Here is a 141,497-nt window from a genome sequence, read left to right as displayed (position 1 = left end):
GCTGGGCTGACATTCTACCAACATGTCTGTGCCTTCCTCTGTCCAAAACTTACCAACAAAACTCCTGTGTCTGGGGTTCCAGCCTAACTTGGGTTTCACTTTCCTACTTGTGTCTGTCTAACCACATTTTCTTCATGCAGGAACTGGAATGGACTTATCCAGAAAGAAAGCAGATCACATAAAACAAGCTGCTAACTCTTTCTCACATGTGCAAATCTGATGCAGATTCCCAGAAGCTGCTGTGACTGTAGGAACAGAGTTCTCTTAGGAACCCAGCTGAGTGTTGCAGGGCTCTTTAAGTATCTGCAATTTCAAGGCAGATAAATGTTATGTAAACTCAAATGTTGCAACTTTATTGTTGTATATCATTTCATGCCAAGTTGCTCTTTAGTAGAAAGCAAACAGCCAAACAGCACTGAATTTATTTAAAAAAACCATAAAGTTTATAGTCCTGCTTGGCCTAAAGTTTGTTTATAAACACAGGAGCAGAATGGTCTTACAATGGGAATGACAGAAAAAAAAACCATCTTCAAGCCATGAGCCAACAGTGTGATCTCAGCAAGTGAGGCAGAGTGGATACTGACTTTGAGCTACAGTAGAGCCCTGGCCTGCTTGGTGTGAGGACGAGATGATGATCTAGGTAAAACTGTTTGAGAAGAAAGGTGGTGCAGGCCCAGAGCAGGACACCAGAGAGGCAGAGGACCTCAGTTCTTGGAGATGGTTGATGCTCAACATGCATCCTTTGACACCTTGGCAGTTTTGATGATGAAATGTCCTGCAAGGAAGTCCTTGACAAGGTATTGGAGGCACCACGGATGTCTGACACTTAACCACCTCAAAAGCACCTGCCCTTCTTTTTTAAATGCCTTTAAAAGCCTCATCATAATCTGCTTTGGCTCTGTGCTCTCTCTCCTCAAATTACTGGAGCATTTGGGGGATTCATTCACATCCAGACTCTGGGACTTTATTCTGGTAGATAATTCCCCACGAATACAGACCTTCAAGTAAGAGGCAGGATCCAGCCATATAATTCACATCACAAGAGCAAACTCTACATATTTTAGAAGATTATCAGTCAACTACAGTTCTTTCCACTGTAGAAACAGTTACTCAGTTAAGATAAACAAAGAAATTCCCATGCACTGAAAAGGAAAACCTATTAACTGATTAAACATGTGAATCAGTTGATAAACTGGTTATCAAAGTTCTGAAAACATTTTTAACAATGACCCTTCCTGCCATTTTTAACAATGACCCATAAAAGCTAGAATAATTCAGCACATTACAGGAAACCAGCTGGACAGAAAACAGAACATATTTCTGATCTAAGAAGCTGCAGCTATGCCATATGAGCTGACAAATTTAGACACTAATTATCAGTAAAGTAGTCATAAACATTTAAAATACCAATTAAAAGCTTTGGACACAATTTTTCAAAGAATTCTAACTCTTTTCAGCACACATTAAAAATTGCCAGTCATTGCATCTGATGTTTACTTTGAATTCAATCTTTGTTTCAGGCTTTTCAAATAACTATAAAAATATTTATTAAAAAAAAAATCAACATACTCCCTAATTTTCAGGACAAGTTGAAGAGTGGAAGCAGGGTAAGGAGACAAATACCTGTGTGTTTTTCTTACAAGTGATTATGCAAAGTCCATCTCAGAAAAGGCTCCACCTCAATAATATTTGCAGGTATGCAAAAGCAGAATGTGTCATAGACTGATAACTGGATTCCACTTCATGAATAATCTGATTTCACTCCTTAGTACAGCTCAAAAAAAGGTAGATTGAAAGTACCCTTAGATCCAGGTCTTGTGATAGATGGATGTTCCTCTTAGACAACTCCAGATCCTTAAAAGACCTCAGACAAAATTTATGGTCAAGAGAAAATGTCAGTGCTGGAAAACCAACAACATTACAGCTGCTCAGGAGCAAAGCATGGACAGAACTCGTTGTATTTAAAGAAAATACCAGGCATGAGCTTCAGGTGGAGATTTACATTTTCCTCATATTCAGAGAAGTATTCAGATCTGAGGCACTTTTCAGACCATTTTATACAAATTCTTGACACTATTCCCCTTCCTCATATCCCTTACATTAGACATGTAAAACATCTGCTAACCAAAATATATTCAAATCCTGAACCCTACTTCTGCATGGCTTCATGGCAAGTCAGTTGTCTGTAGCTCTCTTTTACATTTAATTATCAAAAAAGACAGTTTAGCTAAAAAAGCAGTAATGCAAGTCAGAGAAATCCCAGAATGCAAGCTTTTCCCACCAGGGTCTTGTACACTGTTCTAATAGTTAGCCAAGATTTTGACATAAAACTTTTCCATCAACTAAGGACTTTTTAAAGAAATCATAGAGAAAGGTTCAAGCTTTCTACCAATGACTGCAGAGCACTGGAAGTTAAAATGGTCAGCATTTAAACATTTGGCTTTACAATGATCTTAAACCAATCCAGTCTTTGTAAAAAAAAACCCCTCAGCCTTCCCATAAGCTGAAATAATAAGGCTTATTTCACTTACAGCCAGAGTTGAAAGCTGGTATTCTATTTTTGTTCCAGAAACACAACATTTAAAAGTAATCAAACAAGGCATTTGTTAAGAGGAGGATAAATAAAAAGCAAATGACCAGAGGTTTTTAATTCTGAAAAGTCTGCTACCATTTCTGGGAACATCAGAGCTCAAAAGCATGGTTTGCTCATGGTATAGACAGACAGGATTTATTTGGCTGCAACCCTGATCTCTGTAAGTCCTGATGCCTGTGCTTTTGGAAGCGAAAGAAAACAAAAAGTTTGGAGAGTTATTTTTAAAAGATTTCATGTATTCCAAGGCTATGATGGGTCTGAAATGTAACTGAGACCCATACAGACCCTGACTATGCAAGGAGCAGTCAGCACCTCCCTGTAAAGAGCTCTTCAGTTCACCAAAACTAAAAAGAGATGAGTACACAAAGGATTTGATAATACTGTAACTGGCAAAAGATGTAGAAGCTGCCTAGTTCATATACTTAAGGTCACGTTGCACTTTTTTGGTCCACAGAAACAAAAGCACTAGGAGAACAGTATGTTCTCCCCACCTTCTTCCTCCCACTGCCCCCCTCCCCACAGCACGAAGCTCCCACTGGGAGCCATTGGATTTCAGAGGGTTTTAACCATGTGTGAACAAAAATTCAGAAAAAGTTCCTATATAATTCCTGCCTCAAACAGTTCCTCTGCCTATGAGCTGGACTCCATATGGACTTTGTGGAAAACAGAAATGCATTTTTCCCCATTGGCATTACAATAATCCAAAATGTTCCTTGAAACCAGATTAAGCATAAAAATTCAGTCAGTTTTGCAACATTTCATTTCTCCTGCTTATCCTTATGCCTTGGAGCAACCACTCTGAGATCAGTGCAAGCATTTTGTGAAACCATACCACTGAATGTCAAATGTTTCAGTTCCCAGGTGCTCAGCTTGGATGCCTTGAAGGATTTTAAAACTTTTTTGGATGCTGAGACAGACAGCCCAAACCCAAGTTGTCCACGAAGCCCCACTGGGACCTGCTGAGCAGCAGTAGTAGGACCCTGCATGGGGCTGCAGATCTGTGTGTATGAGACCAAAGGGTAAAACTGAAGAGGACAAAAAGAGGGGTGGGAAAACCAATTTCCACTTCAAACTTTTAAAGAAAAAATTAAAAAGGGCGGGAGCTTCCCAAAATAATTCTGAGATCATAAATCCCCTTTGCAGCACATGGTGACAGCATCACTTTCAAAACCATGTTTCAAGCTTTGCAGATGAAGGCAAAAGGACCTGAAAAGTAACACACAGGTTTAGTCCCTGCCATAGTCCAGGGCATATCAAAGGTCTGGTGTGCCAGACTTTCCTGCAGCTCCTCTCTGCCCCTGGGAATCCTTGACAACTCCTGTGAACCACAGAAGGGTGTTTTACTGCTCAACATGGAAACTGAAACATGGATTCTTGTGGAGCTCCTGTGGTGCATGGTCACCTTACCATGTCCTAAACAAGTCAGCTGAGCAGATGCTTAAGTTGGGGGCTCTTCAGAGGACAGAGTAAAATGTGGGCATCTCCTGGAGTCCCATTGGGTTCAGTCCATTTTGTACCTTTCCTCAGTGGGTGGTTTAAGGGAAGAGAAGACCTCTGGCCAGAAATGGTTCCTTTGCCAGCAGACAGACAGCAGAGTCCCATCCCTGACATGGGTTCTTCCTCCCTGGCACAAGTGTGTCCCATTTATTTCCTGATCTAGAGGGGAGCATGATGGAAGCAGGCTGGACAGACTGCAAGAGGATGAGGAATTAAAATGAAGTATTTCATGCTGCAAACTGTTACTGCAAATCCTCAGAACTAGCAAATCACAAAAGTAACAACAATAAAAGGTGGCAAAGCAATCTTCACATTCATGCAGAACTGCAGAGCTGGGAACTGCACTTAGTAAAACTTCTTCAGTTCTCCCTCAGCCCTCCCAAAAGCAGCACTGACCTCCCAGAGATGTCTTTAGCTTTACCTAGCCAATAGTTAATGTAGTTTTAGTTCAAGTCTTGAAGCATCTCAGTTTGGTTTTGAAATTAGAAAAAATATCAAAACAAAGTGCAGTGTCATCTTAGAAACTTCACAGTGAAATATTTCAACTCTTCATGCTCTTGAGGCAATTTTTCAAATTGCATAATTCAGTGCAATTGCCCCAGACTGACAAAACAAAGCACCTGTGTCAAATCCAGTTTCCCTAAAAGAGCTTCGGAGAGGAAAAAAAGAGTTAACAATGACCCCCTTCTGTCTCAGAATGCCTTTATTTAAAAATAAACCATGTGTTAAAAAAAAGAAAGAAAGCAAGGGGAAAAAAAACCCAAACCACTGTCTGTAACATTATAGTTTTCAAAGACTGTGCAGCCAGGAATTACAGATAAGCCCTCTTAAGACCATAAAGAAAACTCTTTTGATAGCGTGCAGCATATTGAACTGGCTTCTCCAAGCACTTGCAGTAATAAAGCTGTCAAGCAACCCAGAAAAGGAGAGCTAAGCATTTCAAGACTCAGACACATGAACTCCTATTAACCTACATTAAGATGTAATTGTGGCTGTGAGCATTCTGTTCTCAGTGTCAAGTGCTTGTAAAGGACACAGGAAAAACCTTTCCATGTGAGACGGACAGGGAAACTGCTCTGCTGTCCTAGGACTTGCTGCAGCAGTCTGCCTGGCAAGCACTAACTTGATATGTGTGACTTATTCCTGGAAACTTCCCATATGGTTAGTAAATTTCAGAATGGAAAGATATGTTATTTCACTTTAATAACTTCCATGTTTTACATCACACCAAGCAGTTGCTGAAGCTGAAGAGCTGAATGCACAATGTCAACATGATCATGTGTGACTGCTGCAAGGAGCTGGAACAGCCTGCAGGCTCAGAACCAGGGGCTTGGGATCATTTGCTTCAGAGCTTTGAGACACCCTGGCCAAACCAAGGAGGGAAGATGGCAGGAGGAGATTCAGGATCCAACTTCAACAGTTTCATCTCCCGTTCACTCAAGCTGGCTGTGGCTGAGATGGGTGGGAACACATCTGTAATCCTTCTGGACACCAACACAAGCAATGATGGACAGCTTTGTGGACAAAGGCCACACAAAGCCCCTTCCATGTCACCTGGAATCAGGAGTGAAGAGGCCACAGCACTGCCCCCTGGAGCACTGCAAAATTCACCTTTCCAGAGGCAATAAAAGTGAAGTGAAGAGGAGGTACACGGGGCTGCCTGTGAATAAATCAGAAGGGCAAACAGCAGGAAGAAGAGCCATCCAATCTGAAGGAAAACATCTGCACAACAAGCAGTGGATCTGAGCCAACCATTAATGAATTTCTGCTAGAAAGTAGAAAAAGGTGCAGAAAGATTCTGGCGTAGCTTTTCAACAGGATGGGAGAAACACAAACCACACAAAAATGTTACTGTCTTTTAAAATGCTTGTTTATAAATTCACAGAGAAGATGAGAGGACAAAGTGACCTGTGACTGTAGGGACTGGACATTCTCAGTTCTTACCCTGGACTTGTGCTTTGTATTGCCCTGAATACTCTTCCTTTCCAGCCAGGGCAATGTTCTAGCATCTGTTTAATGCTCATGAACTACAAGAGTGTTACTAAAAAGATGATATAGGAATATTCTCAGAGAGCAAGATATGATGGCATAGAGTTGGGTATGTTTACATGGAGCTGGGTGTTTGTTCTGCTGTGGATGTTGAAGAGGTTCCTGTGTCTATCAGGCTGTTTATCAAGTCCCCTGCCCATCTTATAGACCTCACCAGACATTTAGAAGCAAAGCTGTGCATGTTATGGTATCTTAATTGCAAGTCCCAGTGTAGGAGAGGTTAACAAGTGCTCCAGGCTTAAAAGTTTCCCCTCAGCTGAGCTGGGATGAGAATGTGGATGCCCAGATAGCAGTGGATCAAAGAGATGGTTCTATTCCACAAAGCATGGTAGCTGGGAGTAGGGAGATGTGCAGTGCAGTGCAGCAGCTCCCAGAGTAGGGGCTGTTTACAGGGATAACAGCCTAGTACTGCCCTAAAAATATTGGCTGTATTTTCTGGGATTTCTCCTCTGCATCCTGCTTCTTTGAAGAGGTTGCTCCTGGACAGGCAGCTCTGGTTAAATTTCCACTGGCTGGAAGTAAAGGCCAACCTACCAACATTTACTGCTGAGCAGGTAATTCTGAAGTCAACTCTCTTAAGTTTTGTAAAAGCACAGCAAAAGTTTAAGGTGCATTTATACCTTTGGGTTTCATTCCATGCATTGCAATCTGCCTCCTTCACCTTTCACCATCTTGCTTTAACAAATAGAGCCTGGGGGTAATTTCAGAGCCTGGGTCCTCATCACAGGTAAAGTGGTTGCTGATGACAGACAGCTGAGCACACACATTCAGAACCTGGGCTCTCAGGCAAGAAGCATGGAGCTAAACTTTGCCAAATTACTTTCAGAAAAGCCCTGATTGAAAAGGAGCTTCATTGTAAAATGCTGAGAGACACACACATGGAAACCCCCGAAACCACTGAACTGCACAGGCAAAAAGCAGGAAACAGCCTGGGGGTTTTTGACTCTCAGGGAACTGCTCATTTTCAGCTGATGACCACATCAGCTTAATGTGTTCCAGAGCAAATGCCCTCCACACAGGATTCACACACAATCCAGCCCAAAGGCAGCCTCACTTCCACTGGAGAGAGGCTGAAGAGTCCTTCAGAGCTGGAGGAATCTTGGGTCTGCTGAAATTTATGCAAGCAGTGAAAATGTCTTTCCAGGGAACTGTATCAAATCACTTTTGCTCTGTTGGTTTTCCTCCTGCTTAAACACAACTGCTGCTCAAAGATTCAGTCATCAGACTCATGCCTGTGCCTGTGTAATGATCCTCCACATCCTGCACTGCTGCAGTGCCATCCTCAGCATGGGAGACTTCAGCTGGAGATGCTCTGGGGATGAGACTAATGAAAAAAAGAAATAGAACTCATCCATATTCCCAATTCAGCTATTTCTGTGGCATATCCAACAGTGGAGATGCCTTGAGGCTGTATTAGAACGGGTTGTGCACAACCTACTTCACTCCATCTGATGAAAGTTCATCAGAAGATGATATTTAAAGCTCCAGGTTTGGTACAGAGGAGCTTTCTAGATCAGCACAAGCTTCCACTTCTCAGCATACAAGAAGAGAAAAAGGGGAGGATTAAACACTGTTAAGACATGCCATTTCCTTCACTCTCCTGGCACTGGTGTCCTTTCATGTGGCAGTTTGTTTTCCTGTAACACGATTTCCCAAATACATCTCTCCAAACATCTGGAAAACATCCACCACTTGCTCTGCCCACCAGAGCAGGAACCAGAGAAAATCAGATTGGCTGTGTGCTCCACCAGGGCCACATTTGTGGATTACCTCTGCCCTGCTCTACAGGCTGGCTGCAGAGCTCATTTTGCCATTGCCTCCAGAGGTTTTTCACAGCACAACCCCTGAAGGCTTTGGTGCCTCCTTTTAACTCTCCACAGTTGCCATAGATCATCCTGGGATGAAAGAACTCATGGTGTACAGTACCATATGTTTAAAGCTGGAAGCAAAGAACAAGCAGCAGCTCACCTCTGAAGACTGAACAGTAATTCTCATGCAGAACAAGCTCTTTTCTTAGTCCTGGGGCAAAGTCCATTTGTATACTGGGCAGAAAGAGGAGCAGGGGCCAGCAAGAGGCTGTAGCATCTTTCATTCTCCAACTCTTTTTTCATCCAAGAGCTCTGACAACTGACAGTAACCAAGATTAAGGGTATGATGGTATTCAGTAACCATTTCATTGAATTGAATGTATATGATCAGCAAAAGGAAACATCAACAACTTCCAGATGCAGTGTAATTATGCTTGGATGGCAAAATGTTTCATATTGTTTTCTATAGGAAAAAAAAAAAAAAAAAGTCATCATTAAAGCAGTGGAATTTCAGTAAACTATGTTTTGGGTTCCAGCCCAGAATAGTTACACTTGGCAGTTCAGAGGCAGGGGTAAAATATTCCAAGGTTCATAAATCCTTGACTTTAATTTGTAGATATAGGTTACAGCTTTAGTATCACTGCAAGGGGGTAAATCATGCTCCCACCTAACCAGTTGCCAAAAGGCCCTGTACCAAGCTTTTCAGCTCTATTGGGCAGCTTTTAGGAAAAGTATACATCAATATCTTTCAGGTTCCTGTGCCACTTGGATACTATACACTCAGAGCAGAAGGCTTCCTTGGCTGGAACAGGCTCTGCAGCACCTATTTCAAACTTATAGACTTCAAGGGTGATGAACCAGAAAGAAGAAGATAGCAGGAGGTGGACTGGATACCAGCAAGGGGACTCTCCTCTCACATTAGGTTACACCAACTATCTCAATGCTGCAGGCTCACTATGAGAAGGCAGTTTGGAACTGTTAGGAATTAATTTCTAAACCAAAAAATTCCAGCAGCATTCAGTGGCCTATAAAGAATTGAATTTAATTTGCATTCTCTGGAAAAAGCTGGAGGGTTCCAGCAGCACATGCCTATGAAAAAACAGGCAGTAATGTCTGGGAAGAGTTACTTGCCTAGACCCCATTAGATATTAGATCAGCTGCATGCTTCTTTCAGAGCTTGGGTTCTCTGCTGTGTTAAATTAAGGATTGAAGAAACTGGTACACAGGACTTCTTGGCAAGATGCTGGTTTGTACAACAAAGACCTGACAACTAGGATCTGTCACATGGGCAATGTATCACAGGGTAATTAAGTTGTAGGATGAAGCACAAGCCTGTCTCTCAAAAGACTGTACTCTACAGAAAGCACCCAATTTGTCCCATTCTGTTAAAATCCTTTGCTACAATAAAGCCTTGACATAGCCAAAAGAGAATTAATGTAGAGGTTGTAACTTAAACCACTGAACAAGTACAGGCTGAGTAGCATGGGCTACAACCTGAAAATTTCAGCTTATGCATCCTAAGCACCTGAAGAAATCCAGGGAAGTCAATGGGACTTTGGAAGTGTTCAAAAGCAGATCCTTGATCTAACAGATTACAGTTTTGGTAGAGCCAGCCTGTGACCATGTGAAGTGTGAGGTAAGGAAAAAAATCATTCTTTCTACCAGGTCTCAGCCACTGCTTGGTTGGTTCTAGTTCACTTCTGTACGAGCTGCATAATTACATCATTCATATTCCCTCTCAGAAGTCTTTCCTGGAATCTTTTCTTTGGAAATGATGTGATTTTCCTAGCATCAAGCTGTATTCTGGAGTCCTGTGCTCTGTACACAAACCCTGGTCCCCCAAAGGTACACCAGAACTTGGTACCTACAGTTCTTCCCATTTTCACACAGTGACAAGAAGAGCAAATCCTTCATTCTAAGAGATTCTAAGCCTTTGCTTTTCAATCAGTTATAACCAGGTTATGAGAAGGGTTTTCTTCAAAAAGCAAAGAAACCCAATAAACTTAACAACTGTCTACTTCACTTATGTGTCCTATCACACCTTTATCAGTGCTTTGGTTTCTCCAAAACATTCAAACTGACCCAGCTCTCTCAAACAGTTCCAGATTTCTGGAGAAAGGGAGTCCCTTATAATCTAGCCAGACTTCCTTTGTTCTTTGAATTCCTGCTCACCCAAAATGCAGTCTGAGGTCGAGCCAGACTCCTCCAAGCCACTGATCCTACAATTGTCCCATAAAAGCACCAGGCATCTGGGTGGTTCACCCTGAAACATTGTTTCCTTGCTGCTTCCTTTTTACTGACAGCCTCCTATTAAACTAAAGCAACATGTCCACACAGTAAACATCCACTCCCCAGCTCACCATCTAACATTCAGAAATTAGAGAGCAGCTCCACTTCCACTGCTGAGCCAAACCCCAGACTGAAGTGCTGGCCCAGATTAAAAATCCTCCCAGAGAGGGAGAAAATTGTGGCCTTGTGCATTATGAGCTTGCAGTGTCTCTGTCTCAGAGGGTTTGCAGGCTTGTACTGAGCTGTGCCAAACAGACAGTAAATCTTTACTGGAGAAAACTGTGCTTCTCTAGAGAAATCTACTCTCCTGAAAATAGGGCTGCACTAAACACAGTTGTCCTGCACCACAGCCTATCATGCCAAATGTATCTTCTCCAATAAACAGTTCCAAAGGAAGTTGAAAAATAAGCTAAGACATTTCCAATAAATCCAGATTTATATATAATATATATTAGACTGCAGCTGTCAGAGGAATGTAAAGTGCTTTTCTAATGGAAAAAATCAAGGAAAAAGCCAGAGCTTTAACACATAAAGAATGCAAATAACCTGCAAAGTCTGCAGAGGCACGGCCTGTGAGTAAGTCTACAAACCAAATGATTGGGTGTGCAGAAGGCTGTGTAGAAACCCAAGTGCCATTTGTACTTTCATGTTACAAACTGGAAACCCTCCATGACTCTAATGTCTCCCTGTTTAGGTTCTCATGGGCCCAGATCCTCAAACACATTCAAATCTGTGAGGCTTGGAACTCATGATGATACATAGTACCTCTGGTCACAAACCAGGCATTGAAAATGCACTTGACAAAATGACAGCTCTGGCTACAAAGCCTGGATTTGGAACAGGAACAGAGATGGATATAAACAGGCAGGAGAACTCAAGGAAAAACTTCCACCCCAGGAGGACAAGCAATACTGGCAACCCAACTTTATTAACCCAAGCCAACCAAATCCACAGCTCAGGCACCTCAAAGCCACTGGGTCTAATGTTACCCTCCAGCAAGCACTGGTTGGGTATCTGGCTCACCTTCAGACACTGGGAACGTGTTCACCCTCTGTGAAGAGCAAAGCATCAGGTGTAAGCAACAAGAAGAGAGTTTTTAGTCAGGGTGGCAGCAAAGCTGCAAAAGCAAAGGTCAAAACCAGGACAGCAACCCACTGGAAAAGCTCTGTGCATCTGGGTTCACATCCTCCCTCAAACAATTTCTTGTTTGTATCTTATTTACATCTTTTATTTGAATAGAAACGCAGCAAATGAGGTGAAGTTAAAATGGTAAACACGAATTTCAGCTTTAAGCTTTGATTTAGGTGATCTGCTTTCTGATAGGGCTTATGTGAATTGTGCTGTTCAGCTATTTCTGGAATAGCAGCAGGCAGAGTTTGTAAACAGGTAACCTACAACAATGTTTCTCATTCCCCCCACCCGCTTAATAAAGTGAAGGATCACCTACATTTAAAACAATACATTTAAAACAATGTATTTAAAACTTGGAGAATAATTGCCTGGAGTGTTGCCTAGTTTGTTTTAAACTTTTTTTTTTTTTTTTTTTTTTTTTTTTTTTTTTTTTTTTTTTTTATAGCAACAAAAAAATAGAAGCCCAAACTGTGAATGTTTGTTTATTGCTTTTCTGTTCCAATTGTACTTATTTCTGTACAGCTGGAAGCACAGAACTTTTCTTTATTTTTACAGGACCTTTCAAACAAGGAAGTCACTTGTACTCCTAATTGTGGGTGGTTTTCAACTAAGGACCACAAGATATGAGAAAGTGGAGCCCAGAATCATAACAAAGACTAATTTTAAAGATTTTTTAATGTACATTAATGCAACCATGGTCAGATATGCCTACTTATGAGAAGTATCTGATGCCCATTACAATTATTATTTTTTTTAATTGCAGACTCCCTAAATTCTTAAAATCCCCAATCTAAAGGTCTGATGACTGAAGTCTCCCTCTTCTGCTTCCCCAGGGATATTTCCTAATGCACTGAGAACTCAAAGATAAGCACTCCTTGATGGTGTTGACACTGTTTGCTGCATCGTTTTGCTTCCCCCCAATTTTCAAAGAAACATATAAGATGAGGAAAATGCCACCCTCCCAGTGAAAACACTTGTTCCCATCATCACTGATGGCAAAACAAGCAAGAAAAAAACAACCTAGTGGCAATGCTCTTAATGTTGTCCACATTGCAGTCCTAAGCATTGTGATTTTCAAAGCATTTACAATTTACAACCTAAAATGGAACCCCCCCAAATTAAAGTGAGTTTCTGCCATACCTTCACCTACTAATGAAATAATTTTTACAGGTTTCTCTTTAGGATGCAAAGGCCTAAAGGCTGCAAAGCTCCAACTATGGACTAATGACAAAGTTACATCTTTCAGTGGCAACGAGAGGAAAGCAACAGGGATCACCTCTCCCCCATGATTCCTTCAACATATGTTTCTGCCCTGGCATGAAAGACTTTGTGCTAAGCCCCATGAAGATGCTCCCTCCTTTTAAAAGTGTCTTCAACATGCAGCTGTGGCTGGGCCACCTCTCCCATGAGCCTGACCCCTGGCCCTGCACTGCCTGCCATCCCACAGACCACTTTTCTCCAGGGACAGGCAGGGGAGGGTAGGATTTCGTGGCTGCCATTCCAAAGCAAAAGGTAGAAATTCAAGAGACTTCACTTAATAACTAAAATTCCATCACTATTCACAGCAGTGATGTCTCAGTTTACACAGAGAGTTGACAAGAGTTTTCTTCTAGCTAAGGGGCTCGAGCGAGTTACGGCGATGAAGGAAGACCCAAGAATGTTGATTAATAGATATAGTAATCTACAAAAAAAGGAGAAGCAAACTTCACATCCATTCCAGCCATCAGGAAAAGCAAGACAGCAGTGCCAAAGCAGCAGGCAGAGCTGGAGCAGTGTGGGGTATCAGTGACACTCTGCCCCGATCAAATAACACTTGGTTCTTTGCAGATCCAGGAACAACTCACGTTAGAAAAAGTCTAAATATCAGAACTGGAAGGAGACAAAGCTGTGAGGACACTGCACCCACTGCAGGGCATGGGGTGAGGCTGAGGAACTGACCAGAAGCAGAGACAGAAATACCTCACTACTCCATAATTTTTTCTCTTGAATTTGCACAAGCACTACTTTGGTTTCTCTTTCTTTTGGTTCTACATTTTCAGGGGCAAACTATGCAAAGAATAATAATAATAATAATAATAATAATAATAATAATAATAATAATAATAATAAATGATATGGCACACTGAGAGTCTGTACAGCACATTTTACTTCCAAACCTGCATATCTCAGTTCCTGCAGAAAAAGGGAACCTTTTCCAGCTCTGCTGGCTGCCAAGGAGCTGCCGGAGCCCTTCAGCCCCTCAGTAACAGCTCTGAGTGGCTCAGTGGGGGAGGTCATGAGCTGTGAGCAGGGAAGGGTTGAGAATGGTTTGGATGAACAACTGCCAGGAGGGCCATGGGTGTAGGTGATGAAGGGAAAGGACTGGATGATGATCTGAGAAGCCTCCCAACCCTCTCTCCCAGTTCAGTGAGCATTTTCACATCAACAGCTGTAGTAGTTCAACTCTTGCTCCCGACCCAACTGATTTCCCAACAACAAATGCACGTCCAACATCCTCATCCTCACTGGTTACTGACAACATCCATAAACCAGACACCTTTCTGTTCACAGTCCCAGTCAAGGAAGGAAGCTGACACACTTCTAACCCTAACAGAAATTACCTGTCAGCCTCAGACATCCCAGCAGAGCATCCAGCTCCTGGTTATTACAGATCCCTCTCCTAAAACTCAGAGGACTCTGAGAAGTTTTCACCAGTTTCACCTGAGCAGCTGGTTCTGCCATGGCAGCAATGCAATAAACACACATTTCAAAGCCACTTTCCTCAGGTTCCTCTCCTGTTCTTTGGACAGTTGCCAAAGAGAATAAAAAACATTGCCCAGGGGGGAGCTCTCTGAAGGAATTAGGTGCTGGAGCCGAACCTCTGCTGATGGATCTCCCAGAACCTCAGCCATGGGGATGCCCAGAGTTCTGAATTTGATGTGAGATTCATGGAAAACAAGATGATTGTTTGAAAACTTTTTAAAAATTATTCTATCAGACAAAGCAAACCCAAGTAGTGTTCAGTGATTGGAGATTTCTCCAAAGGAGAAAACAAAAACAAACCCCAAACCCCACCCTTATGGGCAAGCTAGAAACCATCAGTCATCTGCTAAATGAAACCTCTACTTCCTTTCAGATTAGCTGCTGTCTAGTGGTACATAATTAATATTGATTTGAAAGGCAGTCTGCCCAAGGGATCCAGAACAAGTGATTGTAGTACATGCTGACAAATGAAATACCATGGAGTCCAGTTTAGAGCATGACTTGCCTGAATATCTATCAGGAGGAAAGGTTTTTACCCCCTTTAGCCCAAAAGGCTAAATTCAAACATGACCAGATTTCAAATACTGGAGAAAGGCAATGATATTTGAGGAAACTGGAAAGTACTCTTTGACTGCTTTCAAATACTTTAATCAGTTTTCCATGTCAAGCCCAGACTGTGTGTCTCAGGGAAGGAATTCCTCAGTGAAAGTCAGTGGACTGAAGGATGGCATTAAACCCTGCATTCCTCTGTGGGCTTTGGGTGCATGTTCTGTTAGCCAGAGACCTCCCAGAGCAATCAGGGGAAGGAAGGCTGGAACCTAAGATTTTAGCAATCTGAATTTCATTTCTTGCCCTGCCACAGGCTTTTGTAACACCCAGAGCAAGCCCCCAGCTTTTTGTGGGTGACCTTCCTAGCTGTGAAATGAGGGTAACAGCATTCTGTGTCACAGAGACACAGAAATAATAACAATTGAAGAGCTTAGGAAAATTAGGCTTCTAATGGAAGAGTTATTGGTCAGTGGCTTAGAAGACCCTAACCCTCTGCAGGCAGAGCTGTTGGACACACTTGCTTCCAGAAATTCAGGGGAGGGACCAAACTTCAAAATACTGAGTGTTTTTAACAAGCATTTTGTTGCATAAATACAAAGAATAATTTCCTTGGAGAGAAAAGCAAACACCCCACCCCCCCAGGATTATAATTTCTCCCTGTCAAGCCCCCTCCCTGACATATCAACTCAGCATTTGGCTCATCAAAGGGAGCAAAGACTGGAGGGAGAAAGGAGGGAGCTCCTCTTGCTGCCTTCTGTCCCTCCTTCCCTTGCCCAACTGGAGGGTTGAGGGAAAGGTTAAGAGAACATCTTAAAGTGATAATTAAAAGAATAAAGCAAAATAATTGTTTGCACAAGCAAACAAGCTGCTGTGTGAGAGACCTATTTACACCTTGCACTGGGATTTCTTTCATCTCTCTAATGACAGAATGCAAGCAGCATTATCAGAGCTGTGCAGACTCCTTACCCTTGCAGCTTTGGCACCCTTGAATATCAACACCTGAAATGCAATTTCTCTGAGGATGCAAGAGAGATGAGTAAGCAGGCAGTAACATTACATAACTTAGCAGAAGCTGTGCTCATGACCAGGACAGGAGCTGGAAAGACTTCCCATAAAACATCCCATTTCCCTCTATACAATCCTATCTCAGGAAACAAACAAAACAAAACAAAACAAAATCTATTAATTCTAGGTTCTAAGACTAAAGAAGGAAATGACAAACTATATTAAGAAAAAGAGGGTGGCACTTTATAAAATAAAAAACCAAGATGAGTCCACTTACTAGAAGCAGATTCATGTGTCCCCTTTGGTGCAGAAGGAAAACTGAAACAATTCTAGAACTACTTCATTTTTTTTCAGCTTACTTTCAAAACAGGAATATTGAATTCCAGTTTTGTCTGCTTAAAAAAATTCAGGATTAATCCCAGAAATTACTAATGTATTTCAATTAGATTATTTAATCTCCTTAAATTGTTTGTTTTCAAGTCCAAAACAGTTTAGAGCTTGCTATGTAAATACAGGGCTTCTGTGCATCTTGCTAAATTCAATGGAACACAAAGTCTGAGGCATCATTAAAAATAACACATTGTTTGCATTTTTCATAAAGACATCAAGAGGATTTCATCTCTCTGCAACACGATCTCCCCAAGGGGATTATGGATGAGCAAAAACAGAACAAGTGGAAGTCAAATAATTATTATTTTTTTTTAAATGCCAAGAAGCCAGTGGGTTAAGCTCTCAATTTATCTTTGTTTCTCCAAAGATAGAAGACTTTTTCAGAGACATTAAGAGAGAGACCACACCTGCGTTTCTTTAGCTGTGGCCTGCTGAAAATATTTGTCAGGCATTGTGTCAGAATCCAGAGCACATTCTTTCACTTTATGATTAACCTTTAAAGAGATTATGTTGGGAAAATGCTCAAAGTGACATTCATACTAAATTAACTGTGTTCATACTGGAAAGGGTCAGCCCTGAAGGTAGCAGTGGTTTTCAAACAAAGCCTAAGTCAGCCCCGGAGTAGGTGTTGGTAGGAAACAGAATAGGCAACCAAATGCTGCAAACAAACCAGGAATGTTTTGATATTTAACAGTAGTAAATTCAATACTCCATAGAAGAAGAAAAAAAAATATACAGATGAAAGAAACTGAGCTTTCTTTAATAAGAGCTGGTTGTAAAGATGAGTAAATCATCTTAAATTAAGTAAAGCTTGACCAGAACCTGGAGTTGCGTTTACACAGATCCCTTCTTCCCCTCATCCCACAAACACCCCAAACATCTATAAAAAGTTCTGCCACCTCTGCTGGGTTTGGCATGGCTCCAAAGTGTTCCTCCTGACAGGGTTTGCTCCCTGGATCCATGTCAGCTGGTGCAGCTCCAGCCTTGTTTCATTCAGAGTTTATCTGAGAGACTAAAGCAAAAGTCAGAGGCTGCCTGGGTCTGGGCACCCGGCCAAATATCTGAAGACAAAGAACTTTGTCCAGCACAATCCTAATAAGTGATTACACCCTCCCTTTACAAAACATTAATTCACTTGACTTGGGGCATAGGATTCCTTTTTCCAGTATACAATAGATGTTTAAAGAAAAAAACCCTATTCATTTGCAAAGCAACTGCAACCAGACCTGATCAAACCTCTTTTCCCACTGTTACCTTGAAGAGACTCCCTGGTCCCACACCAGAGGGATTTGTACCCTAAACCAAGGGGCAGGAAAGATACAAAAGTAAATGCATGTTTTGAAAGAAATGTTTCAGTAGCACAACACCAGAGATCTGCTGCATTCCCTGGCCTCTTACAGTGGCAAGAGGAAGAATGATCCCACAACACCCAGTTTCTCAGATTCTTCTGTTTAAGCACCACTTGTGTGCTGCTGTCCTGTCCCAGGGCTCTGACTCAGACTTTTGCCCGATCCACATGGGGTTTTTTTTATCTTAAATCCTTGTTGCAAAAGAATTAAGACTGCTACCAGAATGGCCAAGTCTTCTTCTCCTCTCCTCTGGAGGGGAGGATGACAAAGCTGCCGGGTGACAGTGCTGTACACCAGCAGCCATTTGGAGTGTAAAAACCTCAACAGCCCCTGGGAGAATATTTTATGTTCTTGAGCACCATCTGCTGGTCCCGTGGCCACTGACACCCGCAGGGCCACCTCCACCTGCACTCCAGGGCCCAGAGCATGAGGCTCCTGCTTCATGGAGCAGGACAAAGGCAACTTCCCCCCCACAACTGCTGCTCTGCTTCTTACAGAGCTCTCAGCAGCTATCAGGGAGCGTTTTATGAAAGGGAGCAGGAATGTGATGAAGCCAGCCCTCTCCTCGGGGATAGCATCTGTAATAAAGTAACCCTTGGTCTATCTGGAAGAGCATTTTAAATTCAGATTAGAGATGTGCAACCTCCCAGTCATCCCCCCTAGCATCCCTCTGCCCCTCTCCCCTTTGCTCCCAGGATTTCCCAGAGCACTGAGAGAAGCTGCCTGGGATGCTCCACTCCAGGAGCTGCTCTTTCCTACCTTGCCAGATGAGCAGGAGGCAGAACACCCCTGTGCCTCAACCACTTCACCTTTCCCAACCAGCCCAAGCATGGCCCTGAAGTTGGCAGGAGGGTTTGCAAAGCCTCATTCCCTCCTCCCAGCCCTGCAGCAGCCTGGGGCTTGTGCTGACACCTGCCCCCAGCCCAATAACACCAGTGCCTCTAACACTGCACACTTTTCCATCTGCCATCACAACCTCTTTCTTTTCTTCTTCTCAGCCTCCTCCACACACCCAGGCAAAAGGAGGGAGAGAAAGAAGGAGTTAACCCTTTGTTCATCTCTGGCCAGACAGTGCTTTTCTCCCTGTTCCAGGCTCTGAGGCTGGAGGGGAATTACCCCAATCATAGTTTTAATAAGCTGCTGGGCAGTTCCCTGTGCTCACAGTTATCCCAGCAGTCTTGTGGCACTTGATATTTTCTTCAGTTTCATGAGGACCTCAGCATTTAAAAGAAAAATCAGCTTCATAAAGTTACAAAGAAAAGCTTAAAAGCAAGGCTAGGATGCAAGACTTCAATGCCAAAAATTACAACTTGAAAACCCAGGATTATTTTGCCTTTTTAGTTTTTGTTATCACTCAAAAACCCTCCCAGTGTCAGACTTGGTTCTTCAGAGCTGGTGTTGCTGATAACTGTGCTTCTGCACTGCTCAGCACCAGGCCAGATCCAGCTTCCAGGGACAGGGAGTCTCTTCAAGGTAACAGTGGGAAAAGATGTTTGATCAGGTCTGGTTGCAGTTGCTTTGCAAATGAATAGGGTTCTTTTCTTTTCTTTAAACATCCACTGTATACTGGAAAAAGGAATCCTATGCCCCAAGTAAAGTGAATTAATGTTTTGTAAAGGGAAGGTGTAATCACTTATCAGGATTGTGCTGGACAATGATAAAGTTTACTAGAATAACTTTTAAATACTATTTTGAAACAAGTTTTTTTCTGAAGACCATGGGTATTTCTTCTGTGACCCAGAATGATTCCCTGTCTTAAGATAAAAGACCCATGATCACAAAATAACATTTGGTGGACTTGATGATCCCAAGGGTCTTTTCCAGCAGGAAAGATTCTATGATGCTCTCTATGACCAGTTGGCATACAGAAGGTTTTACATTCCTGAAATAAAGGCAGTGTTCATTTTTAAAGGTGAACCCCTAGAGCAGGGATTTTATTGAACTCTCCAGTTCCTGCAGAGTCCCCATTCCTCTTCATGTGCTTCTGTTTTCTGTACAAGAGTTTGCTTCTGCCCTTGGAATGCAGCAACCTGGCAGCTCCTGTTAATGCATTCATCAGGAGCCTGTAAACTCCAGATGGGAGCTCAGGATTAATCCCTGGGTGTAGTTCCTCAGGTATCTCATCTTCACAAACATCTGGGATTTCTGCAGTCCCACAGAGCAGACCTTCCCTGCCACCAAAAGATACAATGCAGCTTTCTCAGGTAAAAGAAAAATAGCAGGCACTAGGGCTGGCTCAGTCTCACCCATGGGTTTTGGGGAGTTATGGGGTTTTCTTAATTAGAAAGATTTTGTATCAAGTAAATATTTTGAGCTTTCAGATGTTCTTTCTTTCTTGAGTGACTTCTTAATACACCGACTTTCTGTGGTTGTTTCTGACAACATCAAGGATTTCTGCTTTTTCTTTCTTTAATAAATTCCAAAAATCCTTGAAAAACACAAAGACAAAGGCATGACTCACATTCAGAACTTCCTGTTGATTTTTTTTTTTTAATGACCAGGATGTCATTGGACAGCTTGTCCTAAAATAGCCTGATTACAATAATTTTTAAAAGACCAGGGACATAGAAAGTTTAAAGCAGCAATTCTGTTTTATGAGCCCCTTTGGCCAGCAGGGCTGTGGGTGGAAGCCCCAGGGCAATCACTGGGACTTTCACAGGTACAAGATTCTCAGAGTTGGGCTTTAAAGAGCCTGTTCTCACTGAAGTCTGACAAAGCTGTTCGTGGGAACCAAAAATCAGTAGAAACACAAAGCCAAAGCCATCCTCAAAATCAGAAATGCACTCCCAGCTTTGTCCTGCTGTGGGATTGGGAGGTGCCCCAGCATCCTCACAGGTGATTGGAGATTGATTGGAACACAAAGGGCTGATAACTTCTCTTCTCCTGGAACTGGGGATGGTGAAAACTGACCAGTCCTGAGCACATCCCCTTTTGCCAGGTCAGAGATAGACTCAGAGATGCAGCTCTGCACCTAGTGGCACCTCCCAGTCACTTCTACTACTAGAATTAATTTTCTCTTCTGGGCTGCCAGTGGCAGAGAGGATGAATGGGAACAAAGCACACCAACAAAATATTAAAGAGAAAGGAAGTGGTTTGGGCTGGCACTTGGAAGTCTCCCAAGAGCATATGCCTGACAAGAGCCCTCAAGAGATAGGAAGTCAAGGCAATTATGTTCCTTGCAGGCACATTAACTGAAGAAGTGAATTTGCAGTTTTTCTCAAGCTGAAAATCTCAATCCACAGCACTTTTCTCTTTGAGAAACATTCTATTTTTTTCATTAGACATGGGGGATTTCTGATGACCAGAAAGACTGAATATGAATACCATAAACTTCATAAATCCACTTTGATAATTTTGATGATCTGCTGTTAGCTGTTCCATCAGCATTATGCAATGCAAAGGGTGAGAGGCCATGTTAAATTCCATCAAACATTTAGAATCCTGTTGATGAGGGGTGATGGGGAGAGAAGGAGGGAAAGAATCAGCCTTAGGGAAGTACTGGGGAAAATAATACAAATGAAATTCAGTTTTGGTCAGGGTTAGCAGGTGGGCAATGTTTTCAGGTGCTTTTCAGATACACAGGAGTATCTTGCAGCTGCAGAAGAAAGCATAGGTACAAACTTACAGATCCAGTCTGAACTGCTGTTGAACCCAGAACACAAATCCCAGAACCAGCTGAGGACAGGACTGGATGGTGGTTTAAAGGCAGCACCAGAGTCTCACTTTGCAGTGCTATTGATCTGAAAGCAACAACAAACCAGAGCTGGAGGTGGTAAAGCTGTGACTTGGGAGCACAGTCTGTATGGCTCATTTGCCAAAAAAAGATCTTTAAAGGTCTCACAGCTGAGAAGCAGCCAGGCAAGAGAATCTTACTGTTCAAAAATGCAGTATACAAGGAATCAAAATTTGCTGTGTAGTTACATATGGCACTACAGCTGCAAAGATTTGACATTTTCAAATGTTTGAGTATTATAGAAATCCTGACTCCTACAGACTCCCTGTAAATGTTTTGAACACATTTTATAGGAGAAGCAGAGGCAGAGAAGTAGCTTGCTCCAAAGCCAGACAGTCAGTAGCAGTTTTAAAGAGATCCAGAGCTAAAAAATCTTGCAGAAGACCAAGAATGCTCATTCCACAGCACATGCAGATTTACTTCAACAGCATTCACTGTGTTTTTTGACCTGGGTCAGCAGGTTTCCATCCCAATAATTGTTCTGATCAACAGAGAGAAGCAGAAGTCTCAAACATTTTTGCATCTCTGCTGATAACTTTTACCACCTAATATACCTTTCACAAAATGTTCATGGTTTTAAAACCTCAGCTTGTGGAATCAAACCTCCACTTTTTTTCTTATTGTTTGAGGATTATTTTTTTTTAAATCAAAATTTTATCACATTTTATATCTAGTTGTGGAAACAAGGTTGGAGGCAGCATCACCATCACCTTTATACAAGCTATAATAAAACAAATAAAAGAGAAACTTTCAGTTATTTTTAAATATTCCTATTTCTGTGTACATCTCATTATAGTAATGAAATGTTTTGTTGTTAACACATCAGGGACTACGTGGAGGATTGATAATGAAACATCCAAAGTGAAGAGTCCTTGCAGGAAACAGGATCATCTTTATGCAGTTTAGTTGCTCAATCAAGAACTGCACGTATCAAATGGTGAGAGAAATAGGAAACAAAAAGTTTAATGACATCTAACAGGCTCTCATCTGTTCCCAGGAAATGATTCCTACACAGCATGCATGAGTGAACCAAGAAGAATGAAATTCTGTTAAAAAATAGTCTATAAAGAGGAGAAAAAGTCAGTAAATTCCTATCTGCAGGCTCTGGTCAGGAGTTCCTGGCTCCCATTCCCCAGCTCTGTCTTCTAAACCATGTTGGTTTCTGCCACACAGACTCCAGATGGCAAAGGCTCAGCTCTGGGTCTCCTGGTGACAGAAATGCAGGCAGGGCTGCAAACATTCTGGTTTGGGCTTCTGGCATCTCTAGTGTCCAGCTCTCTCTTCCATGTCCTTATCCACACACCCCCATTAATAACTGTGGACTGTTACCTTCAGGGAACAGCCAAAAAGCTCCAAAGTGGTGACCTACTATTACTGCAACCATTTCATCTTGAAGTTTTAACAAACTCTCTCCTCCCTTTCACTTTCCTCAGGCACTCTGAGCACAGCTGCCCAAACCCAGGCTTGGTGTTAAGAACTTCCACTCTCCTGAGCTGCCACTGGATGTAAAGGAGTGCTCAGTTTGGTCTGCAGTGTTGTGGATGTTTCTAAAGGACACAGGAACTGATACAACACATCTGCTCCCACTGCTTCTCCAACACTATTTCTTTCATCTGTTTGAGTTTCAGCTTCTCTGAGAGGAAGTAATTGGCTGTTAATTATGGGGGCTGAGAACTGGTCACATCACAGAACTGTGTTTGCAAGCATGATTCATGACAGCATCCTTTCTCAGCAGCTGTCAGCAGTAAAGGCTCAGCACTTACAAGAAACTATTATAATATTATACCAGCAAAGGATGAAGATAAATGCTGCACACAGCTGAGAAAGCAGCAAACAAAATATTTTTTTAAAACCTTTTTTTGATAGAGAATCAACTTGAAACATGCTGTTTCTCAGGAGAGATAAACAACAATCCTGCCAGCATGGCTTCCCAGACCATGAAACTGAAATCCAAACTCTTCAGATGTCCTCCCCAGAGCTGGATGAAAAATGAAAGACCTTTTCTCATTTATAGCTGGAAATTTTAAACTTGTTCTTAATACTCCCCAGACTGTCTCTGTTCCCGTGTCTTTCTTGTCTTATGCTTAAATTGTTTGCTCCTTGGGGAAGACATTTTGATTTCTTATCTTCATATAGGCCCTAGGAGATCTGGCCAAAATCCAGCACTACAGCATTTCAAACCAGGAAACCAATCAACCTGGATCAGATCAGAAACCCGTATGGAACAGCATCCTGTCTCCAGTGACTCCCAGTAGCAAATGCCTTGGGGGAGAAAATGCAAACATCAGAGCATGTGTGGACTCAGCTTCTTCCTGACTGCATTTGCCCTGCTTCCTGCAGCCAGCAGCTCAGTAAGAACCAGAGAAGAAGGATCAGCAATTGATATGATGGCACAGGGGCATGACAGAGATCTAAATGCCTTCCAGTGCCTCAGTCCCTGATCTTCTGCCACTGTCCTGGCTGCTGCTTCCAGAGGGAGCCTTGGCAAGCAAGGGAGGGTTTGTCCTGTAAGGTGCTAACTCCTCAGTGCAGGTGTCAGCACCCGAGGTAGCTTGAGCTCTGCTGCCAGGCACAGGCAGAGGGAGGTGCTGGGTTGTACCCATCCCATTTTACAACCTTGCAAACTGAAATCAGGGGCAGTTCATGTTAAAATTATAAGGAGCTGGCTCTGCTCATTGGGACAGAAGTTTGTGTCTCCATCAGCCATCCCTGCTAACTCTGCCCAGATGCATCAGATAAACACTTTTATTACTCTAAACAAAGTCCATTCTTGGAAAAATATTCTCCCAGGAAACCAAGCACCAGTGCAGTGGTCATCAGAAGAGAGGGCTGCATGCAAACAGTTTGTCCCAACCTCTGTTCTAGATCAGGTTCCCATGGCATGAATCCAAGCTCTAGACAGCTCTTTTCTGCTCAGTGCCCACCACTAAATCTCTTACTTATTGCCAGAGTGACCACCACAAAGAAGATGGTATAATGGAAAGTACCTCTGCCCCAGCCTAGCCACCAGTGAGTGCTAAAAAACATCTTGACCCAAAGACAAAAGGCACAGAAGAACCCAGACTTCTAGGAGATAGGAAAATACATTTCCATGGGTCTCAAACTTTTTGGTGTGGTTTTACATACGCAGTTCCCTTCAGGATAATTGCTGCTGGGGAAAAGTCTGGTTTGCAGTAGGCAGGAAAAATGAAAGCATTCAAAGCAGCTTCATGTTGTTTGTGGGCTAAACCAAAATACCAGGACTTGTATGTAAAACCCAAATGAGAAGAAAGGAAAAAACAATGTTATAAAAATCCCAGCAATGGAGCTTAATAAGAGCTGATCAGTAACAACATCTCTAACACACCCTCTCAAAATGGGGCCTGAGCCTTTTTTTCCATTGACTTCTTAAGACTTTGGGGGAAAAAAATATTACTTTGACAAGACTAGGGAAACTTTCAATTTGGGACTGCTTATTGCAGGAAAATGGGATTATGCTGATTATTAAAAATTATGCTGCAATGCCCTAAATAGCCTGATTTCCACACCATGAATAGCAAGACAGCTCCTTGTTTGCATGCAGACTGGCTCTCCTTGGTATTAGGGACAAAATACTACAGTTTTATTGATGGGAAAGTGACTACCAGAGAGAAAAAGTCCTTTGCCCAAGAACCAGAAAGTCAGTCTCTCTCTCTCCAGGTACAGTTCAGTGCCTCAACCCCAAGACTATTCTTTCACTCACAGCCACCTAGCAAAGTCCATTCCCTGCTGACTCCACCAAAAAAGTCCCTCTGCACTTTGAACACCTGAACTGAAGCTTTACCAGAGTCCTGGGTGTACTGGTTGAATGATGAAGAGTTACCAACATAACCATCACTGCAGTCCTGGACCAGCACAGCTCACAAATCTTAACACTGTAGTCCTTCACTGGCACTAAATTGCCACTTTTCAGTGGTCACTGCTATTTTTCTCAATAAGACTGATAATTTTGTAAGGTCATAGAGGAGCAGACCTATGCTGTCACCATACCATGTAGTAGATGTATGGACAAGGCATATGAACATGGTCAGGTCTGTAGTTTACCTTCTGTCTCTTTCATTCCTCAGTGAGCATGAGCTAGAAAAAAATTGGAGGTCCAGTGCTGCCAGCCTCAGAGAATCATGGCTTATGATCTAACTGCATCTGACTAAGCTGAATTGCATGGTGACCAGTTCCTGATTCATAAGTTGTTGTGCAACTTTTCAGGTCAAATGATTATCATATCCAAACTGAGAGTCATGGCCTTCTATCTGGCCAAGGCAGCACAGACACAGAGAGTGAAGGAAAAGCCACCCCATGCCTCCACACCTGGTCAACACTTTCCAACGTTTTGCCAAAGAAAACCAGTAGATATGTCCTGAATCTGGAAGCCTGGGGTGCACCAGCCTCTGTTTCTGTGAAGCTTGCATAGAATACACACAGTTCTGATGACAGGTGTGACCTATTAGATTGAGAATTTAGCCTGTAATAAATGTGCCACAGACCTTACTGCAGTATGGTCTTTCTCTTTGGAATGGTTGGTTGGCTTTTGCCTCCTCCAGGCAGCAGAATTATGGTTTAAAGCCCAAATGTTGGGTGTATTAACTCTCCCCTGCTTAAGGGGATTCCAGAAGGGTTCACTCAGTGCCTGGGCACCCAATCTCCATTTTTAACAAACTTCTTGGGCAATGAGTAGTCATGCTACAGATCTAGCTAAAAACCCAAACACCTCAGCTGGATAATCTTTAACCAATTCATCACAGAGAAAATCTTTTGCAGAACTCAGAGGAAATGTGGACAGTTCCCTTCTGCATAGATTTATTGGAAAGGTTTTAATAAACACAGATGTTGGGAAGGGGTGGCTACTGTGTAATCATGTGTAGAAAAAGCCAAAGGACAAAACAGCCCTTACTGAAGCCCTGCATACCATGCAATATCCCAACACAAGAGGGGATGAAACATGGTTGATGTTACAAACAGACAAATCCTAAGAATACAGATGCAAAGATTTTTTTAAATGTTGTTTCTCCTCCCACCCTTCCTTTGTAAACTAAAGAGAAGCCCTCAAGAGCCTTGCTCTGAGCAGCACACAGGACAGCTCAAGAGTTGGAGACCTACATGGCATTCAAGTCAGTTTTGCAGAGAATTATCTCCAGTTTTAAACAATGACATTTAGGGATGAGAAGACTCTCACTATTCCTGATATTGTGGTTTTACACTTAATGCAAAGAGTGCACACACATTTTAATGTCAACAGGGACATAGAAGCTTAGATGAAGAGCTTTTACTAGATGTAAGTCCCTGTTCTGTTTTGGTTTTTAGAGGTATAATAAAATATTTTTAAATCTCCATTAATATATTTCTGAGGCATGTGGACCTATTACTGGCCTGTGCACTTCCCAGTACCAACACTGTGATGTTGCTGTGACCAGAAATAATCCTAGATTAGCACAAATGTGTTCACTTTTTCCAAAGGAAAAAAAAAAAAAAGAAAGAAACTGGACACTGGAGGAAATAAAATGTCCCCATTCCTGGCTTTTAACAGTTTTCAGTATAAAAATATGAATTTCAATTTTTTCTGAGCTGACTATATAATATGCTGGCAGAATATGAGGAGTGTTTTTTACTGAATTTCACCCTCCCTCTTTCTTCCCCCTCCCTTCATTTGGGACTTTCATTCACTAATCACAACAAAATAATCCCCAAGGAGAAAAAAGGTTTTTTGCAAGTCCAATCTCCTTGTTATGCCAATGAACTTTGCTGGAGAATTCAAAACTCAGGCAACTTCAGAATGTATTTGTAATACTCAACAAAATAATAAATTCAGCACATGACACAGGAAATAATAATCAGATGATCTCAGCCCCAGAAATATTTCACTGCTGTGGAAATGCCAGGTTGGAGAGTTCATGTGGAAAAGGAAAAGCCTTGTAACTTCTCCAAACATCAGTCATCACTTCCAGATACCTCTAAATACAGCCATTCATTTCACACTGCAGGATATTGTATTGAAAAGCAAGGCAGGGCCAGCACAGCACCTTCTACCACTAAATATGCACTGCACAAACCTTAGCTAAGTGTGTTTTTCCTATTTGGAATAGGGCTCTTTCATTTCCAAAGAAGAGGTTCATGCTTCTCCCAGAGCAAAATCTAGCCACATGCAAAAAAAAAAAAAATAATAAATAAAAGAGTTTGAAAAGGCAAAGCCAGAGGTATTCCAGGATAGCTGCACGTCAAATATAGAATGACTCATCTACCTCTTTCAATGAAAATGTTCATCCTAGATAGATCAAAGGCACTAAGTACACCAAGCCCTTTTTGCTAAACCTGGCAAGAAAGTAAAAAGGTTTTCAATCAGCAGTCACTTAGTGGGAGGTCTGTGAACAAATGAAAGCCATAAGATGCTGGCATTTGAAAGAGATCATCCCCTACAATGCACAATGGGGACAATGTGTATAATCTACACATAGTTTGCAAGGAATAGAAAGTCTGGATGAATGTTTTTGTGCTGCCATGCCAGATGCCATATGGATCTGATAGCAGTAGTTCTGCCTTATTTTTGGTATAGACTTTCAAAGATCTTCCCTCCTGCCTATCATTCTGCTTCCACTGACAGAGCTTTGAAGCTGGACAAATGCAGCCCCTCATCTCGCTGTATATTTAATTTCGAGCCTCACACAGTCTCTGCGTGGATCCCCACCAGCCTGCAATCAGTTTCAATGTGTCTTGCAGTAAATGAGTCTCTGCAAACTGTTGTGTTCTTGTTAGACTGTATTTTCCTGCTTGGGCTCTTCCACACCACCAACCCCCACCCCCTCCTCAAAGGTCGGGCTGGGGAGGAAATGAAACAAGAAACCACTAAACACAAGAAAGTAAAATGTCACAGTCAAATTTCAAATCCCCCTGACCTGCTGCAGTGACTGCTCACAGGATAAGAGCACAAAGCTGAAGATGATCTTACTATGAGGAAGGGCTGGGGGAGCTGGGGGTGTTGAGGCTGGAGAAGAGGAGGCTCAGGGGAGACCTCATCACTCTCTACAACTCCCTGAAAGGAGGTTGGAGCCAGGGGGAGGGTCGGTAAGACAAGAGGGCATGGGCTTAAGCTCTGCCAGGGGAGGTTTAGGTTGGATATTAGAAAGAAATTCTTTACAGAGAGGGTGATCAGACATTGGAATGGGCTGCCCAGGGACGGGGTGGATTCTGCATCCCTGGAGGTTTTTAAGAAGAGACTGAAGTGGCACCTAGTGCCATGGGCTGGGAACCACGGTGGTAGGAGATCAAGGGTTGGAGTTGATGATCTAAGAGGTCCTTTCCAACCCGGCTGATCCGGTGATCTTTGCAGAGGGGTGGTTGAGGATGCGGCAGCCCCGTCCCCAGCGCCGCTCCCGCGCTGCCACCCTGCGGCCGCTCCGCACTTCTGGACCTCATCAGCATCGTCTTGACTCCAGCAGGAATCGGGTTGTCATTCGTGCTGCCCGTTTTTACAGCTCAGGAAGTCAGTTCTGGGGGCTTTGTTACCTTAAAGCGACTGGCTGATGGGAGGGTCAGGTCAAGAGAACGGGCTCACAAAGCTCATCAGTCACTAATTGCAGCAGCAGGAAGGTTTTGCTGCTTGGCTGCCATCACCTCAGCTCAGGCCACCTCAACAGGGGTGCAAAGAGCTGGAGTTACCTCTGCAAAGGAGCTTCCTTCAGGAAGCAATATACAGAAGCTGGAAATACAGAGAAGCTGGAATTGTGGCTGGCACTTCAAAGCAACTGCTAAATTAATTAACCAAGGTAATAAAGCCCCTGTGAGAGCTGAACAAACTGCCCAGGTTACATGCCTGAGTGTAGATGTTGAACCCTTATAACAAGCCCTGTGTGGGCTTGGGCAGCCCCTGCTCTCTCAGGACTCATTTCCCAGCCCCAGTTCCTGCAGCAGACAGGACAGGAGCAGCCCTCCTGACATGGTTAAACAAGAGTGAGCATCTCCAGGCAGATCATTTTCCATCCCCAGAGGTTTAGCACTTCTGTGTAGTAAAGCCAACATCTTGTATTCCTTTCTCTGAATGCTTCACCTCACTGTTTGTGGGAAACGGAGAGAACAGAATCCTCTAAAGCTTCCTTAGCTCCTTCCCAGCTTGCTTTAATAGCTGTTGTTTACCACTTTCAGCAGCAGCAGGCAGCAGGCCACCAGACCTATTTACATCCTGCAGTGTGGCTAATCCATGGCCAACAAATAGCCAGAGGGACCAGTAACACAACAGCCTGAAAAACATTCCTAGTGAAGAAAGCACTGCCAGACCACAAAGCACAGCCTCCAACCCTCTCCTCACTCTGTCACCATCAACAGAAGCAACAGGGGTGAGGCAGATGTGGATGGACACCAACCTGACCAGCCTGGGGTTTTGCTCCTGCTGCCTGAGCAGCTCCTTTCCTACAGACACCCAGGCTGGCAGAGGATGCTCCAGCCCCAGCAGTGCAGCACCTGCTGGCCCTGCAGCTGAACACCAAGTTTTTAGGAGCTTTACACTTCACTGGGAGAAAAGCTGAGCTGCACATTTCTTAGGTTCAGGACTTGGTTTGTTGTTTGGTTTTTTTTTTTCTAAATTCTTGTAACCCTTTTTAAATATTAACTGTGCAGAATTAATGACTGCTACAGAAGATAAAATCCTGATGCTAACATCCTTCTTAGTCATAAAGAATTCATGCATTTTACTCTGTTTTGAAACTCATTAACCAAGCTTCTGGAAGCAATTTTTCCACAACCCTCACACTTCAGCAGTAACAAACAGTCTGAGAATTTCTCTGGGTAACAGTTGCCTGCAAAGCACTTAAAATTTATAAACTTCTCCTACAGTTTCTGACATTTATCATTGCTAAAGTAAATGGAAGCAATGGAATCGACTATGCATCAGGAGTAATATAATGCAATATTAAAGAACACCCAGCAGAGTACTTGAGAGGCTGAGGAATCTAAATCATCTGCTCAGTGCTGGGAAACATTCTAGGAAAATGTGCAGCACCATTTGTTGGTTGAGCAGAGCTGTCACTGCTCAGGGCTCTGGGAGAGCACGGGGTTCCTCAGCTGAGGGAAGTGATTTGCTGTTCCTCTGGATTAGAGGAGAAAGGAATAGTGGAAAGAATTCCTCCTGAGTGATCACAAGTGGTTTCCACGCCGCCCGCCACAGCCTGAGCTAAACAAAAACTTGCAGCAAGATGAGGAGAAGGGATCAGGAAAAGGGAGAGGCCAATTCCTGCCACTATGAGTGAGGTTTCCAGCCTGCAGCACCCCAACTCTTCTGGGGGTGTTCATCTAAACACCTTGATAGAGAAATTAGAGAGACACCAGGTATGACACTAAATAGCACTGGTGAGATCTCATCAAATCACAGAATGTCAGAATGTTGGAAGGGATCTAAAGGATCATTTGGTCCAACCCTTCTAATATTATTATCTATGCCTCTATTATTGTTTATCTATGTTTATCTATGTATATATGTTTATCTATGTTATCACCCTGCCAAGTGAAAACTTTCCAAAGTGGGGGAACCCACTACTTCCCCTGGGATAAGGTGAGAGCTGAAGGACATTCCCACCTTCATCTATCTCTTCTAGGTTTGGTTTTTTTTTCCTTATCATCCACAGGTAGTAAATGCACTGAGAAGCAAGAACTCTGAAGGCACTTTTCTGAGCCCTACAACAACCACTGTCACCTCTGCATGTCACTAGGCACCAATCCTGACTCGATTTTGGCAACTGTGTGGCTTCCATGAGTACTGCAAATCTGGACAACTCTTCCTTTGTGGCCACAGATTTTGTCTGGACAGAACTGGAAAGCTCTAGGGAGCAGCCAATGACTTCCAGATCCCCCAACAGCCTGGTTATGGCAACCACTCTGCACAAATGACCACTGACATTCCCAGCCCAGCCCTGCAGCCTGTGTGCAGATGCCTGAGGCAGATCAGTGGGATGGCTCATGCTCAGGGGATGACAGGGTAGAGACTGTGCCAATGGGGTGGATTTCCATCCAGGAAGGCCCAGACAAAAGAGAAACAAACCTAGTAAATATAGGAGTTTTGTATATAACCTTCCACCCCACTCATTCACTGCTTTTTACATAGATTCCAGGAAAATATTTAGATTTTAAAGCTGTAATTATCAGGAATAATTTTCTTTTGTCCTCCTTCTGTTTTGTGGTTTTGTTTTTTTCCTTTTCTTTCCCTCTTTTTGCTTTGTCCTTCAATCTTACTGAAGATCCACGGGATCATGATTTCCAGAGGGCTCTGTTTTCAGGTTTTTTAATAAGAAGATTCTCACTATTCCAATGACAGAATAAAATCTTGGAAGAAAGAAGGTAAAAACAATCTAATGGCTAAAAAAATATAAGACAAGCAACAGATTTTGAAAGCATACTTATCCACTTTAAGCTTATGGTCTTTAAGAAAATCTCATTACTTTGGAGAGCACTTTTGTCCTCTAAAAGCACTTGGATATGTAATGCTGCTCTTCACATCCATTTCCTTAAAATCTTTGCAGAAAACATCTGCAGCTGACACAAGGAACAAACAAGGAAGCAAGATTCCCATACAGTATGACTGCCTCGTGTTTCCCTGGTTGGATGTTTTTCTGGCATAAACATATTTATCCATAAAGCCAGGGATGCTTTATTAGTTAACCAGTAACAGGGATCCTGCAGTGCAGCCAGTAAGAGCATCAGCCCCAAGAAAACAGAGATTTGACTTGGCTGGCATTATTATTTACACACAAGGCTGCCTGGAATCTCTGCTTCTAATTATAGCTGTGCCTAGATGGAGCAGATCAAACATGAAGTTCCCAGGCAGGAGGAATGTGCCAGCAGGACATCAGTCCCTTCAGACAATATTCAGGTTGGTCTCCCACCCACCTATCCAGTCTGATGCTACAAAAGGCACCAGTAACCCCAATTCAGTCTGGCAAGAAGGAGAGACCAGAGGATCATCAGTTTCCCATTCCCTGAAAAGCAAACTGGTCATCTCCACCTCCAGAGTGAACAAAACACCAGTGCATGGCCCTCCACGAGCCAGAGGGAGGCAAAAGGACAATCCTTATGGAGTCCTTGGCCAAGAAGGACTGAAATATGGGAAAAGGCTTAAAATCTCTTGCTTTCTTCTAAAAGTCAGAGATGTGCAACCAGCTGGCATCATTGTAGGGATTGTGACAAGAATTTTTTCACAGTGCCACATCCCCTCCAGTGATGATCATGTCACATGGAACACACTTGACACATGGCATCACAGCAGAGGGCAAGGGACAATACTGGGACATCTGTTGTGGAAGGGACAATGCAACATTACAACTGCTGAGGAACACGTTTGCTGATTGGGCTTGTCTGAACACAGGGCTCGTGTCCATCAGAACTGCAGAGGGGGAGGCAGTATGGATGGTCCTGGATGCAGCAGAGGGAGAGACAGGAATTAGAATTAAATTTGGTTTCACATCTACACCTACCTGTACTTGCAGACAGCAAACCACAGCCACCCACCCCAGTCCCTACAGCAAGCCCACAAACTGGTAAAATAGACTCTGAGCTGCTCAAAGGTGTTTTGGGAAAGCATTACAAGGAGGTTGGATTCTAAAAGTGTAATGTAAAACCTGGGCTCTGTTGCTCTCATTTCCAAAATGCCAATCCCCTGCAAGGCACACACAGGGTTTAAAAAACAAAACACCATAAAAAGATCAAAAGGTCCCTCTGGGAATACGTTCTCTGCACTCTTCAAAGCCAGAAGTCCCCTCACTTGCCCCCTTGTAAACTGATTAATTTCAGTGGGAAATAAATACTCACAAAATCAGCAAATTCATGCAAGGAAAATAAGTATTTGTATATCCTAAGTCAAGGACTGCAAGTAAACCCAAGAAAACCTGTATTTTTCTCTGCTCAGTAGAAACAACAGGATTCATACTAATTCTCATTTTCAAGCTGCAATTGGTATTTCATCTGTTACCAGGCAGTTTTTTTCTGGACTCATTTTGCACAGGGATCAGATGCAACCCCCCCTTTCCCTGAATTAAAGAGTGAGTGCACCATCTGGACAGCCCCTTCTCTGCTTCAGCCCCAGTGCCTGTGGTGGTATTCCAAAATGTGAGGAATGCTCACCCAGAAGACTCAGTTCACATCCTCCCTCCTATTGACTAAAGCTGCTCTGTCCCCTCCTGGGCCACTTTATATAAGAATTTGGTGGGAAGATGAGGTCTCTGAAATCTTAACCATCTTCAAATGTGTGTGTGTGTGGTCTGAGCAGGCAGCTTATGCAATGAGGAATGGGAAGCCACTAAAATGATTCTGCCTCTAAATATTTTGACCTTTATTGACATTTATAAGTAGCAGGCAGCATAATTACCAATTAAAGGAAGTTATTAGCTACAAAAGGAGCCTGTTCTTTCCCTTTATGGGGAAGAAAGAACAGGCTCCTTTCCCAGACCAGTGCTGTTAGATGAGATTTCTGTGGTAGGACAAGGCAAAGGAGCCCAGGAGACCAAGGCTATTTTACAGCTAACCTATACAGAAACCCCTGGAGAAGTCAAAGAACTCCCATAAAGTGGATACGCCAGGGACAGCCCATTCAGAACAACAGACTCTTCATTTCTTTTGGTGTTAAATCCTTGTACTACAGCACTGCCATGTTTTCCTCCATGGAATTGCTTTGGTGGGCATTATAGCTGGCTGGTTTTCTTTCAAGCATACCCATAAACAAATTACCTATCCAAACTGCTTTTGGGTTTGTTTTTTTTTTCCACAATATGCATTTAGGGGCTGGCCTGAGCTGAGAATATACAAAACTTGACTGATAATCATGGTACATACTGCTAAACAACTGGAAGTTTTACCCCAAGGATGGCTGAATTCCTACAGCAAACAAAGCAGCTTCTTTAAAATCACCAAGTCCCCAGTTATGGCTACAGAATTCCATGGGCTCATAGCTCTACACACATTTATGGTCCCTCCAGAGCATTAGGATTGTTTGCTGGGTGATGGCACTCACACAAACATCTTATTTAGAAAATATCTATTAGAATGAGCAGTGCTCTTGCACAACTTGAGAGTATCTTAATAAAAACAAATTAAGAGAAGCAGCACACAGAAACTGCAGTGTGAGCAGAGCTCTGATACCTGAGATAGAGACAGATAATAGAGCTATGGATGATTTTTAACTGAATGCTAATAAGAATTAAAAATAGCCTCACAAAAGGACTCCCCAGCTCTGTGCATCTGTATTATTTTGGGTTCTGTAACACCTATTCATGTTGTTTTAAGTCTTTGGATATGAAGGGAGAAGAAATGTACATAAGATGTGGAAACACTAAGAAAGATACCTAAAATATTATTTCCTCACTGGGTCAATAATCCCTAGGTGTAACTTCCCTGCAGCTAGGAAGGGAGCTCTGTGATCCCAATGCAAGACACCATGGAAGCCCCAGCATTCCCCCAGACACAGGAATTTAGCTTTAACTTGTATCAAAGTCATTTTCTTCCATCAACTTCTGTTTTTCTGACAAACTTCTGGACTCTCAAGTAAGATATTTAATGCTATCGTTTTCCTTCTCAGAATTTTATCCACAGATCCACCTGGCTTTTTTTGCTCTGGGTTCTTTACACTTTCTTTACTGGGTTGATAGTTCCCCTCTCAGTTTCAGAGGAAACAAAATTTTACTTGCAACCTATTTGAACCTAGGTGTGTGATCCTGCAGCTCACTGGAGTCAAAGGCAACAAGGGTGTTCTGTTCAATGGGAATAGAAGAGACCCAGAGTTCCTGGACAGTGTGGTTTTAATCAGGGAGCCTTCACATTGAAAAGGAAATCATTTGCATCATATTTGTATTCATTGTCCACCTACACAGGATGGGAAATGTGCTGAACAAAAAGGTTAAGTGTGTTGATGCCAAGAGGGCTTGCCCATTGCAGAGCAATGAAAGCGCCTCAGCTGTACCTGTTCCAGGAAATTACATCAAAAAACCTCTGCACTCAGGGCTCTGGGGAGTCCAACCTGCTTCTGACTGTACATAAAAGGTCAGCTGAGAGGGCTGTGTGGATTATTTCATCCCAGGAATGGTCCAAGTGTACACAGAAAAAAAAAAAAAAACCATAAAAAATCAAGCTGAAGTGAAAGGAGGTAACAGAAGGGAAGCTGCTGCAGCCCATCTGACATGGTTTACTCAAATCTGTCACTTTAGATCAACAGAGCAATGTCGTCCTGCAAAGTGTTTATCAAAGGACCCTTGACTGGAAATCTGATACAAGAGTTCTTTGTGCCTGTTGCAGAAAAAGTGTATGTGGCCTTTACCATGCAAGAGAGTTCTCCCCAGCCCCTGGGTCACAGAATCAGCTGGAGTCTGGGGCTACCTGTGAAACACAACTGAGAAAAGTCTGTAGCCCTTTCCAGTGGAAAATTTTAGGCACCTGCAGTTTAAAAAAAAAAAAAAAAAAGACTGCAAGTCACCTGTTAGGTGTTTTATACAAGATTACTTTTCTTCCTACAGAGTTTTATCTGATACTAGATGTTGTCTGGTGATAAGACTCAAACCCATCATTTTCTTTCCAGGGGGATTCTGTGGAAGCCTGAGCATATTGTAGGGAAACATCTCAAACTTGATCCTTCTGATCCTTTGGTGGCTCTTCTGGCACTTTCTTTCTATTCAGCTTTTAAATGAAAATACATATATATTTTTTTTTAATTTCCAGAGGGACAGAAGAGGATCTCACACCCTGTGTGAATGTTTAGTAATCAAATGTCTGAGGAGAAATGATATTCAAAGACTTTTTTCTTCAAGATTATTAACAAGGAAAGCTTGTGCAAGTGTCAGCTCCAAAGACTTGGAAAAGCAAATCAATCCAAGCTTGCAACAGTGAACAGGTATCACAGGGACAAAATATTTGCCCTTGAACCATTCAATAAATCACCTCACTCCACGTACACAGCTTGATAGGAGTCAGGCTGCTGCACTGCCCTTGAGAACTGGGCAGTGGGTTCTGGGAGGAAGGAAATAGCTGCCACATGCAGTAAATAAAAAGAAGTTTAAAAGAAAAAAATACACACATAGTTCTGCTGCAGAATCATTCCATTCAGCCTGGCTAGAAACACAGGCAGCTACAAACCTATCATTCATCTCCAACATAAACACAGATTTGGTTAGACTAGCAGTAACATAGGTTGAGATTTTTAGTAGATGACATAAATAAATGTATTTTTATATTTCCTGACCACATTCAGCTTGAAATCAGAGTTCTAAAATGTGAGCCACACACTGTAAGACTTCTAATAGCCAATAAATTCAGGTAGTCACAGTGAAGCAATGTTTTCCTCTTAAAGGTACATTTTGCTGCAGTGTATATAAATACAAGGGGACTTGCTTTTTTATGGATTTTAAATTATATGTAGCTGAGCATGATCACTCTAAAAAGGTTCAAGTTCTCTTTGGAAGACAGCAAGATGGAAAACCACTTCAGAAAGCACAATCTCAGATTCCAAATATTATTTGTACAAGAAAAGACATTACTAAGGAGACTGGGGAAGGCAGGGGAAAATTACTTTCTCCCCCAAAAGGTACAATCCAGGAGGGGAGAGCTAAAATATCTGTATTCCTGTGCCTACCCTAACTCTGCTACACTAAGCACAAAGCAAGTTCTCATGCCCAGTGCATCCACCTCCCATTTGTACAGTAGGGATTACAGTGCTAAAAATCTTCTAGGTGGTGTTAAAGGAATGAATTAATGATCTTAGAAAATTCCCAGTAATACCCAAGAACTAGAATACTCAGATGCAAAAGGTCCTTTTTTGTCTCCAGCCCTTGCAGCACTTCAAAGTGGAGATCTGCATTCTGATCATGATATCCCACACGAGGAAACTGAATACCAGAATGAATTTTTCATAGAATAGAATAGAATAGAATAGAATAGAATGAATTTTTCAGCTTCTCTCAATGGGCCAGCAGCAACATCAGAAGTGGTTTTCAGGTGGTGGTTGGCCATACAGCACTTAAAAGCTAAGATCCATAAAGGCTGATACCCAGGAGTCAGAAAACTCAGTGATCAGAGAACCTGGAGGATGCCAAGGCTGAATTTCAGCATGGGGTTTCTTACTCAACAACCTCTGTCTGAAGGACAACAATGAATTGGGAAAGCAGCTCCTTGAATATGGACCAAAGTTCTTTCATTTTTTGGACCCACCACTTTCTACAAGTCTCTTCCAAAGAGACAAGTTCCCAGTGGGGGAGCACTGAAGGCAGTCAGTGTGTACTGGCTCTGCTGGCCATTAGTGACTGAATTGGGCTGGAATAGCCAAGATGAAAATATCTGAGAGCTGATGTCACTTCAGTACAATTGCTTTGGAGGCTTTTCAGTTTTTTCGTGGGGTGCCCATTTGTTTTAGGAGATTTGCTGATCTTTGTCTGATGGTTGGAGTTTTATGACCAGAAAGAAATGAAGATGGCAGCAAACATTTCACTTACTTCACAGTGAGTGTAATAATCCTTTGCAGGGGGAATTTTTCATTCCTACTGCAGTCTAAAAACCAGCAACTGAGATGAAGTAAAAGGAATGTACTAGCAGAATAAATTTTAAAGCACTTTCAAGTGGAATTTAGCTGCACGATGACAAACAAAAATAACAACCACCTCTCCACCCACCTATGATAAGGTTGAGAAGTCAAACATTCAGGAGTTGGAAAGATCAGAATTAAGGTTGCCTTGTGTGGTTCTAACTCACTTCTCCTGTGTGATACAATTAAAAGATATTTTTCCCCATGGCCTCACCCCATTTTGTGGGCAGCATGAACAGAGCTATTCAGTATTATTTTTTTTTACCTTTTTGAGTCAATGTGTGGCCTTGGTTTTATTTATAGCAGGCAATTTAAACTCTTCACTGAAAACAGAATTATTCATATCCTTGTGGGTTTTAATATAACACTTATCACAGAAATATTTGCTTCAAAAACATAATAAATATCTCATGACAAAACCCCTGCCAATGAGGTAGGATGGTAGCATGGTCCCTTCAACCTAAGTGCTTAATCAGAATCAGAGGTCCCACAAGACTGTTTTGATTAGTATGAGATCATCTGAATGCAATATAGTGTACAATATATTCTTGTTTTTAGCAAACCAATGGTAACAAAACCCCATTTCTCTGAGAGAGAGCTCCCAAACTTCCACTGCCACGAGTTCTGGGTTTGAGAAACCATCTGTTTCCTTTCAGGATCATCCATAGCATTTGCAAGCCTTGTTTTCTGCGGTTCAAAGCATCCCTTTCCAAGAGCACTGGGCAAACAACAACCAAGGGCTGGCTTGGAGCCAAGCAACATAGCAGAATAAGGGTAGAATGTAATTATTCCTAGGTCACCTGATTTTGGAAGATTCCCAATGAAGTTTGCAACTTAAAAGAAAAAAAACAATTACTCCCCACCCCTCTTTTCATGCCTTTATTTAGAAGTGTGCATTCAAGTGCATCCTAAAACCAAAAACGCAGTCACATCTGATTGCAAAAACCCTGAAACCACTTTGTAGCATTTCTGTTGGAACACAAGTGCTAATGTTTGTTTTCAGCAGTTCATCAACCATCAGCAAACCTTTCAATAAACTCTAATTTAGAGACTACACAACCAGTCTTCTCACAAACAAGACAACTGACATCCAAACTTTTTGATTTGGATCTCAGTTACAAATCATCTCTGCTTTTGAGACATTGCCTCTGGAAAAAAAACTTTACCTCAAATTCATCCACCAGATTGAAATCCATCTGAGAAATACAATCTTCAAGTTTATGCAAGCCTGCAGACCCACCTGCACAGTCTCTCAGATAGATCAGTTTCTGATTCCACATGTCATGCTGCTTGTTTGACATTATAGTCTTTAAAATGCTTATGTTAGAAATATTTACAAAAGAAAAAAAGACTTACTCTTCTGGAAGCCATCAGGATCTCTTTATCCTCTTCTACTCTATCCAGGTTATCTCAAACTGTTCCTCAATGATGTTCCTCTCAGAGGAGAGAATGTGATGGCTGAAAGAAAAATGCACAATGCTTACATTTAATATCCACAAGACTGGAAATTTGGCATGGATGGAGGCTTTAGCATTGTTATTATTATTACAAATATATTTTGGAATTTATATTTTTGGCATAGCTGGAAGAATCATTGTAAAGAATGCAGCTCTTCTTTTTAAAAACGTGTTAAACAAATTCAGTTTATTTCAAATTCAAGCACTTGGTATAAACACAACAGCAGAGGGGAAAAAATGATCCCTTCCTCAAAGACATGGATGCAATTATTTTGTTGTTCTGGATCAGGAGGCATTTTGCAGTTATGTCTCTCAGGAAGGAAGGCTTTTACAGACAGAAAACCCAAGGAAGAACAAGTTCAGTACAAGATACCCTGAACTCTGAGATCTTTTTGAGAGTGGACATCCTCTGAGTGCTGGATGTAAAGCTCAGCAAGTTTCCATTTTTGCAGATATTAGCACTGGAACTCAGAATCCACAGAAACTCACAAGCCTGGTGTCTAACCTGGCCTCAGTGCCTCCAGTTACCAAGGTGTTTTGTCTCTCCACTTCCTTACACACCCCTTGAACCCCAGACACAAATCTGTGTCTGCCTGCTGCATGTGGAAAGGTCTGATGTCATCATTAAAGATAAAATGTTCAAGGGGGGTGTTTGAAAACTGGGAGTTAAACTGGACAGCCAGGAGCACTGATTTTGAATGTTTCCTAAGCTGAATATCCATAGAGACACCACCAGGATGATTTTACTAATGAGCAAATTCAACTAATTCAACAATGAGCAAATTCAACCCCTTCCAAAACAACTCATGAACTCTTACTCATTATCAGCTTCTAGTGCTTGGGGACCTCCACTAATTAGCACTATTCCTACTTGTTATATGTATTTATGTTATGGGTGTTGTTTAAAAAAGGTCATGGAAAAAAAATAGCTGTGCCTCTTTGTTCATACTCACAGTGATGGGAAAACCTCCAAAAGCATTCTCAGTGTTTTGTAGTTGTCAAGACACTTCATTTTCTCATTCCCAAGCTTCAGAAGCTTCCTCTTTGTGATTGCAAACAGATGATGGCAGAGCATGCAATTAGACTAATACAAGTAAATTCCAATCAGTGGTAGCCTGCAGCAGCTTCTCAAGTGTTCACATCAAATGGGGGCCAACTCTTAGCACGAAGCTGTCAGCAGGAAAAGATAAATTAAAATAGATTTTTAGAAGCAAACTTCTGTGACCTTCTTCATTGCACACAGGAGTATCTCTAACATCTGTCATTTATTATACATCGTGGTTGGGATTTTAAACCATCCACTGAGCTTGGGCATTCAAAATCCACTATGTACCTTTGACTGTATCAAGGCAAAATCTCATGAGTTTTGACCCTCTGGGAGAACAGTTCTCCACAGAAAAGGGAAGTTTCTGCACCTCTCTACATCCATCAGCATCACTAATAATATACAATTTAGGAACTTAATTAAAAATGAGATCTTTAGGATGTGAGCATCTAGTACAAGTAGAAGAGGTTCTGCAGATTCACCTCCTCCTCAAGAAGCTTTAAAATCTTTGCAAAGCAGAGATGGCAGATTCTAAAATATGGAAGTTTTTCCAAAAAGGAACCCAGTTAGCAGAGTAGTTAGTGATAACAGCTATTCAGTGTGCTCAAGAGGCATAAAATATCCTAGCAGTAGCTTCCTCAATAGTGTAGACACTGCTGAAACCATGGTGTAAGTTTCAGATGTACCTATCTTAACCTCCCCTCAGGGATCACAGTTCAAGCACGAGATCTTCTGAACTTCTGGAGGTTTGCTTAAGATGGAGGCTGTCTTCAGAACCTGCTCACAGGTTTCCCAGGGTACAAGGGGATTGGTATCCCCCACAGTGGGAGGCCAGCAGAGGTACCTCTGTCAAACTGAGTATCAAAGAGTTGCATGGTAAAATTCTCTGGAAAGGGTTTTGAGCCTCCTGGCAGTCCAAGGGAAGGCAAACCAAGTCAGCTGACAGCATAAAGGGCTGGGGGAAAAAAAAAAAACATATAACAAGGTAAGGTCAGGTCAGCAGTTTAATGGGTAAAGAGCAGAGCTGTGCAAATATGACCACATCAGCCTGGCTAAAGGAATTTATGTAATAAATCAAAATGACCCTAAGCATGGAAATATTGGCAATCCTTATTCTGATGTTACTGGGTAGCCCTGCTGTATATATGCAAGTTTAAAAACAGGGTTTTTAGAGCAGAATGAGTCTTCAGTGTGCTCCATCTCCTTATACAGGCAATAAAAGGCATCTTCCACATTTCCTTTCTGCCTTTAGAATTCACTCAATCATGAAAAAAAAGTTCCAAACTTTTTCTCTGTTAACAACTGCATTCCCCTGGCTGTTTCAAGTCAAAGCAACATGACAGATTGTAAAGCAAGGCATCCTCTTTTCACTTACTTCCAATTTTCTATTTTTCTCTGAAAAGCAAGTCCAGGCCATTAGGACAGTGGAGCATTAGACAGAAAGTTTCCAAAACCAGCTAACATAATGCAAGGAAAGTCATTTTGTAAGACAGAAAAATACAAGCACAGTTATACAAGTGTTCTTGTTCCAAGAACAATTGTAAGTGGGTTTTGTTTTCATTTTGAAAAATCTCCAATATTTCAGGGTAGTTGCAGTAGACCACACACTGGAAAAATTACATGGTTTTCTGGTCACTGTATAAAAAGAAAGGATTTTTCTCTCTGAGGCAGAAAAGGCCTATTCAAGGTTGGAAAGGGAGTGCAGCTCTGAAGAATGAAGAATCAGGAAGCTGGGGAGATGGGTTATAATTGTATGAGAATGATTTGGTCTAGTTGTCTGAACAGCTGCCAGGGAATTAGGAAAGAGAGCTTCTACTTTTTCATCAGCCTAAGCAAAACACAAGGGCTAAAAGCAAAAAGGTAATAAATATCAGTTTTATAGTATCTGCTGTTAGGGGTGAGTCCATCTCTGCTTGTCTAGCTGGAGATAAGAGGTTTTGCAACATGAAGTGCAGCACAGATAGAAAATAAAGTCGGAGGATAAGGATCAATTCATTTAAGGGGTTTGTGCCAAACTTTTTTTGCTACGGTCACAGAGTGGTTGTGCAGCAATTCAGGACATAAATATCTGCATCAGTTATGGATGAAGATCCACTCCAAGAGAAGTAAATAGCAGATAAGCTGTAAACTGAGAGCAGTGGTGATTTTCCCCTGACTTCACAACCCACTGTGGGAAGCCAATTGCACAGCCTCCTTTCCAGGTTCTTTTACTGCAGACATTGGGCCATTTTGGATGGATTCCACTGAGTACATTTTTTTTACATTCTTTTTTTACCAATAAAACAAAATAAAAGATTTTATAGCCTTGATGTGTTTCTGGCACATTTTAAAAACTGCTGCTAATAAAACTTTTCCAAGATTAAACAAGAGGAAAAAATGACCAAGCTTAAGCAAACGTAAATATATCTTTTTTTTCTTTTTTTTTTAAAGCTGTGCTTTTTTGCAGGAAACTGGGAAACAACATCACAGAAAAAGATTGTGTTAAGAGAAGAAAACCCACGTAAGCACAGCTTGCAGAGTGGAAGGGCATTTTTTTTTCTAGAAGCCCACGTTAAATGGAGGTTTTCCTGCACACCAAGCAAGGACTTATTCCTTCTGACCACTGAAGTCAGTGACACTTCACTAAATGTCTTCAGTGATGCATGAAGCAGCAGGACTGGGTTGTGCATGCAGCACTGGGGCCAAGTTCAGATCCCATCCTAAGAAAAATTCCTTGTGTGGGTTCTGTCCCATCTCCCTCAGCTTCTCACCCCTAAAGAGGGGAGATCTCTCTTTATCTGCTCCCACTGTCAGTTCACAGAACAGTCACAGACTCTCCTGGTATGCCCAAGTCCTTGGCTTTTAGGTGCTTTTTCAGGTGTAATTCTGATTTCACAAGGAATGACTAAACCACACCCTTAACCACCACAACTCCAGCAGCACTGCAGTGGCTCTTGTACACTGCCCAACAAACCTTCTGAAGGTGACAGAGCATCCCAAATGCATGGCAAGGACTTAAAAATGTGCTTTTAGCACCAAACTCCTCTGCAGCAGGCTGGTCTGTGTATGCAATGCTGCCCTTCATCTGCATCACAAAACCACAAGATTCATCAGCTGGTTCATTTTCAAGGATCCCCCCCTCCATGCTTCAAAAAGTTCCAACCTAAAGAGTAGGAAGTCAAGTAAGGTACCAAGAGATCTGCGTGGATGAGCAAGGAGCTCCTGAAAATATTCCCTCTGTAGTTTTAAGGCACTTTTTTTTTTCTTTCTGAGATCAGAGGCTGTATATGGCTTTCAGTGCTGTTGCTTGTTTCATGCTGCCAGGCAACATTTTTAATGGTAACATTCGTTCTTCCAGAAAATGACCACGAGAGGGCACCAGTACTTCCCAAAACCAAACAAAACCAAGTCACTAAATAATCACAGTGAATTTGCTTACAGACTGTACAGCTTAAAAAAAACAGGATAGCAGTTTCCACGGTCATGAGCCACCCACCCTCCCACAGAAAGGCCAAGTCAGGCAGCTGAGTGCACCCAGCCACCCAGAGCCCCAGCCAGGTGCTTTTCCTGCTTCCCCTACAAAATTCCTTTTGCTCACAGATCCCCTTTCCTTAGGGTGGATGGGTGAAAGGTTCACACAGCTTTTTCCTCGGTGTTGTGCTGCCTCCTTCTGCAGCATCCCTGTCCTACCTCAGGCCTCCCACCCAGGAGCTTCACTGCTGCTCCTGGGAGGCTCAGCAGAGGAAAGCTTTTCATTCCTGAAAGCCAGGTGAGCAGCAATGGCTCAAACCACAAAAACCCAGCTCAAACCCAGCAAACCCTGGCAAGAGGTTGCTAATTTCACAGCCCTTTCAATACCTACTGCTTGTGAGAGGGGACTGAACTCACAGAACTAAAAGAACAAACAGCTCCAGCTGAACTGCTGACCCCCAAGACTGAGAGTGGGCTTTTTTTTTTCCACAGACATCACTATAAGAAATTCCTCTAGAAATAAAAAGACAAAGCATGTTATTTTGCAAGACTGCCTTCTGAATATCTGCTTCAAAATTACACCATGTAAAGCCCCAAACCCTTGAAAAGCCTGCAGTTATGTCTCCCTGCCAATCACCATCTAGGATACAGCCATTTGGAGCAGGAGAAAAATGTCTACAAACACCCTATTCAAGAGCAAGTGCAATTATGTATGAATGCATAGCTCACTTGCAAAGCTAATTTTGCTCACAAAAAGGAAAATACCTCATTGCTAAAAGATTCAGATGGTTAAGCTAAACCCTTTTCCTGCAGCATTGACTGTGAATACAAAAGGATTGTTCTTTTTTGTTTGGGCTGTAAGTGAACAAAATACTGTTTTCCACGAGATGTTTCTCCTGAGGTTTTGTGACAGTTGGATTAATTCAGTGCAATTATTCCATGAAAGTAAATTTATTCTGAATGCCCAGGGTAAATTTCTGGCAGTTCAGAGGAATCTCCCAGCTGGGACACATCCACTGAGAACACCAGGTAAGCCAAAAATGAGGGAAAATGAAAATAATCTAGAATCAGGGCAGAAGTAATACAGCTGCTAGAGACCAAGAGTTAAGAAGGGGTTTTATAGGACCAGCCTCACAGTCTGAACTTGATAAACCCTTTTGTACTATTCAAACTTCTGCTCTGCTTTTAAATGTATGTGTCAGGAAAACAGAGCAATGGAGAGCCCCAAAAAGCATGTATTCACTTGAAAGGAAAATAAATTCATGGACTATTCCACCATGAACTGTGCATTAGGCTGCTTTCTTCTGCACAGGGTGTTGTACAATGATTGCCTAAAAAATGTGTTTCTTGTGCTTAAGCAGTTCAAGTCCTACAATTATTTTTAAGGCAGCTATCAGGGAAAAGAGTGAAAAATATCCTGATTTGAATGCAACTGTTATTCCTAGCTTTGAGTGAGTTATTCAAACTACAAATCAGAGAGTGAGAAATGTCTAACACCATAATAAGCACCCTAAAACGTTGTGAAAGCTGGGCACTGATTTAGGAACAGAAATATCAGCTCCCTTGCTAAAACATCCACTCCTCTTCCCCCAGCTACAGAAACCAAAGCTCTACCTTGCAAAACACATTTTCCTTGCTTCTTTTCAGTCATTGCTAACAAGAGTACCAAGGGTAGCACTAAACTCAAGCTAACTTACTGACTAGGCTGAAAAGCTCAAATTGACTCTTAATGCCTAAATTAAAACCATATGGATTTGCAACCTTCTCTATTAAAAATAAAATACAGAGTATTTAGACCCTGTGATTTTTTTTTAGATGATTGTGGTCTACTCTTTTTTTTTTTTCACTGCTTGCAACTGAAATGTTAATGACAGAAATGCAGAGGTGAAGATTTTCAGAAGATAAGTGACATTATGGGAAACATGCTGGGAGCACTTCCAATAATTATAATTTTGCACTTTGTTCTCTCATTTTCATCACCCTGCTAGAAGCTTAATTACATCTTCCACTTAGCCCAAGCACAGCTTTTAGCCTTCAATACAAATCATACCCATTCAGAAGAAAAAAGCAGCTTTTCCCTTGTTGATCACCCTTAAGCCTGCTTTGCAGGGCTGCAATACTTGAAAATGCTCTTCTGTTTTCTCAGGTGGGAACTTGCAGAGAAGACTTTGCAGTGATGAACTCAAGAGCAATGAAGACTTTGAGATTTTGGTATATGCTTGGGCTGATCATGAGGCTGAACACAGCTGAGGATTTCCAATGGACAAAGAATAATCCAGGCTCTTTCTATTATGGCACTTTTCCAGATGGTACTTTTGATCATGGGGTTTATATAATGCACTTGTCTGTTTGCACAAGAAAGCTACCTAAAGGTTTTCCTTCTTCTTCCAAAGAAACAGCACTAAGAAAAATCCAGGCTCTTGCAGAATGCACACTTAATATCATCTTCTGCACCTAGCCCTGGAAATAAAAGGATTCACATAACCCTGCATGTCACATAGCCACTTAAAACAGCAAACTTGGAGTCCATGCTAATGAATTAACATTTCATATCCATTTTCTGTGACTGAATTAAGCAGGACAGTATAACTAATCACTCCTGAGAGCTCTTCTTTTTCAGAAATTACCTACATGAAGAATACCCATTGTTATGCAGCTAACTTAAGAAATGAACATGAGTGGAACTATTGTGTTGGGGCTTCAAGCTGCTTAGCATTATCTAATCCACTCCTCAATATTACTTTCTGAAACCTTGTCCCTTCTTCAGCATACATTTACCCACACTCTCAGATTGCATTCAACCAAAATCAAAACTAAAAAGATAGAGGGACTGATTTTTTTCTCATGCTCAAGTTTTTAAGGGGCTTATGAAATGGATTAATCATGTCCTTTTGTATAATGCTGAGGAAATAATCCAGAATCTTTCTCTATTTTTTCTGTAACAACAGCTAAACTTGTAATCCCTAAAAAGCCCATCTAAGCTCCCAGGCACAAATTCTGTGTGAACCTCTTTTCTTACAGTAAGACATTTCTGCCACACTATCAGTGCGCAACCCACATCGTTGTAAAACAATAGTAACAAGGTTTCACACCTGAAAGAATTAGATTCCCTTTTCAGTTCAGCAGAAAAGGACACTTTCACTCCATCCCACATTTCCAGTTCCTTTTTATGCACCAATAAAATGTCACATAGAAACCACTGGCCTCTTACTCAGTAGTCCTGACATCCACACCAAGCCACACACCTCTGAAGCTGCACCAATGACTTTCTCAGATGAACACTTAGGATAAAGACCAGTTTGGCAGGAAAACATTTAAATCATGGCTCATTTCTTTTTACCTTTAGGTTTTTTATGGGGTGTTGGAAGCTCTGCATACCAGACTGAAGGGGCCTGGGACAAGGATGGGAAAGGACCAAGTATCTGGGATGTTTTTACTCACAAGAAAGGGACAGTGTTCAGAAATGAAACAGGAGATTCAGCATGTGATGGCTACTATAAGGTTAAGGTACCACTAAAGAGAAACTCTCTCTCTAGAAACATTCTAGAACCATCAAGTTCTAATTCCATTCACTATCAAAATGTAGGATTTCTCAGAAAAAAACCCAAGTATATACAAGGAATTTATTTTTTGTGCTAACTCCAGTGTGAGACAATAAACAAAAGACTGTGTAATGCTTTTGTGCCTGAGCTGAAACGTTTGAGGCCAAGATTTCCAGGCTTCTATTATTTTTTAAAACATGCACATTACAAATTTGACACATTGTAAAATGCCTAAACTCATTTTTCTGTCTTCTATTTGATGGTGAAAACATCCTGTTTTCACAGCTGTCAACACAAAATGTTACATGACTGGAAATCCAAGAACAAAAGTGGTTAAAAAAGAAGCATGCAAGCCAAAAGAGCCACCAGCTCAAAGCAAATGAAAGAAGTAACTGATGGAATCATCTTTTGTGCAACTTTTCTATAGATTTTTTGCCTTCAGTGCTGTTTAAGACAGATGAGTAACTGAAGAGTTATTCTGCTTGGACTTGAAATGTATTAATGTATTTCCTTTCACAGAATGACATTCAGTTGCTGAAGGAGCTGAAAGTTAATCACTATTCATTCTCTATCTCGTGGCCTCGGATTATGCCCACTGGCATCAGGAGTAAGCATAACAATTTCATCATATTCTTACCACTGTTAGCAGGCACAGATTTTACTCCTGAATATCCCATAATTGTTTAACATTACTGGGAAGTAGATTTTTGTCTCTGTCTGCAGAACAGAGTTTATTCATTACAATACAGCCATCACTATAATGTAAAATTACTTCATTAAAAGTTTTAGATTTCTATCCTTATTTGAAGAAAAAAAAATCCAGGTAATTTCTTGTCTCTGTGTTTCACCAGCAGAGCAGCTGAATGAGAAGGGAATCCAGTTCTACAATGATACAATAAATAGTCTTCTGGAAAACAATATTACCCCTATTGTGAGCCTCTATCACTGGGACCTTCCACAGGTTAGCCAAGATATTGCTAATTTCTATGTCTAATATAAATGCTTCTGAGAGAAAACTATGCAGAAGTTTAAGAACATGTACTTTAGAGAAACATTTAAAAATACTTGCATGCTTTTAAGTGTACTTATAATTAATTTCTATTAATTTATGTTACATATATTGCAGTTTATGCAGACTGAAGTTTTGAAAAGTCTTCTGAGCTACTGAAATATAAATAAAGCTTTTTGCTAATAGGCAGCTGAACTTTAAATAACATTATTGATACTTGAAATTCTCATTTATGAAGGCTCTCCAAGAAAAGTATGGTGGCTGGCAGAATATAAGCATGATAAATTATTTCAATGATTATGCAAATCTGTGTTTTGAGAAGTTTGGTGATCGTGTGAAACATTGGATCACTTTCAGTAACCCTTGGGTAAGTTACCAATGTCTGACTTCCAACCACTCTCATTCCATAGTTCTGTTCCCAAAAATTAGGTGGAATTGACAGTACAGAAATGTAGGTTAAAAAGGAAAGGAAAGGACTGATGCCAATAATCTCCAAGCCCAAATTCTCAGTGGCCAGTTCCATGCACAAAGGCAGCTGAGAGATGACAATTTAGGGAAGTTTTAGACAATTTAGGGAAAAATCAGCTGGAGAGGAAAAAGGCACAGAATCAGAAAGATAAATTGCCCTTCACTGGGGAGCAGGAAGCTGGTGAGTTACCCACTGACACCAGTCACCAAGAAGCTACAGAGAGGGGGAGGAGAAGATGGGAGCTAAAGGGAGAGGAAGAAGAAAGGGAAGGAGACACACAGAGAGATGGAATGGACAGAGAAGCACAGAAGAGAAGTCCCCAGCACAGCAGTACCTTCATTAGCTCTGTTGTTCAAAGAATAACTGGCTCTGTATTTGTAGGCAGTTGCTGAAAAGGGTTATGAAACAGGAGAGCATGCACCAGGACTGAAACTCAGTGGGTGTGGAGCATACAAAGCAGCACATCACATCATCAAGGTAAAGTGAAATCTGTGCTTTAAATTATGTTCAAATTAAGAATTTTCAGCAGACTGAGTTTTAATTCTGCCCTTTAAAGAGAAATACAGTTTTGCCATGATGTAATTTCTAACTAAGATCAAAAATATCACCTGACTGTAACCCACCAGCCAGTGTCCAGGGGTAGCAGGAAATGCCCAGTTGCAACAAACTCACAGCTTTCTGGATCACTCAAGTCTCTCTCACACTATGTTTCAAATTAGCTAAGAAAATACCTGGGTTACTCTAGAAACAAGGAGTAAAATCCTGACCTGCTGAAAAGAACTAGAATTTTCCCAGTGACTTCAGTAAGGCTATTTCCATTATACATTAAAAAACCTTATATTTTCAGACAAGCCTCAGTGCAACAACTCCTCTTGCTCTTCACCACCTTTATAGACTATGTAACAGATTAAATATGCATATACCTGCTTTGTTGTGGTTTGTTTTTAACTCAGAGTCATGCAGAGGTTTGGCACTCTTACAATAACACCTGGCGAAGTGAGCAGCAAGGTAACAAGCATTGATTCTATAATCATGATCTGTTTATAGGAAGGCCTTAAAGATTATAGGTAAACTGCAGAACTGTCACTTTGTGTCTTAAGGTATGGTTGGAATTTCCCTAACCAGTGCCTGGGGTGAACCTATTGATCCTTACGACCAAACAGACAGAGAGGCTGCTGAAAGATACATCCAGTTCAACTTGGGATGGTTTGCAAACCCAATTTACAGAGGAGATTATCCAGAAGTTATGAAGAATTATGTAGGTAAGTTATGAAGAATTATATAGGTAAGTTATGAAGAATTATATAGGTAAGTTATGAAGAATGGTGTGGGTAAGCCCCAGTAACCAACTCTCACCTGAACAAATCACACATAGATTACCATGTTGTGCCCAACACCTCCCTACCTGAGGGCTCCAAACTGCAAAGGAATAAAGTCCTTCACTTTTCAGTCTGGTTTTAGTAGCTAAAAGAAGGCAAGGAGTTAAATATTTTTCACTTAAGGACAAAGAACCAGTTTTTCATCACTCTATTTGGTATTCCTACAGTGATCCACTATTTCTTTTTTTCACAAAGTGAGAAAGAAGATAAGCAATAAGCCCAGCAGCAGAGCACTTCCATGTTACTATTCCAAACATTCTGTTGACATTTATCATGCTCTTTGGAAAAAAAAACCAAACCAAACACTTTAAGTCACTGTCTTGTATTGTATCCAAACTTCCCCCTCCAAACCAAAAGGATGAAACACTGATATTAAAAAAAGAGCAATCAAACCAAACTGTGCTCAGCACTAATACTAAATTCAGGAAGTTTGTATTCCTTGTTGGTGAGGTATAGAAAAGAGATTTCTGTTCCTCAGAAGTACATTTCCTATAATTATTTTGATAGGTAGGAAGAGCACCCAGCAGGGCCTGGGGACATCAAGATTACCAACTTTCTCAGGGCAAGAGAAAACCTACATTAAAGGCACCTCAGATTTCCTGGGAATTGGTCATTTCACTGCTCGGTACGTGGTACAGAAGAGCTTCCCCCTCCTCCCAGTACCCAGTTACAAGACTGATGGTGATCTGGCTGAACTGGTGGACCCAAACTGGCCAGCTCCAGGACCTAACTGGTTATATTCTGTGCCGTGGGGATTCAGAAGATTACTCAACTTCATTAAGGTAATTACAGGGTAAATCTTTAAAAGAAAGTGAACAAAGTGTTGGGTTACAAGCAGGAGCTGCATTTATGCTGTTATAGATTTGCAGCAGTTTCATCAAGATATTTTTCTTGTTATACTGGGAAGCTTCTTTACCAAAAAAACCACCTTGATTTCAGCTCAACTATTAACTTTAAATATAAAATTTAACTTTAAAATAAAAACCATGATGAAATTCCTTGCTGCAGTTTTCTTACTGAAGAAGCAAATCTCACAAACTGCTTTTAATTCATCTAAGAATCTCACTTTCTGTCAAAATCAAATGATTTTGTTAATACAAACCAGTCTAAACCTCTCTTTGTTTGCAGACACAGTATGGGAACCCCCTCATTTATGTGACAGAGAATGGAGTTTCTGACAAGGCAGAGTGCACTCAGCTGTGTGATGAGTGGAGGATAGAGTATCTGAAAGGATATATTAATGAGATACTGAAAGGTAATGATAAAAATATCTATTTAGTGCACAAGTTTTTTGAGCATTTTCACTTCCTGATAATTTTTTACTCTTGTAATTTACATAAAGAAAAATTCACAGCCCAAACCAGACAGCAAAGTAGAATAAATTTCAACAAAAATGCTGCTAATAAACACGCCTATATAAGTAATACTGTAATATATCATAATTTTCCACTTCTAAACAGGAGAAATTGCCTAAATACCTTTTCTTACAGAGCTGTAGCCTCTCAAAGCCAAAAATATTTTCAAATAATCTAAATTACTTTATGCTCTGCCACTTTTCTGTCCTCCTTCCCACCCAATATAAAACAAAACTCCTACAGAACAAGATTTTAAGGACAACAAACATAGGCTACAAATGTAATATAATAAATTGTATTGTGTTTCCAGCTCTAAAGGATGGTGTTAATGTCAAGGGTTACACTGCCTGGTCACTGCTGGATAAATTTGAATGGGACAAAGGCTTTTCTGAGAGATTTGGATTTTATCACATTGATTTTAAAAGCAAGAACAAAACAAGATACCCAAAGGCATCTGTTGAGTATTACAAAAAGATTATCAGTGCAAATGGATTCCCAAATGCAAGAGAGGTGATGTCATTTGCTAATTTCATTCTTTTTTTTTTTTCTTCAATAATCACATTGCATTTCATGAAACTTGGCAGTTTGATTCTGTAAATTAGGGAAGTGTGAAGTACACAGGCCTCCAGAGACAGAGGGAACAGCCTCAGTTCCTGCTTCTCAAGCATTTCACAGCCTCTAATTGCATTTACTGACATGATCAAAAATTCTGAACCATGAGGTAGCAGTGCTCTGCCAGATTTCTAGGCAGAAAATTACAAATACATTCCACTTTATGGGAAAATAATATGAAATATATTATGTGCTTTAAAAAAAATAAAACAAGTAACTATTAGAAATGTATTTCAATATTAAAAAAATCATAAAGATACAAGGAAACATTCAGAAAATCATGTGTTGTAGGATAGAATAACTTCAAGTCAGTTTTACTGGAGAAATGTTAAGGCACAGAGCAGAATCTGCTGTGCACATGACAGTGTTACAGTCTCAGAGTTGATTCCTGTCAACTTTCACAGGTGGAAAACTGGCACCAGAAAGCCATGGACACTTGTGCTACCACTCACCAACTCCTTGCTACAGGTAGTAAGATGTCTTTTTGGTTTTTTAAAAGTGTATTTTGCAACTTGGAGATTTAAAATTCCTCTGTGAATACTGCTGTTAACTGGACCTAAAAGGAATTTTTCTCCCTGAAAGCACAACAGCTTTCAAATATGAAAGAAGGAAAAGAATAACATCTCTTAAGACATCTCTCTAAAGAAAAATGTCTGTCTGTCTTTACTCCAATTAAAGTCATGTTGATTAATGGATCAACTTGGGATGTTAATGGACTACTCAAGAGTTACTATTTAAATTAAGGCTAGGGATGACAATATTCTCCTTAAAATAATGTCCTAAATACTCATTTAAATATGAAATAAAGCCAGACAAATCATGACAACCTCACAGACAGAAAATCTCTAAACCATTTGATTTCTACCTACTTTGAGACTATTAAAAAAAAAAAAGGGGGCTAAGCACTAACCTAAGGTAAAACACAACCAACACATGGTAAAAAACATCAAAGCAGCCATCCTAAGTTTAAGGCACCTCAGCCTGAGCTGCTGAGTTCTAAATTTTATGTGAATTAACTGTATTTACTCAACTCTTTGGAGCTTCTCTCTGAAGTAAAATTCCACACTCTAAAACCCATTTAAGTTTTCAAAGCACTGCAAAATAATTATAAAAAGACCAGAATGCTTCCCAAGATTTTCTCTTCTGCCCTTCTCTTTGGGGTGGGGGAGAATAAAAATCACTAAACAGAGCACTGCTAATGCACTGAAGCTAATTCATAGTAAAAACAAACTATCTGCAGCCTTCTGAGCACGAACACACCTTCAAAAATCAATCCTAGAAAGAAAATAATGAGGGAAAACTGACACAGACTCCACCTTTTGCAGACTTATGAATTTTGTTTGGTTTGCTGTTTATACTATAAACCAGCATCTGATTTTTGTCTAAATAATAATGATTTCAATAAGCATTTAAATGATTATTCATGTCTAAATAACTTGAGACAAAAAGATTTCCTTAATTTGTATTAATTTTACTTAAACAACTAGTATCCTCCAGATTAAATTTCTTACATCTCATTTCTCACATTTCAGATTCCCTGGTTACTCACATGGAAATGGTGACAGAGATTGCTCTTCCTATACTATTCATGCTCTCCATACTCATCAGCATTGTCCTACTAATATTCTACCTTCAAAATCACAGTTAGATTGCATCTTGCACACATCTTCATTCTGCATAATAAGTAAAATGCAAATGCTTTATTATATTGGTCAAAGTTTACCACAGATGACTCTTTTTATGCTCATGTAAAGATAAAGAAATATTTCTTTACCTATCCACCCAAACATAACTTTTTAAAATCAAAATCCAAAGTATATTTCCTTGCTGCACCAGTTTTTACAAATTTAAAGTAGATTTTCTTTATAATTTTGGAAGCCACTATATATTTTGTTCACCAGAAAAGCAGACACTTGACTTAAATGATTTAAATCTTGCCAGTCCATATTTCAAGTGATCCAAAGCTGCTTGCAGCTTCTGATTTTAATCAGAAAACTTTCTCAGTCAACACTTTTAATTAGCATGTAACTGCTAAGTGAAGAGAGATCCAGGATTTTGAAATAGAAAAGGATTTAAACATTCCAAGAGCACAGCTTTATAATTAACTTATTATTCATAGCTCAAAGTTAGCATAATACATGCCTTAGTCCTTAAGTGTGGAGAACTATCTGAAGTGACTGATCAAAACTGGGTCAGATTTAACCCAAGAACTTTTCTCTCTAGTTTTGTTTACAGGAAACTGAGTTTACCTCATGCAACTTCATATCACACAGAGAAATGTGCATTGTTAAGTAATCCAAGCACTTCCAGAATGAAACTGTCCACCTCAAATATAATTTCTACTGCAGATAGGAACAAGTACACAGTGAGAGAAGCCTTGTTCCAGACTATGGCCATCTGGCTGTATTTGCCATTCTGCTGTGCTTGATATTATTCCTCCAAAGCAAAGCAACAAAATTTCCCTATTTAGCTTGCATTTGTTCCAAGGCTGCCTGTGTATATACTGAATGCAGAGCAGCAGGACATAAACCCAAAAGCTTTAACCATTAAAGTAAGCTAGTAAGATGGAGTGCTAAAAAAAGGAATAAGAAACAATATTTACTGAAATAAAATGAGAAATGCTATGAATTTGTAGCTTTTAAAAAGCAGGAACATTTGGATTTTCCTTATTCTTACTTATCAATAAAGTTTTTTTATGCAAAACATTTGTCTCAGAGTAGTTAACCAGAACACATTACACTATGCAGTGTAGAAGAGAAGTGAATCCAGGAATATTCCAAAATACAAATACAGGGAAAAGAAAACCAAGTGGTCAGAAGTTCCCAATGTCCTGAATGAGAAGCTTTACAAAGACACGTGGATGGTGAAATGTCACTTGACACCAGGAAAAGAAGAGAATGTTGCTTGCTTTGTTGGGTGAAGATAAACTTTGAACAGTGTCTGATTGCATTCTTAATAAATAAAAATAAAATTTAAAACCCCAAAGTGCAGAACTTTATTCAATGTAAATATACCAACAAAAAATATCTACTATATTTTCAAAATAATTATACTGTACATTCATAATTGCACATTTATAAACAGTTAGTTATGGATAAGTTATGGCTGTGCATGTCAAACTTCAGGTATACCAAAGTAAATAACTGGGTAAAATGGATTCTTCTTCAAATCCAAGAGTGCTTCTGAATCTGTTGGGACACCTTGAACACTGAACTTTCCCCTTTACTGTACCTTTCAAGTGCCTGCCTGCAGAGCAACTTGCATTTACATGAAATGCACCTGACTGCACTTAGCCATTGAAATAAAATACATTCTTTCTTCAGTGTTTCCATTAACTGTGGAATCCGAAAAGAGACCTGTGCAGAGAAAGGCAAAAGATGGGATTAGCCACTGCTCTTACTTTGTAGCAATTAAGTCACCTGACAGCTTCAAGAACTGGTTTCACAACTTTAGTGAAAGCAGCACTCAACTGCAAAACCTGAGGACAAGAAAGCTTTACCAAAGCTTTACCCTGTATCAAACCTCACCCCAAAAGGACCAATTATTTCTATACCAGTCTATATATGTTTAACTCCTCCCCATTCTTATGCTTTTTCACTTTTTCTGCTCCTCTGACCCAAGGCCAGCAGTCACTACCAGGTAAATCTCTTCAAACCCATTCTCAGATACACTGGCAAAGCTTTTAGAAATAATTTATAAGAAATAATGCAAAATTCTTTACAACTATGTCATATTTGGGACCATTTTGTCATTTAAAATCTAAAACCAGAACTCAGCATAAGTGAGAAGGCAGAGTCAGTTTCTGAAAATGTTTTCCATTCTACTAATACCATCTCACACCCTTTTATTAAGTCCAAACATTGTCTTGCTTTTGCTGAAGAGATGTCAGAAAAACTCCAGATCCACCAAACCTCCTACACAAATTTGAGATGTGTATTTTCATTATTTCATTTCACCCCAAATATTCCTTACCTGAGCTGTTTGATGTCATGTGCTCAACTGGAGGGTGTGAACTAACTTGCCATGTTGTTTTAACCTCTTTCTGTCCATGCCCACTACTTACATCCACCTTCCATACTTCTGGGTGATCACTGGTAGAATAACCAAGGAATAACCCAATTCAGTCAAGAGTTCAGTCACATCTGAGTTTTAATGCTGCAGAAATCAAAGTTGCCCTTACTTTTGGTAGAACTTCTTGACAAGTGCTGGTCTGACTGGCAGTTGAAACTCATGCTGCTCATTAAGAGGGTTTTCCTTATAATACTTCATGCAGATCCTACAACAGGAATCAACCAGTTAGTAACCTTTTTGGAGAAATGCTTGTGCAACACTGCATAAAACTTGTGCCAAACTGCACTCTCAGACTGTATTTTCCACTTTTTTTTCCAATTCTAGTCACAAAACAAAATTTATCAGGAAGATCCAACTGCTATTTCTGCAGTCTGATAATCAACATTAAGAGGAGGTGCTTTTTTCTTCACATCTGTCAAAGAGGATCTATTTATTACTATCATTTAAAGAGCAAGAAGTAAAAATCAAATCATTACTGTGTCAGAGGGAAGAGGTTCTCATGTTTAAACTGAAGTAAGACTGTACAGCTGACCATTATTTCCAGCATATGGTGAAGCTTTTGAACACGATGAACTTGTTCTTGTAGATCTACTGATGTGGAAATGAAGTAATCCTGGAACAACAAAGAGCTCCTGCTCTTAACTGGACACCCAGTTTCTACAGACAAACAATGCACCCTCAGTTTACTAAAATAATTTCCCTGTTTCTTTTATGAAGCCAACATTTTAAGAAGGGCCCAACAGAGTCAGAACTTCCATGCTATTAAGTTAAGAACAAAGGTTCTCTGTCCTTCCTGACAACCCATACCAGATACCTAGGAAATAACAGATAAAAAGGAAACAACATGCTATTTCTGCAGCACACTGTTCATCCTCATCATCTACAACTCAGTTTCACAGCTTATAGGAATGATATGACTTTCATCCCACCACCAGCTAAGTGCACTCTACTTCAAACTGCTTTCAGAGTTTAAGGAAAAAAAACAAGAAGGCATCTCACCAAGTAGGTTAATGTTGCAAGTTCCTGGCCTGTAAAATGAAGAGGGAGGGAATAATTAACATTTAATGCATGGTGTCAGATTAAATATGAGCAACATTCAGGCAAGCAAATGGAATTCTACCAAAGGAAAGCACAAAGTCACTGGGACTGCAATGTTATGTATTGATATTACTCATTTAAAGCAAGAAAAACCCTGCCAAGGGGCATGGTAAAGACATTCCCTTATTTACCAAGGATTCACACTGAAAGAACCCACCATGTTCTCTGAGACAATCCCCCTCCTTGGGATATAGGGGTTTAAAATAGTCAAAATCAAACCCCAAATGAAACACAGCCTGACAAACCAAAAAAAAAAGCAATCAAGAAATGGAGAAGAGGGAAAAAGAAGTGGCTAACAGGAAAACACAACCTCCCTACCACAGATTCAGCCAAAAACTAAAGCTGTCATACTGAAAACAAAGCCCCAATGGTTTAAAAAAAAAATTAAACCTTATACAACTGAAACATAGAATTCTAATCATGTTAACAGATACCAAGCTTACCAATGAAAAAACTGACATAATCCTTCTTCATCTTATCCAAACCAATCTCCAAGAGCATTTGAATTGGAGTGATGCCACTGAGGGAAATGGCCTCTATCTTCCCATGATAAGACTGCTGAATCAATTTACTCAGCAAACTGCTACTCCCTTGATGAATCTAAAAATTAAAAGTCCTTTTAAATCTAAAAATCCTTTACATTACTCATTACTTTCTTGTGATGTAACTGTGTACAAAAAGTTGTTTAGAAGTAAAGTACCAAGGAAACACAGGAACACTGTGACACGTGAAAGCAGTTTTCAGACAACACAACAGAAATGAGCAGCTAAGAACTGCTCTCTACTTGACACAACTCAAAACTTTGATTGTGAAATACAAATACATACCCATGGCTGTATCTCACCATGTTCCAAGGATTTTAGGATCAGTGTGAAACACTCTATCAGCTCCTGATAGGAAGTGACACCTTAAGAAAGAGAGATGCAACATTTTATTTATCAATCCAGGCTTGCTCTCCAGCTGTTCAGGCAGTAATAGGCCAACACAGACTGGCAAGAACCAACCCCCTCAAAGAATGACAGCTGGCATGACAGACTGCACTGCTTTTTGTTAAGTTTCCCATATCCTGGCTTAAAAATGGGTTATTCTAAAGCAATAATGATCAAAAGAGACCACTGAGCTGTATATGACTGCTAGAGAACAACATATGGCAGCAGCAGATTGATGTACAACACTTTTTGGCTACATTTTCTCTATGTACATTGCAGCACAACATATTTCATAAATTAACTGGACAGCATTTATCTAAAATATGAATTATTAGTATGTATTTATTCAACTAACTGCTTCCTAAGCAAGACACAAGCCTGTGGAGCTGACACTGCTAGCTAGTTTCCAGTCAAACTTAACAGTGGTTGCACTAATGGGGATGAAAGGGTCATAAAAGTTACACACTGCATCCCTCCAACAGAAAGGAGTTAAAATCATCTCCAGAACAGCTTAACAGAAGTTAAATCTGAAAAAGATGGCAATAAATAACGTGAAGTACAGTGAGGGATATTACAAGTATGATAAAATTGTTTTTAATCAACTTAAAAGTTGTCCTTTCAAATCTAGAAAGAGAATTTTATAAAGGTTTCAGTTTTAGAGAGGTTGTTTAGTACCTTTTCCAATCAAATAAAATGGAATCTATCTCCTACTGGATACTGGTCAAGCTTTCTATTTTGTAAGGAATCTTAGGAAATAATCTTGCATACCTAAAATTAATTCTTTTTAAGAAAAAGCCTGTTCATAAGTTTTTTTAAGTGCTGATCAGTCCTTAAAACTCAAAGAAATTCCTATCCATTTCCCTGAGCAAGGAATGCAGTTTAATAGGTACAGATACCTGAAAGATTAAAGGAAAATGGGGCAAAAAAATACACTTACTTCTCATTTTGCACCATAACTGCTCAGCAAAATCCAGGTCTCCTCGCTCAGTGAAGATTGATTTTATTGAACTGTCCACTGCTGCTGTGTCACACTTGATTTTCTGAAAGTTTGTTTGTATTAAATAAGAAAGAATGTCCAAGATTCAAAGGCACTGTTTCCTAAGGGAAACAAGATGACAGTTTGTTGGAAACTGCTCATACCTCTGCTTCAGGGCTGTTTCCAGATATACAATATCCATCCAGCTTCTTCTTTAAATCTAGTAGAGAAGGAGAAAAACCAAATAGTTCACCTCTGTATAAAAAAAAACACCAAATATCAGCAAACCTATTGTATAAATCCCCAGGCACACCATAATTAACAAATACACTGAGAGCTAATTGACAAAATTTATTCATTTTAAAATTGGTTTTACTGAGTCAGGATATAGTCTGAAAATACAATTTTAATTTTTTTTTATTATAAGCTAAACATTTTCCCCATATTTGCCTTCACCACGTTCTTTTATCTAAATATTAACTTTTTAAGTTCCAGGGTGCAAGCATAAGGGGTAGTAGGTGGTCCCATAAGTGTCTCTGGTTTTCTTCCAGATGCTTTTCTCAGAGAAACTTCCTGCCTGTTTTTTGCCCAACTTTTAGCCACATACTAAAGAAATTCACAGCTGCATTTGAAAACCTCTTGGTGCATCCCTATGTCTGATTCCTTCTTTAGATTTTTTTCCACAATATCTAAAACTTCTGACAAGAAATAACTTCTTCACAACAATGATTCATTTGAAGATGTCATTGAAGCATTGGTTTTCCACCAGCAGGTTTAGAAATTCTTGTGTATGTCAGGTAACTTGAAAGACAAATCCAGAACTTTCCCAGTTGTTTTAAACACAACTGTGTCATTTTATACAGATATAATTATTACAAGAAAGCAGGACAAAGAAAAGTGACAGAGATGTATTGATTAACCTATTTAACTACCTTATCAGTCAGAACAAGTACTTCTAATACTTTAAAAACAGAACGTGGAATTTCCTTTTATTTCTCTGAGAAGTAACACCCCCTTCTCCCAGTAATTACCAGACAGGAATTCCTGGACCAGTTCAACAGCTGATTCAGATTCTAAGGGCTCAGGCCACTCAGTCACACCTGTCTTCAAACCTTCAGCCAAAGCCTAAATGCAGCAAGAAAATCAAAGCAGCAGAGATCAGTTCTCATTCTGCACATCACAGTTCAAAATGGACTCAACTTCTCCATCTCTCTCTGTGCAGCTAACCATGGACTTAGAAACTTCTGGGATTTCCTGACTCTGGTGTATATAAACTGTCCCATTTGTACTTAAAATTCCTAAAATTGAACTCCAAGTTTATTCTAAACTAAAAGCTTAAAGTTACCTTTGAAACAGCTGATGAAGTGTTAAATAAAGTAAATTATTAACACATAAAAGCACTACTCCATGTAAATCTGAAAATGGGATTTCCCACTTATACTTACAAGGAGGAACTGCAGTTCCCTGTAGAGCTGATACACAGGACTTCTGGGGTCCCCAGACTCCAGTGTGATATTCTGAAAGTTCCAGACATTTAAGTCAGTTTCAAACTTTCCAATCAAATATCCTAAAATTGTCATTAGTGAAATGTATATGAGCATAATTTATAATCCAGATTATGAACACACTGTGTTGTTTAAAGAATAATTAAACACAAATGCCAAGAGGCAATTTATTTTATCCTTTACTCATGATGTAAAGCATGCAAAGTGTTTGAGTTGGGTTTTCTCCTTCTTGATTTACCAGTGTAGCAGCTGAAATCAGTGGGGGTGTCTCCAGAATCTTCTCTACAGTGTTCCATGTGATATCAACATATATATTGCTTTTAGATTCTGCAATTGTGTCCTCTATTGCAGCAGCTTGAATAAGTTCATACTGAGCAAACCCTTTTGTCATCACCTTGAATGAACAGATTTAAAGAAAAGAGGCAAGGCACCAGTTACTTTACACACATGCAAAATATTTTTAAAAGCATTTGACACACACACAAATAGGTTTAATATCAGACAAATGCATTACAATCCAGGGAGTTCAAATGGTACTTCAAAAGAGATTATTATACTATAGAATAAAAATAGAATATAGAAATCCAGACCCAGAGTTTTTAAACTTAGAGGCATAAACTATAAAAACCTACAACAGATGAGTGGTGTTTCATTTTATGTGCCATTTTCAGCTCTTCCAGATTTGCAAAACAGGTTTTATCAGCTGTAGGACCTAGGAGAGGAGAAAAGCAAGAATCAAAAAAAAAAACCCCAACCATCTGACAAATCCAATTTGCACATAAAATTAAGTCTCAAATACTCCAAGTACAACTCATGCTGTCCTTTAGAAAGCAGACATTCTTTTTATTTCCCATACTGATACCTGAGCTGCTGTTAAAAGCAGTGTGAGTACCTCTACAAGCAGCTGAATAGCAGCAATTTAAATTAGCTAATTTATTGCACCTGGGTAAAAGAGGGTCTGGACAGATACTGATGCATTAGGAATACTAAAAAGTTATTGGCTCCACCTGGGCTAAAATCCTTTTGTTTTTTGCAACAAACAGTACCAGTACCACAACAAGGACAAAGATGGCATCACTACATCAATATCACCAGGTTTTTAAGCCTTCCTCAAACACCTTTATGTGCAACACTATCACCTTACCATCACATGTAACCATATGGAAATTGATTCCTGTGATTTTGTTTCCAGCTTTGAGAGGCTCAGCTCCAAGCCAACAAGTTCGTTCAGGATCAGAACCATCACACCTTATCCAAAGGGGTGGAAGCACAACCTGTTCACTCATCTTCAAGTGGGTCATGTTTGGATTTTGTGCCATTGTATACAAGGAAATCAACTGCCTACAAATGTGAACAGGCAGAAGAGATGTCAGCAAGCAGAGCTAAATCCAGCTCTTACACAAAAATTAAAGCCCATCTAGCATACTTCATTAGCAGATATCAGATAGTTTGACACAGAGAATAAAGGATTATAATCTTTTTACATGTAGAATAGTGAAGTCACAAAGGAGGATAAATAAAAAGATAGCATAAATGAGAATATATTTAATAAACTCTTTTAAAATCACAACTAAATTTTCCATTTTAAGCATGTTAAAGGGATAAGTTAGTTAAGCAAACAGTCACCATGGTTTACTACCATACCTTGGTATTTTACTGAGAGCCAAAGACCCCATTCATATATTATAGCTTTTTTTTTTTTAAACAGAAGCCTTACAAAAAAGTCTCAGTAAGCTTTCTTGCTCACCCACACCCAGCCAGTCCCATCAACTTAACAGGGCAGCTCACAGGTTTTTCTCCAGTACCTTGAATTTAGGAATACTTTTAGTCAGGGGGAGCCATTTTGCAGGATGGAAAATGGTCACAGCTCCTCACTAAGGCAATTTGGAGGGGGACTGAAAATAATACAGGTTCTGAATATTAAGAGAGACAAAAGTGGCAAAAGAAAATTATACCATACTGGGAGGCAGAACTTACTTTGCTCTTCTGACAGAAAGAGCAACTGGCCCAGAACTCTCCTTTGATAAAAGCTCAGAGGCATAAATAGCATCATCTGGTTTGGATTCATCCATTGGGTCACTTTCTTCATTGTGTCTCTTTAAGAGAAACACACAGAGAAGTAAAAAAACTGCAAGATGGGAATTCAAAAGCCTAGAATATATTTTTTTAATGAGACACTTACTGCTTTCTGCAAAATATATATCATATTGTTTCCATTCCAAAACCTTTCAATAGGACTTTTGCAACTCCCATCAATCAAACAGATCTCTACATCAGTCTGGAAAAAAAAAAAAACACAAAACCAATCAACTTTTTAATACACTACTGCTGCATTTCAGCAATTTTCATACCACGAATTGCAAAATTAACTAATTCCACAAACCATTTTCCAGCTTTATTGTAACCATTCATGAACATAAGGCTTTCTTACTTCAGGAGTACACTTACTGCATGTCATAGGTTGAATCAAATCAGCTGTGAAAATGCAGCAATTTTTAACAAACCCACAAGGCAAATTTCATCTCTAAAATGTAAGTTCTGTGAGAAACTGAGGTTTGGTTCAATGAACAGAAACCACAGACAAACTGAGATATGAGGGATCATTGTCAACTCATGACTGCAGTCATTAGGTATCTTAGAGATGGAGAATACTCATTTAAAATAACATTAAATACCAATTGATTTGCTCTCTGAATGTCTCACAAGACCTTTAAACACTGGAGACATTAAACAACTTAACCCTATTCTCAAGAACAAAGGGGTATCAATCTTAATTTAGGCTTTTCCCACATAAAAGAAGCATTGCTTGATTCTTCACATCTTCTCTGTTGGTTACATGACTACATATTGAATTAACCCCCTAATTTTATTTTCAAATTGTTATCAAACTTCCACAAAATCCCAAGATTAATACAACCAAACAGCCTCAGAGATTTTGCAGCCACTCCTATGTTCCAAAAGCCACTTAGAAGCAATCACTGTGTTCATACAGATAACCCATTCCTTATAAAACTACTCAGATATAAAATTCACCATCAGAAAGTGCAAGTTCGAAGATTACCTGCATGAAAACAGCCCGAGAGCAGCAGCCAAACCACAGATCAAGCAACCCACCTCACACAGCCTCCACCCTCACCTGTACTTGGTCCTCTTAATTATTTAACACAAGTAAATTGATAACAGGTGCAAAAAATCAGGGGGAAGGCAGGAGCCAGCAGGGAGGCGAAGGCGGGCGGCCCTCAGGGTCTCCTCCCCTCTGAGGTAGAGGCAGCTCCACAGAGGCATTCCTGAGGTAAAAGTTGCCTTTTAAGCGAGATCCCCACACTTATCTCAGCTGTAGATTAACGGCTGCATGCTTTAAATACATAGATTCAAGTATCGTGACTGCATTTGCACATATATATATATATTTTTACCTCAAAGGGATACGGATTTTCAGGGAGACTTTCCCTTCCTTCTTCATATATTCTGAAAGAAAACAAAACGTTAAGGCACGTAGGTTTATTTTCTCTGTATTCTCATCAAACAATAAGCTTCGCTGCATAAAATAAAACGACGCAAATCCATGCTCCATGCCTCACCAGCCCCCCTCGCCCCAGCAGACCCACTCACCCCAGCAGACCCTCTTGCCTCAGCAGCCCCCTCGCCTCAGCAGCCTCCCCGCCTCAGCAGCCTCCCCGCCTCAGCAGCCTCCCCGCCTCAGCAGCCTCCCCGCCTCAGCAGCCTCCCCGCCTCAGCAGCCCCTCTTGCCTAAGAAGCCCCCTCGCCTCAGAAACCCCCTCCCCTCACCAGCCTCCCCGCCTCAGAAACCCCCTCGCCTCAGCAGCCTCCCCTCGCCTCAGCAGCCCCACTCGCCTCACCAGCCCCACTCGCCTCACCAGCCTCCCCGCCTCAGAAACCCCCTCGCCTCAGCAGCCCTCCCGCCTCAGCAGCCTCCCCTCGCCTCAGCAGCCTCCCCCCCTCAGCAGCCTCCCCGCCTCAGCAGCCTCCCCGCCTCAGCAGCCCCCCCGCCTCAGCAGCCTCCCCGCCTCAGCAGCCTCCCCGCCTCAGCAGCCCCACTCGCCTCAGCAGCCCCACTCGCCTCAGCAGCCCCACTCGCCTCAGCAGCCCCCTCACCTCAGCAGCCTCCCCCCCTCAGCAGCCCCTCTCGCCTCAGCAGCCTCCCCCCCTCAGCAGCCTCCCCGCCTCAGCAGCCTCCCCTCGCCTCAGCAGCCTCCCCTCGCCTCAGCAGCCTCCCCTCGCCTCAGCAGCCTCCCCTCGCCTCAGCAGCCTCCCCTCGCCTCACCAGCCCCACTCGCCTCACCAGCCCCACTCGCCTCACCAGCCCCACTCGCCTCACCAGCCCCACTCGCCTCACCAGCCCCACTCGCCTCACCAGCCTCCCCGCCTCAGAAACCCCCTCGCCTCAGCAGCCCTCCCGCCTCAGCAGCCTCCCCTCGCCTCAGCAGCCTCCCCGCCTCAGCAGCCTCCCCGCCTCAGCAGCCTCCCCGCCTCAGCAGCCCCACTCGCCTCAGCAGCCCCACTCGCCTCAGCAGCCCCACTCGCCTCAGCAGCCCCACTCGCCTCAGCAGCCCCCCTTGCCTAAGAAGCCCCCTCACCTCAGCAGCCTCCCCCCCTCAGCAGCCTCCCCGCCTCAGCAGCCCCTCTCGCCTCAGCAGCCTCCCCCCCTCAGCAGCCTCCCCGCCTCAGCAGCCCCCCCGCCTCAGCAGCCCCCCCGCCTCAGCAGCCTCCCCGCCTCAGCAGCCCCTCTCGCCTCAGCAGCCTCCCCCCCTCAGCAGCCTCCCCGCCTCAGCAGCCTCGCCGCCTCAGCAGCCCTCCCGCCTCAGAAACCCCCTCGCCTCAGCAGCCTCCCCGCCGGAGCCGTTGCCCCCCTCAGAGCGGTCCCTGAAGGCAGGGACAGTCCCCCGACCCACCGGAGAAGGCAGCCATACAGCTCAGCTGCCGCCCGCCGCCTGCGCTCCGCGGACATCGTCGCCACAACCGAACTGCGCGCCTGTCCCGCCCCCCGGCACTACATCCGGGGCGGTGCTCCCGAAAAACAGGCAAAAAAGATAAAAATTTCTACTCTCGAATGTCATTTGTTGTAAATGTTTGATCTCGAGAAACGTTTTCCCCTTGGGGAACAAAAAAATAAGGAATAATCTTTAAAAATTTTGTAATTTCTGCGGGACTCGCTGACTCGTCACGCCGAATCCATCCGCCAGGAAAAGAGTCCCCGGGTTTAGGAGGTGACTGAGAACAACGAAGGCAGCCGAAAGGAGATGGATTGGTACCGCGAGGCACAGTGTACGCGAAGGAGCTCGCACCGATGGATGGGACCGGGACCGGTCCAGAGATAGGGTAGAAATCGGCGGAGAGGTTGCGGAAGGACATTCGTTATACTGAAGGGAGAGGGTTCAGTGCTTCCTTTTCCGGTCGGGGCTGCGGCGGGGACGGGCGGGAGCAGGAGACGCTCCCCGCCATGGTGAGGCAGGGGCCGGGGAGAGTGGAGAGAGGGGACGGGGCAGGACAGGAGGGGACGGGGCTGCCGGGACCTGGGGTAGGGAGTGGGTCGAGAGCGATAGGGACCGGATCTGGCGGGCAGAGCCGTGCTGCGGGCAGCCCAAGGGCTGGAAGCGTGAGGCAGCGGGGCGGCCGCCATCTTGGAGCCCTCAGCGCTGGGGCTGCCGCGTGGAGCCGGTGTGGGGAGATGGAGAGGGATGGCGGGGGGCCCGGGAGGGCTGCAGAGGGGATGGCGGGAGAAAGGTGGGTTTGCTGAGCTTGATATCGCCCTTTCCTTGGGCAGCGTGGGTGATGGGGCCTGTATTGCCTCCTGGCAGGGCTTTTTCATCTTCTTTAAGTGTTTCTGTCAAGCTGAATGAAGTCAGACGGAAAGGTTTTTGAGCCCACGCTGAGTGTATAAGTTTTTGTAAAACATTTTTTCTTTTTTTCTCTCTTTTTTTTTTTTTTTTTTTTTCCTTAATTAACTTGTGTTATTCCGGAATAGGCTTTAAGAGGCCTTAGTCTGAAACCAGGTTGGAAATCATCAGTTTCTGTTGCTAATAGAGTTCAGATCGTGTCTTAGGTCCTTCAGCCTTTTAAGGTTTGTTGCTTGTGCTGGGGTCTCAACACCAACTCCAGGAGTCAGTACCTTGCTAGTAACAGATGTACAAGTATATATGCATTGATATTAGCTTTTTTTTCTTATTTATATTCTTCTGAAATTAACTGAGTGGGAAAGAGAAGGAAGATGCTTTGCCTGTGCTCTTTCCATGAGCTATTACTTAGTAACAAATACAGTATCATGCTAAAAGTTTCCTTTTTAAAGGGTGCTGTTGACATCAGCACGTGGTTATTGGCGTTTTTTTTAATTTTTTGAAAGGAAAACTGATGCTGCTGGCAGTGGAATTTTTCACTTCACAGATTTTGAGCCACCAAGGCTTGTTAGAGGGTCCAGGCATTAGAAAGAAATTACTTTGGACACACAGTTTGCTTGCTTATAGTCAGTAAGAGTCTCTAGCTTGCATTGCAGGAGCTGGTTATAGCATTTTGGTTTATAAACATAATCAAAATCACAAAACTTGGGTCAACTGATCAACACAGGGAAGTTTTATATGGTGTTTTTTCAAGATTTAGATGGGGAGTAGCTTAGAAGGTGTAAGTGAAGAGCCCAGAGCTTCACTTCTAGCCACGTTTTACCCAAGTGACTTCAATCTGCTGAATTCTACACATCAGACACAAAGTTCTGAAGGGGCACTGAGCTGTGGAGAGCTCTTTAAGTGAAAATCATTCCTGTCATGATGTCATTTGCATCTTCCCAGTGCTCAGTGACGTTTCCTGCTGTCAGTCAGCCTGCGAGTTCTGAGCAGTATTTGATGGATTTAACCGGTACCAACTGACCCGATTTGAGGCTTTAAGGGGTTTCTTTGGTTTTAATTCCTTTTCCAGGCTTGTGCTCGGCCGTTGATCTCCGTCTACTCCGAGAAGGGGGAAGCATCAGGGAAAAATGTCACCCTCCCTGCTGTCTTCAAGGCTCCCATCCGCCCCGACGTCGTGAACTTCGTTCACACCAACCTGCGGAAGAACAACCGGCAGCCCTACGCTGTCAGCGAGCTGGCAGGTATGGCCAGCCCACAGGAGGGACAGGAGTGCTCCTGGGGATCAGTCTGGGACTTCAGGGAATAGCTAAGCTCAAACTGGAACCATTTTAGAGTTGACATTAAGGCCACTCAGAGGGGTTTTGTAAGGTTGAGGTGATTAAAAGTCTGATTGGGAAGTGGAATGTAGGGTTTTATTACTCTGAAGGACTGTTCTTAAAAACAAGTTATTCTTACTTCATTGTTCTGAGGGTTTTTTGAAGTCTAGAAGTAGTCTGGGGTCTTCCATGAAATGTGTATTCCTCTAAGTATTGTGGTGACTGGGTCCTTAAAGGATCTACAGGAAAAATGCAAAATGTCTGGTAGTGAGTCAGGCAGAAAGGTGGTGAACAACCAGCAGCCCTGCGCTGTCAGCGAGCTGGCAGGTATGGCCAGCCCACAGGAGGGACAGGACTGCTCCTGGGGATCAGTCTGGGACTTCAGGGAATAGCTAAGCTCAAACTGGAACCATTTTAGAGTTGACATTAAGGCCACTCAGAGGGGTTTTGTAAGGTTGAGGTGATTAAAAGTCTGATTGGGAAGTGGAATGTAGGGTTTTATTACTCTGAAGGACTGTTCTTAAAAACAAGTTATTCTTACTTCATTGTTCTGAGGGTTTTTTGAAGTCTAGAAGTAGTCTGGGGTCTTACATGAAATGTGTGTTCCTCTATTGTGGTACCTGGATCCTCAAAGATCTACAGGAAAAATGCAAAATGTCTGGTAGTGAGTCAGGCAGAAAGGTGGTGAGAAGCTGTGCTCCACTCTCCCTTCTCCATGGGGACTGTGTGGGACTTCCCTGAGACATTCACCAAGAAGAAACTTCTGTAAATGAGTTAAGAGTTTTGCAGAATTTGTTAAGAGTTGCCTCAGCATCTTGTAAGTGCAAAGAGCTGCTGCTTCCCAGGTGATTTGTGTCTGGAATGTGCATTTTCAGATTTATTTCTGAAATTGTTTTCCAGAAAAATTTTAACCCACTGGGAACAGCACTCCCACATCAGGCCTCTGAGTGGAGGGTCAGGTTTGGGAAAGTTCATTCACAGAACCAAAGGATGGTTTGGGTTGGAAGGGACCTTAAAGCCCATCCAGATCCAACCCCCTGCATGGGCAGGGACCCCTCCCACCAGCCCAGGGTGCTCCAAGCCCCATCCAACCTTCAGCACTGCCAGGGAGGGGGCAGCCACAATTTAACTGGACAACCTGTGCCACTGTCTCACCACCCTCAGATTAAAGAATTTTTCTTAATGTCTAACTTTAATCTCTCCAAGTTTTAAACCATTTCCCCTTGTCCTCTCCCTACACACCCTGTCTGGTAGGTACATTAATGTACTTGAGTCTGACCTAAGCAGATCATTAATATGGTTCAGAGTTTTGTTGTGCTGAAATGATGAGATTCCACTTCATTGGTCCGTGTTTCTGAAACACATGATAACAGTGGAAGTTCTGATTGCTGCTTCTGAATTCTGCCTGGCTTTGCCTTGATGAAAATGTCACTTTGTCCCTCTCTGAATTGCCACCTTTCTGTTCCAGGTCATCAGACCAGTGCTGAATCATGGGGCACGGGCAGAGCTGTCGCTCGTATTCCTCGAGTACGAGGTGGTGGAACTCACCGCTCTGGCCAGGGGGCCTTTGGAAATGTATCCTTTGATAGCTCCTGCTGCCAGCAAACAGAAAAAAGGTTTTAAAATCTCTCAGAAATGTGACCAGTGGATATCTTGAGTCTGGTGATGACACCAGCTTGCCATGATGTCGTAATTTGCGTCCGACTCTGCGCCCGGTGACAGTTGCCTGCTGTCGGTGTGCTGGGGCAGAGGGCTGACGAGCACTGAACACTGAGCAAGGATGACAGAGTCACCCTAAATTTTAAAAAAAGAGCTTCAAAAAGGTTGTTCTTAACTCCCCGTGCCATAGATGTGTCGTGGAGGCCGCATGTTTGCCCCAACCAAGACCTGGAGGCGCTGGCACCGCAGAGTCAACATCGCTCAGAAGCGTTACGCCATCTGCTCTGCGCTGGCGGCCTGTGCTCTCCCAGCACTGGTCATGTCTAAAGGTGGGGACTCAGTCTCTGAGTGTTTGTCTACAGCCCTACACAGAATCATTGAGTAATTTAGGCTGGAAGGGATCTGTAAAGGTCACCCAGTCCAACCCCCCTGCAGGGACACCCTCAACCAGATCAGGTTGCTCAGAGCCTACTCAAGCCTCACCTTGAATATCTCCAGGGATGAGGTCTCAACCACCTCCCTGGGCAGCCTGAGCCATTTTTCCACTATCCTTAGGGTAAAGAAGTTTTCCCTGAAATCCAGTCTAAATCCACTCCTAATATAAAACCATTCTCCTTGTCCCATCACTCCAGGCTCTTGCAAACAGTCTATCTCCAGCCTTCCTGTAGGCTGAGCAGTTACATGTCCTGAGCAGTTATTGCACTGTTACCCAGAAAGTTTTTGTGGATAACTAAATTAATTTTTAAAGGTTTTAAAAGCAGTCCCTTCTTAGGTGTCTGTTTTGGGGTATTACTGTTATGCTCAGCACAGGAAAGTCCTCACAGTTACGTGGTATTGGAAGCTCAGTTTTGCTGAGGGGCTTCTCTGTGCACTGCTGACACAAATGTTGTCCATGTAGTTTATGGAAACTGAAACTCAGTTTGGTTTCTGTTCATAAAAGCCAAAGCTTTCCTTAATATTTCTGGCTGTACAGCAGGTTCTGCCTCAGGCAGACCCTTAAGATTCCACTGATACCAAACTACCATTGTTACTACATCTGAATGTTAGGGCATTAATTTAATTCCTGCTGTTTATCATATAATCCTGAGGGATTCCTACAGGCAAGGTCGGGATAATTTGGTGTCTTGTCAAATCCTTCCTAGGCCACCGCATTGAGGAGATCCCAGAACTTCCTCTGGTTGTTGAGGACAAAGTTGAGAGCTATAAGAAAACCAAGGAAGCTGTTCTCCTTCTGAAGAAGTTGAAAGCTTGGAATGACATCAAAAAGGTGAGTTTCTGAAGGTGTGTTCTTAGGAGGTGATTCATCTCTCTCCTTTTACAGTAGGAAATCCAAGTAGTTCTGGTTTTAGTTGATGCTGCTGGAAGTCCCATGGTAACAAAACTACATAAAACTATAAAAATAGATTAAAACCAAACTAATTTTTTGCTGTGCTGCTTTACTCTGTATTCAGTTGTTTCCAGTTTGGTGTCATGTAACATTTTTTTTTGACACTTAAGAATGATGAACTTCTCACTGGTCCGTGTTTCAGACAAGCAGTGGTGATTGTGAAGTTCTGACAAAAGCAGGTTTATTTTTTGATGTCTATCTGGTGGGATTGGGGCTGTTTTGCACGCTGACAAGTTCCCTGTTGGATAGGTTTATGCCTCCCAACGTATGAGGGCCGGGAAGGGTAAAATGAGGAACCGCCGCCGCATCCAGCGCAGGGGACCCTGCATCATCTACAACGAGGACAATGGCATCATCAGAGCTTTCCGGAACATCCCAGGTAACTGCAGCTTGGGGACACACTGCCTGGTTTTTTTGGGAAACGGCCTGGAATGATGAGATTCCACTTCATTGGTCCGTGTTTCTGAAACACATGATTTTGTGGAAGTTCTGACTTGCTGAAGTAGCTCATGGGTTCGTTCTTAACGATCTGTTTTGGTGATGTTGAGGATGCTTGTAACAGATTTCCTGGTAAACCCTAAACTGCACTTGGAGCAGTTAAAAACAAGGCTGCCAGGTTTCTTGGTGGGAAAGGCTGATGGTTCCTAAAAATTCACCAAAATTCACCATCCCAACCCCACATCTCTTTGTGTTTTGTCGTCTGTTCAGCGCATCATCTTGCATCCCTTGATTTCGGTCACAAATTAAAGTGCTGGGTTTGGCTTTCTTTTTCCACAGGGATTACTCTTCTGGATGTTAACAAGCTGAACCTGTTGAGACTGGCTCCTGGTGGCCACGTTGGGAGGTTCTGCATTTGGACAGAGAGCGCCTTCCGCAAGCTGGACGACCTCTACGGCACCTGGCGCAAACCCGCCACGCTCAAGAGCGACTACAAGTAAGCACAGCCAGAACCAGAGGCAACAGGCTGGGGAGAACGACCCATTGGGCTCACAGGTTCTGGTGTTGGGAGGTAGACAAACCATCCTAGAACTTGTAAATACCTCTTTGAATGGAATCAGCTGTGGTTTCCTCATCCAACTGACACCACAAACGTTGGTTTCACAGCTTGCCCATGCACAAGATGACCAACACGGACATTGGAAGGATCATGAGAAGCCAGGAAATCCAGAAGGCTCTGCGTGCTCCAAAGTAAGGGGTTTTCTTTACAGAAGTCTGTTCAGTCATTATCAAGTGTGCGAGGCTTTGTGGTGAGATAAAAAACTGATTTGGGATGGGATTCTTTCTGGGTATCAATACGAGGAGTTGGCACCTCCCCAAAGGTCAAGAGCACAAATTCTGATGGTGGAATGAGGTGGTCAAACGTGTCTGTGCTTTTCAGGAAGAAGATTCGCCGTAGAGTCCTGAAGAAGAACCCTCTGAAGAACCTGAGGATCATGATCAAGTTGAACCCCTACGCCAAAACAATGCGGCGCAACACCATCCTACGCCACGCCCAAAACGTGAGCCAGCGCGGGAGCCGGCGACGGCTGAGGTGGGGTTCAGTGCTTCAGGCTGCATCCATGATGGGTGATCATGTTTCTGTTTGTCTTTTTTAGCACAAGATCAAGGAAGAGAAGAGAGCCAAGGCCAAGGCCAGGCTGGCGGCCAAGGTCCCGGCTGCACCCAAGGCCGCACCCAAGGCCACACCCAAGGCTGAGACCGCAGCCAAGACCCCCGGCAAGACCCCTGCCAAGACCCCCACCAAGACCCCCGGCAAGGCGCCCGCCAAGGCCAAGGCTGAAGCGTAAACCCCGCGCAGGACTTCATCTCCCAGTGAGCTGTGCTGTGGGTTTACAACCAATAAATGGTGTTGGAACAGAGCCCCCTCTGCACCTCCCCTTTTCTTGTGAGAGTTCCACGAGCGCGTTTGACAAAAAACAACTCCGGAGAAGTGTCGCTGGGTGGGTGGGGCTGAACGGGCTTTAAGATCCCTTCCCACTTAAATCATTCTGTGATGGAGGAAGAGAGAAAATCGGGGCCGGGGTGGGGGTGAGCTCGGGCGCTGCCTTTGCAGCCGCGTTTCCCTTTCTCTATGACGTCACGCGGGGCTATGACGACAAACGGCCACGCGGGGGCGGCTCTTGCCCGGATCCCTGCAAATGGCGGCGGCGTGGTGACGTCACGCGGCGGGACTCTCACGGCGGCGGCTCCCCCCAGCCGGCAGGGGGCGCTGTAGCGGCGGGCTTCCGCGTGCGCGAGGCGTGCGGGGGTGCGCGCGGAGGATGCTGAGCCGGCTGCAGGAGCTGCGGAAGGAGGAGGAGACGCTGCTGAGGGTGCGGGCGGCGCTGAGCGAGCAGCTCACCCGCCTCAAGGTCAGACACCCGCACCGCCCCGCAGAGACACCCCGCAACGGGAGGAGAGGGGCTGAGGGAGGAGCTCCCCGGGAGAGGCCGCTGCCGGCCCGGGCCCTGCGCGCTCTGCGGGCGGGAGCGGCTCTGAGGGAGGGCAGGGCGGGAGCGCGGCTGTGGGCAGCGGCAGGGCCGGGCCTGCTGCTTTTTTGGTTCTTTTGTGTGTGTTTTAGTACATGTAGTGCTCTGGAGTTACCTGGGTGCGGTTCTGAGGGGGCTGGGTGTTTCCGGTGGCCTCCCTGACTTTAATTCCTGCACTGCAGACGTTCCACAAAACAAAGGGAGGGCGTTTCTGTAAGGCTGTGGGGATAACATGGCTGTAACGTGGGAGAGGGAGCTTTGAGTTGGATCTGAGGAGGAAATTCTGTGGGGTGAGGGTGCTGAGCCCCAGGGTGCCCCCAGAAGCTGTGGCTGCCCCATCCCTGGCAGTGTCCAAGGTTGGATGGGGCTTGGAGCACCCTGGGGGGCTGGAGGGGTCCCTGAGCATGGCAGGGGGGGTGGGGGGGATTTAAGCTCCCTCCTTGTCATCCCCCTGGAGCAGGTGAGGGAGGTGACCCCAAGAGGGGCTCTGGGTGGATGGATGGATGCTCCATCCCTTGATGGGATGTGGGGGGATGGCTTGGAACTGGAAAAGAGGAGCTGGGAGGGAGAAATTCAGTGCTGAGCCCCAGGGTGCCCCCAGAAGTTGTGGCTGCCCCATCCCTGGCAGTGTCCAAGGTTGGATGGGGCTTGGAGCACCCTGGAGGGGTGGGAGGGGTCCCTGAGCATGGCAGGGGGGACACTGGGCGGGATTTAAGGTCCCTCCCAACCCAAACCAGTCTGGGGTGCTGTGATTCTAAACACAACCCTTCATTCTTGTCCCTGTACCAGGGGTGACAGGAGTCATCAGTGTCCTGGTGAGCACTGAAGCTTAAAAATAGTGGAACGGGTGTTAAAAGCTTTGCTGTTCGTGCTGTTTCAAAAGCATTTCACATCTGTGTGACAGAGCCCACTCAATAATTACTGTAAATTCCTGTTCCCTCGTTTGCAGGTGGAAGAGCTGGCACTACAGTCTATGATCAGGTCCAGGGAGGAGAATGTGACAGTCTCTTCATCAGCTATGGCAGAGGAGACAAACAAAGTAAGGGGTGTCCTTGCCTGGTGACAAGAGAGGGGCTGGCTGTCCCCTGGCTGTGTGTGTGTGTGTGTGTGTGTGTGTGAGTGATTGTAGGTGTTTCCCTGGGTGTTTTTCACCTGGAGTTGTTAATATGACCTTGCTTACCTTCTTTATGCTGCTTATTACATGCAAGGCCCAGCTGTAGAATCCACCCAGGTCATTGCTGCTTTGTATTTCAAGGGTTTTTTGCCTTTTCCCATCTCTGAAAGCAGTCTGTGGTTTCCAGGGGGGTTGGGAATACCTGGGTTATCCTGGCACAGCTTCATTTCCCCATTTATTAAGCAGTTTGTGTCTGATACTCTTGAAGTGCCCCCTGCAGGTTTAGCTGACTGGAGGGATGGAGGTTTGGGTATCTTCTGAACTTTTTACTAAATATCTGGTCAGCCTGAAGGAGCTGAAACTGTTCTGTGGAGAAGAAGTGCCTGTCACTGATGTCTCAGCAGCTCCTAGTGCTGAGAGTCCTAAGAGACACTGTTGTGCACTTCTGTGCACAACTGCTTGTGCAGTTTTAGTGGTGATCTGAGAAGTGTTCAGTGTCACTGCTGGTCTTGATAATGAGCAAGTGAAACTCTTATTGTGACAGACTCTGGGGCAGATGGACAACGAGGCTGCTATCAATCAAACTGAATTACACCTAAGTCTGCAAGATCACCAAGAGGAGGAGGAGGAAGAGGAGGAGGAATCAGATTCTTGAGAGAAAGAGAAAAAAAAAAAGGTTTGGAATACAGACTCAGGAATTTCTTCTTCATTCCTATAAGATTAACCAACTGGATTTCATTTTGTCCTGTAGCTGGATCTGAACTCTCTAATATGCAAGACTGTTGGAGTGCAGGGAAGTTACACTTGAGCACAGGAATGTCACAATTGGCACACTTTGACTCAGATGCTGAAGGAATGAAATCTGCTGCAGAAATAGGTAGCAAATTCCACATGTCAAACCTCACGTAGCTCACTACAAGTTCCTCTGTGGATGGGAAAAGTCCTTACTCAAGTCAGACCAATTTCCCATGTACACTAAAGAGCAATAATTTGCCTGTTCTTATTTCCTGTTCTTATGTCCTGATGCTGAAAAATAAAACCAGGTCCTGGAAGCTGGGTGCTGAACCAATGATCAGAGTATCACCTCCCCTGCTTAAACTGGAAACGTGGAGATCTGGAGTGAGAAAAGATGTGTCCAGGGTGGCCTCCAGGCTGTGTTCCCAGTCACATGGAAAGCTGGGCTTGTTCCCTGGGACTGGGATGGAGGGAGAAGCAGGAACTGTGCCCAGTGCTGAGCACAGAAATGAGGTGGCCTCTCTCTACCTGCTGGTGCTCTTCTTAGGTACTCTCAGTCTGACTGGAACAGGGAGGAGTTTTTCTATCTCCCACTCTTTTCCAGTAGCAGCCCATTTGCCTTTTATCGATCCACAAATTTTGGCAAGAAAGGGTCCCTGTTACTTTGTAACAACAAACCACTATTTTTCAGTTAGTGCTACTTTATTCTTTCCCTCTCAGTAACTTCACAACTTCAGCCCACCTTCTCCTTTCAAGTGATCTGCAGGGAGGAGTTTAAGAGCTCAGTTATAAAAAGGAAAGTGATGCCAAGCCCCCTCCACAATTTGTTTTACAGTAGGGAGGGCAACAAGGGAGTGCTGCACCTCTCCAAAGACATCTCTTCTTTCTCTTCATGGCCTGCAGACACTCTGTGGTGCAGCTGCTGAGTTTATCAACTCTTGAAGGCTTGTTTTGAAGTGCAGAAACCCAAACTCTTGTCAAGATGATTTAAAACAATAAAAATAATATTCTAACTCAGCCACTTGGTCAGCTGTCTTACTAGGAAAATTGTTATATCCAGGCCTGGTCATCCACTCACAGGAGTATCTAAAGGTGCTGTTGCTGTCTCTGGCAGCATGCAGGAAAAAATGTAATAGGCTTTGGAAGTTTGCTTTTAAGAGGGGGAAAGGAACTTGGAAAAATGTTCTGGGTGTGTTCAGAACACTGAATTCAAGCTGCTGTGAGTTCCTGCCACTGTTCAAGGAGAGATTATTTGGCTCTTACTTAGCTTGTAGTGATAGAAACTGAATGCTGGAATGCAAATGTAGCTTCACCCCGTGCTGAAGAGCAGTTTGCTTTGAGAACTCTGGATGTCTTAATGAAAAAACTTTGTAACACCAGCCCCAAAGATTCAGCAAAGCTTTCCTAAGACTCAGGAGTTACTGAACACAAAGTCTGAGCAGAACATGTTCCATCTCAGTGTCAAATGTGTGTGTCAGAGCTGGATGGGAGGTGCTCAGCACTGCAGGGCTGCACTGGGCTCCTGCTCTGCCCTGCAGCAGGACTGCTTGGTGCCTTTGCATTCTGGAGTAGCAGCTTGGGGCTCATCTCCACAGTCATTTAAATGGTTTTAAAAAATGATTGCTTGTCCCCAGCATGTTTTGGAGTGCTTTTTTGTGGATCTACTTTGTATCCTTTTCTTCTTGCTACCTTTTGTGACCCACTCCCTTGCTTGTTGTTGGATTTAACCAGATGAGTTCTGGTGCATGTTGCAATAAAGTACTTTTCCTGCTGTGCTGCTATGTGTAACTGCTTGCACTGGTCAAAGCATTGTTCTCTGTGGAGCAAACCACTAAAATTGGATTCAAATCTCTAAAAACTTAAGCCATAGTGCACAGTTCTTGTAACACAGATTAAAAAATATTGCTGTAGTGTTTCACATATAAAGGTGAGGACAGAATTTAAATTAAACTCTACCCAGCCTTGTCTCTACAGTCACACTGAAGTGAGGACAAGGTGAAAGGAGCCTTGGCCCTGTCAGTAAGTCACTTCCTCCTGCTGGTGGGTTCAGGGCTGTTCTCTCCCTCTCTCTGATACTTGACACTGTCAGCCAAGTGGAAGTTCATGCCTGGAATGATTTGGATTCCTTGTGGGAAGGAACTTCAGCCATTTCCAAATCAGAAACATCCTTCAACAGCTAAACACTGCAGTGCTGTTGAGAGCAAGACACTGAGCTAAGAAGCAGCTGTAGCCCTCTCCCTGTTGTCAGTGATGCAGCAAGCTCCAGCACAAGCTAAACCTGAGGAAATGGTGTAGCACAATCAACTCTTGGCTCAGGACAGGTGCAGGCAGGTTTGCCCTCTGTGGGGTGACAACATTCCTGTGTTCTGAGCCACCACGCTGGTTCACCCTCACAGAACACACCTCTCCCAGGGGGTCACAGACAAAACCTCTGGATCCAGGCTCCCCTCAGCCACTCCAGACACCCTCTCACCAGGGTGAGAGGTGCAATGGCCACTGACTCCACCCAGCCCCATTTCACACCTTGTCATTTTACACCAGCCAACCTGTTCCTCTTGGTACTAAGAATGTGGTGTGGTTGTGGAAAAATCTACAGAAAGGGGTGTAACACAGTGACTTAGGATTAAGGCTTTAAGTTTTTGAGTTTTAAAAGAAGCTTCAAGTAGTTACTTGATCATATATTTATTAAGAGAATCCATTGCTAAACATCTGAGAGAATAAAACAATAGAGGATCTTCATACACTTTAGACACTAAACACAGCTGTTCATGAATTTTTAGGTTAAAAGAAAGCAAAACTGCCTGGATCTTTTGTCTTGATTCTGGAGGTGACTTCCAAGAACTGACTTTTAAAAATCAATTTAGAAAGACAGACATCACTAAATCCAAGTATGATATGTTTTAAAAATAAATATAGAAATATGAACAAGTCTACAATTAGAATATTGCCCTGTACATTCCAGGAAACACAGAGGTCTTGCCTTCTTCACCTAGAAAGAGATCTCTGAAACAACAGCAACACTGGAACCATTAGGCCTGAACTTTCAGGTACAGTTTTGGCAGCAGCAAAAGCATGCTCAACAGGTAACAGTTTTGGAGCATCCCTAATCCTTTTTGCAGGGGAGATTAGGTAAGCATGATTGAAGTACCAACAATTTACAAAGAACCTTGTTAAAGTTCAAACAAGCTGGTGGGGAGGGGTAAGTACCCTCCCAGTGCTATTTTCATTTAAGAAAGAATATCCATAATCACTTAAAATCAGCAAGCACTGTAACTTAAACATCTGAATGGTTTGGTCAGTAAACGAATGTGATCCAATACAATACCAAGTAGTTTATGACAAAATTTAAAACCATTTGGCACATGCTATAAAGACATTCTTCCTTTTAGGTGAAACACATGTTTGAACAGGTACAAGCTGAGGAAAGAGGACCAAAATAGCATTGTTGTTAACAGCTGTACAGTACAGGATTTGCTCTTCCATATTCAGACTCCAGCAGCATGTGTGGGTGTACTGGGTTGGTTAAGGCCTATGGTTGAACAAAGCCACCCTGCAAAATCCACCTCCTCAGCTTCAGATCTCTTAATGAAAGCATGAATCTGAGCAGAGGAGAACAACATTATTATTATTCAGACACTCCAGCTGCTAAATAATCATCCTGAATGACATCCATTACAATAAACCCAGGTTACTTGCAGTATTCCAGCTACTTATAAAACCTGGCAAGCCACAGGCAGTGACCAGGAGAGCTTTCCTGCAGGATTACTGAAATAACCAGCATATGAAATGTGCAGACTGCACAATATTCCAGAGGAATGCTGCCCACACAGTGCCTCTTGCAGAATACTTGCACCACAGTATGTGATAAGGATGTGACTCAGCTAGTTGAGATAATACTCTGGAAAAGCTCTGCCTGTGCACAGAAAGTTGCACCCTGGTCGTACAACACAACTCCATCTTCTGCAGTAGAATTTAAGGCCATGAAAACGTGATCCACTGAAAGTGATAAGGGCATTTCATGCAGAACAAATGCAAGTTTGGGTCTGGTAGTTCCACATATTGATGGAATGTGGAATGAAAAAGGCAAATCTTGAGTTTCACAACAAACACAAGAAAATTTTTAAATTAATCCATAAGGTCTGTGGAATTATGTTCTTTTGTCCTCCTAGAAGTAATAATCTATATAGTTTATTGTTGGCTAAAAACCCAATAATGAAATTCTTTTGCTAATTACTTTTACAATATTAGATGATTTACTCATTGTAATTATCAAACTACACCACCAGCTTTGGTCTCCCTGACAACCCCTGCCCTAGGAGTCTGTCAAACCTGACAGCCCTTGATCTCTGGGTCAGAAAGCAGCAACACCACCACCCCAAACCCTTGGAGCTGCTTGGATCAGAGGCCACAAACTCCAACTCTGGGCTCTGATCCTGGTCTCAGGATCTCAGCTAAGGAATCCAACCTGCAGGGAAGGATGCTCTTAGTTTAGTTAAGAACTTGCACTTACCATCAGCTGCTTCAAGTCGGCTCTCTCAGCAGGATTTTTAATTAAACTAGGAAAACAAAAAGTGTTACACAAGTTACACACCATTACCTTTTAAAATAAAGATTACATTGTGCTGGTGTGCTGCAGAATGCTGTGAGGGTTACCCTTATAAATAAGGAGCCTTCTTTTGAAGTGTTCTGAATGAACAGAGCTGGGAAGTGTTGTCATGTCTTCAGTGCTGAGAAAGAATTAAGTATTTTCTGCACATGGAAGCACAGATCTTAGAGAGAGGAACATCTCTCAGCTTTAGGGGTCTGTTTGGATGCATGTGCTGTCAACCTGGTGCCTGCAAAATGAGCTTCAGGCACATGAACAGTCAGACAAAGAGGATTATGCTAACTGAAAATACTTTGCAGTTGCCACAGCCTACAAGCAGGGACCCTGATTGCCTGGCAGGACTGATCCCAAAAGATCCCAAACTTGGCCACAGTGAAAATACTCACCATTTGTTAACAAAATCTTGAAATTCAGAACCAAAAACACCATTGGGCAGTTTGGGAGGTGGCTAAATAAAAAAATAAAATAAAATAAAATAATCAGCAGTCATTCAGTAGATCTATGATGATGCAACAGCCTACCCAGAGAGCTTTTACTTTTTTTTTTTTACTATAGACACACCTGAATGGGGTTAACACAGCCTTCAGCTGTTATTACAGAAGGCTCCAAGCAGCTGGCAGTAATGAGCACTGTGTTATTCTCCTCACTACTCATCTCCAGTTTGCAGAAGACAAGATGCCCTGCACATCATTAGCTTCACAATACTTTTGATCTAAATATTCTGTCCCAGGGAATGAGTTTGCTCTAAATTCGAGCAGGATTCTGACAAAGGAAGAAGTGGCACTGTATAAACCTGCCTGTTATTCTTTCTCTGTGATGTTTGCTATCAGATCAAAGTTTTCATTCTTACACCATGGGTCCTGCAAGCTCTGACACTGGAGTTACTTGGATGTACACACAGCTGAGATGTGGTTTGCATTCAGCTGCTCCCTGGTGTGTGGAATTTGTGGGATGTTCCAGCTCAGGTGGCAGAACATCATCTTGCCAAATTCTGTCCTTATTAACTAGCCTTAGAGCTTAGCTATTTGAAAGCTACAGGATTATAAATTAGGTTGTTCACAGGATTAAAGCAAATTAAATAATAAAACTCCAAAGCAAAACATTTTTGTATATGCTTGATTGTACTGTTTGGTACTAACTGTCCTAACAGGTTGCATGATGCAGGCTGGAAAAAGCAGAAACTACTTAAATGATGGAGAGAAATAAACTAATATTTTCCTGGGAGAAATTGAAAAGCAAGCCACCACCCACAACAAGGATGTGTCTCATACTGCAGTGATTAAAGATCAGAAGTCCTGGCTACCAGGAACTCCACACCCCCCCCCCCAAATTCTGGAATTCTTTAAAAATCTGTAATTTCACAGGAGCAAATAGCTAATTACCTCATTGACAATATAATCAAGAAGTTCAAAGATTGCCATTGGGGGTCTGCTGTCTGGTCCATAGGCTAAGGAGAAATTGTAGAAATAGAGAAAGTGTTACTCTTCTTCCATGGTAGGGGGGTTCTGAGCAGCTCAATCATACTCCCTCTGTTCTTACACATCATCCAGTAGATTTACAGGGAAAAAAAAGAAAGGTGGAATAGCAGCAAGGTAGTACTTCCATGCAAGGAGATGTTTTCAGGTCTGATCCACAGCATTAACTTCCCTGGGAATCATCCTCCTGGACTAACCTGTGTTGCATCTGTGAGAGGTGAAGCACAGCACCAGACTGACATCTTAACAGTGCTTGGGAACAGCTTCAGTTAGTACCAAAAGGACCTCTGGTCCTTGATTCTCAGACACCTCCCCATGGTGAGGCTGAGCCAGGTGCCCAGCACAATCCTGATTTTTCTCAAGTTTAAAGCCACACTATGCAGGAAGAGCTTGAAGCTGCCAGAGAGAGGGATCAGAACAGAACATCACTGATGGTTTTAACTTACAGGTCACTGGTCGACCAGGTGTTCTTTGCCTGGGTGAGGTCTCTGTGACTGGAGAATCTCCCTCCACGGGGCAGCCAAACATTAACTCAAGTTCCTTGGAGTCAGGAGGAGGAATGGGGTACCTGCCTATGGCCATTTCTACCAGTGAGAGCCCCATGCTCCAGATATCTGATTGCACTGAGTAATGAGTCCCCTGCAGTCTTTCCGGCTACACACAAAAGAAAAAAAGCAAAAGGAAAGAGAGACAATCTAGTAAGAAAGAAATAAAATGAAGGATAAAATGAAGGATGAGACTTCAGCTTACTAGTAAAGGTCCCAGTGAGTGATATATTGATCTTTGCCTTTCAATATCTCATCTGGAGTTCCAGAAGTTGCACAAACATTACAAACCAGCACCCAAAATAAATGCAGATTTTTTTTTTAAATGATGCTATTATGTTGCAAGTTAATTTATTTTTATCTCTGAAGGTTGCAACTATTAATGATGATGGGGTAATTAAAGAGCAAGAAGACAAAGTAATATGGGCCACTGAAGAGTCATCTGGTTTCTCTGAGAAGCTGCTGTTGGGTTTCTGCTTTGGGAAGGAGAGGGAAGGTAATTATGGATTCTATATGGGTAGAACAGTATATCACCTTATGGTTTGTGGTACCATCCTGGTAGCTCCCTATAGCAGAACTGTGTTTATGCCAGGACTTGTATACATGTGTACACTACAGTTTTAGATCCATATTCAAGGATCTTCTAAAACTGTTGAGCTCTATAATCAATTTGAATTATAATTAAATGTCACATACGTATTGAATGAGAATATATCATGACATGAGAATATAACCACAGACACAGGTACAATGATAGAGAAGCACATACAAGAGAAGACACAGACACTTGTTCTGCCAGCTGAACCACCTGCATGTTAGGGGCTGAGAATCTAAAATGCAACAGGCTTCAATTTTTCTCAGAAAAAAACCCAAAACAATTTGGAAAGGGACAAGCAGACAAATACTGGATAGATTATACACACAAGTATTGCAAAAATTTATGCAGGTAACAAACAGACTCAACTAAAAATATATTTCACTTTGCTTTACTGTACTCTTTTAAAAACCAAGCTCATATTTTACCAAATTGGTGCAGATTCTTGCCTGACTATATGCATATTTTGGAAAAAATATTTATGTAATTTGAAATTCATTTTCATAGAATGGAAGAATGCAGTGTTACTGTCAAGTCTTTTTCCTCTGCCATAATGGGTGAGAGTTTTGTTCCATTTACTGAGATTATAACTGAGCTGCCTCCAGTGCCCCATCTCATCTTGTTCCAAAGCCAACAAGCTACACAACTGCTGAACAGTGGATGAAGGTGCCCAAAAGAAAAGAGAAGCCAAAAATGTCCACAAAATGTCAGTGTAAAGGAAGTGAGTGGATGAGAAGAAGCAGGAAATGCAAACACTACTAATATAGATAAATTACTGAAATCTAGAAAATATGTTCCAGTTCAACACTGCTGATTCCACACACCTCCATATGGTAGAACAGGCTGTTGTTTGGCATGTAACAATTCTATAGCTGAAAAAGTATGCAGGGGGAGATCCTGCAAGTAAAGGTACTTCAGAGCTATCAAAAAGAATAAATAAAATTACCATCATAGCTGTGTGTCTGTGACATCTGATGACAGAGAGCAAAGCTAAATCTGTCTCTAAAAACAATAAATTGAGGAAAACCAAAGGCAGACACCACTTTGCTCTCATTTTTTCTACTAGAAAAAGAGAAAGCCAATCATATGTCAAGGACCCTGAATAAATGGAGCTGTGACATTTTTTGCTAATCAACAGTCCCTCGATGTACACAGCAACATAATGGAAATGTAATCCAGTTTTATTCCAAGTATCAATATTAGGTGACCAAAAGGAGAATACTGTCTTTGCTGATGACAGGCAGGTCCCATGCTGAGGAGCTTTTTTATGCTTTTATTATGCTTTTTTTTCCTTTAAATTGAAGCTCCCCCCCAGTTTCAATCCTACAGCAGAATCTCTGAAAACTCTTCAAGAGGTTGTATGCTGAATAAGTCATGCAGAAGAATAGGAAACCTGTTATTTCCATTAAGTGACTTTCACATAATGCAGACTTCCCCTGAAGAGCAAGTTTCAAGGTGGATTCCTGTGTATTCCTTACACAGAAGGATAAAGAACACCCTGTAAATAGTCCCAGATTAGCTCCTGTGGCCTTGTCCACACCAGACACTCCCAGCTTTCCTCTGGTGCAGCTGTGCTGGGCTCTCAGGAGCAGTCACAACAGGATCCCCAAAGGCAGCAGCTTGCCTACAGAAGTGGCCACAGCAAAATGCTCAAGTGGAAAGAGAACCATGCTTAGTAAGGAAAAAGAACTATAACTACTGGGCTTGTTTTTGGAAACACAGAGATAGAAAACCCAAATGCATTAACTGACTGGATTCTGCAACACAGTTCCAATCACATCTCTAGTGTAGTGTTATAAAATACCCCAAGTTGCTTGGCTTTCCTTGCAACCCTTCTCTCCCCACACACCCAAACTGATATGACACTGGAATATTCCTGGAATGCAGGAAGCACTGAACTACCAACAGCAGCAGCAATGGCAGCAGTTGGTTCCTTGATTGGAATTATCATAACTACCATAATGCACAATTAACTCAAAGCTATAAAATCTGTACTTACAGACATGTAGGAGCGTGTGCCAACAAAGGAGTTTGCCATAGAATCTATCAGTTGTCCACTGACACCAAAATCACAAAGCTTGATTTCACCTCTAGAGTTTACCAAAATGTTAGATGGTTTAACATCTGGAAAAAAATGAATGGATGATTTATATTTATAGTAGATAAAATGGGAAAGTTGACAATGAAAGTAACATGAAAAGGGAGAATTACCATGTGTCTTCCTTTGTTTCCCTTCTATGACAAAAAGTTATCCCTCCTCTGGGAATACTCAGATTTGGTTCCCTACCCCCATATCACAAGCTCCCTATTGAAATGCAGATAAAGAAACTTTTTTCCAAGTGCAAAAAGGCTGTTAATTTTTTATTTCCCCCTGTTTCTTGGTTTTCAAATATTAAGTCTGGGCATCCTCCTTGGAATGTCTAACACTTGAAATAAACTTGGAAGTGTTATGTCAGCATGATTTCTCTCCAAGGATGTTCTTTTGCCTAAAATAACAAATAAAGAGGCCCTATTATTCTACAAAAGTCTGCTTGGTAACCTAGGTAACCTGGGGCAGCCACATCATCACCCCCAACTTCATATGTACTTAAACAATTAGAGTGTATTCTTGCTGTTCTGGGTTTTGTTTGGGGTTTGTTGGGTTTTCCTTTTTCATTTGGTTTGTTTGCTTGTTTTGGTTTTGTGTTTTAGTTTTCTAGGAGGTGTGTGTGTCTTGGTTTCCTTTTTTTTTTTTTAGTTTATTTTTAAAAGATCTGAAAATAATTATCACTGAAATCCTGCATGTAAAATACTTTGAGATTTCATACCTGTGACAGAACCCCATTTTGAATTCATCATTTTTTTCTAAATGGAAATTTAATAAGGGTCACTAGTAGCTAGGCAACTAATAACAGCTATTTGTGAATGCAAAGGTACAGAGAACAATTGTTTAGTCTTTCTTTCATGGCTGTAAGGAGTTCTTTTAATATATCTTTCTACTTAGCTTGTCATTACCAATGTATTATCTAGATAAGTAATCAGCAGCTCACATTTGCAAAGTAATGCTACAGAAAAAGGGAACTCTAAATTGGTTTTGGAGAAAGAGATCAGCTCAACCTACCAGAATTTCACTTCAGACTCTGCTGTTCAAAAGAGCAGATGCAGAAGTCTATAATCTATAGCTTATTTTCATTTGCTTTTCAAGTTTAAAGAAATATATTCCAGGTAGCTTTCATTTCAGAGACTGAGGAACTGACCCGAGTTTGTGCTGTCAATTGGAAAGATGATACTAACGTGGTTCCTCATCACTGGAGAAGGATCTCCATGGAGCAGGTCATGCCTCACTGAAGATCCACAGAGATAGGAAAGGAAGACAAAACTACATTTTGCCTGGTTCTCTCCTCAAACCCTTTTTGAAGAATACAAAGCCTGAATAAAAACATCTAAATTTGGAAGTTTTGGCTTTGTCTTCTGGTTCCTGACATCACATTCCTAGGTAACTGAAACTGTCCCAGCACACTGGACCAGTGTTTTGTGATGCTTTGTGTATACACAAGTTCCTCCAGGCTGAGTGACATGACAGCTTGTCTGTTTTGCTTGCAGTGATCATCAGCCTGTAGGGAATTCACACACTGCTCCCTGCTCTGAACCCAGAGAAGTCAAACCTGTCTACATCTTCCTCTGAGCACAAAGAAGAAAATTCCATTGGTTTCTCCTTATGGAGAGGGAAGAAGAGGTGCTGGTACATTTAAATTCTTTTATGTGTACTATTTTCAATTCCCCATTCCCAGGAAAGTAACCAGCTTATAAAGATTGCTCTCATCAATTATCTTCCTCCTGTTAGAGCAGCTGAGATACTCACAAACTTGTGGAGTTGCTTACCAGGCAGGAAACACAGTTAACTCAGAGAAAGCTTTGGTAAAGAGGAAGTTTAGAGGCCTTCTGGCCAGACAGCTGAACTTTCTCCAAGTTTTACCTCTTTTCTGCTAGTTTTGATTCCTTGTAGAAAGATGACCACACATGTACTTCACAATTAAAATGAAGAATACAGCTTTGGAACTTGACCTATCAAAGTAAAATTCCAGCAGGAAAAAAAGCCAAAAAGCAAAAACCCAGTGGATGTTTGTGCAATGAAACAGATTCCCAGCTACACAGGAATCTACACCTGAAATAAAGGGCAAGGTGGGAAAAAAACAATGTTTGCAAAATACACTGCAGAGCCTGAACAAATTATAAATATGGCCTCTTGATTATCTGTGTGCTGCTTATCTAGGCACAGCTACAAGCTCAAGTCGAAACAAGGACATCAATCTTTGCTTATCTCTACAATTCATTAATATTTCATGCTCTTAATTAAATGGTAAAAAATAACATTAGCATTCCACTGTCAGTGAACCAAACTGCAGTCTCTTCATAAGAATCTCCCATCCTCTAGAATCCACCTGGACTTCTGAAGACTTAACTTTTACCTGAAGGGTTTCTCTAGATGATATCCCACGCTATCTCACAAGGGCAGAGCAAGTCATGGCTCCTCACTGGAATTTTAATATGAAGCATTTTCATCTCCCATGCAAGGAGCCCAGTGTGATCAGTGAGATGTTTGGAAGGCTGTTGTCTTTCCACCCTCTAGATGTAGCACATTATGCTATTTTAACTCCAGAGGGTCTGAGCACTTAAGCAGTTTCTCTGGAAACCAGAGATTTGTATTGCCAAATCAAACAGGAATGCCAATGCATCCTCCAAAATGCATCCTGTAACTTGGAAGAAATGGACAAATCTAGAAAAGGAGACCAAATGTGCTACTTAAGTGAATGCACATTGCATCTATCACCCCAGAAGCAGAGCTGTGCAATGCCAGAGCCATGCCTTAGCCAGTCCAGAGGGATGGATATGTAAGACTGAAAGGGGAGCTCATTAATACAAAGAGTTTTCCAGGATTTACAAGGTGTCTTGTAATCTCTAAGAGGGATGCCTCCTCTCCCTGAGCCCTGCTCCCTCTCCAGGCACAAACCCATCTCATTCTCAAAGAAAGGTGGCTCTGGACATTACTGTATCACCACCAGGCAATACAGAAGTCACTGAGTAGCAAGACAGATGAGAACATGCCCACTATTGGTATCTTCCAACCAGTTTCTATTTCCCAAGGCAGGATTTAAAGAGAATACTCTGAGGAACAGAGTAGGACAGACCCTGCTGTGTGGTACCCCCTATCCTGCTGCTGGCTGCAACTGGAGATCAGAAGTCTTGCAAAATGCTTTCAGTGCAAGAGGAGACTTTGCAGAGATAATTATTCTCCAGGCTCTACTCACAACCAACTATAATTACATCCTAATTAACTTACAGGATTTTTACTCATCCAGAGAAAAAGAAAACAAAACACAGCAAAATGTCTGTGTGTCTTAATAACCTGCAGCAATATACTTCATAATTAGATACAGGACATTTCTTTCCTTGCCATTTACTGCCTTCTGGTATTAACCACAAAGGTAAACAGAACCGTAGAAGTAGCACTTTCTGTAACATTCCCTGCTACAAACATCTTTATTTAACAGGAGATACTATGAAAATATCAACCATAGTCACTCCCCTTGCCCCTTCCATTTCTGTACCTGCTTTGCATCCCACCAGCTTGTCTTTCAAATGTTTTGCAATTTTTATCATGTCTTTTCAGAGAGGACCAAAACAAAGATGAGCTAACAGTCTATAAAAAGACTATTTTCCATTCCTTCCCTCATAACCCTTCTTCCTTGTGCTGTAATGACAAGCCAATGCTTTTCCTCAGAGGTCAAAATTAGTCCAGGATGCACCAACATCCAGTCCTTTAACAGTCTCTACCCAAAGAGAATCTCTTACCTTAAGAAAAAAAAAAATTACTTTGATGAGGCTGCAGAGTCCAGGAAAAAGTCTTCTGTACCTGCTTTGTATGCATTTAGTCTACTGAAGAGTTTGTTAACACTATGAGCTGGACAAACAGGGCATTACCTGAACCTCTTAACAACTTTATTTAAACTGAATTTTCCTCCCTAGGGTTATAGAAGGTGCAACAAAAACAGTGCCATGAACACTTGGTTTATAAAATTCTGCATTTATGGCTAAGACTAGCCAAGAAACAAAACCAAACCAAGATGAATGATTTTCAAAGGAGGAATCCCATACACAGATTCCTCTCCATCAGGCTTAATTCACATATATATAAAAACCACCAAAACAAGAACAAACTAAAAAAAAAAAAAAACACAACCAAAAATACTGAGAATGGTGTGGGTTTTGCTAGGTAGGCAATACAGCTCTTTTGACACGATACAACTGTTTTAAATAAAAAGATATAAACTCCCATTTTGCTTTTTACTGTCAGATGATGATTGATAGCACCACACTTCTACTTTTCCTGGTACTCTCAGTGCCCAGGTCAGTATTAGAAACTGCTGCTGACACTGCAGTGTCACACACAAGCAATAAAACACACTAATGGGACAGCCCTCTCTCTGTCTTTACAGCCAGTACTCTTTTTTTGGACTCTTTTTTTGCTAAGTACTTGTATTTAGCAAGGATATCTGTTCATTTTTAACTCTCCCACTCCTACTACAACACAAACCCCCTTAACTAAACCAAGCCCACCAGCTGCCCACATTTTTTCCCAGGGACAGGATGAGTGAGAACAAGAAGTGCTCCTCAGATCTTGGTCACAGTGTATCAGTGCAACACCAGGTAATCACTATAGGGGCTGGAGAAAAAACACCCAGAAAAATCTCCCATTATTATAGCTGTGTCACCAAAATAATGCTGAACTACTTATACCAGAAACATGCTTTTACTAGCAGTATTAATTGCAGGTAGAGATAAAGAAAGATGCAGTCTGGAAAAGCACAGCTTTGCCAGAAATAACTTTACCTGCACTATGAGGGGTTTCCCAGCATAACTCTGTTCTTCTTTTACTACACACCTGGCTTCATTTTGGCTTTGCTAGGTAGCATCCCTTAACCCAGGGCCATATGATTCCAAGAGCTCTTAATACTTAAGAAATTCAAGAAGCCTAAGCCAGTAGAACTATAATGTAAGAAACTTTTCCCTTTTCATTACAAAAAGGTGAAGAATTTAACGTGTCAAATATCAAAGAAGGCAGTACACTTACAATGGTGTTATTGCCTTTGGAGTCATGTTAAGCATTGACATGTGTTACCTAAGAATGTTCTGACAACTCTAAAGCCTCCTGACACCATTTCAGTCTGCATATTTTTTGTCTATTACATTTTTTTCCACTTGGCAGTCCCTCCTTAATCACAGAGTACCACACAACAAGTGCCAGTGCACACTTGAGCATCAGTCAGCCTCCAGAAGAGAACTTCTCATCAGGGCAGCACCTGGTGTTCACAGAGAGTACAGAGAGCATGAAAGCTGAGCAGAAAAAACAAAAATCACCATTTGTATGTGGAATTTTACATTGCAGGGCACATTCAACCCAGTAATATTGGAAGCAATGTAAGAGAGGAAATTTTGTTGGTCCCTACACTTAAAGTGCAGCCTCTGAGGTCAATACTGCAAGGTTAAGCTGCACTTAAGCAAAACCAAAAGGGCTTTATTTTTGATTTATCAGATTTATAGATTGCAAAACTGATTGCTCAGCTGGGCAAGAACCTAAAAAAGCAGCAACCAACCAACATGGTAACAAACTACTGCTGTGGCTGAATTGAGAGCTACAAGATACAAGTCACTCCTACAGTATGCCTTGAAATAAGATGATCACTTTCCCAGAAGACTCTCTCCCTTATGCTATGAACAGAGACAAATGGCTTTGCAGCTACCAGAAATCTTTACACTTTCCCTCCAGCAACCTTTCTGCAGAACAGAGCTGTATTTGATTGTTAAAAAAAGAAAAAGCAAAAAACAAAATCAAAGCCCCACAACAAAAACACAAAAAGAGAAGTATGTAATAAACAGTCTATTGCATGTGTAAGGCACAGAGTCCCAGAAGAGAGTGCATGAAGTGGCATTGCTAATTACTCCTTTTGGTCTGGCCAGCAAATGTCAACTCAGACACATATTACTGTCTGGTGAGGACATTGTTATAATCTGAAGATTGATCTCACAAAACTCAGAGCTGTTGGCATGGTTTATACATATTTGCATGTTCACTGTGGTGACTGGTGCCATTCAAACACACATGTAACACTCCCATCACATCAGGAATAATGCAATTTATTACTTTACCTTATCAATTGTCATCTTTGTTTAATGCAACATGCAACACATGAATGGAAGAGCTGGATTTTAAAAAGGGAACATGTGAGAGCTTCTTCAGTGCACAGGCCTGTCCAAGACTGCAGCTGCTGCTTCTGTACCTGTGTTTACCTAAGAGTTTACCACATGCTTTGTGTTGGAAACATGTGCTTCTGTTCCCAGAAAATGTAGGAAAACTTATTTGGAACTGAAGGGAAACAGAGATTAAATCCCTCAGGTCCTTAAACATATCTGTATCTTGACTGCAAATGGAATAGTCTTGGGCTCAAGTTCAGCTCCCAGCTCCAGCACACACTCCCAACCAGCCAAGTCACTTTGGCAGCAAACAGTTTCAAACACAGAAATTCTGTGTGCAGATATAATGCAGGCATTTGGGGGTTAAGTACAGATTATAAACCCAGATAAACTGCAGTAAAATAAGGGAAGTTGAAGATACATGATAGCTATAGTAAGATTTGGATTAAAAGAAGTCTCCCTTACACTACCCAAGAAAACACCTCTGAACCAAAGTCGTACTGAACCATAAAGAACCCCTCAGAAAAAGCACATTTTAACTTGAATAAAAATTATATTTAAGTTGTAATGTAAAATTTTCTCACCTCTGTGCATTATTTTATGCTTTTCTCTCAGATATGTGAGTCCTTTTATTACCTGAAGACAAATAAAAGAGAAAAATCTAGTTTTTGACTCAAGATAATTAGATGCTTTGTCTGTACGAGCATTCCAATGGGATGCAACAGAACAGAAATCCCAAAATGTAATCAGTGCAAATGAATGTTTTGGTTTTATTTGAACCTCCCTGTTAGACTAGAAGAAGAGTCACCCAGCCCCTTAGTGGAAGTATTGCATAGAGAGCTTGTTGCACAATAGAAAATAAAAAGAAACATTCAAAAATTTTTAAACAAAAATGTTCATTCTGGTTTTATCCAGAAGCATCAGAAAAGCAGAAAACCAAGGCAAACAGAATAGAACATGTTACTCATTCCAATGCTCTGAGCTACCAGACAATGACATGTACAAATGCTGCTTTTTTAAAAGGTAATATTTCTCCCTCCCACATCCTTGGGTCCCAAAGAGGCAGTCTCCTGGATGTGGCATTACCACACCAAACACACCTCCAGCCTTGGAGAGCAACGAGCACACTTACCGCAATGCTAACTTTGCCCAGTATCTGCTCTGGAATTCTTCCAGCCTTTTTCAGTACTTGATCCAAGGAGCCACCATCCTAACAATAAAAGTTGGAATAGTCAAGCTTTAAGCAAATTACTCTAAAACATTTTCAAGAGCACTGTAGTCTCAAGCCTAAATTTGGTGAGGGGGAAAAGAAAAAAAAATGTCACTTTTAACGTTTGACATTGTTCTGTTGCATACCTGAAATTAATAAATCCTTCTCCAGTAGGAATTACTCAGTTTTGTGTTTATTTTAACCAATCATTTGGCCTGTAACAACCTCCACTCAAACACTTCACCGAGTGATCTCCAACCCTAGCACTTCCATGGCTTGACTCTTGGTAAGGAAGTCTCATCCACAAACAGCTGCTGATCAAGCCCTAGGAATTTCACATTTCTGTAATTTTCATTTTTCTTCTTGTCACAGCCATCCCAGGATACTTTTTCTCCCCTCCATGCTATGAAGCAGCATAGAAGACTTAATGATTCTGATTACAGGCATGAAAACTCATCACACTGGACAGAGTTGTCCTCCTGAACATAATGTGTGCTAGTGGTGCCCCAATAATCATAATTAAACCCAGATCCCTCTCCCCCTCATCCCCAAATGAGATCCTACACAGATAAAGTTGTGGATCTTCTCATTTCTGCATATTTGGGGTTCCCCTTCCAAGAATGGAGGACTGATTTGTCACAGCTCTCAAGTATAGGAAGAAATGCTTTTAAAGTTTCATTGTAACACATGTTCCTGCTACTCTTATTAGGTAAAATAAATGGAATGTATGCACATACATCCTTCAAGTCAACTACATTCCACTGTTGCTAAGAGCTTTTGAGAAACAAAACTGTACAAAAAAAGCTATTTTTAGCAACTGATTCAACAATAAGTTCGTGCATAAATCCAAGATTCTCTAGCACTGGATGAGCATTTGATACCTGCCAGTAATCAAGACAAAAATCCAACTTGAGCAAGAAATGTCCTTACTCCTTAACTTCTTTGGAAGTTTCCCTCATAGCTTATATATGTTAAGATAAAGGCAAAGTTTTATTATTTGAGGACTAAACTCTAAAACTCTTGTGAGACAAGAAGTATATACTTATTTGATCATGAATTTCTCTAGAAAAATACACCCACACGCCCCTCACTCGATTAAAAATACACCAAAAGAAAGAACCTCTAAGTCTCTTGTATAACCAGTCTGCATTTCTAGACAGCTGTCTGCTGAGGCAGAGGTATATTAACAAAGATTTCATACAGAACAAAAAAAAAAAATCACTTCACCCCCTCTTTCCCCAAGGACTAGCTCCAATCCTGGAAGAGGCTGAATTAAATCCAGTTGCTTAGCATTGGCTGTAACCTTCACTGTCTTTCAGGAGCAGACTCCAATCCTCTTGCCTGTTAAATACCTGCTGCTAAGCAAAGTTAGGCATTGACTTTACATTTCTGTACTTAAAAATATCAAACACTCAAATCTTCAAGTGTTAGGCCTTTTCCACTTCCAACTTTTTGTTCATATTCATCCTTGTGTTTTTTTCACTCACTGCTAAAAATAAGAATTTTTGACTGGCAGTAATTGAAAGAAAGATATGCACAAAAAAGAATAATGAGATTGTCATCTAATGATTTCTCTAAAAGGAGACTAAAACCTTCTTCCTAATGATACACATTAAACCAGCAGCTTAATGGCTTTATTTAAGACTACAGTTTAAATAATCTACCTTCTCCTTATTTCTTATAGATCAGCTGGTGTGTATGTAAAATTTTGTATCCAGTCTGACACAGAGCACTGAAACACCAGATTTCATAATGCCTTTGCTTCAACTGGAGAAATGTCTCCTGTCAGACACACCATTCCATGTTTAGGAATTTACAAGCCTTGGTCCTGTGAATTCTCAGTGATAAATCAATTGAAAATCTTTAGGCCTTCTATTTCTGCACGTAATTACACACCTTTGCCTCTCCTTCAGTATGTGCCAACATGTAGACTCTTTTAGCAAATGCAGATGTGCACATCTGGAACATTTAATAGTGTATTCTGAAACAATACCCAGACAGTCACTGTTAACATCTCCTGTCTTCCTATTTTTAATGATTCTTTTCAAGTTTGAGGAGCTAACATCTCTGTAACTCCCTGTAGTCATTTGTATTTTGGGGTATGCACACCTTCTATTCTGCTGGTACATGGCTAAAAACTGGATCATGATCACTTGTTCCTAGGCAACCATTGATTTCTTCTAAAAATTTCCGTGAGAGAAACCCAAAGAAGCATTAAAACAGTTGCAAGTACCTTCCAGAAAAAATAAGATTTCTCTCCAAAGAAACAGGTTTTTCAGGGAAAAACATGAAAAGGTCTTCAGATTTATTGTATTTCATATTGTGAAAAACATCCTCTGCTAAGCAAGTGAGGCAAAAAAAAATTTGACTGACCTTTAATTACAGAAAATTTACTTCTAATGTTTGGCTCCATATGGCTAGAGAAAGGCAAACAGATGTCAAGAATAATGTGTACTTTTCTATTAAAATGGAACATAGTTAAAAATATTTTTAATATTAAAAAAAGTTGCATAAGATCCTTCTGGGCTTGTTTGCTTCCCATGCACTCTCTCTCATGTTTGCATTTTCTGTACAATTTGAAAAAAGGAAGCAAAATACAGATTCATCTAATTAAGGCTGAACTAGATTCTCATCATAGCTACTGAGGACACAGCTGGAGTCTCAGAGTGTCTGCTCCATTCTGCATAAAACCAAAACTAAACCCTAATCAGGACAAATGCCTAAGTAGCAGAAATGGGTAAATATTTTTAAATGAAAGAAAAAGCATAAAGAAGCAATTGGGAGGCTACATTTGTACGGCTTAGACTTCTCCAGAAGAGCAGATACCAGAGAAGGGGATAAACCAGATCTTATTCCAGCCTCAGATTTACAGAGTAAATCCAAAATATAGTATTTGATTCTTTAACTCATGCAGCAAGGCTAACTTGGTTAACTAATTGACTCAGGTTTTGTATTAATGGTCTGTTAATAACTTCAGGCTGAGACAGAGTTATACACACTTACCATATGTTCCATGCAAATGCTGATTTCTCCATCACTGTAAAAAGCTCCATAGAAGCCCACTATGTATGGAGAGTTGCACTCATGTAGAACTTGCAGCTCACGAATGATCTGGTTTCGAATAGCTGGCTTGATCTCTAGGTGAATTAACTGTAAAATAATCCACTCTTATTATTATTTTCTTAGTGGCTAAGTGCTAAACTAGAGGTTTGCAGTACCTAGCTGGATATGGCCCTGAGCAGCCTGCTCTGATCTGGTCGCTAACTCTGCTCAAAGCAAGAGGCTGGACTACAGTGAACTCCTTGAGGCCCTTTCCAACCAGAATTACTCTATGACTTAACTGTAAATAAATCCATTTTTATTTTCTTAGTGGCAAAAATAAAACAGCACAAGAAAGCTGAAACACCAGGACCCATGTCAAAGCAAGATTTCCAGCTCTTCTTTTTCACAGAATGCTCCTGTATCAGAAACTTTTTGTTCCAGCACATTTTCTTCACTCATCTGTTTTTTATGAATAGTTCAGAAGCTGAAGCTCTTCAGTTGAAGAAAAGCCACGAACAAATGTCTAAAGGAATTGTGCCAAAGGCAGACTGACTCAGAAGCAGCTGCTGAAAAATATCAGCACAGGTGTTTGTAAGGCATTAGTGGAAGCAATGCACTGAACCTCAAATTAAAAGCTCTCCAAACAATCTAAACAATCTAAATCTAAAGGGAAAATTACATAAAATCCTTTGTCTCACTGGACTGTTTGTCTCGTACAATACAAGAAGTGTGTTCCTTTTGTGAAAGGGAAGATTCAGAAACATTATGGAAATCTAATTATAGTCAATATATGGAAGAAAAAATTGCAGTTCAAACACCTCAGTTACATCAAATATTAATAACATGGGGCAACATTTCCTGTTAAACCCACAGTAGGTAAAATAAATCAATTACATTGATTTAGTTCAAGAAAACCTCAGTGATCTGTATATTTCATAATTCTCACACTTTAAAACTGGGCATTTTTCTTTGCTTCTCTCCAGTCTGCAAATACCCTGAGCACAGCTCTTACAGTTAGTACATGCACATTTTTCTTTAGTTTTGCTGAAGATGACAATATACTTGAATAAAATACCTGAGGTCTTTCAACTTCAATTAAAAAGGTTTTATTGTATAAACAAAAGGAGTTAATTAAAATTCACTCAGCAAATTAAAATGAACTCAAATTAAACTGAGCAAATTTCAATTAACTCAGAATTAAACAAGCAATCTACTTCAGTTAAAAAATAATAAATCTCAGTTCTCTTACAAACTAGGTCACAACTGCTAATGATTGGAAAGCATAAAGCTGAGTCACTGAAAAACACTCTTGACAGAAGGACAAGTACTTGTTTGCACAGAAGCCCCCTGCACCCCACAAGGTGTGACTGTACTCCAGTGTACTCCCTCATTCCCAGTTTTTTGAGACCCCCTTTTTCTCACAGTATAATCCAGAGGCCCTTTTCTGCTCTGCAGTCTTCCACTCCTCAATTTACAGCCCAGAGCACAGGATATTTTCACTTCTCCCAAATTTATACCTTTCAGTAATTTCTTTTAGCCCTTCTACACATCACTGAGTCTCTCCTATTTTCTTTGAAATATACATGCCCAGCTAAGACTGTATTTTCAAAATGGGGAAAAAATAATGAAAAAGGAGGGGATTTAATGCCTGTCCTTTCACCACTAGGTACATGAGACACTTCTCAAACTGGGAAGTTCAGGATAAACAAGTGAAACCTTTCCCACTTTTTGAACCACATTAACTTCTCTGAAAGATGGCCTTACATAGGTTTTGTGTGTGTGTCAACACCATTTAACTTCTCCATATGAAGTCATTCAGAGACAAATATTTCAGGGACAAACTCCTTAACTAAAAAAAAAAAAAAAATTAAAAATCATCCCTGTTTTTGAGGTGCTCACCTTTCTTGCCATTATGAGCCCAGAAGGCTTGTGAGACACTTTAAAGACCACACCACCATTTCCTGCTCCCAGCTCACTGATCTTCTCAAAGTCATCATCCTTCAGTTCTCCAACTTTTTGTTTCTGGGTAAGGAAAGCTTCAAGGCGCTTCCTTTGCTGTTCATCCAACTCTAGTTCTTCCAGCTTCTTCTGAAGTGCTTCCAAATTTGTCCTGTACAGCAGAGAGAGAACAGATGATTATTGAGCTGTTTGAGCTTCCCCAGCTGTGTTGCAAGAAGAGCAATAAAGCACTGAGGTCAGAGATTAAATTTACTACATTTTTGCACCTATTTTGCACATTGTCTGTATTATTGGAAGGGATTTAAGTAAACCATACAATACTCTAGACACAATGACACACACCAACAGATGACACCTGGTTTCCTCATCTTAGAGGTTCTGTCCAAATTCATGCATGTTAAGTTTCACTACTTACAGGAGTGGCTTAATGACTCAGCAGTTATGATCAGAGATCTCATGAATCACAGCACATCACTTCACACTATTTTTAGGTTTGCTTTTTCCAAGGTTGTCTTGTAGTTTCCTACAGAGTTTGTCTAAGCATTTTATCTCTTAAATTTCACAAAACTGTGTATCATTCATTCATTCTTATTTAGATATCAGTAAAAGTCTACCAAGCACAGCCAAACAGAACTACATGAAAAACACAGCCAGTGGAAACAATATTTTTTCCCCCCCTTTTTGTTTTTTGGAAAAACAGCCCAAAGGTTTTAAGCTTACTTTTGCTTTTGTTTAAGAACACATCTGCCAGAAATCTAGGTTTAACATCATTAAGCAATACAAAATAAAAATAAAAAGCTTTAAACAGTAGTTACATGTGGGACTACAGACAGAAGTTCAGTTTCCCAGGAAGACTTCCTGGGAATTCTTCCCAGGAGGAACTTGACTTCAGATCCTAAGAAAACCTTTTTTTATTATTATAATACGACGACTTAAGAGCTCATTTAAAATTCCCCACTTCCAGCTGCAACAATAAGTTGTTGCAAGAGTAAATATTTAACAGTAAATATCTGTTTGGCTCAGCTGAATTTAATGCAGTGTTTCCAGGGAACAGTGTCACTAGGAGGAAAAACGAGGCACACAATCTGCTCTTTCAGAGCTTGAACCTCTTTCCATTAAAAAAAAATTTCATGAATAATCAGGAAAAAACTTTTCTATTCATCACTTCATAAAAGGTCCACTTTCAAGATACTCTGTACAAAGAGGTATCTGAATACCCAGAGAAGTGCAGGTCATTTGAGAAGATTCAAGGCTGATTCTCCAAAAAGCAATGACAAATAACCCCAGACTCCACAGAAGGACACAATTAGAGGATGAAACCCTCACCCCATTCACTAGAGAGCCTGTATTTCCAAGCAGGATTGGAATTATCTGTTTGACTGTATCGAAGATTTAATCAAAATAATATAAATATTCACAGCTCTTTATTTCACAACTACTTTAAGTATAAGCAATGACACACTCCTATTTCATTTATCAGTTGAAATATGAGAGACAGGATGCAATTGCTAAGTTAACTTAGGAAGTGATAATGCTTAGAAGAGCTAAAGAGAGGAAACAGAATGAGATGTTTGATGGAAAGGGGAGTTCAGCTTAGTTTGTTACTTTGACAATTTAACAGTCCAAATGTAAGATTTCCAAGCAAGACTTGTGAGCAAGTTTTGAACACTACTCACCCTGGATAAATGTGATTTGGCAATGATGCTCCAAACCAAAACTGTCTCAGGTAGTAAACTTCCCTGTACGTGTTCTACTGTAGCTACACTACTACAAGCAAGTTGTGTTAGCCTGAAAGTGAAGTATCTGCACCAGAATGAAATTATTTTTATACTATCCTAGAAGAAGAAGCTTTCTTTTTTCTGTCCTCATACCATGCTTTATATTAGTATAGCCACAGACCAAATATCCTAGAGCACACGCTGCCAGATTTCCCTGTGTAGATAACCATGGCTTATGGAACATTCAGGTTCATCTGACTTACAGTCAGAGTTTTAAAGATGAGCTATTAAGAGACATTTTGGAAATCTGATTTCTAAAATGCAGAACAGTGTGTTGAGGAAAGCTAACAAACCCCAGTCTGAAGTCAAGGTAATTGTGTCTTTCCTAAAACACAGCTGATCCAGCTCTTCTGATACTAGGATGACATGATAAAAACTGGAGCAAAGTTAAGCATTCCTTACTTTCCTACAATAAACTCTGAAACACTGAATGCCAACTATCTCTTATCACTGAAGATTGATGTTGAATTCTTTTTTTTTTTTTTTGGTTAAGGTTCTTTACTTGAAGCACTAAGTACTAATCAATTTTAAGTGTAAATAAATATATTTTTTAAGTATTTTTGTCATCAAAATTACTGGTGGTGATCTATCCTCAGTATTTCTAGGAGGCAGAACTATAGTTTCAGTTTTGAATGCAAACTACTGTAAGAGTACAGTGACCAGTAACTCTTACCTGAACCTCACCATATAAAAGCAGGACAGCAAAGTTGCCATGCAAAGTACTTTCAAAAACAGGTGGATAAGTAAACTCTTTGCATATGATTCTTTACCAATGAAATTAAACACACACCAAATCCAGAAGAGGGAAAACTTTCATCAGTTCATCCCTAGAACATCATGTAAACGTTAAGGAAACTTCAGTAGCTAGAAGTGGCAGCGTGCCAGCATGCTGATGTCTGCCTCCAGAAGGAACACCAGTAGTTACTTCATCTTATATAAAACTTTTATTCAGAGACAAAGATTCCTATTAAAATTCATCACCATTACCTGCTGCAGTCTTGGAGTTGTTTTTTCACTGTCAAAGCCCTACGTCTCTGCCAGAGTTCCATCAAAGCAGGAAAAATCAAACCACCTCAGTGCTTTGCTGTTCCAAGCACTACCCTAAAGCAACAGGTTATCATTTAATTTATTGCTATCAGTCTTAAAGCCAAGCACACAGTAAACACACTGCACTGGGGAATTAATCCAGCTTTTGTAATGTGATCATCTGAATGAAGGCACAGGGAGGTCAGCCCTGTTTTCTCTATTTGTTAGAGAAACAGGATGAGTTCACAGAGCACTATTAATAAATAGTTTTACTCAGCTAGAAGTGGATAAATATGCTGTACAGCAGATATCACTGTAGAAAGTGTAGCATCTGAATCACTGGACTTCAGATACAATTATTACAAGATCTCTCTTTTTTCCAGACTGTATGGAAGGTTAAAAAAATAAAAATACACATGGGACAAACTTTTGGGGAGTTACTTGTTTGCTTCCCCCCTCCAAGTACAGGACCAGGTGCTCTAGAGGGGGAATTATCTCTGTCCACACATGACCAAGTAGGATCCTTCCATTGAAGTCAACATTACTCCTTCCTTTTCATACTCAAGGAGTATGCTGACAGTGCAGTGTCCTCCTTCAAATCACATGGCACCTCTGAAGCCTCAGGAATTTAAAAAGAATGCAGAACTTAGAGTGCAGTTTCCTACCAAATACACACAACCACACCCTACAGAACAATGACCTGATGGTGAGGAGAAACTTCACTTCTATTGCTGTCAACTCATGTGTGCAAAATCCCCATTTTAGAAGCCAGAAGACAATTGCAATCTGGCATCCTGTGGCAGCCACATCCACCCCTTCTGCAGCCAGTCTGTAGAACACCACAGAGGTGAGAAAGGTTTTCAAAGGAGAATCATAGCATGGGATATTGAGGCCACCTCAGCTGTATGGACACTCATTTAAGACTTTCAGAACTTTCTCATCTCCTGACAATGGCCAAAGGTGGATGCTAAGAAAAAGAGAATACTGGGTGGCAACACCAGTAACAGTACTTAAGTGCACAGCAAGACCTCTAGTTACTACTGGACTAAATGTTCTCTTCTCTGCTTCCCTCTGATCTCACCAGTCACTTTTTGAGCCCATCCTTTAAGGTTTGGTGGTAGGGGGTTTTTTCAGACTAACTGTGCTTTCTAACATCAAAATCCCCATGATTTAATGTCACTGCAGACACGTGCAAACCACACAGAGGTGGGCACTGTGGGTCCATGTTTGTGAGTTAGGGGATACCGAGCAAACCTGTTTCCTATGCAGGTTGGGCAGGGAGGAGTTGTATCTAGATTTTGCAGAATGCTCTCACCCTATACACAAAGTTGGGCAGAAGAGACTCCTCAGCACATGCTTCTGAGGGGAGCCACCCAAGCACTGAAGAATGCACTCCTGGAAGAGATGTATTAACATTTCAGAGCACACTTAGTCTCTTTGAAGTAGGAAAGAAAAAAAGAAGTGCTGCCATTAGTTTGCTGATACATAATGTCATAACAAAAACAAAATAAATCCATATTCTTAACTCATACTAATACTCCAAATCCTTGAGAATTTTTTTAAAAATTCACATTAGTGCTAAGTTAATCACACACTCAGCCCTAAAGGCTATATTAAAGCTGTACTCAACCCTGAAGTCTACTTTAGAAAGGGAAAAAAAAAAAGTCTGACACAATCTTGAACAGTAATTTGTCAAATACTTGTTCAAAGTTATTACTATCAGCTTTGCAAGCAGAACAATTAGTATGAGTGAAAGCATGAAGTACATTTACTTTCAGATCTACTGTCACATGAGGATACAGGCTTGGGGGTTGTTTTCCAGAACAGTGACAGTAATGCTTTCCCCAAGCCTACACAACTGTCAATTTAGAGAAGAAAGTAGGCAGTTCACTACCTCATTTCCATGAACAACCTCAATCTGGGAGCTGAAATGAAGTATTAGGAACATGAAGGCATTCTGCAGTTTTGAAAAGACAGACTACTATTTTCCATGACTGTGCCAAACCCAGGCAGTAAGACAAATTTTTATTTAAGTTTTCCTTATACAAAGGGCAGCTCACAGAATAACAGGGAAGATAAGAGTAATTACAGTAGTCTCAGTTTACAGCACAGGTGTCTGTACAGTGCAGCCTCATAAAACCTGCAGTTAAAAAAACAACTCAAAGATCCAAACTCACTATAAAGACCAAAGAAGTCTTTGTTTTGGGAAAACACACCAATTCCTGCTTATCCTCAATTCTGGCAAAATCTTAGAGATCCCTTTAGCTCTAGGTGGTAAATTGGTAAATGAATGTTCAATATATCTGCTCATCTGCAGCATGAATTTTAACATCTGAAAATATTGTTCCACTTTCACAATGCAACAGACACAGCAGGGCATTTTTTTAGGTTTAATACTGCCAGAAAAAAAAATGCCAGTAAGAATAAGAGGCAATTTGATTAAAATAGTTTCCTTAGTAAAAGGTATGCAAAACAAAACTTCTGGAAAAGCATTGTTCTGTCCAAAAAAGTATCTGCTAGATTAATTCCATGTAAGAATTTTCATCTTTTTGAAGCTGAAAGGCACATATTTCACAGAATGTGATATGACTTCAAGTCTTTTTCCAAGTCTCCAACAAATGGAACAGTTTAACATCAAAAATTCCTATAGGGTAGGAATCTTTGCTTTAAGCTTCCTCTGTCTTCTGCATCAGCCTTACCAGTATGCCAGTAAATACTTCACTTCTTTTTTTTCTTAAATAAGCTTAAACATGCCAAATAACATGTTTGAACTGAAGAGAGTTCACCAAAGGAAGTAAAGCCACAGATGTGAGTGTGGCACAAATGGCCAGATATTAGATTCATGCCCTGGGTGCCTTTTCCTACCCGATTTTTCTGCAGCTGTTCTCAGACACCACGTGGAATTTGAGCCCTTTCTCCTGGGTGGCAGCAGGAGCTGCCAGCAATGCTCAGACACCCCTTTCACATATTTAGCTCTGTGGCTAAACAATGCAACTGGGTTGTTTGTTGGTTTGGTTTGGCTTTTTTCCTCGGTTAAAAGGCTTCCTCAGGACTTACTGTAGCATCGAACTCAAAGTTTTCCACAAATAACCTCTGCCACCCCAAGGTAAGAAATTCAAGAACTAAATGGCCCAAAGCAGAAATCCAAGCTCTTCATCTCCCTCCCATAAACATCTGTGCACCTACCACTGATTTTTCCCTAACCAGCACTACACAGAACCAAAACAAAAGAACCACAGAGCAATAGTGATGGTAACAGGATCTTCAGGACACCCTTCTGTGGTAGACACAGCCTTTGAGACACAGTAATAAAAAAGAAGACATTACAGTATCAGTTTACAAGGGTCAGAAAGAACCAGGAGTAGAATTCAGACCCGTTCTGTGCAAGGAGCACAAAATCACCAACTTCACCAGAAGCTGCAGTTAACACATCAGGGACTGGGAAAGAAGAATATTGCCAGGATGTGCAGGCTAAAACATAAAGAACCAGACCCTGTAACTGGGATTCAGACAAAGCTTTGGATGGAAGGCTTAGATCTTTGCCAGTATTTGAAATGGATGGATTGTGTAACAGAAAAATTGCCAGTATGGCTATTTAGTGGAAGATATTACTAATTTTTACTTACTATATGCATATACATTATGAACACATCTAGAATAAACATATAAAACATATATAGAAATACATGTACATATAGAAATACACACATATACACTCACTTATCTATATCCAGACAAATATTTTTCCCCCTAAAAATGCACAAAAAATTGTTTTGTTTGCTATGTTAGATCTGCTGACTCATCTTCCCACCACATTGAACAATGCTGAGTTGTAAAAAAAACCAAAAAACAAAAAAACCCACAACAAACCACAAAACACTGAAAGAAAGAAAAGTTGCCAGGAAGTTTCAACCATAAAATCTGCCCGTAAGCAGGTTTTTTTTATAGAAGATACTTGTTCATCCAAAGAATGATACACTGATGGATTATTTGTCCTAGTCCTCAGCCTGTAAATGAAAATAGCCTGCTTCCATTTTTATTTCCTCTGCATGTGTCACCCAGGCAGGGTCATCACTGTACACTTCCTCCTGCCAGATGCCTGCGAGGAGACTGAACCCAGGTGAAAGACCAGGCAGATCCTCAGCTGCCAGGAAGGAGGTGGAAGATGTGCAGAAATTCCCTCTCCTCTTGCTCAGACAAGCCCCAGGATGACAGCAGCTTCTCAACAGATGTTTGCAAAGAGATCCTGAGCAGTATTAATCTTTTGCAGTTTTTCAATTCCTGTGGGCACTCACTGGCAGGAAGCCTTGCACATTCCTTCCAAAGCATAATCAAGATTTTTGTCTAAGTAATATTGACCATAAATCAAAAATCATCTTATTGCTAATTTCTAGCAACACATTAGTTAAACCCACAGAAAAAAAACCAAACAAGATTGCCTCCTCTAAAAATATTTTTTTAAATAAATAATCCTTGGAAGAACAAACCTGCTCCCCCAAAATTCAGCACACTAGAATCTGATGTTGCCAACTAATATTGCTGCTTCAAAGAGATGTTTTTGTGTTTTGGCAGTGGAATCTGTGCACTTTATAAAGCCCAGTCAGTCCCCAGGGCAATGATGGGAGAACAAATGCAGCTGTAAAAAGGGTAACACAGGCAAGAAGCTGGGGAAAGCTCTTTCACTGGAAAATTTACAACTTAGTAATTTAAAGGAAACATCTAGATTTACTGTACATAAAAGAAAATTCCTTCCCTGATACCTTTCAGAATATTTATCCTGTACACAGTGAAATATTTAGTCAATATCCACTCAAATAGATTTATTTGTCTCATCTAAGTTCACCATAAATGTCATGGTGGTTTCTTTCTTCTTTTTTTCAAGCCCGTGCAAAAAAATCTTTGCCCAGATTCACAACAGTAGCACTGTTGTTATACCAAATAAATAACTCAGCTAAATACTGGGTTTACCTCGTGCCTTTCCATCCTTTTTTTTTTTAAATCTTAGGCTACTAGGTAACACTGGAAGGTCCCAGAGATAAGCTGATCCTCTTGAGACAGAGAGCTGAGACTATTCAATTAAAACATGTGCTACTCAGAAATTGCTTTAATTACTGAATTTCAACCTATCTCAATAGTATCTCTCAGGCTCTGAGTGCATTGTCATTTAATCCTGCAAAAACCTGGGCTCTTGCCAGAGGAGGTGGCTCTCTTTCTGCCCCTAGCCATTCATTCCTGAGTAACCAGATAATAGATCTGTTCAAAAATTAACTAAAAAATTCTGTCATTTTTTAGCCAGGTTATTTCCATGATTAAGGGAACGTGTGGCTACATCAGTGTTGCTGCAAGCACAAGAGGAGAGCCCTCCAAAACCTAATCTGGGCTTCTTTGGGCGGGTGTGAGTTCTCAGTCTGATCAGCACTCATCTATCAGTGTAAGAGCTGATACAACGTATGGAGAAGCATCGGGGAGACAGGGGCACAGCCAGGAGATGACTTCAGTAGCAGGACCTTGCACATGCTTAATTGTGAAATCACACCTTGGTAACCATCTGCAGAACTGCTGCTGCTGCTAAGAAAGTGGCTGGATCCATATTTAGAGCCTGCACTTCCCTTACCTTTCATCTGATTTGAATGCAAACCCACTTATTTTTAACCCAGTTTTTATTGAACTCTCCTAAACTGATTTACACTTTCTGAACTAAGACAACATCATACTAATGCAGGATGCATCCGTAACTGCCAGGATGCTTAATTAGAAGTACATAAGATGTGGTATTTACTGTTATCTCAGTAGTAAGCATCTTACTATTTCCTACATCAATATTGTAAACTAAAAGCTAACTTTAAGCCCATAGGTAAGAAAAAGACAGGTCTGATTGACATTTTTCTGTACTAGTTGAGTACACTTAGCTATGTAATTTTCAGTACACACATGCAGAAATTATGCAGGTTCCTACTTTCCACTATTTTAACTAATTATAACAGATCATATGTTCTATTAGCTTCTGAAGTATAACTATAATGCTGTTTCTCATACAGTGAATGATTATACACAGGCTTAGCACATTAAAGAGAATGCTACACATGAGTGTGTTTTAATCTAAATTTGGAAGATTTAGCAAATAACAGAGGGCTCAGTTTTCTTGCAATTATCTAGCAGTTATTATTGTCTGCCTAAAATGCATTCTCTAATACCACATGCATTTGTGACCTGGGTTAATCACTCAACAGTTAGGAAAAATTTGATTTTTTTCCTTTAAAGTATTTATGAGTTTGCAGTAATTCAACACACACATTCAATGCAACTGCAATCCAGACAGACCAGTCATAAAATTCCAGGACCGAATCTTCCAGCACATTACACACATGCACAAAGCTCCTCTGAAGTCAAAGGAATTCCATAGAGGGACTGTCCCTTGTCAGACTTTTCAGTTTTAAAAACAAAGAAAAAAATCCCACCAAACCAAAGGCAGAAGAGACCAGCAAGCATTAAAATTAACTCTGCAAATCTTCATTCCATTTCTTCGAAATTCATTCAAGAATATGGAGAGAAAACAATCCATGGAGGACAAATCCTTTTGGCACAAGGTCTACTTGCAACCAGGCCAATGGTTTTGCTGCACCCCTCTTATCACTCTGTTTTATAAGGCAAAGTTAAAGACCAAAAAGCTCAAAACAAAAACTAAACAAAAAATCCCACACTACAGACAATGGGAGACAATCTGCCTTCCTATTCCTACAAAGCCTGAAGTTCCCATCAGTAAATTACTGAAAAACATGAACATTAAGACACATAGCAAACAAGCAACTACTTCTTTAGCATATTGTAACACAAAACTCAAAGGAGTTTTGTATAATTTCCAAATTCTTATTTTACTATCTTTTTTAAGCATTTGTACTCAGCTTTCTTAAATGCATGACCTTAAATGCAATTTAAACAGAATAAACACCAAGAAGAAAATCTAATTAATACCATACTACAACTGGATTTTACCAGTCACCCATGTCAAAGAAATTATTCTTTGGCTTGAACACTTCCAAGGCACAGATATAATACAGTTAAGCCTTGAAAAGAAAACCCAGAACTGCTCGCCACAAGCATAAGCACCACCACAGAACCATGCCTGACAATCAGTTTTCTGACATCTGTCTTCAGAATTTCTCTCTGGCCATGTCCCTTAAAAGAAACTTAGGTACTAAGGTGGTAAAGACCTATAGACAGCATCTTCCTAAAAGCACCTCAAAAACCTAGTTCTCTACAGCATATTAAAGGAAGATGCCAATTTGATGTTCTGCTTTCTTTACATTTTTATCCAATGAAATGCAAACCACAAATGTCCTTTCATACTACCCTTAGTCCTCCTCAGCAAAAATAAAACCTCACTCTGTGCTTTCCACCTCATATTATACCTCACTATGTCACATCTGAGATTTGCTTGGCCCCATCTTCCCAGCTTAGGCTTGATTTGAGAGACATCTGTTGTTGCTAAAACACATGCACAGTTTGTATAGCTTGGAATTCTTTAAACATGAAAAAATATTTCAGTTGCAACCACCTTTTCAATGTGAATGGATATACAAGAGGGAAAAAAGTCAGTAGCACTCAAAAAAATTGCTTCTATTTTTATAAAGTCCCAGGCACTTCTAGTAGGTTCAAGTTCTAATACCAGAGACAAGGAAGCTGTTTTTACTCAGCCAAGGTAAAAAGTGAGGCTTGAAAGAAGTCTGTAGATATATCCAAAATAATTGATGTATAGGAAAAGTAATCATAAATTGACTCTTCTGTAATTAGAAGCTATGAACAGTGACAAACATTAATACAGATGCTTAATTAACTGCAGCAGTAATCTCTTACATGATAGATAAATGAAGAAAATAATTATATTGCTCATTTGATGGCTCATTGGATCGTTGTACTCTATGACAACACATCCTGCATTGACTATCTGCTTCACTTTTTCAAGTAAGCACTTTTAAAATAGGCTGTGAAAATAGCCTACATTATATGCCAAGACATTGTCTCTCATTAAACATAATTAAGGATCTCAAGGCGCAGGATTAATCTTCTTTTTTTTCTGGGCATGGGCATTTTAACTAATAAGTTTAAATGCACTTTCCTAAGTCCAGTGGAACACTTCAACATTCTTTATGCACATTAACTCACAGACAAGAGGTTTTTGTGAATAAAAAAAGCACTGATCTCTTCAATTGTAAGAATGTAACTACAGATCTCTTGCATTTTGTGGTATATTAGTAAAAAGCACTTTAAGTAACTTATTCACGCTTAGACATTTGTTCTGTATTAATAAATAAAATAAAGCATCTATTTGCACCTCATTAACTATCACTCTTAAGAAGCCAAAGTTAAAAATCAGTAAGAACATGTCCATACCATACTAATAGCACTGGCTGTTTAGTTATTCAGTCATAAGCCATTTTAAGAGTTAATGTGTCAAAGAAATTAGCAAAGAGCAAAGCTGGGGAACAATAAGCTCCACCTGTTCAATTCTGCCACATGAGAACAGTCAGGCTGCTGGTTCAATGCCAAAGATACAATGAATGAAAAGGTAACTTTCTTTTCATTCTGCAATACAAAGAGTGGAGTTATCTTGAAAGCTACTCCTGCTGCTTTGCAGAGCTTCTATTTCATGTTCTAGGAATAGTTTAGAGAAACATAGGAATTTGGTAACAAGATATTCAAAGTGAGTCAGAAGCAAAAAGTGAAGATTTTGCTCGTTTCATTTGGCTGTTAACACAGTAAACAATCCCAGCATGTTCAGTCAAAAGAAAAGTATTCCTTTTATAAATTTTCTGCCAGGTTTGTTTGTTTTTTCCCCTGTTTACTCTGCAAAAATCTTTGCACAAGCATAACTCTGCAGCTCTAGTAGTATCTGAATGAAATTAAACCTGCATCTGGCCAGTATCATCTTGCTTATCATCTGAAGCAACACAGAGCTCAAGAACAGCAGCACAGGTTCAACCCTGCCTGCACAACTGCTTCTCAGCAGGAAGTGTCAAAAACAGAAGTGAAGCTCACAGCATAGGAAAATCTTTTATTAGGTTGCCTCTACTGTTCAGCAGGGTAGCTTGGGATTTGGAAGGCCTCAGGACCACAACATCCTGTACAAATAATTAAACTAGTCACTACACATAACAACCTTACGAAAAACAAACTGCTGCCAGAGAAAAACATTGTGAGTTTTTCATTAAAGTATTCAGTATATGCACTGAAACTGCAATTACCATAATTCTATAGATTCCCTTGCCAAGGAAAAGAAAAAGAAAGGAAGAGTCATACAAGTGAGAATCAGGCCTCACATGCATACTTCTTACAGCCCTACACCTCATGCTATAGGTTCTCTTACTACAGTCAATGAGTTCCCATCACCAAATAAGGATGAAGACAAGAGAAGACAGGAATGGAAAGCAGGACATCCTGAATCACTCAGTCCCTTCTTCTTTCATTTCCTGCCTTTCCTCTTCTGCCAAGAAGTCCAAGTATCACATGCACTCATTCCTCAAAGTATTAAGCTTCAATATTTTATAACTAGCAAGACTCTAGGTGTCAATACCTGTCAGAATACATTATAGAACCTTTCACCTCTGACAGCTATAAAGTTTCAAAATTCCAGCATATGACTATTGATGGCCATTCTGTGTCTGTTTGATTTTGTGCCAACATTGCCTTTGGGCCTAAATAACTTCCTTCCTTCTGATGTCTAGGTCCTCCAAGCAATCATATTACCTCACTCTAAATCTTCATTTTACATAGCCATGTAATTCGAGCTCTTCTCATCCTCTCTTGAGAGGTTCTCTGCTCTGAAAAAGAACAGGGAAGCTTGCAAGATCATTTGCACAGTGACAGGTTTGTATATGGTGGAAGCAAAGGAGTAATTGGAGACTCACATAGCCAGAATTCCATTTCATCAGGAACAGAGCTCTAGAAAGTGTTAATGTGGCAGACCACAGATGCACGGCATACTTGAAACACTGGGCAATGTACACAGGCTGACAAACACCTCTCCTGTTGATTTCAAGCAGTAGCCAAAGAGGGAAAAAAACCCCAACCAACTCACAGGAAAAGAAAAAAAAAACAAAGCAAAATCTTGCATATGAAAAGAAAAAAAACAACCCAACAACAGTTTTCAATTTAATTCCAAAAATATTCCCCAATTCTGATGCAAGTACTTTTTGCTATTTGAAATCTTTCACAATCAGGCTTTAACATCAGCAGGATGAGAGGGTTATTTCCATGATTAATTAATTCTGGCTGTTTATAGACACCAGGGTGCTGGATTTACTTTCACTAAGCTACTTCTTTTAAAAATACCTGACAGATCTCTAAGTCTGGAAAAAGCTGGGTGTAAGGTCTTAGGCATGACAAGGAGCAAATGTCTCAAAAATACATATACCAAACAAATGGACAAATGAAATGAAAAACAAAGCAAGATAACAGGTATAAACAAGACAACACTCCCACGAGTCTCCAAAGATTTCCCACTAGTAAATGAGCATCAGACATGAAAAAAAAAAATTGACATTTCTTGAGTAAAGAAATACAGTATTTAATATATTGCATGTGTGAAAGATAAACATCACACAGTAAAATTACCAAATGATAAAGGTATGTTAGATTTATTCTATGAAACAAGATCAGTATGCAACAGGGATCCCTGAAGACTGAACCAATGTATGCACGACTACATCAAAGAAAATAAATTTTGCTCTACAAGCAAAAATAAAAATAATATTTCCTCCCTACCAATCCAGAACAAAAACTGCATAATATTGAGATCATAATGCTCAGATACAATCAGTTACTCCTGCCAAAGAATTGTTTTTAAACAGCTCATCCCTCAGTTAATCATCAAAAGAGTTTGCTAGAAATGTCACAGCAATGCTAATTTTTTTTCTTTTCTTTAATTGAGATGTTTGAATGGTTAAATGAGATCCGAGCCTGTCTGAAAATGTAGCTACACGTGCAACACTTTCAAGCTCGATACTCGTACTCATTGTTGCACAGCAATTCTGTCTCAGGCACCCCCTTGTCAGGATGGTACAAAGGAATATCAGAGTCCAGTTCACATATCCAGAAGGCTGAGCTGACCATACAGGGACAGGAATCTGTTCTGCCAAGATGCACCTTTGCTCAGTTAAGAGCTTGTCCATCACTTAACGTAAAACAAGAGGTGGACACAGACATGTTAGCCTCACAGAAAAACCTTTTATAACATTTCATTACTTGAAGGTGTTGGCACTGCACCAGCGTCACTGAAGCCACCGTGCTTACCCAGATCCATAAGCTCACAGAGGCTTCATGAGCAACACGTAACAATCCCACGCTCAGCATTTTTCTCCCCCCTCTAAGTACCCCCATGATTAGCTTAGACCCATCTTCCACACATTTATGTGGTGTAATGTTTGTATTACACACAGGAAGGCTCAGAAGCATTTTTCTCCAAGCACACTCACTGACGTACCTGGCATTACATGCTAAATCCTGGAAAACAGATTTACTGAAACTAGCGTTAGTGTGCTACAGGGAGGAAGAAAAACAGCAGCCCTTTTCCACAGATCTGGGATCTTCGATATAGTCTCTCGCACGTTTAAGGAAAAGGCTATTGCAAATGTATAGTTTGGTACTTACTACATAATCACATAATCTGGGAATTCAGTAGATACCATTAAGGGCTACGAGATGAGAGTTACACAAGTTCTGTTTTTCCCCGGCTTATTTACCTTGCAAATCTGACAGAAGTTTGCTTATTGCTGAGGAAAGAACCCACTTACTCCTTTGAGGAGACTCTTCAGCAGCTCCCCCCGAAGAGGGGGAGAACCCCCCGTCAATCAGTAACTTTGATTTTTCCAGAAACCAGGCCGTGCCGGTTAAAAGCAATCCGGCAATTCGGCTTCAGGAGAAGGCAGCCCAGCAGGGCTGGTGCCGCTTCCTCACCTCGGACCCCGCGTTCCCCGGGGGTCCGCAGCCCACCCCCCCGCTGGGGCCGGCGGGAAGGCTGCAGCAGTGCCGGCCGCGCCCCTCACCTCAGGGGACCCTCGGGGCGCGGGCAGCCCCGCCGCAGCCCTGGCCAGCCCCAGCGGCTTCACTCACTCTGCCGAGCTGGTCCCGTTGACAGCGGAGCCATCCGGAGCGGGGTTGAGCTGAATGGGTCCGGGCTTCTTCTTCGGCATTTTCGCCCCCAGACGGCGCGGAAGGTAACGGAGGGAGCAGCCCCGGCCCCACTTCGTCCAGGTTCGAGGGACTTCCTGCGGCGGAGTAAAGTTGCGGGGACCCCTCGCCGCCGCCGCCGCTGCCCCCCGTGGGCAGCCCCCTCAGCAGGCAGGTGCTTGAGGCGCCGCCAGACCCCGGCTGCACCGCCCCTCTTCTCCCACCCAGCGCCGGCCTCCCGCGGGGGAGCAGCCCCGAGACCTCTCCCGGCGGCTCCCGACGGCGAAAACTGCCCGGGCTCAAAATGTGCCCTTTTTGAGACTGCGCCTGTGCGCACCGCCCCGGTCCGCCCGCTGCGCAGGCGCGGTGGGCAAGTGCATGCGCGGTGGCGGAGCTGAAGCCGCCCTGCCCGCAGCTGCGGGGCTCGCACGTCGCGGGGCGGAGGCGGCGGAGCGGGGGAGTCGCAGCCTTCGGGGTACCGGTACCGCCGGCCCCCCCCCGGTGAATAGGGCTGATGACTTTATCTTCATGACTTTGTTATTGTTTTATTTATTTACCGGGTTGTTTGTTGGTTTTTATTTAAAATTCTCATAGCGGTTTAATTAAAAGAGCAGCTTCCACCGCGACGTCGTTTTCTCCGCAGAGAAAACGCTGTAAAACGATGTTTTAGCGGCAGTTTTGTGCATCTCGCTCCTGCGCACATCGTTAATGTTCCCTGATGTGGAAACTGCTGTGCTTATAATTAAAACGTAAGCCTCAGCTGGGGTACTGATGGCTGCTAAATTTTTCCCATAGTAAAAGGCTGAATTAAAAATGGAAACGGGGGATTACAGTTCCAAACCTGTGAATTGCAAGTAATTAAATGAGTATGAAAATGAAATGCCTGTGCTGCTGTTCCTAATGCACGGCCAGATTTGGTCACGTTAATGTGGTGAGAGGTTTATGGGTGTACATTTCTAGGAAGTTCTACTTGCATCACGATTTGGTCTTGGGGCTCTCTAGGTTTTTGTAATTATTTTACTTAATGAACCTGAAGAAACAACCAACATTTTGTTTTCCAGGAGGTCTTGATCATGTTTTGACACACAAAATCAAGAACCTATACTTCAATAGCAGCTGTTCCTCCATACCAGTTCTTCTGAGTGGGAGAGTTTAAATGTAAAAATCCTGTTATTAACTTTAGATCTAAGGAGAAGGAAATGGAGTTTTTGAGTACTACCAAAGGACCTGTTTGGATCAACAAAGCCAGTCTGGATATCACAGATCCAGTGCTTAAATCTCACATCTATAGGCTAATGATCTACAATTCAGGAGATACAGGGGTGACATGTATTTGACTTTTGTGAACAGTGGCACTCCCATCCTGCCTCTACTACAGCCATACACAAGTTTGGTAATTTGTGCTTCTTCAGAAGATTAATTTCTTGTGGTCTGAATCCAGCAGAAGTAAGATAAAAACACTTACAAGGCCTGTACCCTGACAAGTTCTCCATTAAAAAAATGGATTAAAGATTCCTTCAGCTTTCTGACACATCTGTGATATTCTCCCCAATGCTGCTTAAAGTTTTTGTACGGCAGAGTGCACTGTCAACAAATGTCACACATCTAGAAGAAAAGACTTCATAGTTACTTGTAGATTTTCTTACGTGGTAAAATAAAGTTCTCTGGCAGTTAAAAGCTTAGTACTGGGTTGAAGAGTGAAAAATCAGTTTATTTGGCAGTTCCAGCACTGACCACTATAACTGATATTTCTGTGTTTTATGTCTTTTGCCTTGGAGTAGAAAAAGATCAATGCCTAGAAATGCTTTTTTTCCTCACTAGGCAGCTGCTCCAGCCATCCCTTCAGAACTTCCCTACAAGTGTGGACAGGTTTTATACTCTAATGAGTTGATTCAGCCACAAATTAAAATAAATTGTGATTTATATAGTTAATTGAGAATTTTTAATTGTGTGTTTCTCTTTCTTTTTTGCCACAGGATTAAGATGGTATAGTAAAATGGAAATAGTAGCATTTCTAGTAACTCCTGAAGCATCAGGTCTTTTTATGATAAAAATCAGATTTTTTTCCTGAAAAAATACATTGAATTGCAGCTGAGGTTACTTTTCTCTTTATACAGCTTTGTGCAGGGAAACCCAAGGACTCCTTTATCTGAAACACTGAACTGCTTTGCAAAGAACACATGAATAGTAGGCAGATATTGAATGCACAGTTACTATAGATGCCCCATATATTTGCAGTTACACTGTGCTGTAATGGCTCATGAGTTATGCAACTGCAATTATTTTACTGCGTTGCAAAGGATGACCTCTTTTCCTCTGAAAAGATAATTGCAATGAAATTTTTATTTCCTTTTAAATATCGGAAATGAACAAAGGAGAAATTAAGTTGTGAATTTTCATTTACCATTTGAATTATTTGTCTCCTTGTAGCATTGTTTTTCTCCATCAGAAAAAAAATGATGAATAATGGAATAAAACCAAAACAAAACAGATGAATGACTGGACATATCTACTGAAAACAGAGTTTTTGCCATTCAAAGACGCTCCCTCCAGCCACTTCCAGCTATTTAGAGAGCTCCCTCCTGTGGAGCACTTCATACGTGCACTGCAAACAGGTGGAATCTCAAAACTTACTGTATTAACTCAAGTCCTTTGACCTGCAGCACGTTAATAAAGGCATTCTGAATTGACTGAATGTCGAAATAAAGTCAGGGGTGCATGGATTATACCTACACATAAATCATTACTGTGTCACTGCCTCAGACACTATGGTATCCCTGGAACCTTCGAGGGACCCAGCCCCTCTGGGCTTTGCTTAAAGTCACCTCACCTGGGGATTTTTTTTTTGGTTGATTTTTCTGATGGTTGTATCACTGATCTGTGTGGGCACACTGGATAAAAAGTTTTCATTTATTTGATTATATAGCACATTTGGAAAGTTTCAAGATTGCTGTAGGTTGTTTTGAACTTCTGTGAAACCAGTAGGTTTAACTTCAGAGTATTTGCAACTGAAAGCTAAGCACATTTTCCCAGCCAAAATAAAACATGTTTGGGGAATTTAAACACTCTTGGTGGAAGGAACTGTGTTTTGCTTTATGAGCAGGTGTTTCTGAGGCTGGATCACAGAGGAAAAGATAAAAAAAAAATATGTTAGTATCATCATTTCTATGAAAGACTTCTGACCAGGGTGATTTTCTGATTGATTCCACCATGGCTTTAAAAAACAGACCTGAAATAAGGTCCTGTAAAGAGAAATGGGTCAGAGATTTGTCTTAATTAACACTTTTATCCTTCATGGAAACCCAAATTTTAAGTACTTTCTTGCATGAAAAGGAAGAGGTGATTACTAGACATACTCATTACATCACTAAATTAGCTCTAGCACTCTTAGTGCCTAGTAGAGCAATTTAAGGAACTAATTGGTTTCATCATCACTGGAATTTAAGAAGTCCAATTCAAATTTGATTGAAATCAGCCAATGGGCTCACTAATTATTAGAAGGGGGGGTGACAAACTGCCTTTCAAACAGCTGTATTGCACATTTTGTTTTCCTCAAAAAGCAGGAAATGAACACTGTAGATCAGAAGACAATCTTAATTGTTTAGTAATATACTAAAAGCTTAGAAATTAAAGTTGAAGAGGACTGTAAAAAAGAAAATTTAGATTAGACAGAAGGGTTTAGCAGAACTAATACTCCCATAGGAGTAAACCCCTTCAATTTTATGTATTGTCTTTCTGTGTGCTACTTGTAACATGAAACGAGACTGAAATGTAAAATAAGGTACTAATTTTCTGCAGTTTTTCTAATTCAACAACACAATTCAATACAAACAGTGTTTCCATTTCACCTAAACTAGAAACCACAAGTGTTTTCTAGAATAGAGGCACGCTACTGTGTTGTTTTTTCCCCGACTTATTATTTTATCAGCATGTGGCTGGTTATTCATTTCCTGAGGAAAAATAACAATCAATGCCTGCCACCGTATGTTTTTTATTTAATTAGGAACATAGGACTGGAAAGAACTACCTAGGTCATCAAGTCCAGTCTCTAATTAAACACTCTTCAAAAATATCGATTAATCAATTGCATACATGACAAAGGTTTTATTACACTCAAACACAGACTGGAAGCAAGTTTCTGCTTTAACTTTTGTATAATGTATAATGTTTTATATACCTTTATATACCAGCACTTTTTTTTTTTTTTTTTTAAATTCCAGGGAACTTTGAAAGCTTGAACTCTCTAAGTTTGGTTGACATTAGCTAAGTACTTAAATTGCAATTATTTCATAGGCAAAACAAACAAAAAGGCAAGCATTAACTATTATGGAAAACATCTCATTGAAAAGCTTTATTGGACTACCAGTTATTATTCAGATGTTCAGGCTACATACAAACTTAATTATTTGTAAATATTTTTTCACATAAGGAATGACTATTTTCAATGCAAAGAGCTCATAATATAGACATTTGATTTTCAGTTATTTTATGACACAAATCTTTAGTTTTTGAGCTGCAAATTAATAAACTGCAGAATTTCAAACTGAGCTGCAGAAATTGATAAACACATATTAATATATCAGTTTTCATACTTTATCTGCCTCAGTCAACTGAAGAAATTGTCCGTATCTAAAGTTAAAAATGATTCACTGATAATGCATTGAAGTATTAAAGCATTAAATCCATTAAGGTAGTCTCCTTTTATGTACTCTTGACTATGAAAGATGCTGGTGCATTTGGGAATACACACTTTAAACATTAGATATTGAGATAATTTTGACTGAAGTGTAGTGTTTTTTTCTTTAAACCGGAAAATAACTATGATTTATTTCGTCATATTAGATGGAATACATTAAATTAACGAGATACACATCAAATTCAAATTTAGAGAGAGGGGCAAACCAATTAACTTAATGAATTAACATTTGACATTCACTTGTCTAATTTTGCTTAAACAGAGCCTATAATTTAAGTCAGACACACTTCTATAGACTGACCTGTAGAATGTCCAAACCGGCATTTTTCAGACACAAAAGCACAGGATACCACAGCCTGGAGTTTCTCTCCTTGTTTCTGCACCCTCAACCAAATCATGCCAAACCTCAGAGGGCTTGCTGTATTTATTACAGCCTGGACAACTGCCAACTGTTCACATTACCAGAAGGCTTTATCTGGCATCTGTGAGGAGAAAACCTCGGGATCGCTACCTGTCCTGGAAGTCCTTTCCTCAGAGGTGAGCGCGGGCTTAGCATACACTGCTTTAAATCCCATTTCTGGGGCTGAGCCATCGGAGGACCTCGCATGTTTGGGATAAAACTCTTCCCTTCAGCGCTTTCTGCCCGGTGAGGTGGCAGCAAACCAGCTCCGGGGACCTCACTTTTTGGCGCCAAAAGCGCGGGCCGGGCATGCGCTCTGTCACGTAGCCGCCTCCAGCCGCGCACCTCAGCCCGGGCTGCCTGTGATCTCGCGAGACCGCGGGTTCTCGCGATACTCGCGCTGCCCGCCCGCCTCAGTCAGTTCGGCGGGGAAGGAGGCGGAGGCGGCCGCGCTCGCTCGGGTTCCCCTCAGGAGGCGGCCCAGAGCCCTTTCCCGCCTCACTTCTCCCCATCGGTAGCTCCGGGGGTAAGAGGGGACTCCCAGGCGCTCGGCGGGTTGTAACTCTGGAGGTTTGGCCCTGGAGAGCTCTTTCCCTGCGCTCTCTGAACTCCTTCAGTCTCCGGTTCTGTCAGAGTTTAGCAGCCTGGAGCTGGGCTCCGAAGCTCAGTGTGTGCGGAGCTGCTTGGGGTGTCTTCTCCTTCCTAAAAACACCTGAGAAAAGTTTTCCCGTAAAATTGTGAACGCGGCAGTGGTGAGGCCGGGTCATCCTCAGTTCGGCTGTGCTGTCTGAAGTCTCTGGAATTATCGTTGTCTGAGGAGCCGGGAAAGGCGAATCCTCCTCTTCCAGTCTGCGTTTTTAAGTGGGTAAGCTGTAAATGAGTAATTTCCACCCAACCCCCTGTATAGCCTGTGATAAAGGAGGTTGTGAATGGAAAACAGCTGTCCTGGTAAGTGCTTTCGTTGGAAATCATTGTCTTGAGATGTGTTCCAGTGATCCATAGCTGCCACTCCCAGGAGCTTTGATGAGTTGAGAAACACTTGTTTTCTGCCTCGTGTGGGTGGGTTGTGTCACCCCCCCTATGAGGTGTCTGCTGCTTAATCTGTTATCATATATTTTTATCTGGTTGGCAGTTTTTTGCTGTAGACATAGTGTATAAGTGCTGTTTAACAGCTTTTCTTGTCGTTCTTGCAGGTGGGAAAAGGAGTGAATCTGGTGGCAATGGTAGAACCTTTAGAGAGCAAATTGTTTCATCTTCCTGATTATGAGAATATAGAAGATGAAAAGTTCCCACCTCTTCCACCTCCTGCATCTCCAGGAAGAGATGATGTTGAATGGGCTCAAGCTAATGGAGGTGAGCACTTGGGATGCCTAAAAATCCTTTTTTTGCAGTATGGACAATGAAATGCTGTGAAATCAGTAATGCTGGTGTTGTACTTCACTACTTTTGAGTTTACTGCAGAAAAATAGTTTTGTGGAGCTAAGAAAGCAGTTTGCAAATTGAAATTGTTGTTGCTTTACTGGTTCTGAGCTTGTGGGATAAAGTTTATTTTCATGTATCCCATGGAAATATTCACAGAAATGAATCTATATAACAAGCCCTTCCTACAAAATGTTGGTAAAAATAACTCAAAGGTGATCTATAGTTGTTCTTAATGTGATATACTTCAAGTGTGTTATTTTCTTTATTAGAGCCAGATGGAAACCAGCAGTCCCAAACAAAGGATCCTGCTGTAGCTCCACGGAGAGCAGTTAAAAGACCCATGCCTAAACTAGATGCACAGAGGTAATTTTTGGTTTTTTACAGAATATTTCTTTGTGATAAATTCAGTTTATGGCTGTGAGGGAATGAGATTAAAGTTACTGTGGTTCCTGCTTGGTAATAGTAAAGTTTTAGAGATGAAAGTGTCTCCTCCATGCTCTGCCCCAACCTTTTTATTCCCAGCTTACCTTTGTAATACTATTTCTTGTCTAACTTTCTGGAAGTCTCTTTGGGACTTAGTACCTGACCAATAATTTAAGAGAAATTTATACATAGGACTCTTCCCCCTGGGTCTTTGTTTTTGCTTCAAACCAGAACAGTACTGTAGATTTCTTTAAATAAAAAAAAAAAAAAACCTCAGTATTACACCTGGTTTATGTATGAGCTGATTAATCACTGTGTAAAGATAAAGGAGTTTAACATTTTTTTGCTGTTATCATTAAAATTGATGAGTGTTCTTTCAAATTGAGCTCTAGGCTATTTAGTGAGGGGTTGTTTGTGTCTGATTTTTAATTTTGTGGTTTTGTTTGCTTGCTTTTTAAATAAAAGAAAGTATGGGTTTCAAATAAATGCACCTATTTCCTATTAACAGGCTAATTTCTGAAAGAGGGCTTCCAGCCCTAAGGCACATGTTTGACAATGTAAAGTTCAAGGGTAAAGGGCATGAGGTAAGACTTTTTATTTGAAACTGTTTCCAGTTTTGTTTTCTAGGAGGTTAATCTAGGGTTGGTAGATTGCTGCCTATCTGCTTTGGAGAAAGTTGATACTAAATCCTGGTTTCTGTCAGAATTTGAATGTGTCCTGATAGGGATTTAGAGCTCTTTATTTAACAAATAAATAAAATGAATGCAGAATTAATATTTTGATCTTAAAACTATTCTTCGCTACTGCAAAACTAGAATATCATGTCTGTGGCTCTTTGTATTTTCTACAGGAGAGTTTAATACTGAAAATAAAGTAACATGTCACTTGAGCTAAGAGAAAGCAGGAATTTCCCTACAAACTGTCTCGTTTTCCTGGTTACACTTGAGCACACAAAGCACATTTTTCTTTAAATATCATCATACTATTGGTGTTTTTGCAAGAGCACATGTACACCTCAGGTTTACAGGAGACATTCATGGTGAAATTGGAAGCACAGAGAAACTAGGCAGGACTGCTCACCTGAGCACAAGTTTTTGCTAGGCAAGGTTATTAGATGTGCATTTTTCTGTGTTCAAATACAAAAAGAAATGTCAGCTATGGAATTTTTTTTCAGTCTGACTCTCAATCTGGGTTGCTTAAGGAGAACTTGTGAGCATTACACCACATGCAAATGCTCTTCCTGAGCTCAGGTCACTTGTTCTCATAGCTTGGTGGTGCAGTACAGACTGGATTGTAAGAGGAAAAGCAACCCAGGTGTTCCTATTACTTAAATTTTCATCAGACTCTCAAGATGTAGATGCTTCATGTTTTCAGAAATGCTTCTGTTGTATTTCCTTCTGCAGTTTATTGACTTAGTGAGCTTTTTACAGCTGGATATCTTGTTTCATCCTCTAGGCAGAGGACCTGAAGACACTCATCCGACATATGGAGCACTGGGCTCACAGGTTATTTCCAAAATTGCAATTTGAGGATTTTATTGACAAAGTGGAGTCTTTAGGAAACAAAAAGGAAGTTCAGGTATGTGTTGTCCCTGTCAGTTCCTTTTTGTTTAGTAGTAAATAGTGCAAGTGGTAAGTTTAGGAGAAAATTATGCCACAAAAGACAACTGTGCATAGTGCTGAGGACTATAATGTTATTTAAGTTAATTAATTTAATTAATTTATCTCTGTTAAAAAAAAAACCACCTAGTTTTTTAAATATTAAGTTTACATTTAGAGACAGCCTTTTGTTTGTTTGTTATTTAATATTTGAATGTGAAAAAGCTGGTTCAGGAAGACTGCAGCTTCATCTGGCTAGGTGATAGATGAAAGGGTAGGGAAGAAAATCCACAGCATTAAAAGTTGTGGGTCAAATACACTTGTAGTGAAAGGATTATTCTTAGAGTAATAAAGAGAAATCTGTTGTAGTATTTAAAAGATAGCAGTGTTGCATGAAAAGGTTTATTCCAGATGAAATATCAGTATTTTAATCTTTCCTTTTCAGACTTGCCTAAAGAGGATTAGGCTTGATCTTCCTATCTTACATGAAGACTTTGCAAGTAATGAAGGTATGTGCTGGATATTCAGTAGCTCAGTGTTTAAAATCAGTTTACCTCCCCTCCTGCTGATCTGAAGTTAATGATCATGACATGTTTTTCTAATGTAGAAGAAATTGTGTCCAATGCTTGGCTATTTTAAAACCACTCTTGTGATGTTTAGTTACAAAACTGAACTAGCATTTGGACTTAAGCACCACATAATGTATATAAAAAAATAAATACAAGTGCTTGTTATACTGAAAGAAACTTGAAAATGGGTATTATCAGCATTGTTAGAAATTTTCTTAAAAAAAAAAAAAAACCACAAAACTGCAGTTAAGTGAACACTCTGATTTATATTTTACTCTTAGGAGTGTGCAGTCTAAAGAGCTTGGATCTTATTGGTGCAGAAATCAAATACTCATTATCCTGTTTATGCTCCAGGCTGTTACAGAGCAGTCAGGGTGTAGTGCTCTGCAGAAGGGAAATACTCACTGATACTTGTGGGTATCTGTGTGTCAGTCCTGGTGTGTGCTGCTATTAAATATTTCTTCTGCCAATATCAAAATCCAGCCACTTCACAAGTGGGTCAGTGAGGAATCTCTTCTAATCAGATGCTTTTAGCAGACTAGAAAGAAACATTTTTTATTTTTTATAAAATGAGGGAGTAGAGTTCATCTGGCAGTTTGACAGAAACTTTATTAGCAGAAATGAAAGAACTTTATGATCATTCCTAAGGTTTTCACATTTTCACTGTGGGGTTCTCTTGAAACAATTATAACAATTATCTACCCATTGTCACTGGAACCTCAGCCTCTAGACAAGCCAGTCTAGAGTTGTGGTGAATGAGTTAACTGATGGTAAAACCTTGCCTCACTTGTGAGGACAACCTCTGGGCAGGTAGTGGCTGTCTTCAGTGTTGGCTGCATTTGCTAGAGATGGAATGGAGCCAGAAGCAGCCACAAAGAATGAAGCAAATGGTTCCTGCCGACAGGATCTGTAGAGCCATCAGATTTTCTGTGCGATGGTTCCATACATTGGTATTTAAATGCAGTCCTGATCTGTTCTTCAATGTGTTAGTGAGTGTGCTGCTACAACTGGTCTGTCTTCAGCTGAAAAACTTGGGTTGGTTTCTTACATTTTAGAAATTAAAACTGTAGCTAGAAACTTGTATTGAAAACCAGAACCTTGTTGTCAGCTAACTTCTCTGTTCACAGGCTTAAGGTGGTGCAGAGGCACAAGCATACTTGGCCTTAGGCACTCTTGAAAGAGTGCTCTGCTTCTCTGTTGGTGGGTGAAGTTTGTCTGATAGAGTTGGACTGCCTCTGTTTTGCATGTGTTGATGTTGGCAAATGAGTAAATATTCCATACTGGTGGCATGTTGAATTGCAAAACCAACTATTTCAGTGTCTGTTTGAACCTCTGTCTGATCCCTGTAACTGGTCCTGCAACTTCCCAAAGGACAGAGTCATATTAGTAGGGGTGGGAAGAAAATTATCTGGCCTTTCATGAAGGAGGGTGTGAATTCTGTGATCCTGTGAATTAAACCTTCATGCACAGCTCGTGGTGGCTAACAGTGCTTCTCTAAAGTCAGGTATTTGTTGTTGTGTCTCTGGGATCTCTCATAAGTATTTGTTATATACTTTGTATATCAGGCATGTGGATCTAGAGAGAAAATTGCCCATCAAAACTAAATTATGGAATGGCCTTCAGCTGTGAATACAACTTTAAAATATAGAAATAGTTTTAAATGTTCTCCTGACAGATACTTAGCTGTAGCTCTCTCTAGGTTCAAAGTGTTGATTTCTGTCTTTCTGTTCTCTCCCACCCCCTCGTTTTTAACCAGATGGTGGAGGGGAAAGCAAAGGACTGGATACAGGCACTGAGGATGTACATCCCAGCTCTGGAAATGCAGAACTCTGTTCTCTGCCTGGTACCACTCTGACAGAAGAGCAACAGCAGCGAATCCAGAGGAACAGGCAGCTGGCCTTGGAGCGCAGGCAAGCAAAGATGCAGTGTAGCAGCCAGGCACAACAGGATGGTAATCAGCTCTCTCACTTGTTAATGTTAAGGTCAGTAGCCTGAGGAGCTTGTACAACAGCTGCTGAGCCAGCTGAAGGAAATGGTAGCAATTGCTTCTCCTGTAAGTAGCAAAACCTGTAATCCACATTTAAACTGTGTTCCTGGAGTGAGATTTGTCCTCAGCTATGTCAGAACTACTGGCCATGGCTGCAATAGCTTCACCTGATGTCAGTCATCTCTAGTGATAAAGTCCAGTCAAACACACAGGAAGTATTTTCTCATGGTAGGAAACCTTTTGTTTTTCAACAGAGCTCTCCACTCATTACTCAGAAGAGGAGTTTTGTACACCAGCTGTTCAAGATCCCACTGACCTGACTGAAGACACTCAAGTTACTGCAACCAAGGTTGCTGTTACAGAAGCTGCAGATGGAGATACTGAAGCTCAAGAAGGGGAACATGCCAGTGAACAGCTGTAACCATTCCTGATACTTTGAATGTCTTTCTTGACTGAAAGACCCCAACATTTTAAGTGCTATCATTACACTGAAACATTGGTGGCTCTTAGTTCTTTGCCTTCAGAGGCTTCATGGAAGTCTCCACAATGACATTTGTGTCCTTGGACAGAACTCTGCTTTTGAAACCAGGATGAGAAGCTCTGTATGCAGAGTTTTGAAAACAGAAACAAAGTTCTCAGTTTGCTCAATCTTTACCTCCAGGTGTGACATTCTTTAGGAAATGTTAAAAAGGCTTTTGAAGTACTTTGAATTTTGTATACAACTGACCTCAAACTTATTTAACTGGGATATTGACAGTGAAGTTTATATTAAAGCTTTTTTCTTAATAGAGGGTATGTATGACAGAGGGTAGTGCTAGGTCTGAATGGGTGCATTGAATTTTTTTAACTTGCTTATAAAATGGAAGCTATTAAATTACAGAAGTCAAGCCTGAAATTCTTGTATGAAGTTGTTAGACTTTGGCCCTCCAAACTTACAGATCCCTTGTACTTGTCAGACATCTCTTCACAGACAAGTACAGCCTTTGGCTGATTCTTTTCCCTGTCTTGAGGCTCTAATTCATCCTATTATTAGTCTTTTTTTCCCTCTTGTACTACAGCTCTTCCCTTTGTGGAATGAGCAAGAGCCCCTCTTCTCACAAGAACAGCAAAGCCCTGAGCCTGCTCTCTCCTATAGCAGAAGGCAGACTGTTGTTCATAAGAGAAATTGAGCTAAGAGGAGATGAAATAAGTTCATGTCAGTGGCTGTTACTCCAGATGTGCAGCTGGAGAATTGCAATAAATCTGTATTCTAGGTGAGTGTGAAGGAGTTGGCTTTTAGTATCCTTGTAGCTGTGAGTTCAACACACTAAACTAAAGTGGAAGGTAACCATCAGCTGTAGAAAATACTGTAATTTATAGACAGCAGGGGAAAGTAACCTTTAAAAATGATAGTTAAAAGAACTGGTCCCACTCTTTCTGGTCTGGAACATGAGATTTATCATGTATAAAATCTTTTTAAAACTCATACATGTTCATCATGAGAAAAATAATTATTTAAAATAGACATTTAGTTTCTTGAATATTTAAATAGACTGTTTTTTAAAAATAAATCATACAAATACAATACAAATACAGCAATAGCAGAATCTCACCAAGCAGATATTGCTCAATTACAGTTCAAGTTCTAAAGTCAGCTGAAACATCCAATAGAGCCAAATCCCTGATCTCCTCCAGCAGCTGGTACAAGCTGGCTCCCTTGGTCTGGCAGTACTCCTCATAGTCCTCAATGACTTCAATTCCTGGTTTTTCTTGGGCATACTGGGCTGCTTCTGCAGACTGACTGACTTCTTTTACTAGGTCAGATTTCACCCCATGAAAACTCTTGTGGGAAGTCTCTGTGTCTGAAGTCAGGTAGGGTGCATTCCTGATGATTTCAAGCTTGATGGTGTCAGCGTGGCAGCGGGAAGTCTGTACAAGTATTCTCACCTTAAAAGCAATATACAAATTATTTTATTTCTGATGGTGCTATTTCTTTTTACCTCCCTTCAGATTAAATACTCACTGTAATATGATCAAAAAGGCTCAAAGTCACCGATTCTCCAGTGGTTGCAGTGGAAGTAATTTTGTTCTGAAAGCGATGAAGTGATCCAGGTTTCCACTCACAGCTCCCATTCCCCTGACAAGCAATGACCAATCCTTCTTTGTTTTTCATATATGCAGCACCTTTGATTCCATATCTACAAACAAGCAGATGAGCAGAGAGAAGCTGTTGTTACAATTTTTATCCTTATCAGTTCTCATACTTCTGAAACTAATGTGACTATCTAGGATTATCTGAAAGCAACATAAAAGGGCAAACACTGTAGCATGATAATCCTGCCTGAGGGACACTGAAGTGCATTACCAAAGAAACCTTTACAGCATACAACAAGAGCATGGAGACTGAGGAGTTTCAAAAGCAGTGAAGCAAAAGTTGAAGGGTCAGTGGTCCTTTATCTTGCATGTTGGGTGGAGCCTGGCATGGCCTGATAATGGCAGAAGAGCAGCTGCACAGGTTACTCCAGACAGCTCAGTGAGCAAGGTTTTGTTAAAAAAAGTTGCTTAAAGATCAGATTTTTTTTCTCTTTAACAGGAGAGTTCTTAACACCTACATTTCTTGCACCAGATGGCTACCTGGGTAGACATTATTACTACAGGAATGCACAAAGAAGCTGATAAATCCAAAATGTCAAGAGCCAGTAAGGGAGAGGAAAGGTACTTCCCCTCAGCTTGAAGAGCTGGCCAAGTCTTGCAAGAGGCACTGCCACCCAGCTCTGTGGTGACCAGTTCCTTCTTACATCATTCACTAGCCAACTTATACTGTAAGTAGAACACAGTATACTTAAAAATAAAGATTTAGAAGTTTGGAAATGAAAATGTAATGTTAGCTTTATGCTAAGAATTTCTACTTGGTCAAATGAAGGCTGAGATGAGATCCAGGCAGTGGTAAGAGCCTTACTGCCATAAACAGCATTGTGTAAACATTCCTTCCACACTTCCCTGCTGCCTACAAGGAGCAGCTGCACCAAAGGTGTTCCTAGCCTGCAAAAACCACAGTCTAGTGGGGGAAGAGAGTGCTGAGGAATGTGTGTGGATTTGGAAAATCACTTTCTATTGTTTAAAAAACAAAAAAAGGGGTGTACAGGGGTTAAGGGGAGATATTCCAGTCATTGTTCTGCCCTGGCAGCTGCTTAGACAAAATATGTCTGCCTGGTGTTCTGAAATAAATAGGTACTGCCCAGCAGTCTTGCCCTCTCCTCAGAGGAACTCCTTTGGAGGAAGAAAAGCACCACTTAAAATTCACAACAAACATCTAAGCTACAGTCATCAACACCAGGCTGTGCTATAAATACACATTTCCTTTCTCCAGGACCAGAAGTGTCCCCACAGCATCCTAGTGACACTTAGGTCTTATTTTTCTATTCTGTCCCAGCTCTAAACTCACCTGGGTACAAAAACAAGGACACCGTTTGTGCGAATCGAGTAAATGACCCCGTCTGCCACACAGCGCTCGTCTGTTTCTGGGGTTTTGTCTTTGAAGTACATGCACTGGAAGAGTTCAGTAGACTGCTTCTGAGCACGCTGGGCTGCCTGCAAGCACACCCCACAAAAAAAGAGAAGACAAAACTACCTAAATAAGTACTTCCTGGACCTTGATTTCCATAGCTTTTTTTTTTCCCCATTATTCCTTTACCCATCCTCTAGAAAAATTCTCTATAAAATTAAATCTTACACGGAGTAAAGGTGAAATATGAAGTCACTTTTACTACCACTCTGGGAAGAAAACTGGTATTTGTTAAAAAAAAAAACAACCAACCAAAGAATTATAAATAAAAAAATGAAGTGACACTATTTCACTGGACCAGCCCAAAGCCCCAGTCAGGACTGGTATCCCACTCCACTGGGCAGCATAGAGTGTCCCAAGTCACAGAATGACCATCTTACCCTGTTCCTATTATTAATGTGCTTGCACAATTCCTGAAGATCCTTGTTACTGAATATATAATCTTTAACATCTCCTTTAGTTTCCTTCAGAGTTGCTGCCATCAAGAGTCTGTGGACAACAACATCAGCGTATCTTCTGATGGGAGAAGTGAAGTGTGTGTACTTCTCTAAGGCAAGTCCTAGGAACAAAATGGAAAGCAGTGTTCAGCAATCACCTGCTTCCCCCCTACCAGTTCAAAAGAAAAGAACATCAGTAGAAAAAGATAAAAGGACAGGAGACCGTAGTGATGAAACTCTTCCTCAGGGCAAGAGCCAGTCGAGAAGTACAACGCGTTGGACATTGCGTGAGTGGCCATAGAGCGCAGGAGTTTATTCACAATTGGATCCAGAGGGTCATTTGCTCTGTCCAGAGACTCAGCCAATGCTTTGTTAGACCTGTCAAAAAAAAGAGTTAATTCTGAAGGAAATTATGCTCTGATCATTAATAGCTTCTAGTTAAAAATAGCATTAAAAAGCACATAAAAATTGATTAACAGTTACTATAATGCTTTGTGAAAATAACATTGTCACAAGCCAAGTCATTGCTTCACTTTTAATTAAAAGTGTTTCAGATAAGTAATAAAACATACCATGTGTCTATTGAGAAGCCTTTGGCACTGGCACATTCTCGAAGTTCAGTAAAAAATTCCTGCCGTGGCGGCGGGTGTTGACGCAACAAAGCTTGATGAGGAAAATTCTCTGAAATCTTTTTTGCCACCCAATGGTTGGCAAGAATCATACATTCTGCTACAGTCTCGTGCACCTCCAGTGGCTGCTTGGGAATGAGATCGTGGATATTGTTTTTATCATCCAGCTGCACTCTGACTTCTATCCCTTCTAGTTCCAGAGCCCCACGGCTGTCCCGCTTCACTCTAACGTGTCGTGCTATATCAGTGAGTTTTGATATTGCCCAGACCAGCTCAGACAACTTCTTCTGTCTAGTTCTTTCATCCAAGTTTTTCAGTTCTGGGATATCATCAACAGCACTTGTGTCTCCATCTAATAATCCCTGTGCTGCTTCATACACGAGCTTGTATGCAGAGCGAATGATGGTTCTGTTGTAGCAGACTCTCAGAATTTCATAGGACTCTTTTCCTAGTTCCCACAAGACACTCACAGCATACCTTAAAGATAAGATCACAGTTCTGTAAGTACTCCTGATTTACTTAAAACTATATTTTCAAGCATATCCAACTGTTACACATTTACAGGTTGTATTATGTTTGGGTTTTTTAATACAAACATCTTTTTCTTCATAAACCAAAGCAATCCTCAGCAATGCCACTAATTAATGCATTTGTCTTTCAGTCTTGTGTATCACAACTTAATAAATATCATCAGTATTTCAATCCACCCCTAAGATACAAGGCCACATCTATTTTAAAGCACTGCTACATTGCAATGGAAATTTTAATACATTTTTATCTTATTAGTCACCTCTATCCTCAATGAACATACCTACTTCCTGCATATATTTCATGCCAGCTGGCCAACTAACCCAGCAAATTGTAATAAATGGCATGTTTGAGGAATAGAAGAATAAGAAAAACATGACCATTCACACAGATGCAAGGCAACTTGCTAAGGGTACACGTTGGAGGATGAGACAGGCAGTGTAGAATAATTCAGGTTTTTTGTGCTTCCCTACTACTTCACTTACAAATAGTAGGAATCATTTCAGAAGGAATTAGAGGAATAATACACAAAATCTCACCTGTCAGCTCCACTAAGAAGGGAACATACATCAGCACTCAGGACAGAGGGCAGCATGTCATACCGACGATCTGCTAAGTAGTAAGTTGTTGCCCTGAGAAATAAAACACAGTGACTGTTCTTCTCACAAGGATTCACAGTGTGTGTGTACCATCCCAAGCAGTCTGTGGGATTAGTGTAACTTCAGCAAAACAAGAGGCATTGCAAGATTTTAACAGTTTATTCTTATAGAACCTACACGTGTGCAATTCCAAAGGGAAATGATTTAAATAAGAAGCCTAATTTTGCCTTCCTTGGTATCTTCAGCTGCCATTAAGGCCAGAACTAGGGCTGTACAAAATATGCTCCACTAAGAAGAGGTAATTTAACAGCTATACCAAACACCTGCTGCCTATACAGTTTCAATTTTTTTACATCTACAAAGAATACGTTCCATAAAGTGATTCAGCAGTCTAAGTTCAAAACAGCTGTAATTATTAAGATTCATTTCCCATGGAATACAAACTTCATGGAAAAAAGCAATTTTATAACAAAAGGGTGAAGCAGTAGGTTAGAAAGCACTTTATTCTCCAGCAGGCTTTTTTTATCCAAATAAAAGTAGAATGCAATTAGTTACATACTGGTTTAAAACTGTTTTCACCACATGAGAGAAGAATGTTTCCTTCCATTGTATCTCAGTGTTTCCTCAAGTTAACATCATAAACTTCAAAGCTTTGTAACTTTTCAAATTTTTCAAAAAGAATTTACCTTGCTCTGGCCTCAACATCAGTGTAGGAGTTTGCTGCTACAAAATGGGTGACATCTGCAATGTGGACACCTAACTCCAGATTCCCATTAGGCAGAGTTCTCACAGAGAGTGCATCATCCACGTCCTCACAGCCTTTTGGGTCAATGCTAAAGATCAAGTGTGTATTTCTCAAGTCCAGACGTTTTCCTTCCTCCTCTGGATTCACTTTCCAGGGATTCTTTGAAGAGCTCACAGGCATTTCACTCATCTGTACAAAAACATTATGGGTGAAGATACATTTTCATCTCTCTATTATAAAAAGAAGCAAACAAAAAAACCAAGCCAACAAATTAGATTTTCATAGCTTTTCCTTTTCTCTGCTGTTAATCCCTTTGTGTATTTTTAAATCCTAGACAACTTGCTCTTTGCATTTTCCAAGTCAATCACATTTACTTCACAGAATGTATTAAACAGAATTAAAAGGACAGAATTAAAATTATGTTTTTGTGGTGATATGACAGCTCTGGCAAACATCACCTCTGGATATTATTTGGGTTTTTTATTCTTTATCTTACAAAGACTCATAGGAACAATGAAAATACTGATCTATGAAAGCTGGTTCCCATCCTGGTTGAAGACAGAAGGATTTAAGGCAATGGTTTCAATAGGTCTGTGCCTTTATGATCAGTACTATGTATAAAAGACAGTAATATCTTAAAAGTCTACCTCAAATTAGAATTAAGAGTTTGGAATCTTATAGTAAACATTGTCTTAAAACCACTCTTGACTTTGGAGTGTCTGTAGCACACTGATACAAAATAATTCCTGAAAAATAACCTATAAAAATTCCCAGCTTTGAAAAACTAAGACATCCACCTGTAAGAAGGTCCCATTCTCTGAGAAACAAGACCTTGGAAAACAAGAGAAAAGAACATATCTAATCACAAAGACTAACCTGGATTTCTGAGAAAGGGGCCACACTGATGCTGTTCTCCACCAGAATAGCTGCAATTTCCCCTTCAAGATCTCCAATTCTTCCTAAAACTCTCACAAAGTGTCCATTTGGATATAAAGAGGTTGATTCCCAAGAATCAATACGCACAACAACTCTGTACTCCTGCAGAAGACAATTCTGTTAGAACAGCAATCTGCTCCTGACAAGCAATCAATATAAATATTCCTTCAGGGGCTATCCAGAGAGAATGGTGACTATAAAAATGTTATAGAAAGGAAAAAGAAACCCACAATGAGAAGCATCCAAATAAATACTGAGAATTAAATTTATTTCATGGTTAGGGACCCACTTGGGGGTCATTATATGGACAGTATCTATCTTAAAGTATATATAAAAAAAGCAAAGCTCAGATGTACAAAAATATTCTTACACCAGAAAAGACAAAACTGGAATTTACTTCTTGGCTGTGAAGAAGGACTTAACATTACATGGCAAAAGTGGCCAGGAATGAAGGAAACCATGTTTCTTTCTCCAGCAATGCCAGACTGATCATCACTATTCATTATTTGCTGAAAATAGCACTTCTATCAATTACACACAGTCATAGATCAAATAAAACCACATGGGCTGTTGCAATTTATACCCCTAATATCAACCTTAATTTAGCAGAAAAAAAGCAAAGCAAGTACTATATAAATGCTCAGGGTACCCAGACTGTGGCCCAAATTCAGAATTCAAATAAGGTTTATTACCTCAAGGTGATAGTTTTGACAGGAACTGAACACATTTCTTCAAGGCAGAACTTGAACTACTCTCACAGGCTTAACTTCAGAGTAATAGTTTCACCTGTCTTTTTTGCCAAGGAAAACATCCTTAGAGCATACAACACCCACCCAACTTTGTAGGAACACAGAATAGAGAAATACTTCTGACAAATTACCTGTAATGTTTCAGCTTGTTGGGTACTGATCCGGATTTTGGGAATTCTGTAGTCCCAAGGTGTAACAAGGATTTTCTGAGCATTTCTGCCTTGGGGCAGAATCTCTTCTTTAGAGGGGAAAGTGACAACATAATCCCTCCAGTTCTTTTGAATTATTCCAACAACTTTACCTTTTAAAAAATAACATTGTCAACTGTACATTAATGAGTTAGGCAGGAACATGACAGAAAATATGTGGGAGGTATAGAAGATTCATTGCTTTGTAACATGAATTCATGTGGCCACAGATTTGAACTACAATTGCTAACACCATATGGTGTGCAGACAGCAATACAAGTGTGTTATAAATTACTGATGACACAGCCAGATTTTTAATGAGCTTTTATTTATATGGAGGCTAACTCATTGTATAATTTCAATTGATATAGTACCTAAATTATTCTGAGATTCCCAGTACCACTGAAATGTGGCCAATTCTAGTAAAAAATAAAGAAAATTTTTCATAGCAAAGATCAAAATCAAACAGTCAAATCAAAATCAATTCTCTTCTTGCAGGAAGAGAATTGACCACCTAAAACTGTTTGGGAACTGTTAAGATGTAGCTGTACCTGTTGTTACCACAGTACACAGGCATGCCAGACTGTAAGGTAATTCTTCATCTAAAATATTTTTTTTTTCATTTTGAACATTATTTGTCATTGAGGAATAAAAAGGAAGCTGTTATCTTTCTGTGTAATCAACAGTGACAGTGGAGGATTTCAGTTCACACTGATAAATTGGTCTGTACTAGGATGGCAGTTTGTCTCTTGTAGAGCTGTGGATTGACAGCATGAATTTGGGTAGAAATTATTGTAAACTCAGTCTTTTAGGAAGGGAAGTAGAGTAATGCAGCTATTTCTGCAACTTAAAGAGGAAAAAAAAAGGTGGGGTTTCACATTAAAAAATAATTTAGTGGCTTCTTTATTGGGATATGCTAGAATAATTTGGGGTAATCACTTCAGATTTACTAAAGTGCAAAAAAATGTGATAGAAACTGAGGGAAGTGATGATATAATGATGGGTACAACACAGCTTGGATCAAAGAAGTGGGGTGACCCTAGCAGAACACTGTATCACACTGTCTGCTTTACCTGTGGGCATGGGGTCACCAGTGGTGTCTGCAGGTGCTTTATCATCACTCTCATTTTCACAAAGGGCACCAGTCCTTCCTTTCCACTCGTGCAAAGGTAGCAACTCAACAGCTACCACATCGCCGTGGATCGCACGGTTTCGAGCTTTGGCCCCATAAATTAGGATGTCACTTTGAAGATCTGTATTTAAAATAAATAGAAGCACAAACTGCTAAAAAACTGAAATCCCTCCACTCTTGGCAGCATTCTGCTGAAATAAGAGAAAATAACATTTGCAACAAGATTTCTTCCAAAAAGGGACTACCAGCAAGTAATTAATATTGCAAGAAACTGAAAAACTTTCCCTCATTTTGGCTTGGTTTTTGTTTTGTTTTGTTTTTTAAGTTTTTATGCAATTCTGTAAGTGAACTCTTGGATAAAAAGCAGCATAGGCTGGGATGAGTTCAGTATTCTTAGGCAGCAGCTTTAAAACCACACAACACAGTTAAATTATGGAAACCATTGCAATACTATCAGGGCATGGTCCAGACTGAAACACTTCTAAAAAAAAAAAGATGAGTATACTGAACACAGGTGTGCCTACAGAGTCTGTCACAGAAATATGTCAAAGTCCTTACAGGTGGAAGCTGGTACAACACAGCAGTACAAGGATAATGGGCTGCTCCTTCAAAATTCTTTATTACTAACTCATACCACAAGGACAATACTGTTGTTCCAATCTGAACCAAAAGGTATTTTTCCTTTTGTGACCAATGACCAGCTTCCTGATCCTGCCAACACCCATGCAGATTTTTCAGTCAAATATGTTCAAATGAGTTAACTTCACAAAAGATCCAGGGAAACTCTTCAGCAGAATATGAAAAGCACTAAGAAAGAGGCAGAAGGACATCCAGGGTACTGCTTTCTCACAAGCCCACCCTCTGGGTTCATCTTCAGCCTCCTTTCTGGCCCTTGAAGATAACCCAAGTGTTGGGAGTATCTCAGCTTTCATCTTTCATAAAAGAACAGCTACATACATATGGCTACATGCAGCAAGTGTAGTCAGTGCCAAAAAGGCACTGAATAAATCCTCTCATTGTCCTCTCACCTGTTTCTTTGCTGCCGAATCCCTGAAGCCGAACAAAAGCTTCCAGCTGTGCTCTGTGTTTATTGACATTCAGGGTACCCTGAAAGAAAACAACAAACTGATAAACAGAATGAAACAGCCACACTTCTGACTAGCCAACTTTGAAAACTTTTGGTTTCACCATTATTTTTAGAGAAATCAGTAGTTTTTAGTGATATGGAGGTTATTTTGAACGTGACTGTTCTCTCTATAGGGAGAGAATGTACAATGCACAACTTTAAGTACTCACTCAGGGAAAAGAATGCTGAGTTCCTTTAAATGCTCAGTTTAATTTTAAGATAGTAAAGGGTCTTCTATTCAAACCACAGGCAATACAAGATTACTTTTGCTGCCTGCCTTAATATAGAATCTGGAGTTATTCCTACAGGAATGAAAAACCTCAGTCTTTCTGTTCATATTCTATTCCTCACTGCTGAAATGGTCAGGAAAAGAACAATTTACCAACTCTAATTCTTTAAATTATTTTTAAAAGAAGGACTCTTGTCCACCAACAATCAGTATTAAGGCTCTGAACAGCCATAAAACTGTAAATTGATTTCAATGACTGAGATATCTCTGCAAATGAAGAAATAATGCCCCCATGCAGCATTATTTGTATTTAAGAATGGTATCCAGCTCCTTCACATCACACTTTGTTTCTCAATTTACAGGTATTTCACTTACCAGCCAGAAGACAAACCCGTAACAAACTTAAGATCCTCAATATCAAATACTTGTTTTTCCTTCTCCAACAGAAAATAAAACCTGCATCTGTTCACAAGATCAAATGGGGGAAATAATTGGAGACTTCTAATACCTCCCATCCTCTTGCTTTTTTCTCTCCTTTCCCTCTGCCCACTGTATCAGTATCTCTTTCTCTAATCAGCCTCTTTCAGGCAACTACAGGCACCAACCACAACACTGCATTGTTCTGCCTGTGCTCTCTATAAAGCAAATCACCTGAATGTATCTTCCAGATTTGATCCCAGCCTCCAGTATTTCCACAGGTAAGTGCTCAGGATATTCTTTCCCATTGTTTTCTTGGCTTTCACTCTCCCGTTCACGCCGAGCTTGAAGTATTGAGTCAAAGAGTTCATGGGCAGCCTTTAAGTCAGGCCAAAAGTTATCCAAGTAATTCTGTATGCACATAAACAAACATGATGGTATTTAGAGCTCTCTGTTCTAATAATGCAGAGACCATATGGGAAGAACATAATGGACCAGAGCTGTCTGACATGATATACTCAAGTAATACTTGCAAGTAGTAATGATGTGTCTGTTTAAACACCTAAGATTTGTTCTAGATTCAACTAAAATAATACTAAATACACCAAAGAGGAAGTGACTGTTAAGACAGCACCCTAAGCTAGAGATTAGCAAACTTTTTTTAGTATAACCCATCCAGACTACATAAATCTTGTGAAGTGCCATAGCAGAACCATCAAACTAGCAACTCACCATTATTTTTACACTTTTTATGATTTTTTTATGCTACATTTGGACTGTTTTCCATTGCCTCGTAGCAATTTAAAAAAAAGACAAAAAAACAAGCATCAAAAATTTTATACAGCTTTAAGGTCAATCTGATTGGTCCTGGTTTTATTCAACATCACTTCACAGCCAAACATAAATCTCCCACCCACACATCCCAGGGAATACAAGTGGTGTCAGAGATCAACAGCTAAATAAAGAATGAAATATCTTCTCATGTATCCCAAGTAGTGAAGGCAAAAGTAAACTGGCAGAATAACAATGGTGGATATTTATGCTACAGATACCTGAGGTAAGAAATCATTGTTCATCAATGCCAAATTTCTTAAAAACAAGGAAAACAATGAAAAGGGCTCATAAGAAAGACCTCATCGCTCTCTACAGCTCCCTGAAAGGAGGTTGGAGCCAGGTGGGGGTTGGGCTCTTTTGCCAGACGACTTTCAACAAGACAAGAGGGCAGGGTCTTAAGTTGTGCCAGGGGAGGTTTAGGTTGGATATTAGAAAGAATTTCTTTATGGAGAGGGTGATCAGACATTGGAATGGGCTGCCCAGGGAAGTAGTGGATTCTCCGTCCCTGGAGATATTTAAAAAGAGACTGGATGTGGCACTCAGTGCCATGGTCTAGCAACCGCAACGGTGGTTCAGGGGTTGGACTCGATGATCTCTGAGGTCCCTTCCAACCCAGCCAATTCTATGATTCTATGACCTCTGTCTTTAAAACAGCTGCTTTTCCTTTCAGTTCTGTTTTTTTCACTGCCACCATTTTTATTACATTCCCATGACTGACATCTTTGCTTTCTTTGACAAATGAAGCCATGAGTTAGCATCACAGTTTTCTTAAATGTAAACTCTGAAATTATTTGCACTATATATTGGGTTTTAATGTACTTGCTTCACCATTTTGATGCAGCATAAAGGAAACCATTTTCTATTTTTCTGGCATGTTACCTTAAAGGAAATCACAAATACTCCTTCTGTTTCATTTCCGTACTGCCTGATGGCATCTTCATCTTCTGTAACCATAACAACTGGCATCTGACCCAGGCAGTGATTATAATACCAAACTGCTGCATTGTAAATACTCCTAAAAAAGCAAAGTTTGAAGTAAGATTTCTGCCATATCTCATTTGCTACGTGCAGGATATTTGCAGGCTTTGTATAAATGGTTTGGTTTAACACACATACTTTTGAGATATATGCACCAAGCTGCATGAACCTTCTGTCTGTGAACATTTCTATGAGCTGCAACATAACATATTGTTCCTCTCAGTGAAAATTTGTAAAAGAGCAATTTGGAACTTCCAGGACTCCAGTGCTGGGGAGTTTGCAAGCTATCAAACGTGACATGTGAAAGGCCAATAAGGTGTGCATGATCTATTTAATACACTACAAGCATGTAGTGTAAAATAGATAACTTGAAAATAATCCAAGGGGTTTTTTTAGCATTATTGCATGTAATTAAGTACATTTTTCTCTGTCTTCCTAAGAAAACAACATTGACACTTGGTTAATCACAAAAGCACAACCCAGACTTTCAGCTTTTGAGAACTATTCCAGAGCAAAGCTGAGCAAGAGTATGAAATTTTTCTTATTCAGTGCCTGGTAATTATCCTAAACACAATGTCATGATAAGTTAAAACAAACCTGGTCTGCCATCTCTCTGTGGATTCTCCCTTTTCTCTTGGCAAGTAAGAATCCTGGTGGAATTCATTAGCAAAGACAACGCAGTCATGACGAGCATCCTTGATCAGATTTCTTAACTTGTTGTGCTGTCTAGAATATGCAAAAGATAAATATAGACCTGTGCTTTCTTTTGATAGTGTCTTCTTAACCCCAGATGAAAATGCAGCAGAAAAACTCAAGGACAAGTACTCTCATTCATAAAGAAATGGATCCATTAAACTATATCATCAACGATCAGATCTGCAACATCATCTGTGAGCAAGCTTTTCTAATTTCCCTTATGAATGCTTCTGATTTTTAAACATATGGTCACTCACACATTAATGTTTGAAAATGTTAGTACCATATAATAGGATTAACTGCTTTACAGAGACAAGTGCTCCATCTTTAACACAGCAAACCCCAACCATGCCCATATACTAGCAGCAGCATACAATATATTGTTACTCCAAAGTCTCCTTAAGTCTTGTCTCAAGCCATCTGATTACTTAATAATGCTACAAGTTTAATATCACTCCTACCCAGTGAAAACTACAACAGGTATTGATATCTGTGGATCACAAAAGATCACAGTTCTTTCCCTTCTATAAAATTACATTAAGATACTTGAAAGGCCTAAAACCAAAGGAAGCACAGTATATTTGCTGACATTATGTTATTGAGTTACTGAGTTTAAATAGTTTTTACAAAGTATCTTTAGCTCAATCTAAATTAGAAGTAAGTTATAATAGGGCAAGTACCTGCGTCCTTTTTGATGTTGCACAGCTTGACATGCTGTTTGCATGAAAATAATACCTTTCAGCTCTGGAAACTCAAGAATCTCGAGGTAATCCTGAACAACCTTGCAGTCAGGGACAACATAATGTGTAACATCATCCGACAGCAATTTGCCATCTAAAACATAATTGGGAATTTAAACGTTTATAAACTTTCAGTTTAAAACCCAACACTGGTTTCTTACAGATACTTGCAATACAAGAAAACTAATATTAATAATTCAGAAGAGCATCAAAAGTGAAATGTCACTTGAAGAGTTATGCAAGCTGCCCATACTAAGCCATCCTTGCCTAAACTGTGCATTTACATCAGAATAATTTCTAAGCAGGCAGGGCACCTGTAATGTGATTTATGCAGCCAGCTTTCCACAGGACAGGAAATAAGTTTGATCAGCACACAGTGGAGAGTCAGGAATGAAACAACCTCACCTCTGAGCTGCCCAGAATAATTACAGAGGGAAATATTCTGACACTCATCTGACCTAGGATTTACATTTAAGCATAAGAATTTACATTTAACTTAGAATTTACATTTAAGCCCAGAAGAAGGGAAGTTAGGCATGGAAAAAGAGGTTAGACTTTTTTTTTTTCCTGCTGTGTGCTTGTAATTTGTCTTTTAAGGAACTGATAACCAAATGCAATGTATTAGGGAGCAGTAACTATCACTAATCCTGACATCCTAGGTAGCAGTTGCAACAGGCACCTAAACTAAAAGTGATGGTGTCTGTGTCAATTCTGGTGCAAAAGACAAAAAAAACCCAAACAAAAAAACCCCCCCAAAACCCAAACCAAAACAAAAAACACATTAAAATTCTCATCTTTTTCTTTTAGATAAGCAAATAATTTGATTGATTTAAATAGTGGTTGGATATTAAGTTAGTTATTTGCCTGTTGGTTTCCTGCACCAAATAAATCGTGCTATTTAACAACCACAAAAAAACCCAAACCAACCCAAAATATCAACCAAAGGTCACATGACGCTCTATGATGCACATAATAACACAAAAAAACAACAACAAATCTAGACATCGGAGATGCTGGCAGCCTTCCCGTGTCTGCAAGGGCCAAATATATCACAGGCAATTACATTTAATTACCGAACAGACATAACAGAAGGTGCAGAATTACAATTGCTTCACGATAATCGCTTGGCCACACTGTAAGAATACTTAACAGGTACGTACAGAATTTAATTCATGCTATAAACCACCACATGAGGAAATTCATGTGCTTTTAAGAGATCCTTTAAAAAAATATAAAGCGTGAAGCTTGCAGCATCCCTTAGCCTTTTATCACTGTGAACTGCTCAGAGTTCAATACTGCCCCAACTAACTCCTCAATTCTTTTTTTTCTCTTTCCCTTGGCATCGCGTTTATTCCTGAACGCTTTTGCTTTCAAGGAACACCTCTGCTGCATCCCTGATTTGGTACCATTTGGGTTTTCCCACATCTTTTATGCTCCATCCACACCCGGATGGGGACAGCAGTGGGGAGATCTGGGACGATCCTCGGGCTCCCCCACCCCACCCCGACCCCCACCTCCTCTCTCCCGGCGATATTTCTCTGTTATGCACCGCTTGTGTCCCCCCTCTGCGCTGCTTTCCGCACCCGCGCAGGGTCCCCTCAGGCCCATCAAGGCCGTACGGATCCCCCCTGCCCTGGGCTCAGCACCCTTTGCACCCAACTTTGACGGACGTGAGCTGAGGCACAAGGGACCCTCGGGACAAGCTGCACCCTCAACCCCCCCCGGGACCGGCAGTCCGGATCCCCTCTGCTCTCTCCTCCCAGGAGTCCCGACCCCCCCCTCTTTCTCCAGCCTCCCGCCGGCAGCCCCCTCACCCCGAACACAGGCGGCCCGGCACAGGGCGCTGCGGCACGGCACGTCGGGGCGGAGGTAATGCTCCCGCACGACACGCACCGAGCGGCCGTGCTGGCCCCGCAGCTGCACCACTTTCTCCGTGCGGATCATTAGGGCGGCGGGAAGCGGCGGCCCCACGGCCAGGCCCGCTGTTGGCAGGGCGCTTGCGCATGGAGAGAGGGGCGGTGCGAAACGTACGGGGCAGGAACTCGGTGGCGGGGAGGGGAAAGAGCGGGCTGGGGTTGGTAGGGTGAGCTGAGGGAAAAGGGCGGGATGGGGTTGGAAGGGTGAGCTGAGGGAAAAGGGCGGGCTGGGTGGTAAGGAGAGCTGAGGGAAACGAGTGTGCGGATGAAGGACTTGCGGAGACTGAGCTGAGGGGCATGAGGAGACTCTGAGGGGCAGGCGGCAGCGAGCTGAGGAAAGCGGGACCGCAGCTGAGGGGAAACTTTGAGGGGTAGGCAGGATAGAGGTGAGGGAATGTTCTGAGGGATAGGCAGGATGAAGGTGAGGTAATGTTTTCAGGGATAGGCAGGATGGAGCTGAGGGAAGCGGGATCGCAGCTGAGGGGAAAGTTTGAGGGGTAGGCAGGATAGAGGTGAGGGAATGTTCTGAGGGATAGGCAGGGTGAAAGTGAGGAAACGTTTTGAGGGATAGGCAGGATGGAGCTGAGGGAAGCCGGATCGCAGTTGAGGGGGAGGCGGGAACGCGCCGAAGGAAACGGGTCTGCAGCTGAGGGAATTTTCTGAGGGACTGGGAGGATGGAGGTGAGGGGAAACTTTGAGGGATGGAGGTGAGGGAATGCTCTGAGGGGTCGGCAGGATGGAGCTGAGGGGAAACTTTGAGGGATAGGCAGGATGTAGGTGAGGGAGGGGGGGCAGCAGTTGAGGGGAAGGCGGGAACGAGCTGAGGGAATTGGGACTGCAGCTGAGGGAATGCTCTGAGGGACTGAGGGGATGGAGGTGAGGGAATGCTCTTGAGGTGTCGGCAGGATGGAGGTGAGGGGAAACTTTGAGGGATGGAAGTGAGGGAATGCTCTGAGGGGTCGGCAGGATGAAGGTGAGAGAATGTTTTGAGGGATAGGGAGGATGGAGCTGAGGGAAGCGGGACTGCAGTTGAGGGGAAGGCGGGAACGAGCTTAGGGAATTGGGACTGCAGCTGAGGGAATGTTCTGAGGGATAGGCAGGATGGAGGTGAGGGAAGTGGGGCTGCAGATGAGGGGAAATTCTGAGGGGCTGGTGCCAGGTGAGGGCTGAGGGACCAGCAGCAGGTGCTGAGCCGTGGGAGAGCCCTTGCTGGTGTTCACTGGGTGAGCAGGGAGGACAGATTCCCTTTCAGTGAGAGAAAAATGAGAGATTGGGGGGGGGGGGGGGGGGCAGGGAGTGGAGAAAACACTGAAAAAATGGCTGAGGTGTCCATGGAAGGCAAATGAGAAGAACCTGTTAAGCTGTGTTAGGCTGCAGTGGTGTGAGGATAGGGTAGCTGTGGTGACAATACATGCAAGTTTTTTCTCTGTTTGTTTTTAGGTTTCTTATCACAAGGGCAGTGATGTTTTGGTGTTGCAGGCACTGGAGAATTGAAAAGAGTCCAGGGAAGAACAAGAAAACAAGGATGTCTTGCTGTGCCTAAGATGCAGTCCTGCATAAATGCATGCTTGTGAACCTCCATGGTTTTTTATGTCATCTTCCAGGTGAAATCCCAGGTCTGTTCCTCAGATCATCTGGTTTTGTGTCATCAGGACTCAGGGAGCTGAGGTGGGGAAAGGGGTGAGGGTGTGTGAAGAGTGCTGGCAAGCCCTTATGTCAGCTAATTTACAGTAGGCACCACTATTCTTCACATTTACCAAAGGGAAGATGAAAGTACTGAAATAGTAAGTCTAGTTCAAGATGAAACAGAAAAGCAATGGAAGGTCACAAGACCAGTGTATTGTTTCTGGGTCTGAGTCAGTGCTCTGTAAATAAAGCTGTAATGCTATGAAGATGGCATTTGGATGATTATTATTTTGACTAGTAGAAAAGCATTCATACTTTCTTAATTAATTGCTTACATTGTAACCTAACTTGAACATAAATACCGTGGTGCAAGCTATCTAGTGTTTGTCCTTAGGAACAAAAAGGACTGGGAAAGAGCCAAGGCAGTATGTCACTGTATGTTCCTGTTTATTCTACTTCTTATTTTTCACATGTTTGATAAAATGTGTATCTCCAGTGACTAATACCAATTGATGCCAGTAAATGTAAGTACCATCTGTAAGAAACTGATTTTCAGAAGCCAAGTTCTCAAACATATGTGGAGGAGGAGGTGTTATAAC

The 141,497-nt window shown here is 41.2% G+C and overlaps 7 protein-coding genes and 5 non-coding genes across 15 annotated transcripts; 9 read left to right on the top strand and 3 right to left on the bottom strand.

Moving 5' to 3' along the window:
* Window positions 1–45,869: 45,869 nt before the first annotated feature.
* Window positions 45,870–53,653, top strand: LCTL (lactase like). The gene is made up of 13 exons (XM_030456659.1): window positions 45,870–45,948; window positions 46,986–47,146; window positions 47,701–47,788; window positions 48,033–48,142; window positions 48,429–48,557; window positions 49,041–49,136; window positions 49,613–49,667; window positions 49,760–49,921; window positions 50,546–50,820; window positions 51,167–51,293; window positions 51,704–51,903; window positions 52,410–52,473; window positions 53,538–53,653. Exons 1-13 carry the CDS (start codon window positions 45,870–45,872, stop codon window positions 53,651–53,653), a joined length of 1,662 nt encoding a protein of 553 aa, XP_030312519.1.
* A 1,501-nt stretch (window positions 53,654–55,154) lies between these two features.
* On the bottom strand, window positions 55,155–62,849 carry ZWILCH (zwilch kinetochore protein). The gene is made up of 16 exons (XM_030456682.1): window positions 62,767–62,849; window positions 62,562–62,680; window positions 61,729–61,925; window positions 61,217–61,287; window positions 60,823–60,978; window positions 60,525–60,596; window positions 60,111–60,204; window positions 59,244–59,299; window positions 59,035–59,143; window positions 58,002–58,081; window positions 57,618–57,774; window positions 57,076–57,104; window positions 56,553–56,689; window positions 56,186–56,281; window positions 55,978–56,096; window positions 55,155–55,361 (listed from the first exon to the last, which is right to left on the bottom strand). The coding sequence occupies exons 1-16, from the start codon at window positions 62,788–62,790 to the stop codon at window positions 55,270–55,272; spliced, it is 1,608 nt and encodes a 535-aa protein (XP_030312542.1). The 5' UTR covers window positions 62,791–62,849; the 3' UTR covers window positions 55,155–55,269.
* Window positions 62,850–65,969: 3,120 nt separating this feature from the next.
* RPL4 (ribosomal protein L4) lies at window positions 65,970–72,663 on the top strand. Its single transcript, XM_030456680.1, has 10 exons — window positions 65,970–66,048; window positions 67,512–67,683; window positions 69,227–69,333; window positions 69,608–69,746; window positions 70,560–70,684; window positions 71,054–71,183; window positions 71,582–71,738; window positions 71,909–71,992; window positions 72,183–72,303; window positions 72,400–72,663. Exons 1-10 carry the CDS (start codon window positions 66,046–66,048, stop codon window positions 72,589–72,591), a joined length of 1,230 nt encoding a protein of 409 aa, XP_030312540.1. The 5' UTR covers window positions 65,970–66,045; the 3' UTR covers window positions 72,592–72,663.
* LOC115598900 lies at window positions 69,076–69,147 on the top strand. Its single transcript, XR_003988008.1, has one exon. It is a non-coding gene; the product is annotated as a small nucleolar RNA SNORD18 (small nucleolar RNA).
* On the top strand, window positions 69,436–69,535 carry LOC115598896. The gene has a single exon (XR_003988004.1). It is a non-coding gene; the product is annotated as a small nucleolar RNA SNORD16 (small nucleolar RNA).
* On the top strand, window positions 70,911–70,978 carry LOC115598902. The gene has a single exon (XR_003988010.1). It is a non-coding gene; the product is annotated as a small nucleolar RNA SNORD18 (small nucleolar RNA).
* On the top strand, window positions 71,231–71,301 carry LOC115598901. The gene has a single exon (XR_003988009.1). It is a non-coding gene; the product is annotated as a small nucleolar RNA SNORD18 (small nucleolar RNA).
* A 359-nt stretch (window positions 72,664–73,022) lies between the features above and the next one.
* On the top strand, window positions 73,023–75,458 carry SNAPC5 (small nuclear RNA activating complex polypeptide 5). 2 transcript variants are annotated; one of them, XM_030457421.1, is made up of 4 exons: window positions 73,045–73,155; window positions 74,222–74,311; window positions 74,931–75,062; window positions 75,138–75,458. In XM_030457421.1, exons 1-3 carry the CDS (start codon window positions 73,066–73,068, stop codon window positions 75,039–75,041), a joined length of 291 nt encoding a protein of 96 aa, XP_030313281.1. In that variant the 5' UTR covers window positions 73,045–73,065; the 3' UTR covers window positions 75,042–75,062; window positions 75,138–75,458. The 2 variants fall into 2 exon arrangements, with proteins under 2 accessions (XP_030313280.1, XP_030313281.1); XM_030457420.1 differs by having other exon boundaries at window positions 73,023–73,155; window positions 74,931–75,458.
* A 2,329-nt stretch (window positions 75,459–77,787) lies between these two features.
* Window positions 77,788–112,117, bottom strand: MAP2K1 (mitogen-activated protein kinase kinase 1). The gene is made up of 11 exons (XM_030457086.1): window positions 111,698–112,117; window positions 96,726–96,936; window positions 94,788–94,934; window positions 91,707–91,784; window positions 91,159–91,210; window positions 84,342–84,466; window positions 81,649–81,856; window positions 81,110–81,174; window positions 80,114–80,175; window positions 79,632–79,677; window positions 77,788–78,720 (listed from the first exon to the last, which is right to left on the bottom strand). Exons 1-11 carry the CDS (start codon window positions 111,775–111,777, stop codon window positions 78,607–78,609), a joined length of 1,188 nt encoding a protein of 395 aa, XP_030312946.1. The 5' UTR covers window positions 111,778–112,117; the 3' UTR covers window positions 77,788–78,606.
* A 5,145-nt stretch (window positions 112,118–117,262) lies between these two features.
* Window positions 117,263–124,190, top strand: TIPIN (TIMELESS interacting protein). Of its 2 annotated transcripts, none has more exons than XM_030457165.1 (8): window positions 117,263–117,715; window positions 118,044–118,203; window positions 118,542–118,635; window positions 119,204–119,279; window positions 120,151–120,273; window positions 120,739–120,802; window positions 122,619–122,813; window positions 123,104–124,190. In XM_030457165.1, exons 2-8 carry the CDS (start codon window positions 118,071–118,073, stop codon window positions 123,268–123,270), a joined length of 852 nt encoding a protein of 283 aa, XP_030313025.1. In that variant the 5' UTR covers window positions 117,263–117,715; window positions 118,044–118,070; the 3' UTR covers window positions 123,271–124,190. The 2 variants fall into 2 exon arrangements, with proteins under 2 accessions (XP_030313025.1, XP_030313026.1); XM_030457166.1 differs by having other exon boundaries at window positions 117,670–117,711.
* On the top strand, window positions 121,676–121,811 carry LOC115598898. Its single transcript, XR_003988006.1, has one exon.
* A 78-nt stretch (window positions 124,191–124,268) lies between the features above and the next one.
* Window positions 124,269–139,345, bottom strand: DIS3L (DIS3 like exosome 3'-5' exoribonuclease). 2 transcript variants are annotated; one of them, XM_030457163.1, is made up of 17 exons: window positions 139,171–139,345; window positions 137,297–137,450; window positions 136,518–136,646; window positions 135,822–135,957; window positions 134,343–134,519; window positions 133,365–133,443; window positions 132,278–132,457; window positions 131,148–131,317; window positions 130,208–130,369; window positions 129,273–129,520; window positions 128,527–128,619; window positions 127,403–127,936; window positions 127,054–127,208; window positions 126,774–126,952; window positions 126,274–126,419; window positions 124,852–125,026; window positions 124,269–124,775 (listed from the first exon to the last, which is right to left on the bottom strand). In XM_030457163.1, the coding sequence occupies exons 1-17, from the start codon at window positions 139,298–139,300 to the stop codon at window positions 124,467–124,469; spliced, it is 3,156 nt and encodes a 1,051-aa protein (XP_030313023.1). In that variant the 5' UTR covers window positions 139,301–139,345; the 3' UTR covers window positions 124,269–124,466. The 2 variants fall into 2 exon arrangements, with proteins under 2 accessions (XP_030313023.1, XP_030313024.1); XM_030457164.1 differs by having other exon boundaries at window positions 124,338–124,775; window positions 139,250–139,345.
* Between the last annotated feature and the right edge of the window lie 2,152 nt (window positions 139,346–141,497).

Source organism: Calypte anna, chromosome 10 (assembly GCF_003957555.1).
Source record: "Calypte anna isolate BGI_N300 chromosome 10, bCalAnn1_v1.p, whole genome shotgun sequence".
Classification (NCBI taxonomy): Eukaryota; Metazoa; Chordata; class Aves; order Apodiformes; family Trochilidae; genus Calypte; species Calypte anna.
This window is presented reverse-complemented; position numbering and strand designations above follow the sequence as displayed.

Coding starts and splice junctions, on each gene's coding strand:
- SNAPC5 (XM_030457420.1), top strand. CDS start 73,066: ATGCTGAGCCGGCTGCAGGAGCTGCGGAAGGAGGAGGAGACGCTGCTG. Junction 73,156..74,221: donor AGCAGCTCACCCGCCTCAAG/GTCAGACACCCG, acceptor CCTCGTTTGCAG/GTGGAAGAGCTGGCACTACA. Junction 74,312..74,930: donor TGGCAGAGGAGACAAACAAA/GTAAGGGGTGTC, acceptor TTATTGTGACAG/ACTCTGGGGCAGATGGACAA.
- RPL4 (XM_030456680.1), top strand. Junction 67,684..69,226: donor CGCTGTCAGCGAGCTGGCAG/GTATGGCCAGCC, acceptor TTTCTGTTCCAG/GTCATCAGACCAGTGCTGAA. Junction 69,334..69,607: donor GCCAGGGGGCCTTTGGAAAT/GTATCCTTTGAT, acceptor CCCGTGCCATAG/ATGTGTCGTGGAGGCCGCAT.
- LCTL (XM_030456659.1), top strand. CDS start 45,870: ATGAGGCTGAACACAGCTGAGGATTTCCAATGGACAAAGAATAATCCA. Junction 49,668..49,759: donor CTGGCGAAGTGAGCAGCAAG/GTAACAAGCATT, acceptor TTGTGTCTTAAG/GTATGGTTGGAATTTCCCTA. Junction 49,922..50,545: donor AGTTATGAAGAATTATGTAG/GTAAGTTATGAA, acceptor TTATTTTGATAG/GTAGGAAGAGCACCCAGCAG.
- TIPIN (XM_030457165.1), top strand. CDS start 118,071: ATGGTAGAACCTTTAGAGAGCAAATTGTTTCATCTTCCTGATTATGAG. Junction 120,274..120,738: donor GAAACAAAAAGGAAGTTCAG/GTATGTGTTGTC, acceptor TTTCCTTTTCAG/ACTTGCCTAAAGAGGATTAG. Junction 120,803..122,618: donor AGACTTTGCAAGTAATGAAG/GTATGTGCTGGA, acceptor GTTTTTAACCAG/ATGGTGGAGGGGAAAGCAAA.
- DIS3L (XM_030457163.1), bottom strand. CDS start 139,300: ATGATCCGCACGGAGAAAGTGGTGCAGCTGCGGGGCCAGCACGGCCGC. Junction 135,958..136,517: donor ACAGAGAGATGGCAGACCAG/GTTTGTTTTAAC, acceptor TTGCTTTTTTAG/GAGTATTTACAATGCAGCAG. Junction 125,027..126,273: donor GTCCTTGTTTTTGTACCCAG/GTGAGTTTAGAG, acceptor GCTTGTTTGTAG/ATATGGAATCAAAGGTGCTG.
- MAP2K1 (XM_030457086.1), bottom strand. CDS start 111,777: ATGCCGAAGAAGAAGCCCGGACCCATTCAGCTCAACCCCGCTCCGGAT. Junction 96,937..111,697: donor AACGGGACCAGCTCGGCAGA/GTGAGTGAAGCC, acceptor TCTGCTGTACAG/GACAAATTTGGAAGCACTTC. Junction 79,678..80,113: donor CAAGATTTTGTTAACAAATG/GTGAGTATTTTC, acceptor TTGTTTTCCTAG/TTTAATTAAAAATCCTGCTG.
- ZWILCH (XM_030456682.1), bottom strand. CDS start 62,790: ATGATATATATTTTGCAGAAAGCA. Junction 60,205..60,524: donor GGGAACTGCAGTTCCTCCTT/GTAAGTATAAGT, acceptor TGCTGCATTTAG/GCTTTGGCTGAAGGTTTGAA. Junction 57,105..57,617: donor TTATGTCAGTTTTTTCATTG/GTAAGCTTGGTA, acceptor TTCATTTTACAG/GCCAGGAACTTGCAACATTA.